This window comes from Tachyglossus aculeatus, chromosome 2 (assembly GCF_015852505.1).
Source record: "Tachyglossus aculeatus isolate mTacAcu1 chromosome 2, mTacAcu1.pri, whole genome shotgun sequence".
Taxonomy (NCBI): domain Eukaryota; kingdom Metazoa; phylum Chordata; class Mammalia; order Monotremata; family Tachyglossidae; genus Tachyglossus; species Tachyglossus aculeatus.
In genome coordinates, this window is record NC_052067.1 from 158,146,778 (window position 1) to 158,290,956 (window position 144,179).

At 44.8% G+C, this 144,179-nt stretch overlaps 1 protein-coding gene across 1 annotated transcript; it reads right to left on the minus strand.

Annotated features, from left to right (window-relative positions):
* Positions 1-38,669: 38,669 nt before the first annotated feature.
* Positions 38,670-119,718, minus strand: LRIG3 (leucine rich repeats and immunoglobulin like domains 3). Its single transcript, XM_038740179.1, has 19 exons — positions 119,682-119,718; positions 107,537-107,608; positions 107,244-107,318; positions 80,267-80,398; positions 77,883-78,026; positions 76,187-76,330; positions 66,687-66,830; positions 64,780-64,923; positions 61,733-61,813; positions 59,595-59,666; positions 56,204-56,275; positions 55,600-55,763; positions 53,071-53,391; positions 50,150-50,431; positions 47,586-48,038; positions 44,879-45,037; positions 43,141-43,284; positions 42,749-43,024; positions 38,670-39,443 (listed from the first exon to the last, which is right to left on the minus strand). The coding sequence occupies exons 2-19, from the start codon at positions 107,563-107,565 to the stop codon at positions 39,199-39,201; spliced, it is 3,081 nt and encodes a 1,026-aa protein (XP_038596107.1). The 5' UTR covers positions 107,566-107,608; positions 119,682-119,718; the 3' UTR covers positions 38,670-39,198.
* Between the last annotated feature and the right edge of the window lie 24,461 nt (positions 119,719-144,179).

Sequence of the window (144,179 nt, forward strand, 5' to 3'; positions counted from 1 at the left end):
TACAAGGTGATCAGGTTGTCCCACGGGGGGCTCACAGTCTTAATCCCCATTTTACAGATGAGGTAACTGAGTCCCAGAGAAGTGAAGTGACTTGCCCAAAGTCACACCACTGGCAATTGGTGGATCCAGGATTTGAACCCATGACCTCTGACTCAAAAGCCCGGGCTCTTTTCACTGAGCCACGCCGCTTCTTGCAGACTGTGAGCCCGCTGTTGGGTAGGGACTGTCTCTTTATGTTGCCAACTTGGACTTCCCAAACGCTTAGTACAGTGCTCAGCACACAGGAAGTGCTCAATAAATACGATTGAATGAATGAATGAATGAATGAATAGGGGAGTCTAGGGGAGTCAGCCCCTAGAGATAGGGGGTTGCTCCCAGCCCCTATCACTATCCACTACACCCTTCTCACGCTGCTACTTAGACCGTGAGCTCCCTGGGGGACAGGAACCATGTCTGATCCGCTTAGGTGATCAGGTTGTCCCACAGGGGGCTCACAGTCTTAATCCCCATTTTACAGATGGAGGTAACCGAGGCACAGAGAAGTTAAGTGGCTTGTCCAAGGTAACGCAGCTGACAAGTGGCGGAGCCGGGATACGAACCCATGACCTCGGACTCCCAAGCCCGCGCTCTTTCCACCGAGCCACGCTGCCTCTCTAGACTGTATGCTAGTGGTGGGCAGGGAATGTGTCTATTTATTGTTATACTGTATTCTCCCAAATGCTTAGTACAGTGCTCTGTGCACAGTAAGCACCCAATAAATATGATTGAATGGAATCAAACTGAGTTTCTCTAATCACCCACCTCTGATCCCTAGATCATGGGACTCCTCCAAAGTGGGACTCCCTTCCTCAAACCAAACCCACCAGAACCCATTTGTACCTATGTTTAGAAACCCTCCTAAAATCCCCCCTACTCCAAGAAGCCTTCCCTGATTAATTCACCATACCCCAGGTTCACTATCTGACCCTTTAATAGAGAAGAGCCTGGGTATTCATTCCGACTCCACCACTCATCTGCTGCGTGACCCTGGGCAGGTCACCTCACTTCTCCGTGCCTCAGTTACCTCATCTGTAAAATGGGGATGAAGACTGTGAACCTGATGTGAGTCAGGGACTGAGCCCAATCCAATTTGCTTGTTTCCACCCCAGCGCTTAGTTCAGTTCCTGACATAAACCGATCACTTAAATACCATAATTATTATTATTATTTTTAAGACTGGGAGCCCCAGAAGAAGCATGGCTCAATGGAAAGAGCCCGGGCTTGGGAGTCAGAGATTGTGGGTTCAAATCCCGGCTCCGCCACTTGTCAGCTGTGTGACTTTGGGCAAGGCACTTGACTTCTCTGTGCCTCAGTTACCACATCTGCAAAATGGGGATTAAGACCCACGTGGGATAACGTGATCACCTTGTATCCTCCTCAGCGCTTAGAACAGTGCTTTGCACGTAGTCAGTGCTTAATAAATGCCATCATTTTTTAATTATTATTATTATTATTATTATTGTTGTTGTTGTTGTTGTTGTTGTTGTTATTGTTATCATTATTATTAGTATTATCTGAGTCAGGGACAATCTAATTTGCTTGTTTCCACCCCAGCGCTTAGTTCAGTTCCTGACATATAGTGAGCACTTAACAAATACCATTATTATTATTATTATTATTATCATTATTATTAAGACTGTTAGCCCCTTATGGGTCATGAACCGTGTCCAACATGACTAGCTTGTATCTACCCCAGTGCTGAGTTCAATGCCTGGCGCATAGTAAACTTAAAATAAACCATAAAAAAAATTCGCATGCATACTGCTTTACTTAGGTATTAATCTGTTCAATTATTTATTCAGCTGTTTCACCCTGCTTAATACTCACTGCTTTATACTTTTATAGCTTTCACTCAATGTGCAAAATGTTTGCATCTCCTCCCCACTAAGACTTCTACACACAAAAGGCAAGGAATGTCTTATTATTATTGTACTCTTCCCAAATGCTTAGTTCAGCACGTAGCACTCAGTAGGTACTCAATCACCCCCACGGATTGAGTGATTGGTGTGGGAGGTGATGAGGACACAGTATTTTTATTATTATTCACTGGAATCATTGAATATTTATTTACTTTGGGCAAAACATTGGACCAAATCCTAAGGAAAGCCACAAAGATAACAACAATTCAAATACAATCTCTCACTCACAAGGGTTCACACTCTAAAAGGCAGACAACTGGGGAAAGATATCCACTGACAAAATAGCATGATAAAAGTCCAAAAAAAAAAAAAGAAAAAAAGAAAAACCCGAAGATAAAATGAACAAATGATGACAACAATAAGATTAAGATTCTGCCCATCCGCCAAGCTAACTCTCTTCCTCCATTCAAGGCCCTACTGAGAGCTCACCTCCTCCAGAAGGCCTTCCCACAATGAGCCCCCGCCTTCCTCTCCCCCTCGTCCCTCCCTCCATCCCCCCATCTTACCTCCTTCCCTTCCCCACAGCACCTGTATATATGTATATATCTTTGTACATATTTATTACTCTATTTATTTATTTATTTTACTTGTACATATTTATTCTATTTATTTTATTTTGTTAATATGTTTGGTTTTGTTCTTTGTCTCCCCCTTCTAGACTGTGAGCCAACTGTTGGGTAGGGACTGTCTCTATATGTTGCCAACTTGTACTTCCCAAGCACTTAGTACAGTGCTCTGCACACAGTAAGCACTCAATAAATACGATTGATTGATTGATTGATTGATTAAGATCCTGGCACCGCCACTCATCAGCTGTGTGACTTTGGGCAAGTCACTTAACTTCTCTGTGCCTCAGTTACCTCATCTGGAAAATGAGGATTGATAATAATAATAATAATAATTATAATAATGACATTTATTAAGTGCTTACTATGTGCAAAGCACTGTTCTAAGCGCTGGGGAGGTTACAAGGTGATCAAGTTGTCCCACAGGGGGCTCACAGTCTTAATCCCCATTTTACAGATGAGGTAAGTGAGGCACAGAGAAGTACAGTGACTTGCCCAAAGTCACACAGCTGACAATTGGCAGAGCCAGGATTTGAACCCATGACCTCTGACTCCAAAGCCTGGGCTCTTTCCACTGAGCCATGCTGCTTCTTAAGACATGAGCCCACTGTGGGATAACCTGTTCACCTTATAACCTCCCCAGTGCTTAGAAAAGTGCTTTACACATGGTAAATGCTTAATAAATGCCACTATCATGATTATTAAGAGCTTCAGTAGCAGCAGCCTGGCCTAGTGGAAAGAGCATGCACGTGGGAGTCAAGAGATCTGGGTTCTAGTCTACCGACTCTGATAATAATAATGATAATGATAATAGTCTTTGTTAAGTGTTTACTATGTGCCAAGCGCTGCGGTAGTAGCAAGATAGATCCTATCAGGGGTTCACAGGCTAAGTAGGAGGGAGAACAGGTATTGAATCCTCATTTTGCACAGGAGGGAACTGAGGACCAGAGAAGTAAAGTGCCTTCCCCAAGGTCACACAAGAGGCATGTCGCGGAACTGGAATCAGAACTCAAGTCATCAAACTCCCAGGCCTGGGCTCTTTCCATTAGGCCATGCTGCTTCTCTAAGTGTCTAAGTGTTTGGTACATAGCCTCCTTATCAATAAATTCCAAACTTATTCCGATTTGCATTGCAACACCAAAGCCCAGATCTTTGGTTGTACCCTTTTTATTTGTCCCTTGCGCTGTTCTAATGTTTAGTCATTTCATTGTTCCCAGTCTGTCTGTCTCTAGTCTCCCCTCTTCGCTCTAGACTGTAAGCTCCTTGAGGGCAGGGAACACGTGTATCGTACTCTCCCAAGCATTTAGGACAGTGCTCTGCACACAGTAAGTGTTCGAGAAATACCACTGATTGACCTTTATTCATAGATTGTGAGTCTCTCAAGGAACAGGGTCTGTGTCTTATCCTCACTTGTATGTTCTTTCCACAACTGCTCTGCACATGCACATAATAATAATAATACAAATAATAATAATAACAATAATAATAATTATTATTATGGTATCTGTTCATTCATTCATACAATCGTATGTATTGAGCACTTACTGCGTGCAGAGCACTGTACTAACCACTTGGGAAGTACAAGTTGGCAACATATAGAGACGGTCCCTACCCAACAGTGGGCTCACAGTCTAGAAGGGGGAGACAGAGAACAAAAAAAACATATTAACAAAATAAAATTTGTTAAGTGTTTACTATGTGTGAAGCACTGTTCTAAGCACTTGGGGAGGATACAAGGTGATCAGGTTGTCCCATGTGTGGCTCACAGGCTTAATCTCCATTTTACAGATGAGGTCATTGAGGCCCAGAGAAGTGAAGTGACTTGCCCAAAGTCACACAGCTGACAATTTGTAGAGCCAGGATTTGAACCCATGACCTCTGACTCCAAAGCCCATGCTCTTTCCACTGAGCCATGCTGCTTCTCTAACACGTACTTAGCCCACACACTCGGCTCCTCTGACACTAACCTTGTCACTGGGCCTCGTTCTCATCTGTCCCACCATCGACCCACGGCCCACATCCTACCTCTCTCCTGGGACACCCTACCTCTGCTAATCCACCAAACTAGCTATCTTTCCCCCTTCAAAGCCCTACCGTGGCCCAGTGGAAAGAGCCCGGGCTTTGGAGTCAGAGGTCATGGGTTCAAATCCCAGCTCCACCAATTGTCAGCTGTGTGACTTTGGGCAAGTCACTTCACTTCTCTGGGCCTCAGTTACCTCATCTGTAAAATGGAGATTAAGACTGTGAGCCCCCTGTGGGACAACCTGATCACCTAGTAATCTCCCCAGCACTTAGAACAGTGCTTTGCACATAATAAGTGCTTAATAAATGCCATTATTATTATTATTACTGAAAGCTCACCTTCTCCAGAAGGCCTTCCCACACTGAGCCCCACCTTTCCCCTGCTCCCCCTCTCTTCCCCATCACCCAGACTCCCTCTCTTTGCTCTACCCCCTCCCTGCCCCAGTATATATATGAACATATTTATAATTATAATTATATTTCTTTTTATTAATGATGTGTACATATCTATAATTCTATTAATTTATAATGATGCTACTGATGCCTGTTGACTTGCTTTGATGTCCCCGCTTCTAGACTGTGAGCCCATTGTGGGCAGGGACTGTCTCCTGTGAACTGTACTTCCTAGGCGTTTAGTACAGGGCTCTGCACACAGTAAACACTCAATAAATATGATTGAATGAATGAATAATAAATGAATAAACTCTTAATGACTACTACTACTTCTACCATCTCTACTTCTACCCTCCAGCAAAGCGGCACAGAACAAGTTGAACAGGCCCGAGCCCTCTACGTTTCAGCGTTGAGTAACTGCTCAGCACACGAGCACTTGATGAATACTACTGCTGCTACTTCTACTGCTATCCCACCTCTACCACTTGTCTGCTGTGTGACCTTGGGCAAGATGCTTCACTTCTCTGGGCCTCAGCGACCTCATCTGTAGAAAGGGGATTGAGACCGTGAGCCCCACTTGGGAAGGGATTGTGTCCAACCCGATTTGCTTGTCGGTGCTTAGGACAGGGCCTGGCACACAGTAAGCACTTAACAAATGAGTGATGATGGCATTTGTTAAGTGCTTAGTATGTGCCAAACACTGTTCTAGTTTCTGGGGGGTTGCAAGATAGTCAAGTTGTCCCACATGGGGCTCACACTTTTAACACCTCCCTTCCTTTTTCCTCCCACTCTCTCTCCTCCCTCTGTCTCTCTCTGTCCAAACCAATTTGCTTGTATCCACCCCAGTGCTTAGTATAGTACCTGGCAAATAATAAACGCTTAACAGGTATCATAATTACTATTAGTACTGCTACTACTCCACCATTACTACCCTCCAGCATGGCTGCACAGAATAAGTTGAACAAAACCGGACCCCCTATGTCTCTACAACAGCTTAGCAAACAGTAAGTGCTTAAAGACCCATTGTTGGGTAGGGACCGTCTCTATATGTTGCCAGCTTGTACTTCCCAAGCGCTTAGTACAGTGCTCTGCACACAGTAAGCACTCATTAAATACGACTGAATGAATGAATGAACAAATACTACTGCTTCTACTACTTTTGCGAATACCACGGACTGCCCGAAAAACAAACAAATGGATTTTGGAGCTCAGGGGTCTTTGGAAGGCCAAACGATTCAACTTAGATTAGCACATTTTGATTAGCGTATTTTGGACACATAATCAGGAGGACTAAGTCTCTGGAGAAGACAGTAATGCTAGGAAAAGTCCAGGGAAAAATGTGGAAGAAGCAGACCGGCAGCTAGATGGTTAAAGACCATAACAATGATAACGGAAGAGCCATTAGAAAGGTTGCGTATTATGGCAAAGGACAGGACATTCTGGAGAAAGCATATCCATGGAGTTGCTATGAATGGGAAACAAATTGATGGCACTTAGTAATAATAATAACATTTCATCTACTACCACTACCCTCCATCATGGCTATGCATAGAACAAGTTGAATGATACTGGGCCCTCTAAATCCCAGCACTTAGTAACTCTCATCACACACCAAGCGTTTAATGAATACTACTGCTGTTGCTACTACTACTACTATTATTATTTTGGTTCTTTTTAAGCACTTATTAAGTGCCAAGGACTGTTCAAAGCCCTAGGGTTGGTACAACTTGTACCAATCCCAACTTGTACTTCCCAAGCACTTAGTACAGTGCTCTGCACACAGTAAGCACTCAATAAATACGATTGATGATGATGATGATACAAGCTAATCAGGTTGGACACAGTCCCTGTCCCACAAAGTACTCACACTTCTCATCCCCATTTTAAAGATGAGTTAACTCAAGCGACTTGCCCCAAGTCACAAGACAGACACTTAGCAGAGCCAGGATTAGAACCCAGGTCCTTCGGACTGCTAGACCACTAAGACTTGCTGCTTCTCTAAGTGGTGGCCATGTCTTATGGCTCAAGGGAGTCCATGAGAAGAGTAAGCTGTAAAGACTTTGGCATTGCTTCCTGCCACATTCAACTTCGTGAATGTGCAGACATGACATACAGATAATAGTGGACAGGGTATGAAGGTCATGGATTCTAATCCCAACTTCTCACTTGTCTGCTGTGCGACCTTGGGCAAGTCATTTGCTTCTCTGGGCCTCAGTTACCTCACCTATAAAATGGGGATTGAGACTGTGAGCCCTACGTGGGACAGGGGTCGCGTCCAACTCGATTTGCTTGTGTCCATCCCGGCGCTTAGTACGGTGCACGGCACACACTTACCTGCTTAACAAACACCATAATTTTTTTTTGTTCATGGAGCTAACAACAACAGGTATGCTACTCAACCGTACTTATTGAACACTTACTGTGTGCAGACCACTCCTACTAAGCTCTTGGGAGAGTACAAAACAGAATTGGTATATAAAAATAATAATGATGGTGTTTGTTCATTCATTCATTCAATCGTATTTATTGAGCACTTACTGTGTGCAGAGCACTGTACTAAGTGCTTGGGAAGTACAAGTTGGCAACATACAGAGACGGTCCCTACCCAACAATGGGCTCACAGTCTAGAAGTTTGTTAAGCGCTTACTATGTGCCAAATTATGTTCAAAAGCACTGGGGTAGATACAAGGTAATCAGGTTATCCCACCTGGGGCTCACAGTCTTCATCCCCATTTTACAGATGAGGGAACTGAGGCACAGATAAGTTAAGTGGCTTGTCCAAAGTCACACAGCTGACAAGTGACGGAGCCGGGATTAGAACCCACGACCTCTGACTCCCAAGCCCGGGCTCTTTCCACTAAGCCACGCAACAAGCTCACAGTCTTAGACAGAGGAGGGCCTCACAACGGGGCATCACCATCATCAAGGCTATTTATTGAACACAGACTGTGTGCAGAGCACTGTACTAAGTGCTTGGGAAAGTACAACAGACTTGGTAGACCCAGCCAACAAGGAGCCTTGTTCCCATAGAGTAAGACATGGGTCTGCTGCAACGTTTCTTTTACTGTTTTCCAGATAATAAATACTGTGATATGTATCAAGTGCTATTAAGTATGAGATCATCAGATTGGACCCAGTCCCTGTTCCCCTTGGTGCTCGTAGTCTTAGGAGGAAGGAGAACCTATTTTACAGGATGAGAACTGAGGCAGAGCAGTGAAGGGACTTGCCCAAAGTCTCACAGCAGGCAGGTGGTGAATTAGATCCCCCAATCCCTCAACTCCCAGGTCTTAGAGAAAAAGCATGGCATAGCGGATCGATCACGGGCCTGGAAATCAGAAGGTTATGGGTTCTAATGGTGGCCCCACCACTTGTCTGTTGTGTGACCTTGGGCGAGTAACTTCACTTCTCTGGGTCTCTGTTCCCTCATTTATAAAATAGGGATTGAGACTGTGAGCCCCATGTGGGACAGGCGCTGTGTCCATCCTGATTTGCTTGAATAATAATAATAACAGCATTTATTAAGCGCTTACTATGTGCAAAACACTGTTCTAAGCACTGGGGAGGTTACAAGGTGAACAGATTGTCCCACGTGGGGCTCCCAGTCTTAATCCCCATTTTCCAGATGAGGTAACTGAGGCACAGAGAAGTTAAGTGACTTGCCCAAAGTCACACAGCTAACAAGTGGCGGAGCTGGGATTTGAATTCATGACCTCTGACTCCAAAGCCCGGGCTCTTTTCACTGAGCCACGCTGCTTCTCTACCCACACCAATGCTCAGTACAGTGCTTGTCACATAGTAAGCGCTTAACAAATACTACAGTTATTATTAGGCCACATCCCTCCCCTATTCCACTGCGCCAATTACTTCAAATACTCCAATAACTTCTATTCAAACAATACAGGGGTCTTCTAAAATACCACCAGTGAGTTGGCTTTTTTTTCCTTTATCTTTTGGTTCTCCATCCCCCCCGCCTTACCTCCTTCCCTTCCCCACAGCACCTGTATATATGTATATATGTATGTATATATATATATATATATATATAAATACATATTTATTACTCTATTTATTTTACTTGAACATATCTATTCTATTTATTTTATTTTGTTAATATGTTTGGTTTTGTTCTCTGTCTCCCCCTTCTAGACTGTGAGCCCACTGTTGGGTAGGGACTGTCTCTATATGTTGCCAACTTGTACTTCCCAAGCGCTTAGTACAGTGCTCTGTATACAGTAAGTGCTCAATAAATACGATTGATAGGTTGATTGATTGATTGAAGACTGTTTTCCTCTCTAAAGTGTAAGCGGCTAAATGAATCCCAAATTGGGTGCATCAGTTAAGGCATTCTTTAGGTTCCCGTGTGGGCTTTATTTATTACTCAAGTTTCCACCTGCATTGATGGGGCCGGGAATTTACGGCGCTCCTAAAAACGTGACAAGAGTACCTCGGAAATTCCATTGGGTTGAGCGGGATTATTTGCGGGGAATTTGTCATGTCTCCAACTGCTGTGTCGGCCCTTGCTTGATTTTTATCTGCATGTCCAGAAAGCAAGATGGGTGGGGCCTGGGAGGGGCAGGGACAACGAGAGAAGCAGTGTGGCTTAGTGGGTAGAGCACTTGCCTGGTAGTCAGAAGGATCTGGGTTCTAATCCCAGCCCTGCCTCTTGTCTGCTGTGGTGACCTTGGGCAATTCATTTCACTTCTCAGGGCCTCAGTTACCTCATCTGTAAAATAGGGATTAAGAGTGTGAGCCCCATGTGGGACAGGGACTGTGTCCAACTTGGTTAACTTGTATCTACCTCAGAGCTTAGAACAGTCCTTGGACATAGTAAGCATATTACAAATTCCATAGATGATGATGATGATGATGATTATTATTATTATTATTATAAGACTCCATTTCTGAGCTTGACGGAGGCAGGAAATTCAGAAACAGAGACTCGGAAATAAGCGACACGTTTAAAAGTAGAGCCGTGTCAACAAATGCCACAACGTAAAATTTTAGTACTTTTCATGAGGAGGTGGCAGGGGAGGACTTAGTTTCTTGCTGGTCTGTTTTAATTTAATGGGAGAGAACACCTGGACTCGCAAGACAGACTCCTTTCGTGGGGAAAATCTGGAACTTAAATAAGCCTTGGCTCAAGATGTCTGCTTTGTGACAGACTTAGGTTTTCAATAATGTTGCAGTGGCATAGTGGTCCCATTACAAACTTTTCTCTTGAAAGTCTAAACACAGATCCATCTATGCCACTGAGGAACATCTGGCCTGCAGGAATGTTCCAGTTAGAGAGAAGGTAGAGCAAAGGGAGAGATCTCTTGCGGCTTTGATGAAGATGTGAGAAAAACTCCCCAAACTTGGCTTCCTACAGAACTCCGTCGTTTGCTTTCTTTAACAGTTGATCAACCCTCCCCCTCGTCCCCCTCTCCATCCCCCCGTCTTACCTCCTTCCCTTCCCCACAGCACCTGTATATATATATATATATGTTTGTACATATTTATTACTCTATTTATTTATTTATTTTACTTGTACATATCTATTCTATTTATTTTATTTTGTTAATATGTTTGGTTTTGTTCTCTGTTTCCCCCTTCTAAACAGTGAGCCCACTGTTGGGTAGGGACCGTCTCTATATGTTGCCAAATTGTACTTCCCAAGCGCTTAGTACAGTGCTCTGCACACAGTAAGTGCTCAATAAATATGATTGATTGATTGATTGATTGATCAACAAATCAATGGTATTTATTGAGTGCTTACTATGTGCAGGACACTGTTCTAAGCACTTGGGATAGGACAACATTCATTCATTCATTCAATTGCATTTATTGAATGTTTACTGTGTGCAGAGCACTGTACTAAGTGCTTGGGAGAGTACGATATAACAATAAACAGACACATTCCCTGCCCACAGTGAGTTTACAGTCTAGAGGGGGTGCACAGACATCATTACACATAATTAAGTAACAGATCTGGACTTAAGTGCTGTGGGGCTGCTATGGGGGAAGAACCAAGGGAGTAAGTCAGGGCAATGCAGAAGGGAGTGGGAGAAAATGAAAGGAGGACTTAGGGAAGGCCTTCTGGAGGAGATGTGCCTTCAATAAGGCTTTGAAGGGAGGGAGAATAAGTGTCTGTTAGATTTGAAGAGAGAGGGCATTCCAGGCCAGAAGCAGGACGTGGGCCAGGGGTTGGCGGTGAGATAAGCGAGGTGGCGGCACAGTGAGAAGGTTAACACAAGAGGAGTCTAGAGTGCCGGCTGGGTCGTAGAAGGAGAGTAATGAGGTGAGGTAGGAGGGGGCAAGGTGCTGGACTGCTTGAGAGCCAATGGTGAGGTGTTTTCGTTTGATGCGGAGGTGGATGGGCAACCACTGGAGTGTTTTGAGGAGCAGGGTGACATGTCCTGAGTGTTTTTGTCAAAAAATGATCTGGTGATTGGATTAACATGGTAGCAGTTTGGCCGGTTCATCTGGGAGTCAAGGTCATGGGCTCTAATCCCAGATCCGCCAATTGTCTGCTGGGTGACCTTGGCCACTCACTTCATGTCTCTGGGCCTCAGTTACCTCAACTGTAAAATGGGGATTGAGATTCATTCATTCATTCATTCAATCAGTCGTATTTATTGAGCGCTTACTGTGTGCAGAGCACTGGACTAAGCGCTTGGGAAGTACAAGTTGGCAACACGTAGAGACGGTCCCTACCCAACAGTGGGCTCACAGTCTAGAAAGGGGAGACAGAGAACAAAACAAAACATATTAACAAAATGAAATAAAGAAAATAAATATGTACAAATAAAATAAATAAATAAATAAATAGGGTAATAAATACATACAAACATATATACATATATACAGGTGCTGTGGGGAGGGGAAGGAGGTAAGGTGGGGGGGATGGAGGGGGGGAGAGGAAGGAGGGGGCTCAGTCTGGGAAGGTCTGCGTGGGACAGGGACTACATTCAATCCAATTTGCTTGTAACCACCCCAACACTTAGTATAGTGTCTGGCACATAGTAAGTGCTTAACAAATGCCATAATTATTCCATTTTCTCAGCTGGCACAGACAATGACAGCATCAACCACTTTCAGAAATACTTCAGAAAAGACCCCTGGAAGTCCAACCATAGGTCACCCAATCCATCGCATTGCCATAGGCAGATTAATAATAATAACAACAACAACAACAACATAATAATAATAATAACTATTGTTATTATTATTATTATTCAATCCATAATAATAACAATAATAATAATATTTGTTAAGTGCTTACTATGTGCCAAGCAGTGTTCTAAGCAGTGAGGTAGATACAAGATAATCAGGGTGTCCCATGTGGGGCTCACAGTCATAATCCCCATTTTACAGATGAGATAACTGAGGCCCAGAGAAATGAAGTGACTTGCCCAAAGTCACACAGCTGACAAGAGGCAGAGCCAGGATTAGAACCCACGATCTCTAACTCCCAAGCCCAGGCTTTTTCCACTAAGCCAAGCTGCTTCTCTATTAATAGTAAACTATTATTATAATGATAACAATATCAATTATTGTTAATTATTATATCATTGTTAATTATCAATTATATTCATTATTAATAAAGCAATCACATTAATAATAATAATACTATTTTTATTGTATATAATAGTATTATAATATACCAAGCACTGTATTAAGCACTGGGCTAGATACAAGATAATCAGGTCACTCTTGGAGCTCACAGTCTAAACTAGACGGAGAACAGGGTGAGAACAGGGAATGGGTCTGGCTTTTGTTGTAGTGTACTCTCCCAAGCTCTTAGTACAGTGCTCTACACACAGTAATTGCTCAGAAAATATGATTGAATGAATGAATCCCCATTTTGCAGATGAGGAAACTGAGGCCCGGAGAAGTTAAATGATATGCCCGAACTTCCATAGCAGCTAAGTGGTGGAGCCGGGATTAGAACCCAGATCCTCTGACTCCCAGCCCCGTGATCTCTCCATTAAGCCATGCTGCTTCTTTTGTCAATCCACAAATAATAATCCAGTCATGATCCAAATGATAATCCAGTAATTATCGAGCACCAGTTTGCAAGACACTGTGCTAAGCAGTCAACCGAGAGTTTGAGGAGATGATCCTGGACTTCGAGAACTTGCCATCTAAGGAAGGAGGTAGAAAACGGGCTCAAAATTATTTACAGGGAGAAGAAGAGAAAGGTGTATGGATTTGAAGAGGAGTAAGTGCTTAAATGAAAGGTTGAGTCAAGGTCGGGCTTTGGAGTCAGGGGTCATGGGTTCGAATCCCGGTTCTGCCAATTGTCAGCTGTGTGACTTTGGGCAAGTCACTTCACTTCTCTGGGCCTCAGTGACCTCATCTGTAAAATGGGGATGAAGACGGTGAGCTCCCTGTGGGACAACCTGATCTCCTTGTAACCTCCTCAGTGCTTAGAAGAGTGCTTTGCACATAGTAAGCACTTAGGAAATGTCATTATTATTATTATCATCATTATTATTATTATTATTATTATTATATAAGTGCATAACTGGAGCATGAGAGCTGAGGTGTCAGTGTCCTGGGAATGGCGGCAGGCAGAGGGAAGAAAATTAATCCAGAAAAGATGTCTGGAGGATATGCGATTTCAGGAGGACTTTGAAAGTGGGGAAAGTTGTGGTCTAGTGCACATTAAGCTAGAGGGAGCCCCGGAGAATATCCAAGGAAGGATATGTTGCCAACTTGTACTTCCCAAGCGCTTAGTACAGTGCTCTGCACACAGTGAGCACTCAATAAATATGATTGAATGAATGAATGAGATGTCCCAAACCCCTTTAGAGTGTTTGAGTCTCCTGTTGGGGAAAAAGAAGAATTATACAATTATTGATTAAACTTTCCTAGGTGGCAAGTCCTTGGAGAGGAGGCTGTAAGCTTATTGTGGGTTGGGCAAGTGTCTACCAACTCTCGTGGGTAGGGAATGTCACTGTTTATTGTTGTATTGTACTTTGCCAAATGCTTAGTACAGTGCTCTGCGCACAGTAAGAGCTCAGTAAGTATGATTAAATGGATGAACTCTGTTCTATTGTACCCTCCCAAGCACTTAGTACAGGGCTCTGATCACATTTAGCACTGAATAAAATTAATTGAATATAAGCCTCTTGTAGGCAGTGTCATTTTTTTATTCTGTAACAATAATAATAACGTTATTTGTTAAACACTTACTATGTGCCAAGCACTTTTCTAAGTGCTGGGATAGATACAAGGTTATCAGGTTGTCCCACGTGGGGCTCACAGTCTTAATCCCCATTCTACAGATGAGGTAACTGAGGCACAGAGAAGTGAAGTGACTTGCCCAAAGTCACAGCTGACAAGTTGTGGAGGTGAGATTGGAACCCACGACCTCTGACTCCCAAGCCTGGGCTCTTTCCGTTAAGCCACGCTGCTTCTGTACTTCCCAAGTGCCTTGAATGTGAACTGTACCAAGTGGGTACTCAATAAATACTAATATTACAATCAGATCAGGCAGTCTATCTCACCCAGGTAACCCAGGCTAAACGGGAGGAAGGATATAAATCAATCAATCAATCCTATTTATTGAGTGCTTACTGTGTGCAGAGCACTTTACTAAGCACTTGGGAAGTACAAGTTGGCAACATATAGAGACAGTCAATCAATCAATCAATCAATCGCATTTATTGAGCGCTTACTATGTGCAGAGCACTGTACTAAGCGCTTGGGAAGTACAAATTGGCATCACATAGAGACAGTCCCTGCCCAACAGTGGGCTCACAGTCTAAAAGGGGGAGACAGAGAACAGAACCAAACATACCAACAAAATAAAATAAGTAGGATAGAAATGTACAAGTAAAATAAATAAATAAATAAATAAATAAATAGAGTAATAAATATGTACAGCCATATATACATATATACAGGTGCTGTGGGGAAGGGAAGGAGGTAAGATGGGGGGATGGAGAGGGGGACGAGGGGGAGAGGAAAGAAGGGGCTCAGTCTGGGAAGGCCTCCTGGAGGAGGTGAGCTCTCAGCAGGGCCTTGAAGGGAGGAAGAGAGCTAGCTTGGCGGATGGGCAGAGGGAGGGCATTCCAAGCCCGGGGGATGACGTGGGCCGGGGGTCGTACAAGTACAAATTGGCATCACATAGAGACAGTCCCTACCCAACAGTGGCTCACAGTCTAGAAGGGGGAGACAGAGAACAAAACCAAACATATTAACAAAATAAAATAAATAGAATAGATACGTACAAGTAAAATAAATAAATAAATAGAGTAACAAATATGTACAAACATACATACATATATACAGGTGCTGTGGGGAAGGGAAAGAGGTAAGATGGGGGGTAGAGGAAGGAGGGGGCTCAGTCTGGGAAGGCCTCATGGAAGAGGTGAGCTCTCAGTAGGACCTTGAAGGGAGGAAGAGAGCTAGCTTGGCAGATGTGGGGAGGGAGGGCATTCCAGGCCGGGGGATGACGTGGGCCAGTGGTCGACGGCGGGACAGGCGAGAGCGAGGCCCGGTGAGGAGATTGGCGGCAGAGGAGCGGAGGGTGCGGGCTGGGCTGGAGAAGGAGAGAAGGGAGGTGAGGTAGGAGGGGGTGAGGTGATGGACAGCCTTGAAGCCCAGGGTGAGGAGTTTCTGCCTGATGCGCAGATTGATTGGTAGCCACTGGAGATTTTTGAGGAGGGGAGTAACATGCCCAGAGCGTTTCTGGACAAAGACAATCTGGGCAGCAGTATGAAATATGGATTGAAGTGGGGAGAGACACGAGGATGGGAGATCAGAGAGAAGGCTGATGCAGTAGTCCAGACGGGATAGGATGAGAGCTTGAACGAGCAGGGTAGCGGTTTGGATGGAGAGGAAAGGGCGGATCTTGGCAATGTTGCGGAGCTGAGACCGGCAGGTTTTGGTGACGGCTTGGATGTGAGGGGTGAATGAGAGAGCCGAGTCCAGGATGACACCAAGTTTGCGGGCTTGTGAGACGGGAAGGATGGTAGTGCTGTCAACAGTGATGGGAAAGTCAGGGAGAGGGCAGGGTTTGGGAGGGAAGAGAAGGAGTTCAGTCTTGGACATGTCGAGTTTTAGGTGGCGGGCAGACATCCAGATGGAGATGTCCTGAAGGCAGGAGGAGATGCGAGCCTGGAGAGAGGGGGAGAGAGCAGGGGCAGAGATGTAGATCTGGGTGTCATCAGCGTAGAGATGATAGTTGAAGCCGTGGGAGCGAATGAGGTCACCAAGGGAGAGAGTGTAGATCGAGAACAGAAGGGGACCAAGAACTGAACCTTGGGGAACCCCCACAGTAAGGAGACGGGAGGGGGAGGAGGAGCCTGCAAAAGAGACTGAGAATGAACGACCGGAGAGATAAGAGGAGAACCAGGAGAGGACGGAGTCTGTGAAGCCAAGGTCAGATAGCGTGTTGAGGAGAAGGGGGTGGTCCACAGTGTCGAAGGCAGCCGAGAGGTCGAGGAGGATTAGGATAGAGTAGGAGCCGTTGGATTTGGCAAGCAGGAGGTCATTGGTGACCTTTGAGAGGGCAGTTTCCGTGGAATGTAGGGGACGGAAGCCAGGCTGGGGGGGGTCGAGGAGAGAGTTGGTGTTGAGGAATTCGAGGCAGCACATGTAGATGACTTGTTCAAGGAGTTTGGAAAGGAATGGTAGGAGGGAGATGGGGCAATAACTAGAAGGTGAGGTGGGGTCAAGAGAGGGTTTTTTTAGGATGGGAGAGACATGGGCATGTTTCTTTTTGCCATTTTACAGATGAGGAAACTGAGGCACTGGGCAGTTTAGGTGACAGAAGCAGAGCTGGGACTAGAACTCAGCACTCCTTACTACCAGACTCAAGCTTTTTTCTATCAGACCCCATTGCCTTCAACATGCTCTGCTTCAAGCAACAACTCACCTGTTAGTCTGAATCCCTGCTCTTTCACATCTCTGCTGTGTGATCTTGGGCAAGTCACTTAACTTTTCTGTGCCTCGGTTACCTCCTCTGTAAAAATGGGGATTAAGGGTGTGAGCCCAATGTGGGACAGGGACAGTGACCAACCTGATTAAATTGTACAACCCCTGCACTTAGAATAGTGCTTGTCACATAGTAAACACTTAACAAGTACCATAATGATAATTATTATTATTATTATTATTTAATCATTTAATAATAAATATTATTATTAAAAGCTCCTCACAATAGAGTTGAGGGCATCTAAGAGGTCTCCCCAACTTTACATATCTGCTCCGTTCACCCAAGCATGGCTGAGTGGAAAGAGCCCAGGCTTTGGACTTAGACGTCATGGGTTCAAATCCCGGCTCTGCCAACTGTCAGCTGTGCAACATTGGGCAAGTCACTTAACTTCTCTGGGCCTCAGTTAACTCATCTGTAAAATGGGGATTAAGACTGTAAGCCCCCCGTGGGACAACCTGATCACCTTCTAACCTCCCCAGTGCTTAGAACAGTGCTTTGCACATAGTAAGCACTTAACAAATACCATCGTTATTATTATTATTACCTCACTCTCAACTCTCCCACCTTTCGCCTATATTTTTTAATGACATTTGTTGAGCACTTACTATGTGCCACACACTGTACTGAGGGCTGGGGTAGATATGAAATAATCAGGTTGGACACAGTCCCTCATGATGATGATGACGATGTTGCGATTTGTTAAGCGCTTACTATGTGCCAAGCAATGTTCTAAACACTGGGGATGATATGAGGTAATCAGGTTGGACACAGTCCCTGCCCCCCATGGGGCTCACACTCTTAATCCCCATTTTACAGAGGAGGGAACTGAGGCACAGAGAAGTTATGAGACTTGACCAAGGTCACACAGCCGACAAAGGGCAGAGTCCCAGGCCAATGGTCTATCCATTAGGCAACACTGTTTCCTATGTCCCTGGCTTCTAGACTGCTGTTGGGTAGGGACCGTCTCTATATGTTGCCAACTTGTACTTCCCAAGCGCTTAGTACAGTGCCCTGCACACAGTAAGCGCTCAATAAATACGATTGAATGAATGAATGAATGGCTTGGAACTCCTGGAGTCAACCCTCCAGACTGTAAGTTTGTTGTGGGCCTGTTCGTTGTTGTAATGTCTTCTCCAAAGCGCTTAGTACGGTGCTGCACATACAACAAGCGCTCAATAAATACGACTGAAGGAACCTGATTTTGTGGAAACGATCCCCCGATCATCATCAATCGTATTTATTGAGCACTTACTGTGTGCAGAGCACTGTACTAAGCGCTTGGGAAGTACAAGTTGGCAACATATAGAGACAGTCCCTACCCAACAGTGGGCTCAAGTGACCATTTTCTAGGCGGCTAATCAAATTCCTTTCTCTAGCGCATTTAGGTTCGGTTTCAGTACTGCCGGAGAAAGAGGGGCGAGGCTGGATGCGAGTCCTTCTAGGGTTTTCCCCGGAGATTAGCGGGGCAACAGGAAAAAAGAGTAGTTTTCCGCTTTCCCTGCCACTTTTTTTCAGTTTATCTTCAGACCTAAAAGGGCTATGACCCACTGTCAGGCTTTTAAGAGGAGAAAAACACCTCTCTGTCTTCCACCCCAAACTCTGGTGATGGCATCCTTGGAGTCAGGAGTCCTGGGAAACAGAGTCCCCGAGGGTCCTCTGTGCCCTGCTTCCTAGGTTCCAAGCCACTCGGCTCCCAAGTTTTCCCAATCACACCCCCTGATCAATCAATCAATCAATCGTATTTATTGAGCGCTTACTGTGTGCAGAGCACTGTACTAAGCGCTTGGGAAGTACAAGTTGGCAACATATAGAGACGGTCCCTACCTCCCCATCCCCCTCTACACGCCCACTGAACTCCAACGATTTCCACTTTGGCTATGGAAACAACAGGGGAAAAAGCTAGTTATGGTCGGTGCTGGGTTTCCACCATATCACATAAAGCCTGGGAGTTGGAAGGTTGTGGGTTCTAATCCCAGATCTGCCACATGCCTGCTGTGTGACCCTGGGCAAAGTCACTTAACTTCTCCAGGCCTCAGTTACTTCATCTGTAAAATGGGGATTAAGAGCATGAACCCTGTGTGGGACAGGGACTGTGTCCAACTTGACCGTGAGCCCATTGTTGAGTAGACATTGTCTCTATTTGTTTCTGAATTGTACTTTCCAAAGTGCTTAGTACAGTGCTCTGCACACAGTAACTGCTCAATAAATGATTGAATGAATGAATGACTAACTTGTATCTACCAGCATGGCTCAGTGGAAGGAGCACAGGCTTTGGAGTAAGAGGTCATGGGTTCAAATCCCACTCTGACAATTCTCAGCTGTGTGGCTTTGGGCAAGTCACTTAAGTTCTCTGGGCCTCAGTTCTCTCATCTGTAAAATGGGGATGAAGACTGTGAGCCCCCCGTGGGACAAGCTGATCACCTTGTAACCTCCCCAGCACTCAGAACAGTGCTTTGCACATAGTAAGTGCTTAATAAGTGCCATTATTATAGAGAAGCAGCGTGGCTCAGTGGAAAGAGCACGGGCTTTGGAGTTTGAGGTCGGGGTTCAAATCTCGGCTCTGCCAATTCCCAACTGTGTGGCTTTGGGCAAGTCACTTCACTTCTCTGGGCCTCAGTTCCCTCATCTGTAAAATGGGGATGAAGACTGTGAGCCCCCCATGGGACAACCTGATCACCTTGTAACCTCCCCAGCGCTGAGAATGGTGCTTTGCACACAGTAAGCGCTAAATAAATGCTATTATTATTATTATTATTATTATTATTATTATTATTATTACCCCAGCACTTAGAACAGTGCTTGGCACATAGTCCATGCTTAACAAGTTCCATAAGAATAATAATTATTATTATTCAACAGGTGGTTTTGCCCACCAGTCAGATCTTGCATGGGAAGAATAAATCGATGTAGGGGGTGGGATAGTAATAACAATAATAATTGTGCTATTTTTTAAACACTAACTGTGTGCCAGGCACTCTTCTAAGGACTGGGGTGGATACAAGCAAATTGGGTTGTACAGTCATAACCTTAATCTCCATTTTACAGATGTGGTAACTGAGGCCCAGAGAAGTTCAATGACTTGCCCAAATTCACACAGAAGACACGTAGTAGAGCCAGGATTAGAATCCAGATCCTTCTGATTCCCAGGCCCAAGCTCTATCCATCAGCCGGGTTTAGAGTGATGCTTCAGCCGGAGGAACATAGATTTCCCGGAAATCTTTCCAATTGCAAAGAGAGGTATGGATTAGTAAACTGTACCTCTTTTTTTTCCACCTCCTCTCCAAATCTGTGTTCAGTGGCCTCCCCCATTTTCACACATTACTGTTGGCCGTAGCCAGAGTTGCTGGCTTCTTAAGGGCAAGGTGGACAATCTAAGAGTACCGGAGGGAGGAGGTGGCGACAGACACATATAAGATGAAAAAATAAAACAGAAAGACAAGGACAATGACAGATTTGACAAAACAGCTCGGAATGTCCTACCACCTCAGACTGAACTGATCGACACTGGTGACTCACTACTACTACCAGTAGTGATAGTAGAGAAGCAGCGTGGCTCAGTGGAAAGAGCCCGGGCTTTGGAGTCAGAGGTCATGGGTTCGAATCCCGGCTCCACCACATGTCTGTTGTGTGACCTTGGGCTGGTCACTTAACTTCTCTGAGCCTCAGATGCCTCATCTGTAAAATGGGGATTAAGACTGTGAGCCCCACGTGGGACAATTTAATCACCTTGTATCCCCCCAGCGCTTAGAACAGTGCTTTGCACATAGTAAGCGCTTAACAAGTGCCATCATCATCACCACAGGCTTTGGAGTCAGAGGTCATGGGTTCAAATGCCGGCTGCGCCAATTGTCAGCTATGTGAGTTTGAGCAGGTCACTTGACTTCTCTGTGCCACAGTTACCTCTTCTGTAAAATGGGGATTAAGAACTGTGAGCCCCCTGTGGGACAACCTGATCGATCAATAAATCAATCAATCATATTTATTGAGCACTTACTGCATGCAGAGCACTGTACTAAGCGCTTGGGAAGTACAAGTTGGCAACATATAGAGACAGTCCCTACCCAACAGTGGCCTCACAGTCTAGAAGGGGGAGACAGAGAACAAAACCAAACATATTAACAAAATAAAATAAATAGAATAGATATGTACAAGTAAAATAAATAGAGTAATAAATATGTACAAACATATATACATATATACAGGTGCTGTGGGGAAGGGAAGGAGGTAAGGCAGGGGGGATGCCTTGTAACCTCCCCAGCACTTAGAACAGTACTGTGCACATAGTAAGCACTTAATAAAAGCCATCATTATTATTATCATTATTATTTTTTAAGTACTCAAGATGTCCCAAACACTGTATTAAGCACTATGGTAGATACCAGATAACCAGGCCGGACACAGTCCCTTTCTCACGTGGGTATCCTAATCTAAAAAGGAGGGAGAACATGTATTGAATGCCCATTTTACAAATGAGGCATAGAGAAGTGACTTGCCCAGTGTCACACAGCAGGCAAGTGGTCATGCAGGGATTAGATCTCTGGAGAAGCAGTGTAGCTCAGTGGAAAGAGCGCAGGCTTGGGAGTCAGAGGTGGTAGGTTCGAATCCTGACTCCACCACTTAGCTGTGTGATCTTGGGCAAGCCACTTAACTTCTCTGTGCCTCAGTTATCTCATCTGTAAAATGGGGATTAAGACAGTGAGCTCCATGTGGGACAACCTGATCACCTTGTATCCCCAGTGCTTAGAACAGTGCTTTGCACATAGTAAGCACATAACAAATACCATTATTATTATCCCAGAAATTTTCACTTCCAGGCCTATGTTCTTTCCACTAGGACTCGCTACTTCAATACTAACTCTATCTGTACTCTCCCAAGCACATAGCACAGTAAGTGCTCAAAAAATACCATATATCAGTGACTGAAGTTCGGGGCTAAAACCAGTCATGTTCTGGTGCCTTTGCCCAGTGGCTCCTCTTTCTGCAGTTGGTGACCCAGCACAGACTCAATCAAGTGTGAGGCACTGCGGAGGAGGGGAGAAAAAGGAAAGTCAAAGCAAGACTGAGATTCAATCAATCATTCGTATTTATTGAGCGCTTACCGTGTCCGCAGCACTGTACTAAGCACTTGGGAGAATACAATATAACAGGTTTGGTAGATGTGTTCCCTGCCTGCAGTGGGTTTCCAGTCTAGAAGGGGAGATGGACATTACTATAAATTAACAAATTACCGATATGTACGTAAGTGCTCTGGGGTTCAGGAGGAGGTGAATAAAGGGGGCAAAATCCAAGTGCGAGGGTGATAAAGAAGGGAGTGGGGGAGGAGGAAATTCATTCAATCGTATTTATTGAGTGCTTACTGTGTGCAGAACACTGTACTAAGCGCTTGGGAAGTACCTGTATATATGTATATATGTTTGTACGTATTTATTACTCGTATTTATTTTATTTGTACATATTTATTCTATTTATTTTATTTTGTTAATATGTTTTGTTTTGTTGTCTGTCTCTCCTTTCTAGACTGTGAGCCCGCTGTTGGGTAGGGACCATCTCTATATGTTGCCAACTTGCACTTCCCAAGCGCTTAGTACAGTGCTCTGCACACAGTAAGCGCTCAATAAATATGGTTGAATGAATGAATGAATGAATGAACAAGTCCGCAACGAATACAGACGGTCCCTACCCAACAGCGGGCTCACAGTCTAGAAGGGGGAAATGAGGCCTTACTCAAGGAAGACCTTTTGGAGGAGATGTGCCTTCAATAAGGCTTTGAAGGTGGGGAGAGCGATCATCTACATCTACAGAGAAGCAGTGTAGCTTAGTGGAAAGAGCACGGGTTTGGGAGTCAGAGGATGTGGGTTCTAATCCCAGCTCTGCCACTTGTCTGCTGTGTGATCTTGGGCAAGCCACTTCCCTTCCCTATGCCTCAGTTACCTCATCTGTAAAATGAGGGTTAAGACTGTGAACCCCACATGGGACAACTTGATTGCCTTGTGTCTACCCCAGTGATTAGATCAGTCCTTGGCACATAGCAAATGCTTAACAAATACCAGACTGAGCCCCTTCCTTCCTCTCCCCCTCGTCCCCCTCTCCATCCCCCACATCTTACCTCCTTCCCTTCCCCACAGCACCTGTATATATGTATATATGTTTGTACATATTTATTACTCTATTTATTTATTTATTTATTTTACTTGTACATATCTATTCTGTTTATTTTATTTTGTTAGTATGTTTGGTTTTGTTCTCTGTCTCCCCCTTTTAGACTGTGAGCCCACTGTTGGGTAGGGACTGTCTCTATATGTTGCCAATTTGTACTTCCCAAGCGCTTAGTACGGTGCTCTGCACATAGTAAGCACTCAATAAATATGATTGATGATGATGATGATACCATAATCATCATTATTATCTGTTGGATTTGAAGAGGAAGGGCGTTTCAGGCTAGAGGCAAGACGTGCGCACGAGGAGGGTGGTGAGACAAGACGAGATGGAGGGACAGCAAGTAAGCTGGCATCAGAAGAGTACGGCGAGTAAGTGGCATTAGAGGAGTGGATTGCGCAGTCTGGGTTGTAGTGAGAAAGCAGTGAGGTAAGGTAGGAGAGGGCAAGGTGATTGAGTGCTTTAAAGAGAAGAATATTCAATGGAGTTACCTTTCCTCTGGAGTCCATGTTCTGGTGAGATGCCATGTCACGCAGCCCCGCTACCAACCAGCTGGCCTTACGCTATTGAAACCACTTTCAAACTTGGGGTTCAGGGGGCCTCCAAATTCTGCCCAGCCATTCTAGCTCAGGCTGAGCCTGGCCATCCAAATTGCTGATATCTTGCCGCTCTCTTGAAGCCTGGCAGCTCTCCTGCTCCCTAGAAGGGATAGAAGTGAGTAAACTGAAGGGACTCATGTAACAGCCTTAATGGTCCTTCCTGGAAAACTAAAACAGCATGGCCTAGTGGGTAGAGTTTGGCCCTTGAAGTCAGAAGGACTTGGGTTCTAAGCCCAGCTCTGCCACGTGTGCGCTGTGCGACCTTGGGCAAGTCGCGTCACTTCTCTGTGCCTCAGTTCCCTCATCTGTTAAATGGGGATGAAGACTACGAGCCCCATGTGGGACATGGATTGTGTCTGACCTGATTACCTTGTATCTACCCCAGGGCTTAGTACGCTGCCTGGCACATAGTAAATAATTAAATATCATAAAAAAGAAAAAAAAAATAGGATCTCTCCAAATTCTCCCTTTCATTCCTGCCCTCTCCAGAGAGAACAGCAGAGAGACCCTGGGAGAGTTGGATAGGTAGGAAGGGAAGGGGAGAGAGAGAGAATCAGGATATTGAAACACCAGGGCCTCACAGAAAGATCTTGACCCTGAGAATCAGGAGACCTGGGTTCTAACTCCAGAACCTACACTAATCGCTGGATAAATTACTTAACTCCTCTATGCCTCAGGTTCCTCTTCTGTAAAATGGGAATTAAATACCTGTTCTTCTACCTCTTAAACTGGGAGCCCCATGCAGGAAAGGGACTGTATCCAATCTGATTAATTTATATCTCAACTGCCACCCCCATCATTTCTCTCTAAACTCTTTGAGCTAGTTGTCTACACTCACAGTCTCCACTTACTGTCCTCCATTTCTCTCCTTGACCCCCTCCAACCTGGCTTCTTCCACCTTCACTCAACAGAAACCACCCTCTCTAAGGTCACTGATGACCTGTTTCTTGTCTAATCGTACAGCCTCTACTCCATACTAATGCTCCTCTACCTCTCAACAGGCTTCAACACTGTCAAACATTCCCTTCTCCTGAACGCATTATCCAACCTTGGCTTCATTCATTCATTCATTCAATCGTACTTATTGAGAGCTTACTGTGTGCAGAGCACTGTACTAATGGCTTGGGAAGTACAAGTTCACTGTCCTCTCCTGGTTTTCTTCCTATCTCTCTTGTCGCTCAGTTTCAGTGTCTTTCCCAGGCTCCTCTTCTGCCTCCCACCCTCTAATGGTGGGGATCCCTCAAGGCTCAGTTTTGGGTCTCCTTTTGTTCTCCATCTACACCTACTCCCTTGAAGAACTCATTCGCTTCCATGGCTTCAATTACCAACTTTTTGTGGATGATTCCCAAATCTACATGTCCAGCCTTGACCTCTCCTCTGCAGTCTTGCATTTCCTCCTGCCTTCAGGACCAGACTGAGCCCCCTCCTTCCTCTCCCCTTCCTTCCCCTCTCCATCCCCCCCCCACCTTACCTCCTTCCCTTCCCCACAGCACCTGTATATATGTATATATGTTTGTACGTATTTATTACTCTATTTATTTATTTATTTATTTTACTTGTACATATCTATTCTATTTATTTTATTTTGTTAATATGTTTTGTTTTGTTCTCTGTCTCCCCCTTCTAGACTGTGAGCCCGTTGTTGGATAGGGACCGTCTCTATATGTTGCCAACTTGTACTTCCCAAGCGCTTAGTACAGTGCTCTGCACACAGTAAGCACTCAATAAATAAGATTGATTGATTGATTGATTGACCACTCTACTTGGATGTTCCAATCGACACCTCAATCAGTGCTCCATAAATCCCACTGTTTAAAACAGTACTTGGTACATAGAAAGAAATTATAATTATTATCACTATTCTCCACATCTTCAAAGCCCTTCTGAAATATCTCCTCCAAAAGGTCATCCCTTCTCGGATTCATTTCCTCTCTCTATATCCCTCTCCTCACCTCCCAACTGTCACTTTCCCTTTTTTTTTTTTTTGGATAGTACATGTTAAGCACTTACTATTTGCCGAACATTGTAGATGCAAGACAATCAGGTTGGACACAATCCTTGTCCCCCATGGGTCTCCCAGTCTAATTGGGAGGGAATAATCCCCATTTTACATTCATTCATTCAATCATATTTATTGAGCGCTTACTGTGTGCAGAGCACTGTACTAAGCGCTTGGGAAGTACAAGTTGGCAACATATAGAGTTGGTCTCTACCCAACAGTGGGCTCACAGTCTAGAAGGGGAGACAGACAACAAAACAAAACATTAACAAAATAAAATAAATAGAATAGTAAATATGTACAAGAGGAAGAAACTGAGGCACAGACAAGTGACTTGCCCAAGGTCACACAGCAGGCAAGTAGTGAAGCCAGAATTAGAACCCAGGTCCCCTGACCTGAAGGCCTGGGCTCTTTTTCTGTGCCGCCTAAGCACTTGATTACTCACAATCTGCCTCCCATCTCCTTTCTCCCCCAAATTTACAGTCTATTGCTTCCTCTCTGTAATTTAAAAACTTAAAATTTAAAAATTTTTAAAAATTTAAAAATTTAAGTGCTTAGAACAGTGCTTTTCACATAGTAAGTGCTTAATAAATGCTATCATTATTATTATTATTATTATTATTATACACTGTGAGCCCACTGTTGCGTAGGGACCGTCTCTATATGTTACCAACTTATACTTCCCAAGCACTTAGTACAGTGCTCTGCACACAGTAAGTGCTCAATAAATATGATTGAATGAATGAATGGGCCTGAGTTTTTAATCCTGCCTCTGCCACGTTCCTGCTGAGTGACCTCGGTTAAGTCCCAACTTTTCTGGGCCTCCGTTCCCAAGCCTGAAAACTAGGGATTTAAACCCTGTCTTCCCTCTTAGACTGGGAGCCTTATGCAGGGCACGCAGTAAGTACTTAAAACAACCCAAATTATTAATGGACATTCAATTAATATTAAATAATCTCAAATAAGAGTACCCTATTTTCCCATAAATACCAATTAAGCAGAAAGAGCCAAAAAAACTCACCACATCCCTTTAAATCGGAAAGGGGCAAAGTTGGGTCAAATCTCTTTCCTACGGAGCCAGGGTATCATCATCATCATCATCATCATCATCAATCATATTTATTGAGCGCTTACTGTGTGCAGAGCACTGTACTAAGCGCTTGGGAAGTACAACTGAGATATATACAGGCTTTACAATAGCCGCAACTCCTTAGCCTGAGTTGGCTAGAGCCTCCACCCCGGGCCGTGAAGGCCAAATACCCCCCAGAAAAGTCCAGCGGCTGCTGGGAAATGTAGACAACTAACCCCTTTCCTTTTTGGAACATGCAGTTTCCTCCCATTTCTTCCCTGAAATTCCCTTGGAAGTTAGTGTTCAAGCAGACTTCAATCAATATTGCATTTATTCATTCATTCATTCATTCAATCGTATTTATTGAGCGCTTACTGTGTGCAGAGCACTGTAAAAAGCGCTTGGGAATCAATCAATCAATCATATTTATTGAGCGCTTACTATGTGCAGAGCACTGTACTAAGTGCTTGGGAAGTACAAATTGGCAACATATAGAGACAGTCCCTACCCAACAGTGGGCTCACAGTCTAAAAGGGGGAGACAGAGAAAAAACAAAACAAAAAACAAACATACTAACAAAATAAAATAAATAGAATAGATATGTACAAGTAAAATAAATAAATAAATAGAGTAATAAATATGTACAAACATATATACATATATACAGGTGCTGTGGGGAAGGGAAGGAGGTTAGATGGGGGGATTGAGAAGGGGGACGAGGGAGAGAGGAAGGAAGGGGCTCAGTCTGGGAAGGCCTTGGGAAGTACAGGTACCATGTATTATATAGTATACATTGTATTATATATTATACATAATATATAGTGTTATTATACATAGCATATACTATATATTTTACACAATATATAGTACTATAGCACTTACTGTGGGCAGAGCACTGTACCAAGTGCTTGGGAGAGAACCATATCATCGATCGTATTTATTGAGCACTTACTATGTGCAGAGCACTGTACTAAGCGCTTGGGAAGTACAGATTGGCAACATATAGAGACAGTCCCTACCCAACAGTGGGCTCACAGTCTAAAAGACTAAAAGTCTAAAAGATATAAGAGCTGGCAGATGGTTATCCCGTCCACTTCTGACTGGAGAGTTTAAAAAAATAAACCACACAGCCCTCAGGCAAACACTCATTGTCTAGATGAGGGACAGTAAACTTTCCTGGATATTAAACAGGAAAACCCCAAACCCTTATGATTTAGGTATAGCCCGTAGGTAAATGTTGAGGAATTTGACATTTCAATCAGTAACATATCTTAAATCTATCTTCTCGTCTCTTCACGTTTGCTTGGAGGGAATGAAGTCACATAATTTAAAGCAAATATCTTTTTCCAAACGAACGTGTTTGTTCAAATGTTAAGTAATAATAATAATAATAATAATAATGTTGGTATTTGTTAAGCGCTTACAGTGTGAAGCACTGTTCTAAGCGCTGGGGGGAATACAAGGAGATGAAGTCGTCCCACGTGGGACTCACAGTCTTAATCCCCATTTTACAGATGAGGGAACTGAGGCCCAGAGAAGTTAAGTGGCTTGCCCAAGGTCACACGGCAGACATGTGGGGGAGGCGGGATTCGAACCCATGACCTCTGACTCCCAAGCCCGCGCTCTTTCCACTGAGCCATGCTGCTTCTCTGTAAGTCTGTAAGTCTGAGCCCACTGTTGGGTAGGGACTGTCTCTATGTGTTGCCAATTTGTACTTCCCAAGCGCTTAGTACAGTGCTCTGCACATAGTAAGCGCTCAATAAATACGATTGATTGATTGATTGATTGCTGGGAACGATCAATTGGCCCAGAAAGGGCTTCCTGGAAACCACAAACATAGGGCGGTTTTACAATTACTAAAGAGGAAATTAGAAATCCTGACCAATTTATGAAACCCGTTGGCCATGAGATCTTAAAATCCAATGAAACCATAATAATAAAAATAAGAAGAAGAATGGTGGCATTTATTAAGCGCTTACTATGTGCAAAACACTGATCTAAGCACTGGGGGGGATACAAGGTGATCAGGTAGTCCCTCGGGGGGCTCACAGTCTCCACCCCCATTTCACAGATGAGGAACTGAGGCACGGAGAAGTTAAGTGACTTGCCCAAAGTCACACAGCTGACAATTGGCAGAGCCGGGATTTGAACCCATGACCTCTGACTCAAAAGCCCGGGCTCTTTCCCAGCGCTTAGAACAGTGCTCTGCACATAGTAAGCGCTTAACAAATGCCATCATTATTATTATTATTTCCACTGAGCCAGGCTGCTTCTCCAATAATAACGGTATTTGTTATGTGCTTACTATGTGTCAAACACTGTATTAAGCACTGGGATGGATACAGAAAATCGGGTTGAACACAGTCCCTGTCCTACATGGGGCTCACCGTCTCAATCCCCATTTAACAGACCAGATAACTGAGGCACAGACTTGCCCAAGGTCACACAGCGGACAAGTGGTGGAGCCATGATTAGAACCCATGACCTTCTGTCTCTCAGGCCCGTGCTCTATCCATCACGGAGTAAAGACCAAAAAGGCATAAATTCATAACCTGAAGACAATGTATTTCAAGTATATATCGTAATGAATTTTGTTAAGAACAACTTGGTGAGGGGTTCTGGTAAATAGTTATTGCTAAAGTATTTAAAATATTCACTCCCTCTTATGCAGCCCCTAATTATTTCCTTGGCAGAACGTATTGTCGTTCAATGATTAAGAGAATGATGTATTTAAAAAGTCCTAATTGGCTATTTCCAAACTCCAATCGCTGTCGATCGAAACACTGTTGGATGACAGCAAGCATTTTTAAGCTACTTTTCCCCCTCATACTGCTGTAAAAGAATCAATGCAATTCAATATGCATTAAAATATAATAATAATAATAATAATGGCATTTATTAAGCGCTTACTATGTGCAAAGCACTGTTTTAAGCGCTGAATATTCGCTGGAATATCCTTTAGATCAGATCTAAAGCAGCACAGCCCTGGTGGATGCCCACTGTTGTGTAGGGACTGTCTCTATATGTTGCCAACTTGTACTTCCCAAGCGCTTAGTACAGTGCTCTGCACACAGTAAGCGCTCAATAAATACGATTGAATGAATGAATGAATAGAGCATGGGTCTGGGAATCAGAGGACTTGGGTTCTAATCCCAGCTTGGCCAATTGTCTGCTGTGTGACCTTGGACAAGTCACTTAACTTCTCTGGGCCTCAGGTACCTCATCTGTAAAATGGGGATTAAATTCATTCATTCGTTCTTATTGATTGAGCGCTTACTGTGCACAGAGCACTGTACTAAACGCTTGGGAAGTACAAGTCGGCAAGTCTAGACAGTTAGCCCACTGTTGGGTAGGGACCGTCTCTATCTGTTGCCAACTTGTACTTCCCAAGCGCTTAGTACAGTGCTCTGCACACAGTAAGCGCTCAATAAATACGATTGAATGAATTAATGAATGAATGAATGAATAGAACTTGGTTCTGGGAATCAGAGGACCTGGGTTCTAATCCCAGCTTGGCCACTTGTCTGCTGTGTGACCTTGGACAAGTCATTTTAACTTCTCTGGGCCTCAGGTACCTCATCTGTAAAATGGGGATTAAATTCATTCATTCGTTCTTATTGATTGAGCGCTTACGGTGTACAGAGCACTGTACTAAACGCTTGGGAAGTACAAGTCGGCAAGTCTAGACGGTGAGCTCACTGTTGGGTAGGGACCGTCTCTATATGTTGCCAACTTGTACTTCCCAAGCGCTTAGTACAGTGCTCTGCACACAGTGAGCGCTCAATAAATATGATTGATTGATTGATTGATTGAAAGAGAGACAATCTCTACCCAACAACGGGTTCACAGTCTAGAAGTGGGGAAAGTTAATCAGGTTGGACACAGTCGATGTCCCACATGGGGCTCACAGTCTTAATCCCCATTATACAGATGAGATAACTGAGGCACAGAGAAGTGACATAATTATAATAGCAATGATAATGATGGCATTTATTAAGCGCTTACCATGTGCAAAGCACTGTTGTAAGTGCTGGGAAGGTTACAAGGTGATCAGGTTGTCCCACAGGGGGCTCACAGTCTTCATCTCCATTTTACAGATGAGGTAACTGAAGCACAGAGAAGTGACATAATAATAATAATAATAATAATAATAATAATAATAATAATATTAATAATAATAATAATAATAATGGCATTTATTAAGCACTTACTATGTGCAAAGCACTGTTCTAAGTGCTGGGGAGGTTACAAGGTGATCAGGTTGTCCCACGGGGGGCTCACAGTCTTCATCCCCATTTTCCAGATGAGGTAACTGAGGCCCAGAGAAGTGAAGTGACTTGCCCAATGTCACACAGCTGACAAGCGGCGGAGTTGGGATTTGAACCCATGACCTCTGACTCCAAAGCCCGGGCTCTTTCCACTGAGCCACGCTGCTTCCCCAAGGTCACACGGAGGACAAGTGACAGAGCTGGGATTGGAACTCAGTTCCTTCTGACCTCCAGGCTTGTGCTCTATCTACTAGGCCACAAAATCATCATCATCATCAATCGTATTTATTGAGCGCTTACTATGTGCAGAGCACATAGTACTAAGCGCTTGGGAAGTACAAATTGGCAACATATAGAGACAGTCCCTACCCAACAGTGGGCTCACAGTCTAAAAGATCAAAATCTTCCTCCCTCTTAGACTGGGCCCCGTATGTAAGACCGAGACTGGATCTGACCTGTTTGATGACTATTCCAGCGCTACAAACACTGCTTGACATACAATAAAGTGCTTAATAACTTAAAAATCCACTTAAATCTCTTCTCTGCCTCAGTTTCCTCACCTGCAAAATAGGCATTATATACTTCACCCTTCTACTTAGACTGTGAGCTCCAAATGGCCAGGGACTGTGTCTGCCCGGACCAACTTGGATATCAGCGTGGCGAAGCAGCGTGGCTCACTGGAAAGAGCCCGGGCTTTGGAGTCAGAGGTCGTGGGTTCAAATCCCGGCTCTGCCAACTGTCAGCTGTGTGACTTTGGGCAAGTCACTTCACTTCTCTGGAAAATGGGGATTAAGCTGTGAGCCCCACATGGATCAACCTGATCACCTTGTAAACTCCCCAGTGCTTAGAACAGTGCTTTGCACATAGTAGGTGCTTAATAAATGCCATTATTATTATTATTATTATTATTATTATTATTATTATTCTCTGAGCCTCAGTTTCCTCATCTGTAAAATGGGGATTAAGACTGTGAGCCCTCCGTGGGACAACCTGATCACCTTGTAACCTCCCCAGTGCTTAGAACAGTGCTTTGCACATAGTAAGCACTTAATAAATGCCATCATTATTATTATTATTATCTACTCCAGCACTTAGAACAATGCTCTATATGTTGCCAACTTGTACTTCCCAAGCGCTTAGTACAGTGCTCTGCACACAGTAAGCGCTCAATAAATACAATTGATGATGATGATGATGGACACATAGTAAGCACTTAAACATCATAATTATCAATTCCATAATTACCCAAACTAAGTGTACCTCATTCTTGGTTATTCATTCATTCAATCATATTTACTGAGCACTTACTGTGTGCAGAGCACTGTACTAAGTGCTTGGGAAGCGTGGCTCAGTGGAAAGAGCACAAGCTTTGGAGTCAGAGGTCATGGGTTCGAATCCTGACTCCACCACGTGTCTGCTGTGTGACCTTGGGCAAGTCACTTAACTCCTCGGAGCCTCAGTTACCTCATCTGTAAAATGGGGATGATAACTGTGAGTGGGACAACCTGATCATCTTGTATCCCCCCCAGCGCTTAGAATGGTGCTTTGCACATAGTAAGCGCTTAACAAATGCCATCATTATTATTATTATTAAGTCGGCAGAGACAACAGCTTTCCCCACATTCAAAAGCTCCAGAAACCTCACCTTCTCCAACAAGCCTGCCCTGATTAATTTCTCAGCAATCTGAGCCCTATCGATTCATCAGAAAATAATAATAATAATAATAATAATGGCATTTATTAAGCGCTTACTATGTGCAAAGCACTGTTCTAAGCACAGGGGAGGTTACAAGGTGATCAGGTTGTCCCACGGGGGGCTCACAGTCTTCATCCCCATTTTTTTAGATGAGGTAACTGAGGCCCAGAGAAGTTAAGTGACTTGCCCAAAGTCACACAGCTGGCAATTGGCAGAGCTGGGATTTGAACTCATGACCTCTGACTCCAGAGCCCGGGCTTTTTCCACTGAGCCACGCTGAATATATTTAGAGCCATCCTTAGCACTCCTGTAGAAATGTTTATTCATCTGGACATTCAATTACTTCTTATGGCTACTTACATTGTAAATTTTTCCCTCTCATCTGTCTCCCCTCATTAGCATGTAGGCAGGGAGCGTGTCCCTTTTTATTCTGTACTTCCAAAACATCCAGTACAGTGCACTATATCAAGTGGAGATTCAATTACTACTACTACTAAATGTGGTGTTTGTTCATTCATTCATTAACTCGATGGTATTTATTGAGCATTTACTGTGTGCAGGGCATTTATTCATTCATTCAATCATATTTATTGAGCGTTTATTGTGTACAGAGCACTGTACTAAGCGCTTGGGAAGTACAAGTTGGCAACATATAGAGACGGTCCCTACCCAACAGCGGGCTCATGGCACTAAGCGCTTGGAAAGTACAAGTATTGAAAAGCAGCGTGGCTCAGTGGAAAGAGCCCGGGCTTTGGAGTCAGAGGTCATGGGTTCAAATCCCGGCTCTGCCAGTTGCCAGCTGTGTGACTTTGGGCAAGTCACTTCACTTCTCTGGGCCTTAGTTCCCTCATCTGTAAAAATGGGGATTAAGACTGTTAGACCCCCGTGGGCCAAACTGATCAGCTTGTAATCTCCCCAGTGCTTAGAACAGTGCTTTGCACATAGTAAGTGCTTAATAAATGCCCTCATTATTATTATTATTATTATGTTATTACAATTCAGCATGTACTATGTGCCAAGCGCTGTACTAAGAGCTCGGTTAGACACAATCCTTCTCCCACACGGGACTCACAGTCTTATCCCCCTTTTACAGCTGAGGTAAATAAGGCACAAAGATGTCAAACGACTCACCCAAGGTCACACAGAATCAGAGGTCATGGGTTCAAATCCCAGCTCCGCCGCTTGTCAGCTGTGTGACTTTGGGCAAGTCACTTCACTTCTCCGTGCCTCAGTTACCTCATCTGTAAAACGGTGGATTAAGATTGTGAGCCCCACATGGGACCCTCCCCAGCGCTGAGCAGTGCTTTGCACATAGTAAGCGCTTAACAAATACCAAAATAATAATAATAATAATAATAAAATAATAATAATTATTATTATTATTATTCTACCAGGCATGTGCTCTTTCCACTATACCATGCTACTATTACTTCAAGAGGCAGCATGGGAAGCAGCATATCTTAGTGGATAGAGCATAGGCCTGGAAGTTAGGGTCATGAGTTCTAATCCCTGCCCCACAACTTGCCTGCTGTGTGGCCTTGGGCAAGTCCACTTCACTTCTCTGTGCCTCAGTTTCCCCATCTGTAAAATGAGGATTAAGACTGAGAGCCCCATGAGGGACAGGGACCGTGCTCAACCTGATTTTCTTGTAATAATAATACTAATAATGATAATGATGGTATTTGTTAAGCGCTTACTATGTGCAAAGCACTGTTCTAAGCGCTGGGGGGATACAAGGTGAAGAGGTTGTCCCACGTGGGGCTCACAATCTTAATCCCCATTTTACAGATGAGGGAACTGAGGCACAGAGAAGTTAAGTGACTTGCCCAAAGTCACACAGATGATTTTAGACTGTGAGCCTGCTGTTGGGTAGGGACCATCTCTATATGTTGCCAACTTGTACTTCCCAAGAGCTTAGTACAGTGCTCTGCACACAGTAAGCACTCAATAAATACGATTGATTGATTGATTGATAAGTGGGGGAGCCAGGATTAGAACCCATGACCTCTGACTCCCAAGACCGTGCTCCTTCCACTGAGCCATGCTGCTTCTCCTCAGTGAATCTCTGTATCCACCCCAGTGCTTTGTACAGTGCCTGGCACACAGTAAGTGCCTAACAAATAATAATGACAATAATGATGGCACTTGTTAAGCGCTTACTATGTGCAAAGCACTGTTCTAAGAGCTGGGGAGGATACAAGGTGATCAGGTTGTTCCACTTGGGGTCACAGTCTTAATCCCCATTTTACAGAGGAGGTAACTGAGGCCCAGAGAAGTGAAGTGACTTGCCCAAAGTCACACAGCTGACAATTGGCGGAGCCGGGATTCGAACCCATGACCTCTGACTCCAAAGCCCGGGCTCTTTCCAATGAGCCACGCTAACAAATGCCTCAGTTATTATTATTATTCGGCCCTGATGCACGTGTAGGTCATCATCATCATCATCAATCGTATTTATTGAGCACTTACTATGTGCAGAGCACTGTACTAAGCGCTTGGGAAGTACAAATTGGCAATATAGGTCCCAGCAGCTTGGCCTAGTGGGAAAGAACACTTCCCTGGAAATCAGGATAAGTGGGTTCTAATCCCAGCTCTGCCACTTACCAGCCGGGTGACCCTGGGCAAGTCACTTCATTCAGTTTCCTCGTCTGTAAAATGGGGATTCAATACCCATTCTTCCCTCCTTAGACTGTAAGCCCCATGTGGGACAGGGTCCAACCTGATTAGAATGCACTTACCCAGTGCTTGGCGCACAGTGAGCACTTTAATACCTCATTAAATCAGAATAGGACTTCAGTGACCAAGACTCTTTGAGCATGCTTTTGTTCATGTCCTCAGCATTTAGGAATTTCTATTGTCCCTAATTTGTATTTTCTAAATGCCAGTAAGCACTAAATGGTCACAATCTAGAAGCAGCATGGCTTAGTGGAAAGAGCCCGGTCTTTGGAGTCGGAGGTCATGGGTTCAAATCCCAGCTCCGCCGATTGTCAGCTGTGTGACTTTGGGCTAGTCACTTCTCTGTGCTTCAGTTCCTTCATCTGTAAAATGGGGATGAAGACTGTAAGCCCCCCGTGGGACAACCTGATTACCTTGTAACCCCCCGCAGTGCTTAGAACAGTGCTTTGCACATAGTAAGTGCTTAATAAATGCCATAATAATAATAATAATTATTATTATTATTAAGCAGATAACTTAAACACTCTATTGCTTCAGGCCTATCTCAAAGACATATCTTCCTTGGCTTTTTTCTCCCTTCTGCAATTTATTTTCCTGTCTACTTCCCCAAGAAGACTGTCAAACCTTTTAGAGAGCAGCTTGGCTTAGTGGATAGAGCTTGGGCCTGGGAGTCTGAAGGACCTGGGTTCTAATCCTGGCTCTGCCACATGTCTGCTGCGTGACCTTGTGCAAGTCACTTTACTTCTCCGGGCCTCAGTTATCTCATCTGTAAAATGGGGATTAACAGTGTGAGCCACGTAGGACAGGGACCATGTCCAGGTGATTGACTTGTATCTTCCCCAGTGCTTAGAACAGTGCTTGGCACACGGTAAGCACTTAACAAGTACCATAATTATTATTGTCAGCTGTGTGACTTTGGGCAAGTCACTTAACTTCTCTGTGCCTGTTACCTCATCTGTAAAATGGGGATTAATAATAATAATAATAATAATAATAATAATAATAATAATAATAGCATTTACTAAGCACTTCCTATGGGCAAAGCACTGTTCTAAGCGCTGGGGAGGTTACAAGGTGATCAGGTTGTCCCACGGGGGGCTCACAGTCTTAATCCCCATTTTACAGATGAGGTAACTGAGGCACAGAGAAGTGACTTGCCCAAAGTCACACAGCTGACAATTGGCAGAGCCAGAATTTGAACCCATGACCTCTGACTCCAAAACCCGGGCTCTTTCTACTAAGCCACGCTGCTTCTCTAAGATTAAGATTGTGAGCCCCACATGGGACAACCTGTCACCTTGTATCTTTCCCCCAGCGCTTAGAACAGTGCTTTGTACATAGTAAGCGCTTAATAAATATCAAAATTATATTATTATTCTTGATTCTGTTGTCCTCTCTCAGGTGCTTAGTATAGCGCTCTGCACCAAGTAGGTGCTCAATAAATACCACTGATTAGTAAATACCACTGATTAGTTCAGTGCATTGCACCCAGTGGGTGGATCAATAAATTTTGTTATTTATACAAATACCATAATTCTTCTTCTTCTTCAGGAGCATACTTAAAATATGGCAATGTATTGTAGGCACTTATTTGCAAAATAGCATTATAATTAAGCAGTAGTAGCTTTCCAACACTCTTAAAACAATAGACGCAAGCTTCCATACATTTATCATTGATGGAATTAGGATGTTACCTTTAAAAGAAAAAAAATCCTCATCCTGAGAACCACCATGACATCATGTATAAACAGGGCGAAGAATGCATGCATTTGCCTCGAAATGGTTTACTTCAAAGAAAAAAAATAAACTAAAACCAGAACACGTCTGACGAAGGTTCGCTCCATTTTGCCAAAAAATCTCTGAATAGCTGACTTAGTTTTATTCACACTGCAGAAAATCCCAGTTGCTTCGAAAGGGATCGCTTCTAGACTTGGGCTACCTCCTCACTCCTGAAGAGTGATTTCCACTGCACCCTTAAATGATATTTTTTTGCAAATACCGAGGGAGACAGTTTTCCTTGCTGCATTCTAGAAATGCAAAATCTATCTGATCCACAAATTTTGAAATATACTGAAACAGAAAAAGAGAGGAAAATTATGCTGATTTAGTGAGTGAATCTAATTTTGAAATTTCACGCGTTATTGACTTAAAGCTTTGGGCATATGTCAGGGAAAAAATCATCTTTCACAATGAACGCCTTAGTCAAGAAATAATGGCCCTACCGATGTCTGCCACCACATTACCACATCTGGCAATAATGAACACAGATTAACAAGATGATTTAGAAATCTGGCAATATGATAAGCCATAGCATGCAAAATCCATTTTATGTACTTAGTCTCTGGTGGTCTAAGGAAAGATCAACTTCCTGTCTGGAATTCCGGCGCCTAAATGAAAAGGAAAAAATTCCTACTGCAATCTGGGCTCCAGGTTTCTGTCTCAAAACAAAGCTCAAAACTCGGCGACGTTAAGCGAGGGAGACTTTTTGCCCCCAATGCGTAAATAAGTACACTCTACAAAACATGTCTATGATGTGTAATGCTAACAGCTGCTTTCAATTTCGTTTCAAAAAAAGGCTGACAGCTACATAAATTTACACCTCCCAAGTTAGCAGATTTAAATACCCAGTGTGCTGTGATATTGAAACTCTCACGATGCCTAGTTTAGTCTTCTATTGGTAGAGTTTGCATTTAAAAGAAAACAAACTGTACCTCTACCTTAAAGAACAAATGAAAACTTCTCGTGACTTTGATATCTCAATGAAGTTCTTTGAACTTGAAAAGTTTCACCTTGTTCAAATCCAGTTTTTGGAACATAGTTATTTAATTCTACAACTCGACATTGTTGTTTAAAGCACACAGGAAGTTTTTTTTTTTTCCAGTGCTTAGAACAGTGCTTTGCACATAGTAAGCGCTTAATAAATGCCATTATTATTATTATTATTATTAAATCCAGGAATTTTTAGCTGTTAACGTTAAGGAAGCATCATGGCCTAGTGGACAAAACATGGGCCTCGGAGCCAAAGGACGTGGGTTCTAATCCTCCCTCTGCCACTTGCCCGCTGTGTGCCCTTGGGCAAGTCACTTAACTTCTCCGAGCTTCAGTTTCCTCACCTGCAACACGGGGATTCAATTCCTATTCTCCCTCCAATTTGGACTATATCCAGCCTGAAATAACTTGTGTCTGTTCCAGCGCTTAGAATACAAAGTGCTTAAACACATATTAAAAAAAGAACGTTCCTTTCACATTGGAATGAGAGCGTAAATATTCATCCTCTAAAGATGATACGCTGATCACGATCAAACATCATTTTCTCTTCGAGTCAGTACATAGTAGTCTTGTACAGCGTAATATGCTTCCTTTATTCAATAAAGACTGCACCCAAAATGTCAGAAACAATTAAAAAGTAAGCACGGCATCACTGCACCTTGACTGCATTATATGAAACCCTTACTATGGTCAAGATCCACATTTTATTAAATCTAATGTGCAAAAGTGACAAATGTCCATTCAGAGAAAGGTTCCAGACTATGCAATGATTTAAAATGCTTTAGTACTCATTTTCGATAGAAGAAAATCTGACAATATAAAAATACACAAAATAGTCATGGTACGTATCCCGTTAATTTACAAAAGAGGCTATTTGTATAAACAAAAGCTATATGAACAGTTCAAAATGTTATTCTTATGTGGAAGATGCTCCTTGTAGAAAATTCTATAACCATTTGGTAATTGTGGCTTATTTTATAAATATGCATTTCACTCCATTCACAAGGTAGGATTCTCTTCTTTCTTTTAAATAAAAGTTCAAGTGAGGTAGAACGTTAAAATTCGTCTCTGGTTCCAATCAATGGTAAAATTCAGAAGTAGCTATGTGTCCAAGTCAGAAGTCTGAAAAGTAGGAGTCCTGTAGTTTTCCAAACCCTGTTTAGAGATAGACGCGTGGCTTTCTTCTTGAAGAACTGTCCTGTTTTTTCCACCTTCCTCTGCCTCAGAGTCAAGGTCCAGCGAGGCATGAGGGTTAAGAGGGGAGGCTTTTAAGGTATAATTGGTTGGCTGTCCCAGATTTGATGGTGGAGCCAGTTGCGGCCTCCAAAGAGGCTTTCCAAATGTCCCTGTTAAAAAGAAAACGGGGCTAAGAATCAATCGATCGTATCAAGTGCAGAACACTTTACCCAGCACCTGGGAGAGTCTGTCTCCTGCCCTCCAGACTGTAAGCCCTTTGTGGACAGGGATTGCCTCTCTTCACTGCCGTATTGTACTTTCCAAGCGCTTAGTACAGTGCTCTGCACACAATAAGCACTCAATAAATCGGATTGAGTGAATGAATACAACACGAGACTGCCGGAAAACAGGTTCCCTGCCCCCAGCTAATATACAGTCTATCGAGAACCCAAATAGAAGGAAAATAGATGATAGAAGGAAAGATGGTAATTACTCCTTGAAAATGACCTTTTAATTGCAACACACCTTTCATTCATTCATTCAATCATATTTATTGAGCGCTTACTGTGTGCAGAGCACTGTACTAAGCGCTTGGGAACTACAAGTTGGCAACATATAGAGATGGTCTCTTCCCAACAACGGGCTCATAGCTCTACTTCCTGCTATGGGGACAATAGGCCTGCCTTGTCCCCTGAGGGAATTTCAGAAAACATGCAGTCTCTCAAGCCAAGCTTGGATTCAAGCCACATCTTCTTCCAAAACTTATATTGCAATTTCACTCTAAGTCCTTTGGTAAGAGACACAGCTCGGTGGAACGACTTAAGTAAATACTTCGGTTTCTTTTATATTCTTTCCCGTAGGGGCTGAACGTTTCCAAAAAATAATTCCGCAGGGTTAGTCAGTCCTTTGCCTGGGTTTCATCTACATTTTACAGACGCGAAGTTTCAAATACTTAAATTGTACTTCCAAACATTAGCGTCCTTTTAAGCTTCGGGGGAAGGAGGAGGAAATCACAGTTCATCTATCAGTTAAACCGACTCTGCTTTTTCATAAAGATGAACTAACTCTCCAGTGGTTCTCAACCTTTCTTCGGCACTAGGCCGAATATAAACACAGCCTGTACACCCGTGTCCCGGGAGCTCCCGAGGCAACGCGGCTGATGGGGAGATTTTATCCTTGTTGAAGGGCCCTGAAAGGCAGTCTTTTCGGTTCTGTTTCCCCATAAAGGCAACAAAGCACCTTTTCTGGTCTCTTGTTCAACTGGGGTGATCGGTGTAGTCATCACCGTCCACGTTATCAATGGCATTTATTCATTCGATCGTATTTGTTAAGCGCTTACGGTGTGCCGAGCACTGTACTAAGCGCTTGACCCTAATTCGAGAGTTGAGCAGACAAGAAGATAGCTGACAAAAGGCGTGACTGGTTCTTCAGCCACGGAGGAGCCAGTAAAAGGCTACACATTGTTCAGAGGAGGGGAAAAGAGGGAGGAAGGGGTGCCCTACCATTATAATGGTAAAAAACAGTGGTTTTTTTAATCAATCAATCAATCAATCGTATTTATTGAGCGCTTACTGTGTGCAGAGCACTGTACTAAGCGCTTGGGAATTACAAGTTGGCAACATAAGCGCTTACTGTGTCGAGCGCTGTACTAAAAGTGCTGGGGTAGGTAAGAAAATCAGGTCGGGCATGGTATTACCACTGAGAAGCAGTGTGGCTCAGTGGAAAAGAGCCCGGGCTTTGGAGTCAAAGGTCATGGGTTCAAATCCCGGCTCCGCCAACTGTCAGCTGTGTGACTTTGGGCAAGTCACTTCACTTCTCCGGGCCTCAGTTACCTCATCGGTAAAATGGGGATGAAGACTGTGAGCCCCCCGCGGGACAATCTGATTACCTTGTAACCTCCCCAGCGCTTAAAACAGTGCTTTGCACATAGTAAGTGCTTAATAAATGCCATCATCATCATCATTACCTGTCCTCAAGGGGCATTTGTTTTTCCAGCAATGGTGATGGGTTGCACCTAACCATTCCCACTCTCTTTGTCCCCCAAATGAAAAAACGGAACAAACTTCAAGATGATTTTCGAAGGCAGCAAGTGCAGTCCGTGGCTGCTCCAGAGAAAGGTTCTGAGAGATGGCTAAGAGCAGGCCCTGCTGTGGTCACACACATTTTCTACATTACTACAGAATAACTGCTCGTGCTAGTCTAACAAAGAATTAAGCGCAGTGGGACCCAGAGGAATTAACAGGGCCTGGGCGTCAAAGGACCCGGCCTCTAATCGCAGCTCTGCCATGGGCCCGACGTGTGACCTTGGCCAAGTGAATGACTTTCTGTGTGACTCAGTTTCCACCTGAAAATGGAGATGTGTCCCCTTTAGTCTGCAAGCTCCATGAGGGACGGGGACTGTATCCAACCCCTACCCCGGTGCTTAGTACACCGTTTGGCACGTAGCAAGTCGTGGCTCAGTGGAAAGCCACTTAGCCGCTTGTGACTTTGGGCAAGTCACTTAACTGCTCTGAGCCTCAGTTCCCTCAGCTGTAAAATGGGGATTAAGACCGTGAGCGCCGTGGGGGGCAACCTGATTACCTTGTATCCACCCCGTGCTTAGAACAGTGTTTGGCACAGAGTAAGCGCTTAACAAAAAATACCATTATTATTATTATCATTACTTAATACCACAATCATTAAAAGTTGGTGTAAATGCATGGCCCATCAGAGACCAAACCTGAAACTGAGAGAAGTTAAAAAGAAAAGAGAGGGGCAATGGTCTAGGATGGACAGACAGACACACACACACATCCCTCCCCCTCCAAATCCCCCATCCTCCCGCCCCTTCAGTCTCTGGCTACCCAGTTTCAAACTCACAACTTCCAGTTAAAAGTGGGATCGTCCCTGCCCGGCCAAAGGAATTGCTTATGGCTGCCGGGTCGGCTGCCGGGTCCCTGACTCCTACAGTGCAGCCAGTTATAGGCTACCAGACATAACAAACCACAATCACGCGGACGCAACTCCACCCTGCAGCTCTCTGTAGTCCCAAACCACTTTTTTTTATCCCCGCCACAAAGCTGAAAGGCTGAAGGCCTAGATCACTCCCTAATTCTTGCTTCCCAGGGTGTTCCACACACAGGGTGGCCCAGAAGACTGCTAAGGATGTCCCTTTCAAAACCGGTAAAACAGACCAAACCGCTTCTCAAAATAGGGCCTCCTCCCCGCCACGGTTACTGCACCAGGGTTTATTTCTCTTGTGATAACTAGATTTCTAGACTGTGAGCCCGCTGTTGGGTAGGGACCGTCTCTACATGTTGCCAACCTGTACTTCCCAAGCGCTTAGTACAGTGCTCTGCACATAGTAAGCGCTCAATAAATACGATTGAATGAATGAATGAATAACTGAGTGCCGCATAGCTTGTCACACATATGGGAATGGGTGAGAATTGCCTAACGAGGACCAAACCAGAGTCCCGGTGGCATATAGACTTACCCATAAAAGCACAACTCGGCACGGCAGACATCGGCTCCTGATGGCCACTAAAATCTGCAGGGCTTGAGTTTGGGCTCAGGCATCTGATCCCTGGTCCTTCGCTTTGAGCGTACATGGAATGAATCCGTTTATTCCCGGGAGACGGCACTCCCATCGTACCCACATTCTGGTCACTAGACTCTTCGGACGGATGGACGGTCGGGTGACATTCCTTTTTCTTTAAGTAACTCGACTCGTAATGATCTGGGCCAATGCTTCTTGGGTCGGGGCTGCAACCTGGTTTTTTTTTTTGGCAAGAGGGAAAAACGAAGGAGGCGATCAGGATTAGGATCACAGATGGGTTCTGCATTTCAGAAAGACAGATCCAGAGCACAAAGAAGAATTAGCCTCACCTGCATGGCACGCTTCAAACACATCTGGACCATAAGCATTTCCTTTCAAATACACAGGCCCCGAAGACCCCACGTAGTGGCATAAGAATGGATCCGGAACGGCTTCAACGTCTGTTTCGCTGCTGGTGTCGATATGACAGGTACCTTGAAAACATGCATCAGTTAATTACTTTATCATCCCTTCTTGTTTTCCGTATTTACGGAGCCTAGAGACAAAGCTCTGCGGGAAGTCTAGGCCTCTTTATCCTCTTCCAGTGATTTTTCAGCCAGATATTTCATTTTAAAAGTGTTCTCAAATAGCTCCTGGGGCAGGGAACGCATGAGCACTCTCTGTTGTATTCTCCCCATACAACATCATATGTATTCTCCCCAAACAATCATATTTATTGAGAGCTTACTGTGTGCAGAGCACCATACTAAGCGCTTGGGAAGTACAAGTTGGCAACATAAGCACTCAGTACGCTCTGAATGAATAGCAGTTGGGTTTGCTTCCTCCCACACTTGCATATACGGTTTTTAACAGGTGCCAAAAGAGGTTTTCTCACCCAAATCCTACTGCTCTTCTAGACTGTGAGCCCGTTGTTGGCAGGGATCTCTATTTGTTACTGTATTGTATTTTCCAAGGGCTTTGTGCAGTGCTCTGCACACAGGAAGCGCTCAATAAATACGATTGAATGAATGAATGCTCCTAACAGTAAGACAGGAGAGGTGCGAATTAAAATCTTCTAGGAATGATCGGAATGACACTGTCGAACTCAACTAGGAACGATGGCAAGTGAAGGCAAATCTGCCCTGTAGCTCCTCACATGAACCCATTTAGGGTTTTTGGAAAGGAGGAGTGATCCCAGGATTTCATCAAGGTGAAAATTCACCTTGATTCCCTGGCTTTTTACACCAAGAGGCACAGTGAAGGATTTTTCTACTGTCAGGGCAGGAAAACAAGGCTTCCAGGCCTTACTATTGCTCTCATCCAGTCATATTTATTGAGCGCTTACTGTGAGCAGAGCACTGTAATAATAACGTTGGTATTTGTTATACTGTACTAAGTTCTGGGGAGAGTACAATATAATAATCATATTATCAACAGATGACCAAACCTCTCTGCCTCAGCTACGTGGGGAACGTTTCAAGAAGACCACCGCTTTCACTTAATCAATCAATCAATCGTATTTATTGAGCGCTTACTATGTGCAGAGCACTGTAATAATAACGTTGGTATTTGTTATACTGTACTAAGCGCTGGGGAGAGTACAATATAATAATCATATTATCAACAGATGACCAAACCTCTCTGCCTCAGCTACGTGGGGAACGTTTCAAGAAGACCACCGCTTTCACTTAATCAATCAATCAATCAATCAGTCGTATTTATTGAGCGCTTACTATGTGCAGAGCACTGTACTAAGCGCTTGGGAAGTACAAATTGGCAACATATAGAGACAGTCCCTACCCAACAGTGGGCTCACAGTCTAAAAGGGGGAGACAGAGAACAGAACCAAACATACCAACAAAATAAAATAAATAGGATAGAAATGTACAAGTAAAATAAATAAATAAATAAACAAATAAATAAATAAATAAATATTAATTAATTAATGGGCTTATCGCCAGGGATTTGGAGATACTGAGCGTGTCGACAAGCCGGAGGTAAGATCCGCTTAGTACAGTGCTCTGCACACAGTAAGCGCTCAATAAATGCGACTGAATGAATGAATCCGCCACACTGGCTCGCACCTACCATTACTGTCGCGCTGCTGAAAGAAGTAGCCACCCGTGGAAGAAGCCACAAACTGATGATGGCTCCCGTTTTCCGACGAGCCGTACCCATCCTGCCTTTCCGCGAGGGTCCCCTGGGAGGACAGATAACTCGGAATGTCTGCCGGCAGGTTGGTCTCATCTGAAAGTGAAACAACCACAGTTTGTCGACGCTCCCCCTCGTCCCCCTCTCCATCCCCCCCCATCTTACCTCCTTCCCTTCCCCACATCACCTGTATATATGTTTGTACATATTTCTTACTCTATTTATTTATTTATTTTATTTGTACATATCTATTCTATTTATTTTATTTTGTTAGTATGTTTGGTTTTGTTCTCTGTCTCCCCCTTCTAGACTGTGAGCCCACTGTTGGGTAGGGACTGTCTCTATATGTTGCCAATTTGTACTTTCCAAGCGCTTAGTACAGTGCTCTGCACATAGTAAGCGCTCAATAAATACGATTGATGATGATGATGATGATGATGAGTACTTTCAGGACAGTACCTCGCCCTCCTTCCCTCCCTCAGAATTGACTAATCAATCAATCGTGCTTCCTGAGCGCTTACTATGTGCAGAGCGCTGTATTAAGTGCTTGGGAGACTACAACGGGATTAGCAGGCATGTTCCCTGCCCATAACGAGCGTACAGTGTAGAGGGACGTAACGGATCAGATGGAAGCATGCGCAAGGCTAATCAAATGAGATTACAACCACGGTCTAAAGGTTAGAGTACGGGTCTGGGACTCAGAAAGACCTGGGTTCTAATCCTGGCTCCGCCACTGGCCCGCTGTGTGACCTTGGTTAAGTCACTTCACTTCTCTGGGCCTCAGGGACCTCATCTGTAAAATGGGGATTAAGACTCTGAGCGCTACGTGGGACATGGATGGGGTCCAACCCGATTATCGTGTATCTCCCCCAGTGCTTAGAACAGTGCCTGGCACATAGTAAGCGCTTTACCAATACCACAATTATTATAATTGTTATTATCGCCATTGTGCCGTTTTCCGAGAGCATTGGGATTTCTTGACTTATTCTTGAAACTTCTCAAAGTTCAGCACTAATTCTGTCTCTTGCTCCTTTCCCTACCATCCAAAACAGACCGAGCCTCCCCGTCATAATAATAATAATAATAATAATAATGATGGCATTTGTTAAGCGCTTACTATGTGCAGAGCACTGTTCTAAGCGCTGGGGGGGATACCAGGTGATCACGTTGTCCCACGTGGGGCTCACAGTCTTAATCCCCATTTTACAGATGAGGTAACTGAGGCTCAGAGAAGTTAAGTGACTTGCCCAAGGTCACACAGCGGACATGTGGTGGAGCCGAGATTCGAACCCATGACCTCTGACTCCAAAGCCCGTGCTCTTTCCACTGAGCCATGCTGCTTCTGTAGATAGTGAGCTCCCTGTTAGGAGAGATTGTGTCGATTTTGTCTTACTCTCCCAAGCACTTATGAGAAGCAGCGTGGAAAGAGCACGGGCTTGGGCGTCAGCGGTCATGAGTTCTAATCCTGGCTCCAGCATTTGCCTGCTGTGCGACCTTGGGGACGTCACTTCACTGCTCTGTGCCTCAGTCACCTCATCTGTAAAATGGGGATTAAGACTGTGAGCCCCACGTGGGACAACCTGATGACCTCGCATCCCCCCCCGCGCTTAGAATGGTGCTTTCCACATAGTAAGCGCTTAACAAATACCGACACTATTATTATTACTTAGTAAGTACAGTGCTTGGCACATAGTAAGCCCTGAGTTAAAAACATTGATTAAGTGAGAGAGGAGTCTAATGCTGTTTCCAGCACGCCGACTGGAGCCCCCCACCTGCCCTATACATATATATATATATATAGATATAGATATAGATATAGATATATATAGATATAGATATATAGATATATAGATATATATATATATAGATATAGATATGATATATAGATATATATATATAGATATAGATATGTGTGTGTGTGTGTGTGTATCTATCTATAGCTATATCTATCTTTAGATATATCTATAGATAGATACTATAGGTATATATCTATCTATAGATATATCTAAAGATAGATATAGCTATAGATAGATAGATACACACACACACATATATATGTGTGTGTGTGTATCTATATATACATAGGTATCTATGTATGTATATCTATATATATCTATATATATATACCTATTTAGATACACACACATATATATATGCATATATGTTTGTACATATTTATTACTCTATTTATTTTACTTGTACATATCTATTCTATTTATTTTATTTTGTTAATATGTTTGGTTTTGTTCTCTGTCTCCCCCTTCTAGACTGTGAGCCCACTGTTGGGTAGGGCCTGTCTCTATATGTTGCCAACTTGTACTTCCCAAGCGCTTAGTACAGTGCTCTGCACATAGTAAGCGCTCAATAAATACAATTGATTGATTGATTGATTGATTGATTGCCCTATTTCAGTCGGTGGGTCTGGCGGCACAGAACAGTGAGTGAGATGTTTCGCTCGGGCAGCTCGAAGGTCCCTCAACGTAAAGAGTGGAACATTTCAGTTCTTAAGGGGTAGTCCGCGCCAGCCGGCTTTCTCGAAATCGACACCGACGAGGGGCCCGTCCGTGGCTCGGACGGGCTCCGCGACGCCAATCGCCCCCGAACCCCAAAGGCCGGAGCGCGTGCCCGGCTCGTGCGGCCGCACCTGTGTTGGTGATGCTGCAGTCTTCGTTTCTTCTCCGTGTGTGGTAGATGATGACCACCCACACGAGGGAGGTGCCCACCACGCAGCAGACCACCGCTATGATCACCACGCCCACGGTGGCCCACCCGTCGTCGTCCAGAGCCGGGGCCGAGTTCTGTGGCGAGTCGCAGGTGGGAGTGGGGATGACGCTCAGCCCGATGTCTCCCCGCTCCGTCCCCAGCGTGTTGGACATTTCGCAGGTGTACCTGCCGGCGTCCTCCACGTCCGTGTCCACGATGATCAGCAGCTGGTTCCCGGCGGCGAAGAAGTGGCGCTCGGTCACCACCACGGGGCTGTCGTCCTTGGTCCAGTTGAGCCGGGGCGGGGGGCTGCCGCCCGCGATGCACTGCAGCACTGCCGTCTCCCCTCTGGTCACCGTGCGATCCAACAGCGGCCGTAAGAACGACGGGGTTTCTGGAAATCAATGCGTTTTCATACACTCGGCCCAGCCCGCACCCTCCGCTCCTCCGCCGCTAATCTCCTCACCGTACCTCGTTCTCGCCTGTCCCGCCGTCGACCCCCGGCCCACGTCCTCCCCCGGGCCTGGAATGCCCTCCCTCTGCCCCTCCGCCAAACTAGCTCTCTTCCTCCCTTCAAGGCCCTACTGAGAGCTCACCTCCTCCAGGAGGCCTTCCCAGACGGAGCCCCTTCCTTCCTCTCCCCCTCGTCCCCCTGTCCATCCCATCTTACCTCCTTCCCTTCCCCACAGCACCTGTATATATGTATATATGGTTGTACATATTTATTACTCTATTTATTTATTTATTTTACTTGTACATATCTATCCTATTGATTTTATTTTGTTGGTATGATTGGTTTTGTTCTCTGTCTCCCCCTTTTAGACTGTGAGCCCACTGTTGGGTAGGGACTGTCTCTATGTGTTGCCGATTTGTACTTCCCAAGCGCTTAGTACAGTGCTCTGCACATAGTAAGCGCTCAATAAATACAATTGATGATGATGATGATGATGAAAGGGAAACGTTCCCGCGTCACCCCCCCCCCCCCCCCATAAGGGACATCGCTGAGTCGGGCGGTGGAAAGAGCGTGGGCTTGGGAGTAGCAGGACCGGTGTTCTCAACGCAGCTCGGCCACGTGTCCCCGGGCAAGGCACTTCACTGCTCTGGGCCTCAGTTCCCTCATCTGTAAAATGGGGATGAAGACGGCGAGCCCCATGTGGAACAGGGACTGTGTCCAACTCGATTTGCTTGAATCCATCCCCGCGCTTAGAGTGCCTGACACACAGTATGCGCATAACGAATACCATTATCATTATTGTTACTTAACTTCCTGAGCCTCTGTAACCCCGGCTGTAAAATGGGGATTATATTTTATTCCCTCAGGCAGCTGACTTTATCCTACTGTTGCAGTCTACGGGTCAAAACTTTGTAAGGCAGGGCGGGAGGGCGGAGAAGGGAAGCAGCGTGGCTCAGTGGAAGGAGCCCGGGCTTGGGAGTCAGAGGTCATGGGTTCTAATCCCGGCTCCTCCGCTTGTCAGCTGGGTGACTTTGGGCAAGTCATTTCACTTCTCTGTGCCTCACTTACCTCATCTGTAAAATGGGGATTAATAATAATAATAATGATGGCATTTATTAAGCGCTTACTACGTGCAAAGCATGGTACTAAGTGCTGGGGAGGTTACAAGGTGATCAGGATGTCCCATGGGGGGGCTCACTGTTGGGTATGGACCGTCTCTATATGTTGCCAACTTGTACTTCCCAAGCGCTTAGTAATCAATCAATCAATCATATTTATTGAGCACTTACTATGGGCACAGCTCTGTACTAAGCGCTTGGGAAGTACAAGTTGGCAACATATAGAGGCAGTCCCTACCCAACAGTGGGTTCACAGTCTAGAAACAGTGCAGTGTTAGTGCAGTGTTTAGTACAGTGCTCTGCACACAGTAAGCACTCAATAAATATGACTGAATGAATGAATCCCCATTTTACAGATGAGGTAACTGAGGCCCCGAGAAGTGAAGTGACTTGCCCAAAGTCACAGAGCTGACAATTGGTGGAGCTGGGATTTGAACCCATGACCTCAGACTCCAAAGCCCGAGCTCTTTCCACTGCGCCACGCTGCTTCCCTTGGTGGGACAACCTGATCACCTTGTATCCTCCCCGGCGCTTAGAACAGTGCTTTGCCCAATGTAAGCGCTTAACAAATGCCATCCTCATTATTATTATTATTATTATTATTATTATTATTATTATCCCTCCCTCCTCTGAAGCGTATGGGATTGTAGGGAGGGGAAAGGAGGGAAGAAAAGAGGTAGAGATCTACTCTTTGACAACTCATGAAAAGTGGACAGTTTTGCTTCCCTGGCTGGGGCGGGGGTCCTTTGGCCATTTCGGGTCCCCCCTCAAAGGTACTTTAAAGTCCAATTCGTTGAGATCCGTGCAAGTGAGAGAGCCAACCCGAGCCCCATCACACCCTCCCATTCCACATCCAACTAAGGCTCTTTTTAAGGCCTCCCAAGAAGATCGATAAATCTACGCCGGGGGGAGATTTTTGCATGTTCCACTCACCCAGGACAGTGAGCGTGGCGTTAGCGGAGATGCTCCCGGCATTGTTTTGGGCGGTGCAGCTGTAGACGCCGACGTCCTCGATTTTGACATCCACGATGAAAAACACGTCGTCCTCGGGCATGACGTGCATCCGCCGCTCCCGAGCGGCGGGGAAGTCTGTGCCGCCGTCTTTCTGCCAGGCGATCTGGGGAGCCGGGTGGCCCACGGCGGCACACTCCAGGCGGGCCGTTGCCCCCGCTCGGATGGTCAGATCCATGGGCATCTTCGTAAGCGAAGGCAGCACTGCGGTTGGGGGGAAGAAAAACCAAATAAAGACGAGCAAAATCCTGATGGGGAGGAACGCGGCCTTCCTCCGCAGGTCCTGTTCAAGCTTCCTTCGAATCGCGTTCCCTTCCAAAGCATGATGATAATGACGGTTACTATTCTATTTATTTTTTTAATGATGTGCGTTTAGATTTAATTCTATTTATTCTGACGACTTGACACCTGTCCACATGTTTTGTTGTCTGTCTCCCCCTTCTAGACTGTGAGCCAGTTGTTGGATAGGGACCGTCTCTATATGTCGCCAATTTGTACTTCTCAAGCGCTTAGTACAGTGCTCTGCACACAGTAAGTGCTCAATAAATACGACTGAATGTATGAATAAGCGCTTACTGTGTGTCAAACAACTGCTCTAAGCACCGGGGTAGATACCAGCTAATCAGATTGGACACAGTCCTCGTCCCACAATCTTAATCCCCATTCTACAGGTGAGGGAACTGAGGCACAGAGAAACCAAGTGACTTGCCCAAGGTAACACAGCAGACGATTAGCAGAGCTGGGATTAGAACCCAAGACCTTCCAACACCCAGGCCCGTGCTTGATCCACTGAGCCAACCGGCTCCTCACTACACTGCACTGCTCCTCTTAAAGAGCTCATCATCATCATCATCAATCATATTTATTGAGCGCTTACTATGTGCAGAGCACTGTACTAAGCACTTGGGAAGTACAAATTGGCAACATATAGAGACAGTCCCTGCCCAACAGTGGGCTCACAGTCTAAAAGAGATCTCCACAATGGCTATCGGCTACTACTGTGATGATGACGGTATCTGTTAAACGCTTACTACGTACCAAGCACTCTTCTAAGCACTGGGGTAGATGCGAGGAAATCAGCTTGTCCCACGGGGGGCTCACAGTCTCAATCCCCATTTGACAGATGAGGTAACTGAGGCACAGAGAAGTGAAGTGACTGCCCAAAGTCACATAGCTGATAAGTGGCAGAGCCGGGATTAGAACCCACAACCTCTGACTCCCAAGCTTGTTCTCTTTCCACGTGAAGCCTAGAGGCCCAGAAAATCACTACCTGCTTACAAGTGCCAGCTTCTTTGGTATCAGAATTTAAATTAAATTAAAAATTTAAATCCAAAAAGCCCAACTAGTGTGATAAGCATAAGGGGAGAGAGGAGGGGAAAGAAAGGGAGGGAAGGGGAGACAAGGGGACAGAGATAGGAGAAGCTATGTGATCTTGAGCCAGTCGCTTAACTTCTCTGTGCCTCAGCTACCTCATCTGTAAAATGGGAGTAGATCTTGAGCCCCATGTGGGACAGGGACTGTGACCAACCTAATTACCTTGTATCTACCCCAGCACTTAGTACAGTGCCTGGCACAGATTAAGCACTTAACAAATACCATAAAAAGGTGGCGGGCGAAGAGACGAGGGAGGGGAGAGAGGCAGGGGAGAAGCTGGAAATTGGGGTCAGGGAAGGGAAAGAAGAAAAATTATCTAGAGAAGCAGCGTGAATTAGTGGCTAGAGCATGGGCCTGAGAGTTAGAAGGACCTAAGTTCTAATGCCAGCTCCGCCACGGTTCTGCTGTGTGACCTTGGGCAAGTCATTTAGCTTCTCTGGGTCTCAGTTACCTGATCTGTGAAATGAGGATATACTTGTACATATCTATTCTATTTATTTTATTTTGTTAGTATGTTTGGTTTTGTTCTCTGTCTCCTCCTTTTAGACTGTGAGCCCACTGTTGGGTAGGGACTGTCTCTATATGTTGCCAACTTGTACTTCCCAAGCGCTTGGTACAGTGCTCTGCACACAGTAAGCGCTCAATAAATATGATTGATTGATTGATTGATTGATTGATTGAGGATAAAGAGCGTGAGCCCCACGTGGGGCAGAGACTGTATCCAACCCGCTTAACCTATATAATAATAATAATAATGATCAACCAATCAATCAATTGTATTTATTGAGCTCTTACTGTGTGCACAGCACTGTACTAAGCGCTTGGGAAGTACAAGGTGGCAACATCTAGAGACAGTCCCTACCCTACAGCAGGCTCACAGTCTAGAAGGGGGAGACAGAGAACAAAACAAAACATATTAACAAAATAAAATAAATAGAATAGATATGTACAAGTAAAATAAATGGAGTAATAAATACGTACAAACATATATAATGATGGCACTGATTAAGCGCTTACTGTGGGCAAAGCACTGTTCTAAGTGCTGGGGAGGTTACAAGGAGATCAGGTTGTTCCATGGGGGGGCTCACAGCCTCCATCCCCATTTTACAGATGAGGGAACTGAGGCACAGAGAAGTTAAGTGACTTGCCCAAAGTCACACAGCTGACGATTGGCAGAGCCGGGATTCGAACCCATGACCCATATGTTGCCAACCTGTACTTCCCAAGCGCTTAGTACAGTGCTCTGCACACAGCAAGCGCTCGATAAATACGATTGATTGTTGATTGACTGACCCCCTGACTCCAAAGCCCGGGCTCTTTCCACTGAGCCACGCTGCTTCTATATCTACCCCAGAACTTAGACGAGTGCTTGGCACATGGTAAGCGCTTCTAACAAGTACCATAGTTATTATGTTGATTCCTATTTCGGGCAATAACCCCCTAATGAAGAAAACAAAAAGACGACATACTATTAACAGTGAGCTTGGCTTTGATGGAGTAGGATGATCCGAAGTGATTGGAGATGACGCACTGGTACTTTCCTTCGCTGGCAAATTCCACGTTGCGCAGGCGGAGGATGGTCGTGTACTCCATCACTTCGCCCCCCTGGGCCCGGAGGTGGGCGTAATTTTCCATCTCAGCATCGGGAAGCAGTTCATTGTCCTTCTTCCACGCAAAAGTCATCGGGGAATCACTGCTGCTCGCAGCTGAACAGATAAAACTCAAATTGGAGCCTTTTATCGCCGACTGGGTCTCTGGCTGGACTGTGATCTGAGGTTTCGGAAAATCGTCTGTTCAAAGGGAAAAAGAAAGGGAAAAATGTGACAAGGGAAAACAACCGTTAAGCCTCTGGCGTTCTGAAAGCTCTCAAATCGGCACATTGAGAAAACCAACGGGGGCTAGGCCAAGTCCTCACTCTGTATTTCTTCATCTTCCTGATGTCAGATAGCTCCGCGCACGTTTCAAGGGGTGGGAATAGAGCTATTTTAAAGGAGTAAGTACCTCTCGCCCGCTAAATAATCTCACTTAATAGTGCCAAAAAGAAAGCTCCTGTTTTGGGAGTACCATAAAATATATTTTCTGTTGCTAGATCTCTGGCTGTTAATATCAATTCATTCTCCCAACAGAATTTTTAAGAAGCTAGCCAAGGTTCGGTCTTCTTGCTCAACCTTCACGTAACTTCCAGAGAATTTCCGGAGTACAACAAAAAATGAGCTAACCGCATTAGGAAATAAAAATAAGCCATCGATATTAGATTTGAACCTACCACACGGACGTACCGAATGTGAAGAACAAAAACACTGTGTAATGAAAAATATTGGCAATTATAAAATGTTCAGCTTTAAAACAGAGAATCCATTGAGATGGTGTTTCATTCCAGGGTAGTGCTATAATTAGATCTGGCCAGTGCTAATTCTGAATGAGGCATTTTCAATTTTCTGTAACTGTTTTGTTCCAGTCACCTTTTTGAATTATAGTTTCATACCACTGATAAAAACCCAAAAGGGGGGATTTCAAATAAACTTTGTCTAGCCGATATTAAAAAAATATATATTTTCTCACTCAGTCACAGATTAATCATAACATAACCGAGATTCACCTCTCAAGATATGAATTTTGAAATTCACACCAGCGTGAGAATGAGCGTTCCTATACTGAAATGATGAACTGGGCGTCTCTCCCACAGTTCTGGACCAGTCACTGGTGTGACATTTTTCGGGGAAAGGAGGGGAAGGAAACTAAAGCTTTTTAAAAACAGAAATACATTTTTCTATTACATCCCTCACAGAAATTGTAGGTGTCACAGAAGGGAAGCACTAAACGCTGGATAAAGGCAGACCCAAATTATGAGGCACTATCATCACTAAATACCTACAAGCACCAGCATTCTTTGGAGCAGAAAGTTTATGTTCCTAGGCAATAATCTGAAATGTTACATTTTAAAACTAAAGTTATGTAGAAGAAATAAATGCGATCAAATTATGAGGATCTCTTTAAAAGCAGTGTGGCCTAGTGGAAAGAGAATAAGCCCGGGAGTCAGAGGATCTGGGTTCTAATCCAGGATCTGCCAATTGCTTCCTGTGTGACCTTGGACAAGTCACTTCACTTCTCTGAGCCTCAGTTTCCTTAACTATAAATGAGGATCAAATGCATGTTCTCCCTCCTACTTAGACTGTGGGTCCTATGAAGGGACAGGGACTGTGTCTGACCTAATGAACTTGTACCTGCCCCAGCTGGTGTTTGACACATCAGCGGAGTGACTTTGGGCAAGTCACTTAACTTCTCCATGCCTCAGCTACCTCATCTGTAAAATGGGGATTAAGACTGTGAGCCCCAAGTGGGACAACCTGATAATCTTGTATATATCCCAGAACTTAGAACAGTGCTCGGCACATAGTAAGCGCTTAACAAAAACCATTATTATTATTATTATTATAGTTAGCTCTTATCGAATACCATAAAAAATCTGAAAATCCAAGATTCAGCCCCACAAGAGATTACATAAAAGAATAATTCAGTGGATAAAGGAGGACTTTCTGTTTCTAGTTTCCTCAAACACATGCAGCTCAGACACCATCATATATTCTTTAACTTTGACATGTGCCTCCAACTTTTCTATTAACTCAACAGTTTCATTACAATTTAAGATATTAAATTCACACTTTCTACCCCTATTCATCTTACAGGTCTTTGATCAAGAGCCCAAAGGGTCGCTATCAGCCTCCTTGATGCCTTAATACAACCTAATGATACCCTAAAAACACAATTTAAAAATGCAACCTAAGAGCATTAAACAACAAAAAAAAATCCTTCACTAGCTAGGGTGCTCTAGGGGGATGCTGAATTACAAAACTCTCTCCATCTGGAGATCAGTGTAATACATATTAACTCTAGGAAAGGAGAAACAAGAATGTCCAATGTTTTGCTAATGGAAAAATAGGTGCCCACAAAATCAACGTTTTTGGAACCGGGGAGGGTGGCAGAACGAATCTACTCACCACACACAAAACCATCTGGGCTCACAGCAAAAATACTTCTCCCTTTCAGCAGCTGAGGATGGGCACAACTGCCAATGACAAAGCTCTGAAAGTTGTTTTCTGCCACCCACTGTGGAAACCATTTCAGCTGGCAATCACACAAAAGACTGGACGTATTCAAATGCCTGGGGAGAAAAATTACAATCAATTTGCTTCATATGAAGTGAGGATCTCTGTGAGCCAAAGTTCACCCGAACTACAAACAAACGAATGCGTTTCAGGCTGCAGACAATAAAGCTGACATTTTAAACCAGCTCTTTGGACGCATTTATTGTATTGCAAAATCTAGCGACAGTACTGCATTTCTGGTTTCCCAACCCTTACAAAATTAAAATCAGAGTATTTGATTTACGGAACTCTACCAATGGCGACGCTATCCGATCAAGGACAGATCCACAAATTTCTTCTCAAGGCCCACCCATGAAGTGTTTTTCACTGAAACAATGTTCAGTAAGTGTAAAATTTGAATAATGCCACCCTCTCTTGTCACAGGGAGTTGAAGGAATTCAGTGGCGATGTAAACACCTTCTATTCCACTTGAAACAACCTAAGGATGAAAACTTACAATTCCTGAAGTTTCTTCATTTGTGAAAACGCATTGCCCTGTATAGACATGATGGCATTGTTGCTCAGGTCTCTGAAAAATGAAAAATAAAAATGTCTTGCATGTACAACAGATTCAACAAAAAGATTTCACGTTAACAAGGTGCCTGTCTCGATGAATTTACTAATGGAAATCTGAGAAAATATAATTTATATTGATAGTTTACTGGAAACGCAGATCAATCAATGATATGTATTGAGTGCTTACTGTATGTAGAGCACTGTACTAAGTGGTTGGGGGAGTACTATCCAACCGAGTTGGCAGACATGCTCTCTGCCCACAACAAGCTTACAGTCTAGAGGTGGAGATATTTACTAATGTATATGAAAAATTTAGCCATATATACATAAGTGCTGTGGGGCTGAGGGTGGGGGAATAGTAGATGCCTAAAGGGCACATATCCATGTGGAGAGATGTTCAAATTAGCCATTTATTTTTTTTTTGGGGGGGGGGGGGGCGGGGGTAACACTATAAAACCACTAGTTGCCATTTGGTGTTTTATGAATTCTACCTTTTCAGCCTACTGAAAAGGGCACAGGAGAACAATAACACAATACTATAATAATTGTGGTATTTGCTAAGTGCTATGTGCCAAACACTGTACTAAGTGCTGGGGTAGATTGGCTCAGTGGAAAGAGGATGGGATTTAGAGTCAGAGGTTCAAATCCTGGCTCCGCCAATTGTCAGCTGTGTGACTCTGGGCAAGTCACTTCACTTCTCTGTGCCTCAGTTACCTCAGCTGTAAAATGGGGATTAAGACTGTGAGCCCCCCGTGGGACAACCTGATCACCTTGTAATCTCCCCAGCGCTTAGAACAGTGCTTTGCACATAGTAAGAGCTTAATAAATGCCACTATTATTATTATTATAATCAGGTATCGTATGGAGCTCACGGTCTAAGTAGAAGGGAGAACAGATATAGAATCCACATTCTGCAGATGAGGAAATCAATCAGTGGTATTTACTGAGCACTTACTAGGTGGAGAGCACTGTGCTACGTGATCGGGAGAGTACAATGCAACAGAATTGGCAGACAGGTTCCCCGCCCATAACGAGCAAAACTGAGGCACAGATAGGTTAAATGACTTCCCCAAGTCACACAGCAGGCCACTCAGCAGCTCCTCCACTTGTCTGCTGTGTGACCTTACACAAGTCTCTTCATTTCTCGGTGCCTCAGTTACCTCACCTGTAAAATGGGGATTAAGACCGTGAGCCCCATGCGGGACACGGATTGTGCCCAACCTGAGTAACTTGTACCCACCCCAGTGCTTAGTACAGTGCACAAAGTACATGCTTAAATGAAAAAAAAAATAATACATGTCAGAGCTGGGATTAGAACTCAGGACCACTGACTTCAGCCCTTGCTCTTTCTGCTAAGCCACGTTGCTTCTCCCCAGTTGGTCCTGTTTACTGAGGTTCCTTCCCGAGGGCTCAGAAATCAGCAGAAAGATTGAGAGTGAGGCAAAGACCGCCAAGAGAGGAACAAAAGGTCTGAGAAATGAAAAGTAGGTGAGGGTGCAGCCGTTAATTTTATTTTCCCCAGAGTGAGGCAAGAAGCAGGCCAAAGCACTTTTTCAGGGAAAACCGAGTCCAAACGAAAACCTCCAAAAAACTACGGGAACAGTTAAAGACCACCTAGACTTCTCCAAGATGCAACCCACGTTGTGGAGGGCTGTCCTTCCCTCCCACCCCCTGCCTTCGCGGGCCCGAGCTTCCAGCCCAAACATCCACTAAATGCCTTTGGTCACTCGTCTTGGAAGGCCCCTGACGCTCTGGCAGCCAACCAGACAACCCCAAATAACCAGGTGCGGGGGGCAACTTACAACAGCCCTGAGGTTAGGGGGCGGGGAAATAAAGAAATAGAAATCTGGTGTAAAATTCTCATCGAAGACTACAGATGTCAGTGCAAATGCAATACGAAGCTGAGTTCCATTTAGGGACTTAAAAAAATTTAGACAGCAAAAGCTACATATTATAATTACACCCCTACATACACACGTGTTGATTTCTCTCAATATTTCTCTCTTCACACACACACACACACACACACATATATTTACATATGCATACACACAAACACACACACCGTAATATACAAAAACTGTCTGCCTATATTGTATAAAGGCATGTCAGTCCCAGGACAAATAATAATAATAATAATAATAATAATAATAATAATAATAATAATAATAATAATGGTAATGATGGTATGTGTTAAGTGCTTACTATGTGCCAAGCACTGTGGTAATAATAATTATGATATCTGTTAAACATTTACTAAATTTATTTAATACATTTACTTATTTATTTTACTTGTACATATCTATTCTATTTTATTTTGTTAGTATGTTTGGTTTTGTTCTCTGTCTCCCCCTTTTAGACTGTGAGCCCACTGTTGGGTAGGGACTGTCTCTATATGTTGCCAATTTGTACTTCCCAAGCGCTTAGTACAGTGCTCTGGACACAGTAAGCGCTCAATAAATACGATTGATGATGATGATGATTTACTATGTGCCAAGGATTGTTCTAAGTGCTGGGATAGATATAATCAGGTTGTCCCACTTGGGGCTCACAGTCTTAATCCCCATTTTACAGATGAGGCACAGAGAAGTCAAGTGACTTACCCAAGGTCACACACCAGGCAAGTGGCAAAGTAGGAATTAGAACCCATGACTTTCTAACTCCCAAGCCCACGCTCTATCCACTACGCCATGCTGCAGGCTAGCAGGTTGTCCCACGTGGGGCTTACAGTCATCATCCCCATTTTCCAGATGAGGTCACTGAGGCCCAGAGAGGTGAAGTGACTTCCCCAAAGTCACCCAGCTGACAAGTGGAGGAGCCAGGATTAGAACCCAGTACTACTGACTCCCAAGCCTGGGCTCTTTCCACAAAGCCACGCTGCTTCTCGCAGAAGGCAGAGCATCATCAATCGCATTTATTGAGCACTTACTATGTGCAGAGCACTGTACTAAGCGCTTGGGAAGTACAAATTGGCAACACAATGAGCAGGTGAATGAACCACAAAAGCCAAGTACTAAGCAGTAGCCCAAGGCCTGGCTTTTCCATCAGGGGTCCCAACGCAGGGAGAAGCAGGGACCAAGCTAGGAACAGCGAGACCGAGAGAGGGAAAGAATGAAAAGCTGAAAGGAAAGGAAAAAGGGCAGGGAAAAATACACCTTCAAACAAAAAAAGTCCAGCAACTTTCACTATTACATCAATATACAAATTTATACAGGCTTTTTTTTTATGCCGTCAAGAGCTGTAGCAACGATTGTACGTCCCGATGGGGATTTCAAAAATAAATAAAGTATTGTTAGGTTTGGACAATGTGAAGTCAACGGGATTTCACTCACAGGTGCTCAAGTGCATCCAACCCAGAAAATGCCTTCTTTGTAACAGAGCGAATCCGGTTTCCTTGAAGCATCCTAAAATTAGAGAGAGAGAACAGTTGGAACGCTCTGTAGAAGCCGAACAATTGTTGTTTCATGAACTTACTATGACAGTGCTTTTTGAAAATGGGAATGATTTGCTCGTTTTCTTTTCAAAGCAACAACAAGTACATGTCCCGAGCCTGCTAAGAATACAAGTTATGGAAGGTTCTCGAAGGTGCCTGGTATATAAAATAAATACATTTATTCATTCAATCATATTTATTGAGCACTTACTGTGTGCAGAGCACTGTACTAAGCTCTTGTCTATCTTCTCCTCTAGACTGTGAGCTTGTTGTGGGCAGAAATGTGTCTGTATTGTATTGAACTCTCCCAAGTGTTTAGTACAGTGCTTTGCACACAGTAAGCACTCAATAAATATGAATGAACAACTACAATAAGTTGAAATAATTTCTTTGACTAAGATAAGCCTCTTGCTGTGATATTTCCTCCTAGCCTGACTCCACTATACGCTGGATAGCTTCACTAAGGACTATTGGACTGATGGTATTTACTGAGCTGTGTGCAGATCATTGTACTAAGCACTTGAGAAAGTACAATTCAAAAGCTGGTAGAGTCTGGATCCCTGCCCACAAAGAACTTACAGTCTTGACCTGTGAGTTCTGTAATAATAATAATAATAATAATAATAATAATAATAATAATAGCATTTATTAAGCACTTACTATGTGCAAAGCACTGTTCTAAGCACTGGACAGATATACAACTGCCTCATATTCCCTATGAAGGGCTACAAATTCTACTACTAATAATAATGACAACTGTGATATTTGTTAAGCACTTACTACATATCGGGAATTGCAATATGAGCTGGGGTGGATACAGGCAAATCAGGTTGAACACAGTCCCTGTCCCACATGGGCTAATCCCCATTTTACAGATGAGGGACCTGAGGCACAGAGAAGTAAAGTGACTTGCCCAAGGCCACATAGCAGACAAGTGGTGGAGGCAGGATTAGAACCCAGGCCCATGCTCTATCCACAAGGCCTTGGTGATGTGAGTTTCAGAAACAGCAAATGTGTAAACCTCTTTTCCAGCGATATTATTCATTCATTCAATTGTATTTATTGAGTGCTTACTGTGTGCAGAGCACTGTACTAAGCGCTTGGGAAGTACATGTTGGCAACATATATGTATATGCATATATATATATATATACATATATATATATGTATATATGTTTGTGCATATTTATTACTCTATTTATTTATTTATTTTACTTGTACATATCTTTTCTATTTATTTTATTTTGTTAGTATGTACGGTTTTGTTCTCTGTCTCCCCCCTTTTAGACTGTGAGCCCACTGTTGGGTAGGGACTGTCTCTGTATGTTGCCAATTTGTACTTCCCAAGCGCTTAGTACAGTGCTCTGCACATAGTAAGCACTCAATAAATATGATTGATGATGATGATGATGATGATATAGAGACGGTCCCTACCCAACAGTGGGCTCACAGTCTGGAAGGGGGAGACAGACAACAAAACAAAACATATTAACAAAATATCATGTTGCCGACTTGTACTTCCCAAGCGCTTAGTACAGTGCTCTGCACACAGTAAACACACAATAAATAAGATTGAGTGAATCTAAGGGCTTAATCGATGTTGATAGATTTTGGATGCAAAAAAATAAATGCCTTGAACTAGCAGGCCTGAAAAGGGCCCACCACCTCAACTACAGAAGCAGCGTGGCTCAGTGGAAAGAGCCCGGGCTTTGGAGTCAGAGGTCATGGGTTCAAATCCCGGCTCCGCCAACTGTCGACTGTGTGACTTTGGGCATGTCATTTCACTTCTCTGGGCCTCAGTTCCCTCATCTGTAAAATGGGGATGAAGACTGTGAGCCCCCTGTGGGACAACCCGATCAACTTGTAACCTCCCCAGCGCTTAGGACAGTGCTTTGGACATAGTAAGCGCTTAATAAATGCCATCATAAAAAAAAACTATAGCTTCAAATGCAACTGAAGATGGTCATGGTCATCAGGTGGCTCATCACAGTTGTCAGAATGTGATGCAAATGGACCATCCGGGAAATGGGCACTTACAGCTTTTTAAGCTTATCAAGTCCAGAGAAGGCACCGCTCATATCTTCAATAGTCCAAGAGATTTCATTGTTCTTCAGATCCCTGTTGGCCAAAGACAAGATGATGTTGAAGGCACTCCAACCGATAATCGGATTACCCAAGTAAAAAGCTTCCTCGTACCGCAAAAATCACCAGGGTTGGGCTCTAAGAGCCGCCTGAAACACAAACACATCTTCGATTGCATAAGTACGGGAAAGAGCACAGTTCTGGCAGCCAGAAGATGTGGGTTATAATCCCACATCAGCGCTAATCAGCCCTAAATTCTAATCAGTGCTTAGAACAGTGCTTTGCACATAGTAAGCGCTTAATAAATGCCATTATTAATCCCGGCTCTGACATTTGTCTGCTGCATGACCCTGGGCAAGTCACTTCATTTCTCTGTGCCTCAGTTCCCTCCTCTGCAAAATGAAGATTGAGACTGTGAGCCCCATGTGGGACAGGGACTATGGAGAAGCAGCGCGGCTCAGTGGAAAGAGCCCGGGCTTTGGAGTCGGAGGTCATGGGTTCAAATCCCGGCTCCGCCAACTGTCAGCTGTATGATTTTGGGCAAGTCACTTCAATCAATCAATCAATCAATCATATTTATTGAGCACTTACTGTGCGCAGAGCACTGTACTAAGCGCTTGGGAAGTACAAGTTGGCAACACAACTTCAGTTTTCTGGGCCTCAGTTCCCTCATCTGTAAAATGGGGATGAAGACTGGGAGCCCCACATGGGACACTGTGATGGCCTTGTGTCTCCCCCAGTGCTTAGAACAGTGCTTGGCACACAGTACGCACTTCACAAATACCAGAATTATTATTACAACCCGATTATCTTTATCTCAGCGCTTCAAACGCTGCTTCCATATAGTAAGCACTTAACCAGTACCATGAGAAATGACCGAGGATCCATCCGGCTCAAGGTTCCGACTCAAAAACCCAAAGAACCATGGCCCTGCACACATCTCATCACATTTGAACCCACTGTTGGGTAGGGACCATCTCTATCTGTTGCCGATTTGTACTTCCCAAGTGCTTAGTCCAGTGCTCTGCACACAGTAAGCGCTCGATATATATGATTGAATGAATTTGGAGAAGCAGCATGGCTCAGTGGAAAGAGCCCGGGCTTGGGAGTCAGAGGTCATGGGTTCTAATCCCAACTCCGCCACTTGTCGGCTGGGTGACTTTGGGCAACCCAATTCACTTCTCTGGGCCTCAGTGACCTCATCTGGAAAACGGGGATGAAGATTGTGAGCCCCACGTGGGACAACCTGATAACCTTGTATCCCCCCCCAGCGCTTAGAACAGTGCTTGGCACATAATAAGCACTTAAACTCCATCATTATTATCTCCCCGCTCTCATCCCCCTTTAGTTCTCCACCTCCTCAAGGGTCTCTGACAGCACCAATACAGCGGCAGATATGCACCTTCGGACTCTCAGATGACCAGGCAGGAGCCAAGCCCTGAAAATATGAAACTGAAGCCACCATTTCGACCACATGAAGAAGAGTCTGATACGGCATTCAAATCCCCCTACACCTTTGCAATTCGCATGATGAAAGCAGTTCCCCCAGGTCAAATGAACTCAAGACTTTGCAACCCAGCAATGAATTCCAACATGGAGTTTCTAAATCAACTGAAGATCCAACTCACATCCTTCCATCCATTTCCTCCTAATTACCCTACACACACACACACATATTTAGAGAGAGAGAGAGAGGGAGGGAAAGATATCTAAATCTCTATCTCAATATTTATTTATATACATATATATGTACATCATCATAATAATAATAATAATAATAGCCTTTATTAAGCACTTACTATGTGCAAATCAATCAATCGCATTTATTGAGCACTTACTGTGTGCAGAGCACTGTACTAAGCGCTTGGGAAGTACAAGTTGGCAACATATACAGACAGTCCCTACCCAACAGTGGGCTCACAGTCTAAAAGGGGGAGACAGAGAACAAAACCAAACATACTAACAAAATAAAATAAATAGAATAGATATGTACAAGTAAAATAGATAAAAAAATAAATAGAGTAATAAATATGTACAAACATATATACATATATACAGGTGCTGTGGGGAAGAGAAGGAGGTAAGATGGGGGGGATGGAGAGGGGGACGAGGGGGAGAGGAAGGAAGGGGCTCAGTCTGGGAAGGCCTCCTGGAGGAGGTGAGCTTTCACTGTTCTAAGCGTTGGGGAGGTTACAAGGTGATCAGTTTGTCCCACGGGGGGCTCACAGTCTTAATCCCCATTTTACAGATGAGGTAACTGAGGCACAGAGCAGTGAAGTGACTTGCCCAAAGTCACACAGCTGGCAGTTGGCGGAGCCGGGATTTGAACCCATAACCTCTGACTCCAAAGCCCGGGCTCTTTCCACTGAGCCATGCTGCCTCTCCTATAGATAGATTGATGGATCGCTCTAAATACTATATAGAGAGAGTATTTGTTAAGCACTTACTATGCATCAGGCATTGTTGGATAAAAGGTAATGATGTTGCACAAAGTCTCTGCCCCACGTAGGGCTCACAGTCTTAAACCCCAATTTACAGATGAGGAAACTGAGGGACAGAGAAGTGAAATCACTTGCCCGAGGTCACACAGCAGACAACTGGTAGATTTGGGACTAGAACCTAGGTCATTCTGATTCCCAGGACCGGGCTCTTTCCACTAGACCGCGTTGCTTCTCGCCCACATATATACGCTTCTCTGCCCTTTTTGAATCTAGAGGCTAGAAAGGATGAAGACATCATTTAAATGTTTCTCTGATCAGTTGCCACAGGAGATAAAATACCCCACTAAGGGCACGGACGCTGTGGCAATGCTGCTATAACCCTGTCCTCCTTGCCCTCTTGAATTCTTAGAAGTAACAAACATGATGATGTAGCCCAAATACTCTGACAAACATTATATCACTACTCCCACGGGGTGCACACATTCTACAGGTGAAAAAAAAAATGGTTGGCAAGAAATGACTCTTCAGTTTCATGTCCTGGAAGCAAAACATTCAACTTACAGGGTCTGTAAACTGGCAAGTCCTCGGAAAGCACAATCGGCAATGTAGCTTACTTTGTTGTTCCCAATGGATAGTGTACTTAGTAAGTTTAAACCGATGAAACTTGAGTCATCTAATCGTGTTAAGCGATTGAAGGTCAGGTCACTGGAAATTAAAAGGAAAAATAAAAAGCGTGAGCAATGGTAATAATAACTTGCTTTTAATAGTAATAATAATACTGATGGTATTTGTTAAGCGCTTTCTGTGGGTCAGGCACCGATAAAAGCAAACGAGGCTGGACAAAGATCCTGTCCCACGTGGGGCTGACAGTCTCAATCCCCACTTTACGGATGAGGTAACTGAAGCCCAGAAGTTAATTAACTTGCCAAAAGTCACACAGCAGACAAGTGGCAGAGTAGGGATTGGAACCCATGACCTTCTAACTTCCAGGACTGTGATCTCTCCACTAGGCCATGCTTATTCTCTACTTCTACTACTACTAATAATAATAATGACATTTATTAAGCACTTACTACGTGCAAAGCACTGTTCAAAGCACTGGGGAGGTTACAAGGTGATCAAGTTGTCCCATGGGGAGGCTCACAGTCTTAAACCCCATTTTACAGATGAGGTAACTGAGGCACAGAAAAGTCAAGTGATTCGCCCACAGTCACACAGCTGACAATTGGCAGAGCTGGGATTTGAACCCATTATAATTATTATTATTATTTTGGTATTTGTTAAGTGCTTACTATGTGCAAAGCACTGTTCTAAGTGCTGGGGAGGTTACAAGGTGATCAAGTTGTCCCATGGGGGGGGGGGGGGGGGGCTCACAGTCTTAATCCCCATTTTACAGATGAGGTAACTGAGGCACAGAGAAGTCAAGTGACTCGCCCACAGTCACACAGCTGGCAATTGGCGGAGCTGAGATCTGAGCACATGACCTCTGCCTCCAAAGCCCAAGCTCTTTCCACTGAGCCACGCTGCTTCTCTAATTTTTTAAAAATACTATACTTATACTTACTATACTATACTTTAGTATACTATACTAAATTCTCTATACTAGTATATAGCTTTTTTTTTTCCCCAGGAAGTTTTGCATCGATTATCTCATTTTATCCTCACAACTTCCTTTTGAGGTAAGGAGAGGCAAACATTACTAACTCCATTTTACGGATGATGAAACCAAGGCCCAAACGAGTTAAGTGCCTGGCCAGTGTCAGAGCTGGGACTAGAACCCAGACGCTATTTATTCTCACGCTCCCAAGTGCTTAGCACAGTGCTCTGCACACAATAAGCACTCAATGAATATGACTGGATGGATCAATCAATCGATCAATCGTATGATCTATTGATTGGATGAATGAATGAATCTGCCCCTCAGCCCCATTCTCTTTCCATTAGACTACACCGTCTCCCTAATGACATGCTTAGTATTCAACAGCCTTATTTTACGAAAAATCGATCAATCGTATGATCGATTGATTGGATGAATGAATGAATGAATCTGACCCTCAGCCCCATTCTCTTTCCATTAGACTACACCGTCTCCCTAACGACATGCTTAGTATTCAACAGCCTTATTTCACAAACTTCTTTGGTACTAAAAACGCTCATGAGAAAACCAATCAGTTCTATTTACACGCAGTTTGTGGATTATTTCTGGCCCCGGCAAATCACAACAGAAGGCAATCTTTTCGTTTAAAAACGCGATCGTGTCGCTGTTCCAACACAAGCGTGGCAGAGCACCGAGGCAGCCACGGTTGGTTTCGCCTTTTCGTAACGAAGTACGCCTATCCTGCCCACCAAAGAACCTGCCCTTGCACCTCGGAAACCTCGCTATGACAATTTCACAGCTCGACGGCAAGCGGCTCACGCTCCGGCGTGAACTCCGCACTACGACCTGGGAGGGAATAAAGGCGACTCACAGCTCACTGAGTTTCTGGCAGAACTCCCAGGCGTCGGGGCTGATCCTGCTGACGGCGTTCTGGCTGAGATGCAGCTCCTGCAGCATCAGCAGCCCGTAAAGCCAGCCCTTGGTGATCTCGCTCAGGTGGTTCTTGTCCAGCTGCCTGTGGAGCCGAAAAGACGGGAGACGCCGTTCAAAAACTCGCCCCGCGAACGTCAAGCGGACTCGCTTTTTTAAAATAAAACGGTATTTGTTCGGCGCTTACTACGCGCCAATCACTGTAAGGTACAAACTAATTGGTTTGGACCAGGCCCAGGTCCTACATGGGGCTCAGAGCTTTAATCCGCATTTTACAGATGAGGTCACTGAGGCGCGGACAAGTCAAGTGACTTGCCCAGGGTCGCACAGCGGAGACAACAATTCCGACACATCTGTTCAAATATTTTTCTTTAGGCTTATCACTGCGCCATTCCAAAGGATTACGGGAGGGGACAAAAAAAAAAAAAAGAATGAGGGTTAGTGACAGTGAGAAGCAGCGTGGCTCAGTGGAAAGAGCCCGGGCTTTGGAGTCAGAGGTCATGGGTTCAAATCCCGGCTCTGCCAATTGTCAGCTGTGTGATTTGGGGCAAGTCACAACTTCTCTGGGCCTCAGTTCCCTCATTTGTAAAACGGGGATTAATAATAATGATAATAATGGCATTTGTTAAGTGTTTACTATGTGCAGAGCACTGTTTGAAGCGCTGAGGGGGACTACAAGGTGATCAAGTTGTCCCACGTGGGGCTCACAGTCTTAATCCCCATTTTACAGATGAGGTAACTGAGGCTCAGAGAAGTCAAGTGCCTTGCCCAAGGTCACACAGCAGACGTGGCGGAGTCGGAATTCAAACCCCTGACCTCTGACTCCAAAGCCCGGGCTCTTTCCACTGAGCCACGCTGCTTCTCTAAGATTAAGACTGTGAGCCCCACGTGGGACAACCTGATCACCTTGTAATCTTCCCTGTGCTTAGAACAGTGCTTTGCACAGAGTAAGCGATCGTCTCCCTTTATTGCAGAGCATTGTACTAAGTGCTTGGGAAAATGCAACAATAAACAGTTGACATTCCCTGCCCACAATGAGCTCACAGCCTAGAGGAGGGGAGACAGCCGTCGATGTAAATAAATAAATTTATGGGTATATACGTAAGTGCTGTGGGGCTGGGAGGTGGAGAGAAGAGCAGAAGGAGCAAGTCTGAGCCCCTTCCTTCCTCTCCCCCTCGTCTCCCTCTCCATCCCCCCCATCTTACCTCCTTCCCTTCCCCACAGCACCTGTATATATGTATATATTTGTACGTATTTATTACTCTATTTATTTATTTATTTTACTTGTACCTATCTATCCTATTTACTTTATTTTGTTAGTATGTTTGGTTTTGTTCTCTGTCTCCCCCTTTTAGACTGTGAGCCCACTGTTGGGTAGGGACTGTCTCTATATGTTCCCAATTTGTACTTCCCAAGCGCTTAGTACAGTGCTCTGCACATAATAAGCGCTCAATAAATACGACTGATTGATTGATTGATTGATTGATTGACACAGAAGGGAGTGGGGGATGAGGAAAAGCGGGGCTTAGTCTGGGAAGGCCTCTTGGAGGAGATGGGCCTTCAGGAAGGCTTTGAATAGAGAGTAATTGTCTCTGTGCAGTGCCTGGTGCATAGAAAGCACTTAAAAAATACCACGGTCATTATTATTACTACTACTACTTTTTACTGTATACATATTTACTATTCTATTTATTTTGTTAACGATGTGCATATAGCTATGATTCTATTTGTGCTGACGATTTGGACACCTGTCTACGTGTTTTGTTTTGTTGTCTGTCTCCCCCTTCTAGACTGTGAGCCCGTTGTTGGGTAGGGACCGTCTCTATATGTTCCCGACTTGTGTTTCCCAAGCGCTTAGGACAGTGCTCTGCACACAGTAAGTGCTCAATAAATACCATTGAATGAATGAATGAATGAATAAATAAATGCCATCATTATTATTATTATGATTATTATTATATCCCACCCTCCAGGGAGAAGAGGGGTAATATTCCATCCCGTCTGTCGCACCATTGGGGGTCCCGCTTATGCTATGGCTGTTCCACAAAACTCTGTCACTTGCCAACAACCCAAACTTCTGCCCTGGGGTACCAGACCTCCCACGGTTCCCTGCTGTTGTGTCAAGGTGGGCGAAGGTCTGGACCGTAAGCTTACTGTGGGAAGGAAATAATAATAACTGTGCTATTTCCTAAAGCACTTACTATGTGCCAGACACTGTACTAAGCACTGGGGTAGACACAAGGTAATGGGTTTGAACCAATCTCTGTCCCGTGTGGGGCCTCACAGTCTTAATCCCCATTTTACAGACGAGTGAACTGAGGCCCAGTGAAATGAAGTGACTCATTTTAGAACCCAGATCCTCCTGACTTGCAGGCCCGGGCTCTATAATATAATTATAATAATTAAGCGCTTACTATGTGCAAAGCACTGTTCTAAGCGCTGGGGAGGTCACAAGGCGATCAGCTCGTCCCACGGGGGGCTCACGGCCTTCATCCCCATTTTACAGGTGAGGGAACTGAGGCCCAGAGAAGTGAAGTGACTTGCCCAAAGTCACACAGCTGACAATTGGCAGAGCCGGGATTTGAACCCATCACCTCTGACTCCCTTCAATGCCCTGTTGAGAGCTCACCTCCTCCAGGAGGCCTTCCCAGACTGAGCCCCTTCCTTCCTCTCCCCCCTCCGCCCCCCTCTCCATCCCCCCATCTTACCTCCTTCCCTTCCCCACAGCACCTGTATATATGTATATATGGTTGTACATATTTATTACTCTATTTATTTATTTATTTATTTATTTATTTTACTTGTACATTTCTATCCTATTTATTTTATTTTGTTGGTATGTTTGGTTCTGTTCTCTGTCTCCCCCTTTTAGACTGTGAGCCCACTGTTGGGTAGGGACCGTCTCTATGTGTTGCCAATTTGTACTTCCCAAGCGCTTAGTACAGTGCTCTGCACATAGTAAGCGCTCAATAAATACGATTGATTGATTGATTGATTGATTGACTCCAAAGCCCAGGCTCTTTCCACTGAGCCACGCTGCTCTATCCACTAAGACACATCTCTGCCAAGTCTGTTGGGTTATGTCTGCCAACTCCGTTGCACAGTGGTCTGCACACAGTAAGTGCTCAATAAATACGACTGAATGAATGAATGAGTGAATGAATGAATGAATGAATGTACTCTCCTAGGCAGTTCACACAGTACTCTGCACATAGTAAGTGCTCAGTACAGACCACTGCTTAGTCAACTGACTGACGCTCTGGGCATATAACTCCCCTCCTCAAAAATCTCCAGTGGCTACCAATCAATCTGCGCATCAGGCAGAAACTCCTCACCCTGGGCTTCAAGGCTGTCCATCACCTCGCCCCCTCCTACCTCACCTCCCTTCTCTCCTTCTCCAGCCCAGCCCGCACCCTCCGCTCCTCCACCGCTAATCTCCTCACCGTGACTCGTTCTCGCCTGTCCCACCATCAACCCCCGCATCCCCCAGGCCTGGAATGCCCTCCCTCTGCCCATCCGCCAAGCTAGCTCTCTTCCTCCCTTCAAGGCCCTACTGAGAGCTCACCTCCTCCAGGAGGCCTTCCCAAACTGAGCCCCTTCTTTCCTCTCCCCCTCGTCCCCCTCTCCATCCCCCCGTCTTACCTCCTTCCCTTCCCCACAGCACCTGTATATATGTATATATGGTTGTACATATTTATTACTCTATTTATTTATTGATTTATTTATTTATTTTACTTGTACATTTCTATCCTACTTATTTTATTTTGTTGGTATGTTTGGTTCTGTTCTCTGTCTCCCCCTTTTAGACTGTGAGCCCACTGTTGGGTAGGGACTGTCTCTATGTGATGCCAATTTGTACTTCCCAAGCGCTTAGTACAGTGCTCTGCACATAGTAAGCGCTCAATAAATACGATTGATTGATTGATTGATTCCTCTCCCCCTCGTCCCCCTCTCCATCCCCCCCATCTTACCTCCTTCCCTTCCCCACAGCACCTGTATATATGTATATATGGTTGTACATATTTATTACTCTATTTATTTATTGATTTATTTATTTATTTATTTTACTTGTACATTTCTATCCTACTTATTTTATTTTGTTGGTATGTTTGGTTCTGTTCTCTGTCTCCCCCTTTTAGACTGTGAGCCCACTGTTGGGTAGGGACTGTCTCTATGTGATGCCAATTTGTACTTCCCAAGCGCTTAGTACAGTGCTCTGCACATAGTAAGCGCTCAATAAATACGATTGATTGATTGATTGATTCCTCTCCCCCTCGTCCCCCTCTCCATCCCCCCCATCTTACCTCCTTCCCTTCCCCACAGCACCTGTATATATGTATATATGTTTGTACATATTTTTTACTCTATTTATTTATTTATTTATTTTACTTGTACATATCTATTCTATTCATTTTATTTTGTTAGTATGTTTGGTTTTGCTCTGTCTCCCCCTTTTAGACTGTGAGCCCACTGTTGGGTAGGGACTGTCTCTATATGTTGCCAATTTGTACTTCCCAAGCGCTTATTACAGTGCTCTGCACATAGTAAGTGCTCAATAAATACGATTGATGATGATGATGATGATGATGATGGAAAGAAGAGGGCCATGAAGACTCGGAAACAACCTGGGAGCCTCAAAAAGTGAAAAGTCACCAGCAGACAAGTCGAGGCTGGTGGGCCTGATGCATGAAGGGGTGGGTGGGGTGACAACGCGTGTCCTAGCTATTGTTCAAAACAAAGAGAGCTGGATTATCCAGAACTCTCTCCAATCGTACACTCTGGGAACAGATACTTCGAATAGCCTCCAAAAATAAACAATCTCATTCTCACGGGGAATGTCCCTCCCCAGCAGGAATAGCTGTCAATCTTTTTTTGTTTGTTTTTAACTTTTATGGTACTTGGTAAGCACTATTTGTCAGGCACTGTACTAAGCAATTGGGTAGATACAGGATAGGTTGGACACAGTGCCTGGCCCACATAAGGCTCATAGTCTTAATCCCCATTTTACAGATGAGCTGCCTGAGGCACAGAGAAGTAAAGCGACTTGTCCAAGGTCATACATCAGTCAAGTGGTGGAGCCAGAATAATAATAATAATAATAATAATAATAATAATAATAATAGTGGCATTTATTAAGTGCTTACTATGTGCAAAGCACTGTTCTAAGCGCTGGGGGGGTTACAAGGTGATTAGGTTGTCCCACGTGGGGCTCACAGTCTTAATCCCCATTTTACAGATAAGGTAACTGAGGCACAGAGAACTTAAGTGACTTGCCCAAAGTCACACAGCTGGCAATTGGCAGAGCCGGGATTTGAACCCATGACCTCTGACTCCAAAGCCCATGCTCTTTCCACTGAGCCATGCTGCTTCTCAGAACCAGGTCCTCTGACTCCCGGGCCTGTGCTCTTTCCACTAGGCCATCCCGCTTTTCAGAATAACCCGTGATACTTAGTACAGTGCACTGCACACAGTAAGTGCTCAATAAATATGATTGAATGAATACCTAGAAGCTGCTCGAGTCCATTCATTCATTCAATCGTATTTATTGAGCACTTACTGTGTGTAGAGTATACACACTACGCTCCATCTGTAAGTTTAATTATTCCATTTCTCTGCAGTGCCTGGGAGAGTACAATATAACAATAAACAGACACATCGAGCTTGTAATCTAGAATGAATCTAAATGCTGGACCCTCCACGTCCCTGGGGAGTCCTAATGTGGCTGGTTTTGGGGTGCCGGTCTACATTTTGTAACTTTAGCTAGTTCACAGAACGTCTCCTTCCAAAACCTCTTCTGGGAGAGGGTTCCCAACGCAGCCTTGCGTCTTCATCTACCTGAATTTCTGATGAACCGGCACCTCCCATTTTCCTGGGAAATTGGACAAAAATGCTTTTATCGTACTTGGCTTCTATTTTTTCAAAAAAGTGTTTGTTCTCTAAGATGTCAATGGATATGTATTCAAATACCACTGGTTACATCAAGTAGGTAGGGACCATCTCTATGTGTTGTCGACTTGTACTTCCCAAGTGCTTAGTAATGATGGCATTTATTCATTCATTCAATCGTATTTATTGAGCGCTTACTGTGTGCAGAGCACTGTACTAAGCGCTTGGGAAGTACAGGTTGGCAACATATAGAGACGGTCCCTACCCAACAGTGGGCTCACAGTCTAGAAGAGGAAGACAGACAACAAAACAAAGCAAAACATATTAACAAACTAAAATAAATAGAACAAATATGTACAAATAAAATAGAGTAATAAATACGTACAAAGATATATACACATATACAGGTGCTGTGGGGAGGGGAAGGAGGTAAGGCAAGGGGGATGGGGACGGGGAGGAGGGGGAAAGGAAGGAGGGGGCTCAGTCTGGGAAGGCCTCCTGGAGGAGGTGAGCTCTCAGTAGGGCTTTGAAGGGAATTTACTAAGCGCTTACTATTATTAAGCACTTACTATGTGCAAAGCACTGGGGAGGTTACAAGGTGAACAGGTCGTCCCACAGGGGACTCACAGTCTTAATCCCCATTTCACGGATGAGGTAACTGAGGCCCAGAGAAGTTAAGCGACTTGCCCACAGTCACGCAGCTGACAAGCGGCAGAGCTGGGATTTGAACCCACGACCTCTGCTTCCAGAGCCCGGGCTCTTTCCACTGAGCCACTCTGCTTCTCCGCTTAGTCCAGTGCTCCGCACACAGTAAGAGCTCAATAAATACGATTGAATGAATGAATGAAATAGCACCCCCCAAAAGCCCCCCAAAACAAACAAACAAACAAAAAAACCCAGTTAATTGAGAGGTTTATTATTAGACTTCTCCCTCAGCAGAGGGGGAATTAGAACACAAGGTCTCTGATTCTGACCTCCGCTACCAAACAAATGGAGTGAGGGGCGGGGAGGAAAGTTAAGGAGCTTCCAACAGAAAAAGGGACACAAAGGAAAGCTGAACCCATCATCATCATCATCATCAATCATATTTATTAGGCACTTACTGTGTGCAGAGCACTGTACTAAGCACTTGGGAAGTACAAGTTGGCAACATATAGAGACGGTCCCTACCCAACAGTGGGCTCACCAGCTCCGTGGCCACCCTGCTCCTCCTACCCTGCTAGACTAAAAACTCCTTGAGGGCAGGAATCACGCCTGCCAGCCTAGTCTACTGCATGCTCCCAAGTGCTTGGCACAGTGCTCAGCTTACAGTAATAACAATAATAATGATGATATTTGTTAAGGGCTTACTATGTGCTTTGCTTTGCTTCCTGAGACACATAGTTTTTTCCTCTAATCAGGTCAGACTCCGTATTACCTGATCAATGTGTCTCTACCCCATCAGTTAAAACAGTGCTTGACACATAGTAGGTGCTTAACAAATATTATTATTATTATTATTATTATTATTATTATTATTATTATTATTATTATTATTATTATTATTATTATTATCTTTCCTTTCCTTGCCAGCTTTCATCCAGACCTCTAATTGGATGGCTTGAGATCACACCCCTTATACCCCAATACTGAGCGACTGAACCTGCCATCTAAAAAAAAAAAAATCACTGTCGTCAAACCAAAGGGGAAGTAGGCTTAAATTATATTAAGGGCGTTTGGTAATATGAGAATTTATCCAGTATAAGGATAATAAACAATAGATTAAACACCAAAAATAAGGGAGGTTGCGGAACCTTCTAGACTGTGAACCCGCTGTTGGGTAGGGACCGTCTCCATATGTTGCTACCTTGTACTTCCCAAGTGCTTAGTACAGTGCTCTGCACACAGTAAGCACTCAATAAATACGATTGAATGAATGAATGAATGAATTAATTAATTAATGAGTTAATTAATTAATTAATGTGCCAGGCACTGTACTAACCGCTGGGTTGGATGCAAGCAAATCGAGTTGGACGCTGTCCCTGTCCCACGTGGGGCTCACAGTCTTAATCCCCATTTAACAGATGAGGGAACTGAGGCCCAGAGAAGTGAAGTGACTCACCCAAGGTCACAGAGCAGACAAGTGTCAGAGCCGGGATTAGAACCCGTGACCTTCTGACTCCTGGGCCTGGGCTCTATTTATTCATTCATTCAATCGTATTTATTGAGCACTTACTGTGTGCAGAGCACTGTACTAAGCACTTGGGAAGTACAAGTTGGCAACATATAGAGACGGTCCCTACCCAACAGCGGGCTCACAGTCTATCCAGGAGGCCGTGCTGTTTCCCTAGCAGCATGTAAGCGCTCAATAAATGCCATTGATTGATTGTGAGCCCGCTGTTGAGTAGGGACCCTCTCTCTATACGTTGCCAACTTGTACTTCCCAAGCACTTAGTACAGTGCTCTGCACACAGTAAGCGCTCAATACGATTGAATGAATGAATGAATGAATGAAAGTAAGCGCTCAATAAATACGATTGAATGAATGACTTTGGTCAAGTCACAACTCCCCTGTGCCTCGGTTACCTCATCTGTAAAATGGGGATGAGGACTGTGAGCCCCCCGTGGGACAACCTGATCACCTTGTAACCTCCATGCGCTTAGAACGGTGCTTTGCACATAGTAAGCACTTAACAAATGCCATCATCATCTTCATCATCGATCAATCAATCAATCGTATTTATTGAGCGCTTACTGTGTGCAGAGCACTGTACTAAGCACTTGGGAAGTACAAGTCGGCAACACACAGAGACAGTCCCTACCCAACAGCGGGCTCACAGTCTAGAGCAGTCACAGTCATCATCATCATCATCACACAGTAAGTGCTCAATAAATACGACTGAATTGATTGCCCGGAGTAGCCTCCAAGGCTGGCTTCGGCGAGCACCTCGGGGCTCCCGGCCAATCCAATCAATCAATCGTATTTATTGAGCGCTTACTATGTGCAGAGCACTGTACTAAGCGCTTCATCCCTGCTAAGCGCAATCCATCCCTGAGGTGAGAGAGACAGCCCAAATCCAAGCCCAAACGCGGTTGGCAGCAGGCTGAAATGGAGGTGAGCAACTCCCCTTCTAACACATTTCAGAGAGGCTGACGTCGGGCCCGAGATTCAGTCATTCAATCATATTTATTGAGCGCTTACTGTGTGCACAGCACTGGACTAAGCGCTTGGCAAGTACAAGTCGGCAACATATAGAGACGGCCCCTACCCAACAGCGGGTTCACGGTCTAGAAGGGGCAGACAACAAAATAAAACCCGCTTCCGTTGCCTTGATGGCAGTGGCCAGGGAGGAGAAAGGAAGTCGCAGCGAGAAAAAGAGAAAGAGAGAGGAATGACAGAAGAAAGAAAAAGACAGATAGAGACTGACACAGAGACAGGGATAAAGGGAGGAAAAAACTGTGTAATGAGGTACAGGGCAAAAGCTAATCACCCTGGTGGAAAAAAGAAATTCACCTGGAGTACCATTTTCTAAACTACTATAAATTCCATCAGAAAATGCGAAGGCCCAGACTTACAAGATTTCCATGTTGCTCAGCCCCCAAAACGCTCCATCCATAAGTTTCATTATTCCATTTCTCTGCAGCTTTAGCGATTTCAAGGCTCCAAGTCCTTGGAAGGTGAGTCCATCAATTCTTTTAATTTTGTTGCGGGTCAGTTCTCTTCATAAAATTAAAGTAAAAAAAAAACAAAAACCTAGTTTAGTTGACCTTAAATCCATAATCAACAGTTACAGACATACGGTTCACTAGGCAGAAAGAACTGATTTACCCTAGTAGGGCCCCTCGGTTTTTTCCACGATTAGGTTACCTCAATTATTAAATATAACTTTCAGGGCATTCTAATTAGCAGCAGCCTATTTAGCAGTCTACCTTCCATTTAAAACCTTCTTTTCTCATGTTATGGGCATATGTTTCCAAGCCGTTAAAAATCAGATTGTTCCAAAGACAAATTCGTGTGAGGAAAGCGCAGACATCTTCAAGTGTTATGTGAGTAATTAATAATTTCATTAAATCCAGGAAAAGGAGTTGCAACACTGTACATACACCTTAAAATTTTACGTATATCAGTAGTGGAAGTTGTATCATCATCTCCCCCCTCCAAAAGCAATATCAATCAACCGATCAATCGTATTTATTGAGCAGTAGACTAAGCTCTTGGGAGATTACAACACGTTCCCTGCCCATAATGAACTTACAGTCTGATGTTGACAAAAGTCGGTATCTCCAAAGAAATAAAAACCTCTCCCTTTGGGGCCCCGATTACTGTATAAAAACAAGCATTTCTAATAATATTGATGGTATTTGTTAAGCGCTTATATGTGCCAAGCACTGTTCTAAGCGCTGGATCTTAGTCTTTTCTATCTACTAGACTATATATTATTCACACCGCCCCAAAACATTTAGGTGCGTAACCACAATTGAGTTATTTTGATGTGTGATTTCCAGTCTAGACCGTGAGCTCCTTTGTTGGCAGGAAATGGGCCTACCGACTGTGTTATACTGTACTCTCCCAAGCGCTTAGTACAGTGCTCTACACATAGTAAGCATCCAATAAATACCACATTGTTTGACTGATTACATGGGTAGCCATCTTCTTCCATATTATGTAAAGGATAGCTGCCACAGGTGACTTGGACAATTTTATATATGCATATATGTATATATGTTTGTATATATTTATTACTCTATTTATTTTACCTGTACATATCTATTCTATTTATTTTATTTTGTTAGTATGTTTGGTTTTGTTCTCTGTCTCCCCCTTTTAGACTGTGAGCCCACTGTCGGGTAGGGACTGTCACTATATGTTGCCAACTTGTACTTCCCAAGTGCTTAGTACAGTGCTCTGCACACAGTAAGCGCTCAATAAATACGATTGACTGATTACATGGGTAGCCACCTTCTTCCATATTATGTAAAGGATAGCTGCCGTAGGTGACTTGGACGATTTTATATTTTAATTCATGAAGCCACAGAAGTCAAATAACGCCATGCTGCCTTCCCAAGTTTCGCTATTGGAAACATTTCTCTTTTTATTTCACTCGCTGACTTTGCTACACACCGCATCACAAACAACATTCGGAGTACATTAAGATCCACGGGCATCCAGAAGTCATCTTTTGGCAAGATCAAAGTCCACTTTGAAAGAATCTTGAACATCTGGCCTGGGGAAAAGCTAAAAGAAAAAACTCCGCCGTCTAATTGTACTTACAGGTGCTGGAGATGGGGCAGTTTAAACATCTTTGGAGGAATCGAGGTGATTTGGTTCCTGTTCAGTTTCAACACCTGAAGCGTGTTGGCTAGGCCATCTAATGAGCCGGGCTCCAACGACTCTATCTGGTTGTTGTTCATGTACCTGGTGAAAGAAAACTTCGAGATGAACCTCCTCTCGTCCTGTTACGTAGAACTACTTTTGAGGCGGGGATGGACCCGTTGTACTGTATGACCATTTGGAAGCAGCGTGGCTCAGTGGAAAGAGCGTGGACTTTGGAGTCAGGGGTCATGGGTTCAAATCCCTGCTCCACCAATTGTCAGCTGTGTGACTTTGGGCAAGTCTCTGGGCCTCAGTTCCCTCATCGGTAAAATGGGGATTAAGACTGTGAGCCCCCCGTGGGGCAACTTAATCACCTTGTAACCTCCCCAGCTCTTAGAACAGTGCTTTGCACATCGTAAGTGCTTAATAAATGCCATCATTATTATCTGGGCTGATTTCTGTGGTTTGGTGAGAAGTGTGCCCATCACCTTAAATAGTGGCCACCTGCAGGCCTAGAGGAATGTGAAAATTTAAGACTCATTTGTTCATTCATATTTATTGAGCACTTACTGTGCGCAGAGCGCTGCACTAAGCACTTGGGAGAGTACAATATAACAATAAACAGACGCATTCCCCGCCCACAGTGAGCTTACGGTCTACAGGACGAGCTCATGGCCTAGACGGCTTTGGCACTTGAGAATTCGCTCCTGAACTGATGAAATTTACTTTGAAACTTTACTCTTCATTTGAAAGAAAATGTAGCAGGAGGTTAATTCAGCTCAAAAATACAATTTAAAAAAAACGGCATTTGTTAAGGGCTTAACATATGCCAGGCACTGTACTTTGGAAAGAGCCTGGGCTTTGGAGCCAGAGGTCGTGGGTTCAAATCCCGGCTCCGCCACTCGTCAGCTGTGTGACTCTGGGCAAGTCACTTCACTTCTCTGGGCCTCAGTTCCCTCATCTGTAAAATGGGGATGAAGACTGTGAGCCCCACGTGGGACAACCTGATCACCTTGTATCTACCCCAGCGCTTAGAACAGTGCCTGGCACATAGTAAGCGCTTAACAAATACCAACATTATTATTACTAAGGTGGATACAAGCAAATCAGGTTGGACACAGTCTCTGTCCCATGTGGGGGCTCACGGTCTCGATCCCCATTCTACAGATGAGGTAATTGAGGCCCTGAGAAGTGAAGTGATTTGCCCAAGGTTACATGGTAGACAGGATTTGAACCTGTGACCGTCTTACTCCCAGGCCTGTGCTCTAACCACTAAGCCATGCTGCTTCTCATGAAATAATCATGAGTCCCTCCCACCAATATTGCTATTATTTTGTTAGTATGTTTGGTTTTGTTCTCTGTCTCCCGCTTCTAGACTGTGAGCCCACTGTTGGGTAGGGACTGTCTCTATATGTTGCCAGCTTGTACTTCCCAAGCGCTTAGTACAGTGCTCTGTACACAGTAAGTGCTCAATAAATGCGACTGACTGACTGATTGATTGATTGATTGCCCCCTTCAGGGGTCTACTTTTTCCACAGTGCTCCATGTGCCTTTTTGGTTAGCGGAGGCATGTCTGTTAATGTTTTGCAAATAATAACGATGGTATTTGTTAAGCGCTTACTCTGTGTCAAGCACTGTTCTAAGCGCTGGGGTAGATGCAAGGTAATCAGCTTGTCTCATGTGGGGCTCACAGGCTTCACCCCCATTATACAGATGAGGTAACTGAGGCCCAGAGAAGCGAAGTGACTTGCCCGAAGTCACACAGCTGACAAGCGGCAGAGGCGGGATTAGAACCCACGACCTCTGACTCCCAAGCCCGGGCTCTTTCCACTGAGCCAGACTGCCGAAACAAGGTGCTACTGAAAAGTGCATTGCACGCAGTCCTTCCGTAATGCTACGCATTTGGGTAAGACGATAGCAGGGAGTTAGGGAAGGTTATTCTGACAACCCATTTTTCTGGATAAAAGGAGGTGCTACATCAGAAGGGAACTGTTCTGCATAAAGAACAGTGCTCTGCACATAGTAAGCGCTTAACAAATGCCATTATTAATTAATTAATAAAGATGCACGTATCCTAACTCAGGTTTTCCTTAACGCCTGGTTCATCAGGAACTCAGGTTTTCCTTAACGCCTGGTTCATCAGGAAGCCAACCCACATGCAGCGGTAGGGGAACTGAGTGCACCCGAGGAACAAATTAAAACTTGAAGCGTTCATAATCATGAGGCTAATAATTCTTACCCTGGATACAAGTCTGCTATACACAATCCAATATACTGCACTCTCATATCTGTTTTGGGAAGAGTCATTTGAACAACAACAACAGAAAGAAATATATACTTACAGGTACTTGAGCGGTATAGATGGAAATGCAGATTTAAGCTCTGATATGTTGTTGCCGCTCAGATCCAAACTTTCCAGGGAACGGAAGGGTTTTAGGTGTTCCGGTAAAATGTCATTAATCTTGTTGTTGGCCCTGAAATTTAAGGGTGCCAGAAATAACCACTTTTAACAGAAGCAAGCTTAGTAGTAATACGGTCTGAAAATGTTCATATGTCCATACATTTCACCTAGCTACCCTAGTTTTGAACACTAATAATAATGTGGGTCATTAATTAAATGCGTACGATGTGCAAAGCGTTGCCGTAGAGACGATGGAATGAGATCAGACACGGTGCCTTCCTGCACAACCCAACATTTATCCGATTTAGCTTATCCTTTTACAGATGAGGATTCATTCATTCATTCAGTCAATCGTATTTATTGAGCAATTACTGTGTGCAGAGCACTGTACTAAGTGCTTAGGAAGTACAAGTTGGCAACATATAGAAACGGTTCCTACCCAACAGCGGGCTCACAGTCTAGAAGGGGGAGACAGACAACAAAAACAAAACATATTAACAAAATACAATAAATAGAATAGTAAATATGGACAAGTAAAATAAATAGAGTACTACTAACTCCCAAAGATCACGTTGCTGGCCAGTAGCAGAGCTGGGGTTCAAACCCTAGTTTCCTAACCCCAAATCTCGTGAGCTTTCCACTGACCATGGTTGGTGTACCATTTTACAGGTCTTTCCTCTAGACTGTAAGCTTCGTATCATCATCAATCATCAATCGTATTTATTGAGCGCTTACTGTGTGCAGAGCACTGTACTAAGCGGTTCGTATGGGCAGGGAGCAAGTCTACCACTTTTTATACTGTACTTCCCCAAGCCCCAAGTGCAGTGCTCCGCACACGGTAAGCACGCAACACGACTGCTTGATTCAGAAGTATACAGGGAGAGAGGAAAGGAGAAAACGAGGAAGAATAACACGCACTACCAAGCAAATAGAATCCAGTTTAAAGGAGACCTTCGAAACTGGAAGTCAAAGAAAAAAGCTCCGTATTTCATAAGGGAATTATATAGCGGTCTCCTTTAAACTATTTTCCTGGATTCTACTGATCTCCTATAGTTTTCTGTAAACAGACATAATGCACATGAATGGGTATCTCATATTTATATATGTACATTCATTCAATCGTATTTATTGAGTGCCTACTGTGTGCAGAGCACTGTACTAAGCGCTTGGGAAGTACAAGTTGGCAATATATAGAGACGGTCCCTACCCAACAGCAGGCTCACAGTCTAGAAGATTATCTACTTATCTATCTATCTATCTATCTATCTATCTATCTATCATCTATATATAGAGAGAGAGATCTATATCTCTATATCTCTAGATGTATATCTATATATGTGTGTGTATATATAGATATATATCTCTAGATATATATATATCTATATATGTGTGCATATATAGATATATATCTATATTTATATCTATATATATCTTATATATCTTATATATAAGTATATTACATAATATGTACAATAATACATAATATGTATATATGCGAGACACAGACATATATCTATCCATCTATCTATCTATATAATGAACGACACGTCTGTGTCTCGCATATATACAGATTATGTAATATACTTTCACGTGTATCAAAAGGGTGCATTTTCAGCATTCTAATAAGAAGTTCAGATAACCTGACAGCTATCGATGACATTTCAGGGGCAGTCATCTAAAAAACGTTAGCATAATTTTGATAGTTGACAGAAAATAAAGCTACAAGACCAGGCAGCGTATAGACACTTGCTGCCTTCTAGATTTTAAAATGAGGCAACTGAAATATCTTGCATCAATATAATCCTAAAAATTGTAATTTTAAGCTTACTATGCGCCAAGCACTGTTCAAAGCACTGGGAGGGATATATAAGTTAATCACGTTGGACGCAGTCCCTGTCCCGCATGGGACTCACACTCCTATCCCCAGTTCACAGAGGAGGTAACTGAGGCACAGAGAAGTTAAATGACTTGCCCAAGGCCACACAGCAGACATGTGGCTGAGCCAGGATTGGAACCCAGATCCTTCTAACTCACAGGCCCGTGCTCTGTCCACTAAGCCACGCCGCTTCCCCAATTCCTTCCTCTCCCCCTCGTCCCTCTCTCCATCCCCCCATCTTACCTCCCTCCCTTCCCCACAGCACCTGTATATATGTATATACGTTTGTACATATTTTTTACTCTATTTATTATTTATTTAATTTATTTGTACATATCTATTCTATTTTATTTTGTTAGTATGTTTGGTTTTGTTCTCTGTCTCCCCCTTTTAGACTGTGAGCCCACTGTTGGGTAGGGACTGTCTCTATATGTTGCCAATTTGTACTTCCCAAGTGCTTAGTACAGTGCTCTGCACATAGTAAGCGCTCAATAAATACGATTGATGATGATGATGATGAGGATGAAGCCGAAGAGAGACTAACAAAAGTCAACCGTCCTTTCTGTATCGGGGCCCACAAAGATTTTTAAAACAGAATCAAAAGGTCGGTTCAGTTTGCAACAAACTGCGAGACACAGTGTGGCAAAGGGAACGTGAGTGATAAAAACCAAGTTGAAGGCCTCAGGCTTGTTGCCAATCGACGGTAATTCCTGAATGCGAAGGACCGTTTGGAGTGGTAAGTTTGCCGTAACCATGCCACATCAGTTGTGTTTATGCTCCAGTGTGACTTCGATTGTCTGTTTCCAGGTTCCTCATTTTAGTTCAACACAGAGTCCCGAGGTGCGGGTTGGTTGCTGTTGTCTGGGCTCCTTGCCTGGTCCACCTAAGCGGGGAGTGATGCCACAGGCGAGGTTTTGATGCGGAAAAGACTGCAGTCCAAATCCATTTTGTGGTCAATCAATCAATGGTATTTATTGAGCACTTACTGTGAGCAGAGAGCTGTACTAAGCGTGTGGTTGAGTACAATACAGCAGTCCAAGTCCATTTTGTAGTCAATGGTATTTATTGAGCACTTACTGTGAGCAGAGCACTGTACTAAGCACGTGGTTGAGTACAATACAACAGAGCCTGCACAAACGTTCCCTGCCCATAACATTAGTTTATGTTATGTTAATATGTTTGGTTTTAGACTGTGAGCCCACTTTTTAGACTGTGAGCCCACTGTTGGGTAGGGACTGTCTCTATGTGTTGCCAATTTGTACTTCCCAAGCGCTTAGTACAGTGCTCTGCACATAGTAAGCGCTCAATAAATACGATTGATTGATTGATTGATTTGGTTTTGTTCTCTGTCTCCCCCTTCTAGACTGTGAGCCCACTGTTGGGTAGGGACTGTCTCTATATGTTGCCAATTTGTACTTCCCAAGCACTTAGTACAGTGCTCTGCACATAGTAAGCGCTCAATAAACACGATTGATGATGATGATAACAAGCTTACGGTACAGAGGCGAGCAGCGTGGCCTAATGGATAGACTATAGGCCGGAAAGTCAGAAGGACCTGTGTTCTAATCCTGCTTCTGCCGCTTGTCTGGCGCATGACTTTGGGCAAGACACCTCTCCGCTCCTTTGTAAAATGAAGATTAACGCTGTAAGCCCCGTGTGGGATAAGGGCTGTTTCCAACCCAGTTAGCTTGGATCTCCTCTAGTGTTTAGTACAGTGCGTGGCACATAGTAAGCACTTAAATACCATTTGAAAAAAAAAACGGCTGGCAGCTCTACCGTTTATTTCAGGATAGTGATAGCGTGTGTGTGTGTGTGTGTGTGTGTCTGTGTGTGTCTGTGTGCACGCACGCATATCAGTTTATGGATTTTTCCAGAAATAGAATTCAAGCGATTTTTTTCAAGTGCTTTCCTCTTATATCAGCGTGACCAGCTCCCACGCACTATATGTTCAATTCTCAGTCACCTTGGTTAACCTGTGCTTAGAGAAGCAGCGTGGCTCAGTGGAAAGCGCACGGGCTTTGGAGTCAGAGGTCATGGGTTCAAATCCCGGCTCCGCCACTTGTCAGCTGGGTGACTTTGGGCAAGTCACTTCACTTCTCTGGGCCTCAGTTACCTCATCTGTAAAATGGGGATTGAGACTGTGAACCTCCCGTCGGACAACCTGGTCACCTTGTAGCCTCCCCAGCACTTAGAACAGTGCTTTGCACATAGTAAGTGCTTAATCAATCAATCAATCGTATTTATTGAGTGCTTACTGTGTGCAGAGCACTGTACTAAGTGCTTGGGAAGTACAAGTTGGCAACATATAGAGACGGTCCCTACCCAACAGTGGGCTCACAGTCTAGAAGGCTCACGGTCTAGAAGCTTAATAAATGCCATTATTATTATTATTATTATTGCACATCCACCAAGCTAGCTCTCTTCCTCCCTTCAAAGCCCTACTGAGAGCTCCCCTCCTCCAGGAGGCCTTCCCACACTGAGCCCCCTTTTTCCTCTCCTCCTCCCCTTCCCCTGCCCTACCTCCTTCCCCTCCCCACACTACCTGCATATATGTTTGTACAGATTTATTACTCTATTTATTTGACTTGTACATACTTAATATTCTATTTTGTTAATGATGTGCTTCTAGCTTTATTTCTGTTTATTCAGATGACTTGACACCTGTCCACATGTTTTGTTTTGTTGTCTGTCTCCCCCCTGTAGACTGTGAGCCCGTTGTTGGGTAGGGACCGTCTCTATACGTTGTCAACTTGTACTTCCCAAGGGCTTAGTACAGTGCTCTGCACACAGTAAGCGCTCAATAAATACGATTGAATGAATGAAATATTTTCTATCACTCATTCATTCATTCGAATGAATTTGAATGAATGAATGATAGAAAAGATTGGGTATTCCTGAAAGACTGTAAACCTACATATTTATTACTCTATTTATTTATTCATTTATTTATTTTACTTGTACATTTCCATCCTATTTATTTTATTTTGTTGGTATGTTTGGTTCTGTTCTCTGTCTCCCCCTTTTAGACTGTGAGCCCACTGGTGGGTAGGGACTGTCTCTATGTGTTGCCAATTTGTACTTCCCAAGCGCTTAGTACAGTGCTCTGCACATAGTAAGCGCTCAATAAATACGATTGATTGATTGATTGATTGATTGATTGAAAGGTTTATGTTAGGCAGTCTCTGGTCACAGGGCACTTTACTAAGCACTTGGGAGCGTGGAATACAATAATAAACAAGGCACATTCCCTGCCCACAATGAGTTTACAGTCTAGGGATAAACTTAATAAGGCTGGGCCTTCTGATGGTGTCCAACACTTTTGATGCCATTCTTTAACATTTTTCCTTATCTACTGTGAAGACCCACTCGGCTCTGCTGCGGTCTAAAGCTGCACTGAATTTTTAGGAGGGCAGAATTCATGACGGCGTCTGGCCAGCCTGGTCGGGGGGAGAAGGGACTCCGGTGAGACCGTTGCCAGCCACAGAAAGCAGTGCAATTCCCCAATCAAATCAATCAATCGTATTTATTGAGCAATTACTGTGTGCAGAGCACTGTACTAAGCGCTTGGGAAGTACAAGTTAGCAACATATAGAGACAGTCCCTACCCAACAGTGGGCTCACAGTCTAGAAGGGGGAGACAGAGAACAAAACCAAACATACTAACAAAATAAAATAAATAGAATAGATATGTACAAGTAAAATAAATAAATAAATAAATAGACTAATAAATATGTACAAACATATACATATATACAGGTGCTGTAGGGAAGGGAAGGAGGTAAGATGGGGGGATGGAGAGGGGGACAAGAGGGAGAGGAAGGAAGGGGCTCAGTCTGGGAAGGCCTCCTGGAGGAGGTGAGCTCTCAGCAGGGCCTTGAAGGGAGGAAGAGAGCTAGCTTGGCGGATGGGCAGAGGCCCCAGTCGTGGTTACTGTCAGGGTCACCTTGCTTCTTGAACACGGTGGGAGACGTCGGCATCTCTGAAATCCCGTTGCCCTTTCCCCTTTTCCACCCACGGGGGAAGGTCGACGCGGGTGACAGAACCGAACGCGCTCTGCCGGTCTGTCCACCTCGACAGGCGGGCTGTCGGATCTGGAAGTGATGCCATTTTTTACGGCTAACTGCTGAGGTAACCACTCGGCCTCGAGCCAAAAGCCACGGCATCGCACGTCGTAAAGCCAATTCTTCTCCAGAGCGCTTGATTCTAAGGGTGGAAGCCGAAGTGCTACTGCCACCTTCAAGATGCTCTATTTGCCAGAGACAAGAGCGGCATCAATGATACTCAATGTTGTGGCACCGAGTATGGGCACACATACCCCTCTCAAAGGCCCATGGAAAAACTTGCCTTAGTTTCACTCAGCCTAGCGCTGAATCTCTCCAGTCTGAGAAACCCACCTCAATTGATCCATGGTATTTACTCAGCGCTTATCAATCAATCAATCGTATTTATCGTGTGCAGAGTAATGTACTGAGCACTTGGGAGAGTACAACAAAATATAACAAAAGCCATGTGGCTTATTGGATAAAGCCCGAGCCTGCAGGTCCGAAGAACCTAAATTCTAATCCCTGCTCCGCCACTTGTCTGCTGTGACCTTGGGCCAGTCACTTAACTTCTCTATGCCTCAGTTACCTCTTCTGTAAAACGGGGATTAAGGCTATGAGCCCCATGTGGGACGGCGACTGTGTCCAACCTAATGTGTGCCTACCCCAGTGCTTAGAACAGTGCTTGGCCAGCGCTTAGTACAGCGCTCTGCACACAGTAAGCGCTCAATAAATACGATTGATTAACAACTACCATAATCACAATTACTATTCCCTACTCACAACGGCTTCCTGTTGAAAAGCTTGTTCAGTCTTCCCTCCGCCTTTCATTCATTCAGTCGTATCTGCTGCCCGCGGGGCAGCGTACTAAGCACCTGGGACGGTACGATTCAACAAACCGACACGTTCCCTGCCCACAGCGGGCTTGCAGTCTAGCACATACAGCTATTCTGGTCATGACCTAGGTAACCCACCTGCATACTGCTGCAGAATACCTGCTGGCTACTCTTTGGGCACCATCCCAGAGTGTAAGTCAGGGGCTACTGGAGAGGCACCACCAATGTGCAGGGAGATTTGAGGACTTCAAGCTGAGATGTCCCCTTCGTCCTCCAACCTCAATATACCAGGGCTCCCGGCCAATTATAATAATAATGATGGCATTTATTAAGTGCTTACTATGTGCAAAGCACTGTTCTAAGCGCTGGGGAGGTTACAAGGTGATCAGGTTGTCCCACGGGGGGCTCACAGTCTTCATCCCCATTTTACAGATGAGGGAACTGAGGCACAGAGAAGTTAAGTGACTTGCCCAGAGTCACACGGCTGACGATTGGCAGAGCCGGGATTCGAACCCATGAACTCTGACTCCAAAGCCCGTGCTCTTCCCACTGGGCCACACTGCTTCCCTAGTGAATTATCCCAAGTAATTATCCCAAGTGACTCTGGGAGAGTTCCAGCCAGGTAAACACTGGCAGGCGGGAATTCAGTGAGAGCTCAGGATATGGGAAAGAAAGTCTTTCCCACCAGGCAGGTTCCAAGCAGGCAAAGAGCCTTGGTGGCGGGGTGGGGAAAGGGCTGACACAGACCTTTCATTTATTCATTCATATATGTATATATGTTTGTACATATTTATTACTCTATTTATTTATTTTACTTGCACATATCTATTCTATTTATTTTATTTTGTTACTATGTTTGGTTTTGTTCTCTGTCTCCCCCTTCTAGACTGTGAGCCCACTGTTGGGTAGGGACTGTCTCCATGTTGCCAACTTGTACTTCCCAAGCGCTTAGTCCAGTGCTCTGCACACAGTAAGCGCTCAATAAATACGATTGATTGATTGATTGAGCGCTTACTGTGTGCAGAGCACTGAACTAAGCGCTTGGGAAGTACAAGCCGGCAACATCTAGAGACGGTCCCTACCCAGCAGTGGGCTCACAGTTTAGAAGAGGGAGACAGACAATGCACAAGTGGAGAATCACTGGGCCATTATCCAATTGAGGGGGAATTTCATAAATGGCAATATCGAAATGACACCCTGCCAGCATCAAGGAAAACAGCACATCTGAAACTCTAAACACACATTCCTGCTGATCTGCACCCAAATGCTTTCGACTCCAGGACTCACCAGGTGCCAAGTGTTCATACAGGTTTGCCAGGACCCTTGGGATCCCCCCCAGCCCCCAGTGACAGCATCCCATACAATAATAATGATAATAATTGTGGTATTTGTTAAGCACTTACTACGTGCCAAGGACTGTCCTAAGCGCCTGGGCAGACACAGGTTAATCAGATTGCCCTACGTGGGGTTCGCACTTTTAATCCCCATTTTACAGATGAGGTAAACTGAGGCACAGAGAAGTTAAAGTGATTTGCCCAAGGTCACATAGCGGTCAAGTGGCAGAGCCAGGATTAGAACCCACGTCCGCTGACTCCCAAGCCACTTTCCACTAAGCCACACTGCTTCTAATAATGGTATTTGTTAAGTGCTTACTATGTGCCAAGCACTGTTCTAAGCGCTGGAGTAGATACAAGGTCATCAGGTTGTCCCACGGGCTCCCAGTATTAATCCCGATTTGACAGATGAGGGAACTGAGGCACAGAGAAGTGAAGTGACTTGCCCAAAGTCACACAGCAGATAAGTGGCGGGGCCGGGATTAGAACCCACGAGCCCCCTCCTTCCTCTCCCCCTCCTCCCCCTCCCCAACGCCCCGCCTTACCTCCTTCCCCTCCCCACAGCACCTGTATATATGTTTGTACATATTTATTACTCTATTTCTTTATTTTACTTGTATATATTTATTCTATTCATTTTATTTTAATACGTTTTGTTTTGTTGTCTGTCTCCCCCTTCTAGACTGTGAGCCCGCTGTTGGGTAGGGACCGTTTCTATACGTTGCTGACTTGTACGTCCCAAGCGTTTAGTACAGTGCTCTGCACACAGTAAGTGCTCAATAAATACGATTCAATGAATGAACGAATCCAGGAAGTTCACCGTGCCGTGACAGGAAAATGCCAAATGGCAGTTTGCCATTGAAGGAGATTGAGGATTATTAGCTAGAGGACTAGAGGGTGATGACCAGCTGTTCCTCTCCCATGGAGGAGTGATGAGGAGGAAATGGGCTGAAACTGGAATAGAAGGGATTTACCTTAGGGGAGGAGGCACGATTTCCTGGGAGTCACTGAGAAGCAGTGTGGCCTACTGGAAAGAGCACCGGGCTGGAAGTCAGAGGACCTGAGTTCTAATCCTGGTTCGGTGGATTCGTTCAGTCATATTTATACTGCGTGCGAAATACTTACTAAGCGCTTGGGAGAGTACAATATAACAATAGACACATCCTCTAACAACAACAAACTTACATTCTAGAAGGGGAGACAGACATTACTACAAATAAATGATTTGTGTGTGACCTCGGGCAAGTCACTTCGCTTTCTGGGCCTCGGTTACCTCATCTGTAAAATGGGGATTGAGACTGGGAGCCCCAAGTGGAACATGGACTGTGTCCAATATGATTAGCTTGTATCTAACCCCAGCGTTTAGTTTAGTGGCTGCACTTAGTAGGCACTTAAAGTCTATTAAAAAAAAATAAACACTGAAATGGGTTATTGAGGAGGTTGAAAAACAGGATAAGTAATCATCCGTCTGCCACAGTCTAAGCGTGGTGCTGCCCGAAAGAAGAGTTTATCTCCCAAAACCTTCTTATTTGGGGAATTCATACATGTACACACCTCCTTTCCCTCCTTCCTCCTACAGGTCAATGATTTTAGAATCTTTCTCCCTGGTTAGATTGTAAATTCCTTGAAGACAGGACTCACACCTGCTAACTCTAAATCCTTCATCATCATCGTATTTATTGAGCGCTTCCTGTGTGCAGAGCACTGTACACTGTTCATCCTCCCAAGTATTTAGTACAGTCCCGAAGGTGCTCAATAAATCCTTATGAAATACCCAGAAAGTGCTCAATAAAGGCCAGGCACCTTCCCAAAGTCCCTTTTGGATTCAAAGACTTCCCCACGCTCACTACAGCTCCAGAAAAGGAAGCCCCAACTGAAACATTCAAACTACAGTCTCGATACTGTCCCAACAGATATTTCAAATTGTAAATGTACCCCTGAGTTGCTCTAGCTGCGCCGTTTCGTCCATTTGGCATCAAGGCCGTTTCCACATTTGAAGCAAATTGAGCAGCATGAAGCAACAGGAAATATGAAGCAGCATGGCCCAGTGGATAAATCAGTTGTATTTATTAAGCGCTTACTGTGTGCAGAGCACTGTACTAAGCGCTTGGGAAGTCCAAGTTGGCAACATATAGAGACGGTCCCTACCCAACAGTGGGCTCACAGTCTAGAAGGGATAAAGCATGGGCCTGGGACCCAGAGGACCTGGGTTCTAATCCCAATCAATCAGTCAATCAATTGTATTTATTGAGCGCTTACTGTGTGCAGAGCACTGTACTAAGCGCAGCTCGCCACTCGCCTGCTGTGTGCCTTGTGTATAAGTCACTTGACTTTTCCGTGCCTCAGTTTCCTCAACTGCAATTTGATACCCTTCTACTTGATTGTGAGCCCCATGTGAAACGGTGATTTTTCTTTGCGGCATTTGTTAAGCGCTTACTATGTGCGAAGCACTGTTCTAAGCGCTGGATTGCATTCGTTGTGATTAACTTGGATCTACTCCAGGGCTTAGAACAGTGCTTGACATACAGTAAGCACTGAACAAATACTATTAAAAAAAAAAAAAAAGAAGAAGATGGACAAACCTAAGAAACTTTCTCATTTCCCCCCTCCACACTGCAAATTAATAATGGGCAGGGAACAAGTCTTCCAACCCTATTGTAATGCACACTCCCAAGCACTTAGTACAGCGCTCTGCACACAGTAAGTGCTCAACAAATACCATTGCTTGCAGCAGAGAATCAATCCAAAAGCCAAAACCACGGGTGCTGGGAGAAAGAGGTATTAGCTTAGGTAGACCAAAATCGCCACAAATGCACAAATTGAATGCGTATATTATCGGGTAGTTCTACTGTATCTTTAAAAACATATAAAATAATAATAAAAGCACATTAAATCCAAAACCCACAACCCCCCTTTCTTCAGTTTTATGTCTGAGTTAAGCCCTCGGGCTGTCTGGGAATTGAGAGGCATCACTGCATTTAATTAAAAAAATAATAATAATAAAAAAGCCTAATTTCAAGTTTATTACGAATTAAGTAAATTAGTTTTGGGGGGAAAAAACACACAGGTGCCTTTTGCACTGGCCATTTGCAAGTTAGATAATAAGTCAGACAACCTTTGGTTTATAACATCAGTTTGTTTATAAGGTTATTACTAATAAGGTATTAAAACTGCCAATTACTTGAGTGACGAATAAAATTTTCCTTGCAGTAAAAGTGTACTTCAGCCAAAGCCAGCAATTTCCTGAACTGCACGCCTCCTAAATTGCAGTGTGAAAAGTGTCCTGTTATAGTCCCGGTTTATACAGTGCTGTCTTTGTGTCAGACATGCTTCATAAAACAAAAATTCCTTACAACTGGCAGGATAATGGCCCCTGTATCACAAAAATGTAAGTCTGCCTTAATGGAACGGAATAAAATCCAAGGACTAGCTGCGAATTAAATCTCCAACTAACTAGCAAATTACCACCCGACATGAACAAGCTCCACGAGAGACCCAGCTTCGCATCTTGGGAGTGAAAAGTAAGGAAGAGACACAAGAGATCGGGGCAGGTTTTATTCACTACATACAATGATAATTCACGGACTATATACGCGTAACAGTTCTCCTGCTGTTTTCCAACGTCTGTCAAAATACAGACGGAACGCCTGGAGACCTGAAGACTGAAACTCTAGAAATTAAGAAAATAGTCTGCGCTTCTCATCTTACTTTTCCAGTCAGGGAAAAAAATAAATAAATGCGCACTTGGATTCTCACACCATGTTCTGGAGAATCGGCCAACTCACTCACCCACTTGGACATTCCAAGACCACATACGTGGGTAACATAAGTAGTTCACACCAAAACCATTCATTCGTTCAACTGCATTTATTGAGCTCTTACTGTGTGCGAAGCTCTGCACTGAGCTCTTGGGAGAGTAGGACATAACATCAGACATCCTATTTTATTTTATTTTATTTTGTTGGTATGTTTGGTTCTGTTCTCTGTCTCCCCCTTTTAGACTGTGAGCCCACTGTTGGGTAGGGACTGTCTCTATGTGTTGCCAATTTGTACTTCCCAAGTGCTTAGTACAGTGCTCTGCACATAGTAAGCGCTCAATAAATACGATTGATTGATTGATTGATTGATTGACTGACATTCTCAGCCCATAACAAGATTACGGACTAGAGACGCCCTTACCTACAGAAAAGGGAAAGAGTAGCGCATTTTGGGAATTACTCTTCCTTAGGTTAACACCGATTTCCAGGGAATGAGGAAACATAAGGTATCTACAACACACGGCGATGCATGTACGTCTTCTAGACTGTAAGCCCATTGTTGGGTAGGGATTGTCTCTGTTGCTGAATTGTACTTTCCAAGCGCTTAGTACAGTCCCCCTCGTCCCCCTCTCCATCCCCCCGCATCTTACCTCCTTCCCTTCCCCACAGCACCTGTTTATATGTATATATGTTTGTACATATTTGTTACTCTATTTATTTTACTTGTACATATCTATTCTATTTATTTTATTTTGTTAGTATGTTTGGTTTTGTTCTCTGTCTCCCCCTTTTAGACTGTGAGCCCACTGTTGGGTAGGGACTGTCTCTATATGTTGCCAACTTGTACTTCCCAAGCGCTTAGTACAGTGCTCTGCACACAGTAAGCGCTCAATAAATACGATTGATACAGTGCTCTGCACACAGTAAGCGCTCAATAAATACGATGGAATAAGTGAATGAAAGAGTAGTAACTGTAGTATTTCTTGAGCACTTAATGTGTGCCAAAGCATTGTGGCAGGTAAAAGATGGTTAGGTTGGGCGTAGTCCCTTGCTCATCTGGCTCCCCAGTCTAAGTAGGTGGGAGAAGAAGTATTTAATGCACATTTCACAGATTAGAAAACTGAGGTACAGGGAGCAAGTGACTTGTCCAAGGTTACAAAGTGATCAGGTTGTCCCACGGGGGGCTCACAGTCTAAATCCCCATTTTACAGATGAGGCCCAGAGAAGTGAAGTGACTTGTCCAAAGTCACACAGCTGACGATCGTCGGAGCCGGGATTTGAACCCATGACCTCTGACTCCAAAGCCCGCGCTCTTTCCACTGAGTCACGCTGCTTCGTGAATGAATAACGTTGGTGGCGGGGCTGGGCAGACCAGGACGAAGGCAGGAAGGGGAATGAGGATTCCTACCAGCTCACTCCCCGCAACCTCGATGGGCACGGAGAGGTGCAAGAGAACAAACAACGGCCTCCTAGTTGTGGCTGCCCACTGTTGGGTAGGGACTGTCTCTATATGTTGCCAACTTGTACTTCCCAAGCGCTTAGTACAGTGCTCTGCACACAGTAAGCGCTCAACAAATACGATTGATGATGATGAAAAGGAAGAACTTAGCCTGCCCAATCAACAGCCCGTCAGGTATGCCTGGCCCCGTCAACCCACTCTCGATTCCACGTCCTTGACAAGGAGGCAAAACGAGATTGTGTGGACTCCACCCACTGTGTAGGTGGGAATCATCTGGAAATCAGGAGCTGAGGTGGAGTTTGCACGCTCCAGTCTGATCTGATGCGTGCTCCTTTTTGGAGAAACTTTAATATACATTTTAGCCAATGATTTCAATATACCACCTCACTAAACCTTTTTTTCCCCAGTAGTATTTGATGATAATAATAATAATAAAAAACTTTGCACATAGTAAGTGCTTAATAAATGCCATTTAAAAAAATTAATAATAATAACAATAAAAACAATGGCATTTGTTAAGCGCTTACTATATGGAAAGCACTGTTCTAAGCGCTGGGGGGGGGGTACAAGTTGATCAGGCTGTCCCATGTGGGGCTCACAATCTTAACCCCCATTTTAAAGATGAGGAAACTGAGGTTCAGAGAAGTGACTTGCCCGAGGTCACCAAGCAGACATGTGGCAGAGCCGGGATTCGAACCCATGACCCATGTTAAGCTCTTACTGCATGTCAGGGGCTGTACCAAGCACGGGAGTAGACAAAGTTAATCAGATTGGACACGGTCCCCGTCCCACATGGGACTCACTGTCTCAATCCCCATTTTACAGAGGAAGAATTGAGGCCCAGAACAGTTAGATGACTAGCCCAAGCTCACAAAGCAGACAAGGGGCAGAGCTGGGATTCGAACCCAGGTCCTTCGGCCTTCCAAGCCCATGCTCTATCCACTAGGCCAAGACGCTTCTCTGTCTAATCTTTATCAAAGCAATGGCTTCTTTTGAGTTTCTCTTCCTTTCACCGCCTGAAATTGTCACTGTCTGAAATGGTTTCTCAAACAGCACTTGTGGTCATCATCATCAATCGCATTTATTGAGCGCTTACTGTGTGCAGAGTACTATACTAAGCGCTTGGGAAGTACAAGTTGGCAACATATAGAGACAGTCCCTACCCAACAGTGGGCTCACAGTCTAAAAGGGGGAGACAGAGAACAAAATCAAACATACTAACAAAATAAAATAAATAGAATAGACATGTACAAGGAAAATAAATAAATACATAAATAGAGTAATAAACGTTGAGCAGAGAGGATGAACAATCTCCCCACTGAAGCCACGAGTTTGCGGTGTAGCGAATAGCTCCATTCTCCCCAATAACTGACCAGCTTGATTTTCACAAAATCTCCCTCCAAGACAACATTTTAGGCACACAACAGACCTTCAAAGGGATGGCAATCGTGGCCTGTTTACTTAATAATAATGACATTTATTAAGCGCTTACTATGTACCAAGCACTGTTCTAAGCGCTGAGGAGGCTACAAGGTGATCAGGTTGCCCCCCAGGGAGCTCTCAGTCTTAATCCCCATTTTACAGAGGAGGTAACTGAGGCACAGAGAAGTTAAGTGACTTGTCCAAAGTCACAGAACTGACAATTGGCAGAGCCGGGATTCAAACCCATGACCTCTGACTCCAAAGCCCGTGTTCTTTCCACTAAGCCACGCTGCTTCTCTTAATTATGTTGCCAACTTGTACTTCCCAAGCGTTTAGTACAGTGCTCTGCACACAGTAAGCACTCAATAAATATGATTGAATGACTGAAAGTATGCTTCTCATACTTAGCAGGCAACTTCCACCCACGGGAAAGCCTGGAGAAAATTAGCAATCAAAACCTTTGCAGGAGATGTGGAACACCAAGACCTATACATTATAAAAGCACTTGGGTACACCTCTGCAGTTTTACTGTTGCACATCCTCCTTAGCAAATAATTTTAAGACCTGTTAAAAGCCCGCTATACGGTATGTAAAAGGAAAGAAAAATGAGAGAAAGGGCAAAGAGGCTTTAAAGTTTTAGGGCCTTACTCTATTCCCAACACAGATCAAAAACACGAAGACTCCAAATCTATTATATGCTGTGAAAACCTGCCCAAGCGTACATACGTACCTCCACACACTATCCTGGAAAAAGCAGGTAGAAAAAGAAAAAAAAACAAAAACAAAACTGTTTCTACATATCTCCTTTCACTCCCATTCCAGGCAAATAACGGGAGTAAATGAAACAACACGATTTACTAAGGATGAGAACCTTAATCCTGTCCTGAGAATTTTCTTATAAAGAGAATATGCCTTAAGATCTCTTCATCTACAAAAAGATATCAAATTTGAGGCATTACAAGATCCCACTTACAAGCTCTTCATCGCTCAAATTTTCAGAAGATTTAGGACGTTTTTCAAAATGAATGATGCTTGCTATGTGAAGTTTTATAACAACCGTTCTTGAGGGCTTAAAGTGCGCAGGGAATGTCTACCAACTCTGTCGTATTTTATTCTCCCAAGCACTTAGCACTGCGCTAAGTAGACACATTCCCCGCCCACAACAAGTATCCTGTAGAGTTTTTAACAAGGTTACGCCTAAAACCCACGTGCCTCATCTTTTAGGCCTTGTCACTGTTAAATCAAGACAAATAATTAGGGTCATCGTTATGCGTTTACTCTGTGCCAGGCACTGTACTAAGTGCTGGGGTGGATACAGACAAATCTGGTCGGACACAGTCCACGTCCCTCACGGGGCTCACATTCTTCATCCCCATTCTACAGATGAGGTAACTGAGGCCCAGAGAAGTGAAGTGGCTTGTTCAAGGCCACCCAGCAGACAGGCAGAGGAGCCGGGATTAGAACCCATGACCCTCTGCTCAATACCGTGCCCTGCAGCCACTGAGTGGTTTCATGGATCAGGCCTGGTACATAATCTGTTCTTTTCTCCCATGCAGATCAACCAATCAATCAATCAATGGATTTATTTGGCGGCTACAATGCGCAGAGCACTGTACTGCGCGCTTGGGAGAGTGTAATGCGACGGACTCAGAAGACGAGTTCCCTGCCCATAAGAAGTTTACAGTCTAGAGACGGTTGTGATTTCCTTGCTCCCTGAGGCTCCTCAGAAATGTATCGATAATGATAAAAATAATAATGGTATTTATTGAGCGCTTACTAAGTGCAAAGCACTGTTCTAAGTGCTGGGGAGGTTACCAGGTGATCAGGTTGTCCCACGGGGGGCTCACAGTCTTAATTCCCATTTTACAGAGGAGGTAACTGAGGCACAGAGAAGTTAAGTGAGTTGCCCAAAGTCACACAGCTGACAATTGGCGGAGCGGGATTTGAACCCGTGGCCTCTGACTCCAAAGCCCGGGCTCTTTCCACTGAGCCACGCTGCTCATAAACCCTAGCCCAAGATTTCAGGCCCAGACGGAAGGGCAATTTCTAGTCTACATAGGTGTTTGGTCTCCAGAAGGAAACTTAAGCATACCTGTTTGGTACCAAACCTACATCCTTACAAATTTAAGGAGCTGGTGAGTAATCTCTGTTGATTTATAGGCTCCAGATTACGAAGGTTAATTAATACACCAGCAGGAAGAATGCAGAACAATTTTCCCGTTTTGATGGGATACTGATAAAGCACAACCCTATCTTTGGTTCAAGGGTTTTCCAGCACTCTTTAAAGGGACGCCATGTTACAGGGCTAGGAGAAAAGAGCTGCAAGTTACGGTGCTTGCATGGGTTACTTTGGCTTCTTTTTCCCCCCTCGGGACCGTGAAAAACAAGAATATCAAGTTCTCGAAAAGGAAAATCTGAACCAATCAGATTTGCTGCTTCTGATGAAGACCGAATAACTGTCAACACATTGCAACCGCCTCAGAACGATTGCTCAAGACGCACCCGTAGGCTTTTTGGCTCTAGCGTGCAAGGATGTGCACTCTTGGCTGTTTAGAGAAGGTGTGGGCCCAGAGAAGGTGCTAGCATGCAACTTTCGTTCCCTCGGCAGAAAGGGCGTGTGCGCTGTAAATTAATCGGAAGCCATTTAAGGTACTAAAGTTTTATTCTCGAAAAAGTCATTACTCTAACCACAGCCTTTAAACCCGCACAGGTATTGCGATGAACAAATTGCTAAATTAATGGTCATTCCATACCGTCGGCAACTGAGCATGTTAGATTTATTGACGGCTACGGTTCTGTCTCTGTCACTCTGATGGACGCACAGGTCTGCTAAGTGACTGTAGATGTGCAGCTCTCCTTAGCCCCGTGAAACAAAGAAATCCCCAACGTTACACCAACGGCAAAGAGGTCCGTCCTGAAGATGAATTCAACTGAAAGAGCTAACCCTGGCCTACGAAATGTCAAGCCGTTTCTTAAATAAGTAGATTTGGCGAGGGAGAGGCCTCTCCCATGTAGATAAAAATAAGCTCTCCTTAACTCTTTTAAAAAGGTAATTACGAAGATACGTTACAGGAAAACTTGTGCAGGCTAGCCTGCTGGCATGGTGGCATCAAAGAACGCTGCCAACTGAGGAAGCACTGCAAGGAGACAGATTCTTGATTAGGAATTAATGATTCAAAGCAGCAAAATGATCCACCGGGCAGAAGGAGCGTCAGTTCTGCTTTCTTCCAGCTAAAATCCGGGTCGACACAAAAGACAATTAGCTCTTAGACCATAAACGCCGCAATATCTACAGTTTTGATATGCAGCTTCTAGGGAACAATAAAAAAAGCCTCCTCGGGATGATTAAGAGGAGGAAATCTGGTTCAGAAGTCCATTTACGCTACACTTCGTATCCCAATTTTAAGACACAAGATTGGGTCAAGATCGAGGAAGAGGAAAAAAAAAGAAAAGGGAAATGAAATGATTCTGTCCCGGTCTCAGGAGGCAACAGTCTAGGGGAAGGGGAAGGAAGTAAACTGGAAGCAGCATGGCTTACTGCACAGAGCACAGGCCCGGGAGTAAAAAGACTCCCGGGACTCCCAGGCTCAGTGGAAAAGAGCACGGGCTTTGGAGTCAGAAGTCATGGGTTCGAATTCTGACTCCACCACATGTCTGCTGTGTAACCTTGGGCAAGTCACAACTTCTCTGAGCCTCAGTTACCTCATCTGTAAAATGGGGATTAAGACTGTGAGCCCCACGTGGGACAACCTGATCACCTTGTATCCCCCCCAGCGCTTAGAACAGTGCTCTGCACATAGTAAGCACTTAATAAATGCCATTATTATTATTATTATTATAAAAAGGACCTGGGTTTGGATTCCGGCTCAGCTGCTTGTCTGCCGTGTGACCTCGGGCAAGTCACTTCACCGGGCCTCAGTTACCTCATCCGTAAAGACCATGAGAGCCCCATGTGGGACAGGGAATGTGTCCAACTCGATTTGCTTGTGTTGACCCCAGTGCTTAATATAGTGTCTGGCACATAGAAAGTGCTGAATAAAAACCGCAATTACTATTAGTAAAAGGAAGGACGAGATGGGGAGGCACATCGGTATCGTTCACACCACCACAGTGACAACTGAAAAGCACCTCAAAATAACTCAGACAGCTAACAGTCCTTCCCCAAGAGCTCAACATGAGAAAATATTGGCCTTTCTCCACTGGCGTTCTACGGGGACTGCTTCGCTTTGCTCCATTTCCTCTCTGTGTTACGGACGCAGTGGCAGAGGGAGAATAGATTAAAGGTTTCACCTCACATGATGTCTGAATCTCTGGGGCAGGAGATTGCCCTGTTTGGTTCCCTTTCTGTAGGGGAGGGGAGTGGGGAGTTACCTTCCTCTTGTAAGCCAGTCAATCAATCAATCAATCATATTTATTGAATGCTTACGGTGTGCAGACACTGTACTAAGTGCTTGGGAGAGTACACTACAGCAATACGACAGGCACATTCCTTGACCACAACGAGCTCACGGTCCAGAGGAAGTGGCTGGGACTTGAGCCCAGAGGTGTCAGTTTAATCTTTTATCAAAGTATGCGCTTCGAGAGCTGTATCAGAAAGACGCTGCTCCCATTTCCTAGAGATTATTTGGCCTGATACAGAAAAAAGCTGTCACCAGCTGATGCTGACCTCGAGTTAACTAGTAGCTAGTGTTCTATTAACTCAATTCCTTGAAATCATTAGACTAAAGTCCTGATTGGGTTAGCTCAAGCTGCTTATGGTACTCAAAGTACAACAAATAAAAGTTTAACCAATACGTATTCGGAACGGCGGAGCAACAACTATCAATCACACAAGTGGCCAATTTTAAGCCTGTGACCGACAGGGCAGTCATTTAAAAACAACATTATGATTAAAGAACCACACATATTCAGTAGTACAAATTTGCTACCAAAATCCCTCCCGCTAAAGCAACAGGAATACAGTCTTCACTTGCATAATATGCCAGTGACTGAAATCTCTCCACATCTCCAATTCATTTCTTTTTTTTCAGGTTGGTTTCTTAAAACAAGTCACTGGAGCAGAAATGCAGACCTCTGACCGCTATCTTAAATGTTCCACAGGAGAAGGGCTATATTCTGCTGCTGTTGCTGCTAACTGGCCTTCTTCTCACCCTCAAGGCCCAAGCAGATACCCCTTCACTGTGATCCTCCTTTTACTGTAAGAGGGGTGACAGTGGAATCAACTCCGTTTCAATGGAGAAGCAGCATGGCCCACCGGATAGAGCAAACTCCTGGGAATCAAAAGTACCTGGGTTCTAATTCTTGCTCCGCCTCTTGTCTGCTGAATGACCACGGGCATGTTGCTTAACTTCTCGGCGCCTCAGTTTCCTTATTTGTAAACTGGAGATTACGACTAGGAGCCCAATGTGGGACAGGGATGTGTCCAATTTTATTAGCTTATTAGCGTCTCCAGTGCTTAGTACAGTGCCTGGCATAGAGAAAGCACTTAAATACCATGTATAAAAAATGAGCAAATGTTTCCAGAATAGGTCTACTAAGGTTTGACACCACCCCCTCAATGATATTTTTGAGCGCCAAGGCCCAGAAGGTGTTTGCTGCAGTAGAGGCTGTCCACGGTAGCCAGCTTCCTGTCTGGATTTTTGCTGGGATTGTCCACCTTGTGGAATGTCCCAGGTGAGATTCCTTGGCCAAAACTTTCCCCAGTAAAGGCCTGGCTCCAACAGGCTCAAACGATGAAAACCCAGATCTCCAGATTCCACAGCAGGACGCTTTCCTCCAAACCAACAGTGGGACAGCCAGCAAATACACCTCGTAGGGGCAAGCAATCATTCCCGGGCTCTTATTTAGCATTTACTAAATACATTTCTGGTTAGGGACGTAGTCCACCTAGCAATTACTGATGCAGGTCTCACCAGAAGACAGCTGTCAGCGCTGAGGGCGCCAAAACTAATCAGTAGATCACCATCAGTTTAAAGAATAGTGAAGAAAAACTACTCAAACCATCGTGCTCGAGGCAATTGCTTGATTCTAGTTCTCAATCGGAGGGATATCAACTCATTTAGCTAACATCACTAGTAGATTATTTCAGAAAATTCAGGATAGCATCTTTCATATACAACTTTTTTGCTATTATCTACAACCAGCTCCTCACTAGACTGTAAGCTCCTTGGGGACAAGGTTCATGTCTGCCAACTGTTCTTGTTGCCAACGATCACAGGAGGGATCCATGAAAATTTCAACCTGCTAATGACAGTTTTTGAACCCAAGTATTTTCAAAGCACCTAAAACATGCAATTTTGGTCATGCTAAAGACCCAGTAGTTCATCAAATCGCATTTGAACATATGGAGCCATGAAGGCAAGACAAGCATGTTCCTTCCTCCCCAAATACCATAATTCTTATTTCTCAGGGCTTACAATCTAAAATACCTATGAGTGCACACTAACATTACATATGGACCTAAAGAACTGAAAAACAAACCAAGAGATAATCCAACCCCCATAGCCAGAGAGATAAATATTTACTCTATGTACAATGTCTAGTGTTCAAGATTTTGGTCCAGAGGGGTAGGAGAGGGGGTGTAGAATTGGGAAAGAAAATCATGACCTCACTTCCACGCAGGCAGTAAGCAGTGCAACAAACTGGAAACCAATGGTGAGACAAAACGAAAACTTTTATCGGGTTTGGGGGGAAAAACAGCAATCATTGCTCAAGACTGGGAAGAAAACTACTCCCAATAAGATTTCATGAATCTTGGCTTAAGACTAAACGAACGAACGTTGACTCTTCAATTCTTAATTACACTCCTGCCTTCTCTACTACCTCAGGGGATACTACTGACTTTCCCCAAGGCCAAATGAAGGGAGGAAGGAGGAGGAGGAAGAGAGGGATGGTCCATTTCCCGCTCTGCAAGGACCGCTTTCTACAAGCCATGCCATTTCACGCCGTTCTCCAAAGTCAACATCACAGTCCCTGGCGCAACGGAGTAGGTGGCTTTCTGCCACTTCAGAGGCCAGGCCCCACATGCACTCCCTGCTGTCAGCCCAAGAGGGGACAAACCAGCAAAACCTCCAGGAATGGGGCCAGAAGGGGAGAAGGGATTATACACGGCGAGTGGCGGGACGGGGAAAGGGAGGGCCTGTCTAAGCTGCCTATCCTCCATGGGAGCTCTCAGTTATTACTGAGTTTTAAGAATCGGATGTCTTTTAAAGATGATGTGTTATTCGCTCATTTTTGATCATCCGTTTGACTTTCTCACTAATCCCTCAACCCTGTGATGTTTTGAACTAGCAGCGTGGCTTGAGTGGAAAGAGCCCGGGCTTGGGAGTCCAAAGAGGTTGTGGGTTTTAATCCCGGCTCCGCCACTTGTCTGCTGTGTGACTCTGGGCAAGTCACTTAACTTTTCTGGGCCTCAGTTACCTCATCTGTAAAATGGGGATTAAGACTGTGAGCCCCATGTGGGACAACCTAATTGCTTTGGGTCTACCCCTGCGCTTAAAACAGTGCTTGACACATAGTAAGCACTTAACTACTATCATCATTAATATTACTGTTATTATTATCATTATTTCGAAGGGAACTGCTCAAGGCCCTAAACCAGCCTGGGCTCCTGCTATGGGGTTTATGTCAGTTTTCTGAATCTCTGGAGCAAGGGGGCTGAAGGTCTAGGGACCATTGTAGGAAAGATAAGATCAATGTGAACAATTAGAAGTGTGCCTGAACATCAGATGACAAGAGAAAGGGTTACTTTGTATAAGAAGGACGGGCGATAAGGTAACATGGAGATGAAGAAGAAGCACAGGAAGAACACAGCACCAAAAACACTGAGCCATTGACTGAATCATCATCATCATCATCATATTTCCTAAGCATGCACCCTGTGCCAGACACTATAGTAAGTGCTGGGCTTGGATTCCAGATAATCAGGTTGGACACAGTCCCTGTCCCACGTGGGACTCAAAGTCTAAGTAAGAAGAGGCAGGATTTAATCACCAATTTGCAGATAAGGAAACTGAGGTACAGAGAAATTAACCAAGTTGCCCCAGGTCACAGAGCAGGCAAGTGGCAGAGCAGCGACTGAACTCAGGTCCCCCGAGTATCAGGCCTGTGCTCTTTCCAGGAAGCCACTCTGCCTCCTTTACATTTAATGGGTAAGAATCCATAGAACTCTGTCAAAGAAAGTGATTTTATATATATTAAAAAAAAAGAAATGCATGTCCCAAAAGAAGCCCTTTCTGTATGCTCTACTGAAGTTTCTTATTCTTCGTTAGACCACGGTTGTTACTCCACCACAGTAACACTGAATTCGCTCTTGAGCTTATTGCCTTCATGTCCGACCAAAAAGTTCTGTCACTGGGTCAGCTCAACTGTGACATTTCGGCAACGATGTTTTCAGATTCTCTGGATCCACTGTTACCGAGATGTGTTTTCCAGATGGAGAGTGTCGTGACCAATCCATATTTAGCCCGTTGTAGGCAAGGAACACCTCTACCAACTGTTGTGCTGTACTTTCCCAAGTGCTCAGTAAAGTGCTCTGCACACAGTAAGTGCTTAAATGCCATTGATTGATGGGTTTCATATAAAGTTTGCAGCACGTCTCCGATGAGTGCTTCCCGATATATTTGTCCAAATCAATTAAACGATAGGAATTATTGAGCACTTACTGTGTACAGGGCACTGCATTAAGCATTTGAGAGAGTGCAGTTCAACAGAAATGGTAGATACATTCCCTGCCCAAGAGGAGCTTACAGTCTAGAAGGAGAGTCATCCATTAAAAAAACAAAAAAACAAAAGCAACCTATGGTTCCCAAGTGCCGTGGGGCTGAGGGTGTGGGGAATGTCGAGCTCTTAAAGTGTACAGATCGAAGCGCATAGGCAACTCAGAATGTGATAAAGTAAGATGTCACTCCTAACATCTTCCTTTGCTCACTGAGCTTTCCTCTTCCTTGTGTCATCACCATCATTCTCATCTCTAGAGTACTGATGGTGAAAAAGTGAAATCAACAAGTTCTCAGGTTCACCGTAGACCAAGCCAAAGCCATCCTGATGTTCTTTGATACCGAGCCACATGCCCATTTGCCCCCTTGCTGCACTCACTCTAAAATTTACCAATTGCGGACCTTGCTTTCTCCCATCCCTCTAGGACTGTGAGCCTGAGGAGGGACAGAGTCCGTGTCTGAACTCATTACTGTGTACCTGACACAGAATGTGCTTAACAAAAGTGATACTTATTGAGTTACCTCTCTTCAGGCCCAAAACTTGATTACATAGACAGCAACATGTTCAGCACCTCTAGCAGCGACTGTGTCTATTTACTGTTCTATCGAACGCTCCCAAACACTTGGCACACAGTAAACGCTCAACAGATACCACTGAATGAATGACACTCTCTCGTCCCTAACGGTCTTGTTCCTTCTAAAATCAATAACTGAATGGGAGAAAATGGGGCAGCAAGTTGCGAAAACCGAAGTTTTTTTCTATTTTTTTTTCCTTTTTTACATGCAGGACCGAATTAGAGGCAACGAGACAACACATGCCACATCTGGGCTCCGCTTGGTAGCACTGCGGTCTCAATGGTTGGCAACTTTTCGGGATTCCTGCTGGGCTGTGTCCAACTCATGAAATGCCCACTGTTGGATAGGGACTGTCTCTATATGTTGCCAACTTGTACTTCCCAAGCGCTTAGTACAGTGCTCTGCACACAGTAAGCGCTCAATCAATACGATTGGATTGATTGGTTCTTCAGTCAGAAATCTTTACCACGGATGGCAGGGCTAGGCCCAGAACCCCCAGCTTTCCTGATTTCCAGAGTCGCGCCATTTCTTCATATATAGTACAGGTGGATGAATATTGTCATTTCCAATATGCGATAGCAGCTCAACTCCTCCAAGGTAAACCTTTCCAGTGTCACTGAACACACTGCAAATCCAACTGAGTTCCACTAAGTCAACGAAACAACTTAAAACGGAATTGGGTCCGCTCAATATTTTGCTGGGAGCAAGACGACGACAATGTAGCCAGCGATGGAATATTCCGGAGTGGAATCCAACTCTTCCCCCAAGTGGGATACGGTTCGAGAGTCTTCTCTGGCAGAAAGAGGAACCCGTGGAGACCTTGTGTATCTGTGAGAGGCGATATCGGACAGGAGCCGTACTGGCTCAACAACTTTTACATCCCTAATCGGATCCGCACAAAACCCAGAACTTGTTCCCCAAATCACGAAATGAAGCCTTTGCCCTACCTGATCTCCCTCCCCTTCCGCAAAACGGGTGAGATGTTCATTTATTAAAAGTGGGGACATCCTGGAAATTCAGTAACTCCCGGTTTACACTTTCTGCATTACGCTTTAATGGGATGGATGAAAGTGTCTAGCTTCACGGAGGGCTCGATTTCTTCAATTCTACTCGACTTTCTTTCAACTAGTAGTACTATTTTAGAACAGTGCTTTGCACAAAGTAATCGCTTAACAAATGCCATCATTATTATTATTATTTTAAAGCTGGGATATTACTGTATTTATCATGGTATTTTCTGCACACATTTCGAATCCCTCTGTTCCGTCAGATACAAACACGAACAAAAAGGTACGTCCTTCTCTCCCCGAACCCGGTTATGAAATGAATCTAGGCCTACTTTGGATGACTTTTGGTATTCACTCCCTTCATATGGTGCACAGGACCCTCAGAAGAAGCCAGTGAATGTGTCGAACTACCAGAGGCCTCGTAAAGGGCTAAAAAAGCAAACCCTGCCCCTCGCCCACAAAGTTAAACAGTCCCCAGGACACACACAGGTAAAGATATTCACAGACCAAAACCACGGTTCCCCCAAAAGCCACGTCATCTTGTGCCTTGGAGAAAGGGTGTCCACGCTAACACCACAAAACCCAGAGAGTTCTTTTAAAATTCAACAGTCATTTGTCAAACGCCATCTGCTTTTTCTTTCATTCTTTTCTGATTCTGATCTGTGGAAAAACCACACCGGTATCAAATGTCACTTAGTCCTTATTCAAACAGGGGAGTTCAGACACAGCGACTGCACCGGGGGACTTGGCTGACCTGAGCCCCCAGTGAAAACAAACCCCGAGAAATTACCAGATGTAAGCAATTGACTAGTGATCATTTTAATTAATTGAACAGCTCCCCTGAAATTTACTGTATTATTTTAACCCATCTGATACCTTTCCCAACGACAACTTGCAACATATTTTTTTTTAAAGAAGATTTCTTGCAGGAATCAAATTATTGTATTTAACTTTGATGCTGAAACAAACTTGCTTAAAACGACTGCAGCTTTTAAGAGGTGAGGTAAGGATGTATCCCAATATTTAAGTTACAGACACATTAACTACTTCCCAAGTGCTTAGTACAGTGCTCTGCACACAGTAAGCGCTCAATAAATACGACTGAATGAATGAATGAATTAACCTGAGTCTCATAATGTAAACAGTATGGTCTAAGAATAAAGAAAAACGGAACACCTTTAACTAGAAAAAAGGACATGGAAAAACAGGATTATACTGCTATTTAAAGAATGACACTCTGAAGTTTAGCCCTTTTCTAGACTGTGAGCCCGTTGTTGGGTAGGGATCGTCTCTCTATATGTTGCCAACTTGTACTTCCCAAGCGCTTAGTACAGTGCTCTGTACACAGTAAGCGCTCAATAAATATGATTGAATGAATAAGCAAATGCTGACTATATTTTTTTCCATTAGAAGCACCCAAGTCAAGTAACATGATGGTTTCTGACAAAGTCGTGCTACTCCTTACACCTGGACTTCACCCTGATCTTTCTCCTCGAGGAAAGATACGTATTCAGCAGGCCCTAGGCCAGATCTCTGGCCTATATAATAACCGGGGTTTTCTGAAAGAGCGAAGACAATTACACACATCCTGACGCTTGCTCAAAAACACAGCAGCACACTCAAGTTGCTCACTGTACTGCATGCTACTTTAGAAAGATGTTTTAAATGTTACTTAGAACTTAAGTCTACAACCAAAGCAAAGGCCTGAAACCAAAGAAACACACAATTATTTCAGGGAAACAACCACCTGCCAGCACTAACACCAAAGAATGCATAAAATACACAAAACTACCACACACTTGGGCTTCTAAGATCTTTCCCTGAAAACTATGGATGTTGTCACAACAGAAATTGAAAATGCCAAAAAAAAAAAAAAAAGCCACATTTACTTACAAGGAGAGAAGGGTGATATTCGCTGACACGGCTCCCAGATTTGGTACGGCCTCCAGTTCATTGTTGTTCAATTTCCTAAATTGATTGATGAGAACCATTTAAATGCAAAGAATCATCGGGTAAATTATTATCCAGAAGCTGAACAGTTCTACCCAAGCCACAAGTTTATGTCACTTTTTATATAAATGACTCTGGTCCAGTCCTTTTATTTACAAAGGCCCATTCTGCCACACTCCCTGAAGTAACCATCTCAGAGAAGAGGCCCCATGATGAAAAGGAGATTTGATACTCACACTTCTCGAAGATTTCGGAGGTGACTCATGAAACTTGCCTCGATCGAAGACAATCTGTTGTGACTTAAGTCCCTAGGGAAACAAAATAGATCATCAACAACGACTCACTGACGTGTAATTATCCTTTGTTATGACTTAATACATATATCAATCCAACTTGTACTTCCCAAGCGCTTAGTACAGTGCTCTGCACACAGTAAGTGCTCAATAAATACGATTGAATGAATGAATCCTGTAAAAAAGAGGCTAAAAGGTCGTCATCCTTTTCCACACACCAAATCACAAACCAATCACAATTGATCAGAGACCGTCTATCAGAGAAGCAGCGTGGCTCAGTGGAAAGAGCACGGGCTTTGGAATCAGAGTTCATGGGTTCAAATCCCAGCTCCGCCAATAGTCAGCTGTGTGACTTTGGGAAAGCCACTTCACTTCTCTGTGCCTCAGTTACCTCATCTGTAAAATGGGAATTAAGACTGTGAGCCCCCTGTGGGACCTGATCATCCCATAACCTCCCCAGCTCTTAGAACAGTGCTTTGCACATAGTAAGCACTTAATAAATGCCATCATTTTTATTATCATCACCACTATCATTATTGTGTGTTAAGTCCCTAGGGAAACCAAAAAAATACCAACTAAGACTCACTGACACGGAATTATGCTTTGATAACACTCACGATGCACGAATTAATCAAAAAAGGGGCTGAAAGGTAGTCACCCTTTGCCACAAACCAAATCATAATAAAATGCCAAATTGAAAATACTAATGTTTGAGAGCAAGAGTTTAGGACTACAGCTGGGAAACCCACCACAAACTTTTATTAAACGGAGTTTTGGCACTGGGTGAACAGGCCCTTTGTGAACTGGTTGTTGTGACTTTGCCCCCTCCCAGCCCTGCCTGTCCCCAGCCCTCCCACCCCCAAACTTGAGATGATGATGTAACATCAAGTGGAAAAAAAAAAAAATCAGGCTAGTTGGGTAGGATGCTGAAAACAGTAGCTTCTGAACATATCTAGAACCACCCCTTATCTTTTTAATACCATAAAATTGAGTATTAAAGCACTTTCTAGCGCCAAACCAAACACTAGGGAGACTTTTTCCACAGTGTTTATTTCCTTTGGAACAGGCCTTATGGTATTTACGGGGTCAAAAACCTTGTAATGCTTAGAAAAATGAAGAGATAAGTCAATTTCCTAAGATCATCACAACCCAATTTCATGTCAGATGCTATACGATCAAACAAACTTCATCCAAAACAAATACCCCGAAACAAAGTAAAACCGCTTTACAAACTGATCTGTGACCCTTAAAAGCCACAGAAATCTTATTTCCCACTCAGATCTCAGGAAACCTGGACTATCTTTCCAAATACAGAACTCAATATTCAGGGATGGGCAGAGGTGAGACTGGTGAGAGTGAATCAGATATAAAATTAAGAGAACACTAAATACAAGGGTCCCCCCTCGTATATTTAAGCACCAGACGTGGCAAATATGTTCCCCATATGTGTCACGATCCTGGATTGATGGCTTCTACGTGGTACTTTCAAACAGAACCACAACCAAAAACTTTAATCTTGAAATTAAAAAGGCTTAATGCAGTGCCCTCAATTATCTGTTCTTTAAATGAATTCACTCTGTGTTTGAACACACAGTTCACCCCTTTAGGATTGATTTCTGAAAATGAGCACCATCTAAGATCCCCAAAAGTATACCACTTGGCCGTTCTGACAGTACAGACTTTTCATCCACCAAAAAATAAATTAAAAGCTAATTTGTATTCAATTACAGAACTTTTACAACTACAAATACCCAAGTTATTTCAATATTTGGTTTTGGTCTCTGGGGGTTGTGAGAATTATGCAAATAAACGGCCCAAATTCAGTAAAGTCTCAGGCATTATTTGAGCATACTATTTTTTTTTTAGAATCGCAAATGGGCAATCATGTTTACTCAGTGACTTTTCAATATACACGCTGTTGGTGTGAATTCCCAGATTCCCATCTAAAAAAGGTTTATTTGAAACACGTTTATCTATGGACCTACCAGACAGCAACAAGATGTGAGTAGATTTGTTCTGCTAGAGTTGTAACAAGAAAAAAAAAAAAAAAAACCTGGCGGAGTCCTTAAACTATAAAAATCCTGCAATTACAACCACTGCTGTGCATGATCACCGCACTGGAGCCAGACACTTTCACTCACAACTCAAACACACACCCATCTGGAGTCCATCAAGGAAACCGTGAGCTTAACAACTTACATTATGTTTCAAACAAAACTGGCGTGTTTTTAGCACTGCAGATACCCAGGGATGGCTACGTTCGCATCTGCACCAAAGAAAATAGTTCTTTCATTCAATCGTATTTACGGAGCGCTTACTGTGTGCGGAGCACTGTACCTGGGAGGTAAACCAGAGCAAGCCATCAAGATTATTAATGCGGAATCAAAGTTATTCTCGTTTCCGGCATTTCCCCTATCCACCAACAGAGACAAGGGGCCCGTATTTTCCAATCATCTGAAAAGTTTGGGAGGACAAAAATAAGTCTCATAGATTGTTCTATTGGGTGAATTTTTATTCTTGATCACATAGAAAAAGCCTCTGGCTTTCACTCATCCACAACTGTATTAATGGAAATAATATGTTGAATTCTTTGGCTGGAATCGATGAGCTCCTCAAACAAAATTTCTTTCAATGAAAGCCTCCCTTTATCCCCTGAAAATGAATTGTGCTAAACATCTTCAGTTCCATACACAGAAGTTGGTGCCTCCAACTATTTCAAGATACGTTAATACTTTCTCCATGTCTGATGTTTTCCCCTAAAAGAACCTCACTGTCTGCCAGGGGAAAATCTCACCTAAGGTTGCTTTTCCTCTTACTACTAAATGCCTAACTATATGAAACATCCAAAGTGAATATAGAGTTTAAAAAAAAAAACAATCTGGATATAAAAATAAATTTCATAGTTGAAAGATTTTAGGAAAGTATGACTTGAAGTGCACATCATCTAGGATAAACTAGTTAAACTCCATTCCATCCCCCCACACACACACACCCACACAAACACACACACACTTTCACAAACTCTCTGTGTACTTTTAACATTTGGTTTTACAAATGCAAGAAAGCACATTGTTCGCATCATCAAATGAACATCTTGAATAGCAAACTTCTGGGAGTGAGGGAGTGTGATGGGAGGAAGTGGCAAGAGAGGTGTCATTCATTCATTCAATTGTATTTATTGAGCGCTGATTGTGTGCACAGCACTGTACTAAGCGCTTGGGAAGTATAAGTTGGCAACATATAGAGATGGTCCCTACCCAACAACGGGCTCACAGTCTAGAGGGGAGCTGTGGAAGGCAAGGGACCAAATAGGTTCTTTATAAAAGTATTAAACTAAAATATAGTTGACAAAATACCCGAAATCAAAACTCCATCAGGAACAGTCTTCCTTTACGCATTTTCAAGAGTGAGAAACTATCAGTTTGAGGGTCCAGTCTAATTTACAGCATTTAGCTGCAGCTATCATTTTCTCCCCTTGAAGCTCTGGGAAACCCGATTCCCAAGCCAATTTTTAAAATGCAAATCCAGCAACAGCTCTTCTTAATCAATCCCACTGGGGCCTTTAGAGCTGCTAATTCAGCAGAAATCTGGAAAACTGAAAAACAAAAAGCCAGCCTGAAACTGTTTTAAGACACTGATCCAAAGTGACTCATAAATCAGCTTGCTATGTTCAAGTCTGAGTCTGGAAAATATAGAAAAACAGCTGTGAAAGCCATGAGGGTCTTCCCCCCCCCCCACCCCAACCCTCCCTGACAATTCCAGACGTACAAGAGGCAAACACTACAGATCTAATGCTAGCAGAAACGATATTTGGGGCTGTGACTTGGGCTTCACTGGGATCCCAAGGAGCTAAAATAAATCATTTGAAAATTCCGAGGAGAATTTAAAGCGAGCCGTGACACCGACTGGCAGTCACACAAGTTCTCCTTCCGGCCACCTAACAAAGCATCATTCTTTCAGATTCAGGGCACTTTTGGAAACTCACCGTCTGGCTATTTTAAACTACCACTATCCATATCAGTTTAAAAGACAATTGAAAATAAAACTTTTACAAAGACTGGTTCTTCAGGAGCCATTAGCTCTTTTATTGGAATCCATTTGAAGAATTGTTTTCCAGAAGGAAAGCGGTCTACCTTATTCTATCACTCCAGCAAAGCAGGTCATCGGCCCACTCAGGCCCTTCCTAAAAGTGTCAATATGCCACAAAACTAGGCTAAACAACACAGTACAAAGTCACCTAAGTGTCTTCGACTCAGTTGGGGTAGTTACCTCGATAACGGGAATCCCCGAACTGTACTTTCTTCGGAAACCTAAGGGGAGGGGGGAAAGCGCCCACATCTGTTTCGCCGAAAGGAGGGTCGGATCATTTTTTTTTGTATCCACAATCTCTGAAATCAAATGCCCGCTTAGTGAAAAAAGATGTGATTACAGCCCTCCCACCTTTTCCATGTGGCGCTACAACTTTTCTAATTACACCAAATTTCTGTAGTAGCTATCTTGCACCTCAAGCCCTTTAGTTGCAGGGGGTATGGAGCAATTCCACACTCCCCCTCCCTTCTCCCCCCCCTTTTTTTAAGGGTGGAAAGCAGGGGGGCCTCTAACACTTTTGACACAAAGGAAACATTTACCTTAAAGAATTCAGGCCACATGGTCCGGGGATACCTACAATGATGGTCTTAAAAGTCACAGGAGTACAAGAATGACATAGCTGTTTGATGAGTGATCGCAGCAGGGTTTCTGACAACAGATTCGATGCTTATTTATACAAGTGGAACTTATTTTCACACACATTCGAGGAATGTGAACTTGCGTATAGACAATTTACGCTACCGGCGGAAATCTAATTAGGGGCCGCGCTAACCAAATAAATCGTGATTTGTTTTTCGTTGGCTCCTCAATTATGGGCAAAACAAAAATCTTAATTAGGTCAGCATACTTCTGGGGGTTGTTTAAGATGGTTCCGAAGCTCTTTCGGTTTAACTGCACTCAATTATCATCAAGGGAACTAAAGAGGCCTTTGAGACCGCCGAGGTAATGAAAAGACTCGGCCTCGGTCACGCGAGCGACGATCGAGTCGAGTCGCTCTAGGACTCTTTCCAAGCAAACCTGTAGACTGCAAAAGTCGTCTACTTTTTCCGAGTCGGACTCATTCAGAGGTGTTTGCTCTATAAACTAATTCAAATGTTGAGTTCCCTATGTTGTGGATAGAGCCATTCACCTCTCATGAACGAGGCACCACCGACCGACCTCCAGATGAGGCAATTGAACAGAATTAGCCTCGACTAATTGAAAGTCCCCCTGCTTTTTCGCCAAAGCCTCTATCTCTTCCTCTGGAAGTGTTGGGAAAAATACCAAATAAATCACGATGACAAACGAAAATGAATCCCGCGCTTCCCACTTGCGTGAGACCCTTCTAAGCATCGCTGCCGAGTTGGAGACTAAAAACCGGTCTCCCACACAACTCCAATTACGGGACTTTGCACGTGCGTTATTTTTTTTTTCTTTCCAAAACACGGTTTCCACCAAAAATCCTACTGCCTTAGAAAGGGGGTGGGGAAGTCCAACAACTACGCGTTTAACTGGCCAACTCGGCACCACCTATAAAGTCCTAATGCATTATAAATCATCCACTGTAATTTTAGAAAGCATTCTTACTTCAATAAACTGGCCGGAATTTTTCCAGCATCTACTCGGGCCAGGACTGGTTTCAATAAAACTTACAGGCAAGGGGGTGAGCTTCTTCCCCCCCACCCCCTTTCCACTGAAATCTAATCATTTCCTACTTTATATATTGATAAATCCCTTTCTGGACCATCAGCCCCCCCCACCCCAAGTCCCCCAAACTAAACTGGGGTGGGTGGCGGGGGCTGTGGAGGGAGGAATCGGCCCCCTTTCCAAGCAAACTACATTTTTCTTCCGCCCACCTGGCAAAGTCTCAAATCTCCAGACTCCACCTTGCCAAATCCAAGAAGTTGCAAAACAAACAGCTCCTCAATCCTCTCCGCAGTTCTCTGGCCTGGTTTCTCCCCCACACCCTTCTCCCCTGCACCTCCAACTAAAAGAGGGTCTCTTTTCATTCAATTCTATTTATTGAGCGGAGCATTGCGCTAAGCGCTGGGGGAATTACAATAAAGCAATAAAGAGTGACAATCCCTGCCCACAAAGAGCTCACAATCTAGAGTGGGACACCAACAGCAATATCTGAACCTGGGCCTACCAATTCCCTCACCCCATCTCCCCCCTCTGGGCCTCGGGAGCCCTCCCTTCATTCATTTCTATTTCTTGAGCTCTTACTATGTGCGGAGCACTGCACTAAGCACTGGGGAAAGTACACTACAGCAATAAAGGGTGTCAATCCCTGCCCACAACGAGCTCACGGTCTGAGGCGGGGAGCAGGACATCCAGCACTTAGAACAGTGCCCAGCGCTTAGAACAGTGCTTGGCACATAGTAAGCGCTTAATAAATGCCAGTATTGTTATTATTATTATTATTATTTTTATTTATTATTATTATTAAACAGACATCCATAGAAATAAATACAATTGCAGCTATAAGAAATAAAAATCACAGATATCATCTTCACACCTTTCAGAGCTAGAGTCGGAGGGGGAGGCAACCAGGACAGACTCCTGGATAACGGGATACACGTTGTGGGCAGGGAATGCCACTGTTTATTGTAGGACGGCACTTTCCCAAGCGCTCAGGGCAGCGCTCCACACGCAGTAAGCGCTCAATAAATAGGACTGAATGCACTAAAGTGGCCACCACCAGCCAGGGCAAGGAGGGCTGTTGCTATAAAACCCTGTCTCTCTGTGCCACCCGCAACTACCCAATTCGACTGGGGGCCGGCAGGGCCCGGGCAAAGTGGGCTCCATCGCCATTTGGGCCAAGGCAGCATGATTTCCAGAGTTACTAATAATGATAAAAAAAAGAGAAATGGACCTTCATTAATTTCATGGTATTAACTGAGCGCTTACCGTGTGCAGCACTGTACTAAGCGCTTTGACTTTAATAGTAATAGCATTTATTAATAATAATAATAATGGCATTTGTTAAGCGCTTACTATGTGCAAAGCACTGTTCTAAGTGCTGGGGGGATACAGGGTGATCAGGTTGTCCCACGTGAGGCTCCTGGTATTAATCCCCATTTCTCAGATGAGGTAACTGAGGCTCAGAGAGGTGAAGTGAATTGCCCAACGTCACACAGTAGATGTGGTGGAGCCGGGATTCGAACCCATGACCTCTGACTCCAAAGCCCGTGCTCTTTCCACTGAGCCACGCTGCTTCTCTGCTTATTTATTAAGCGCTTACTACGTGCAAAGCGCTGCTCTAAGCACTGAGGAGGTTACAAGGTAATAATAATAATAATAATAATAATACTAGTAATAATAATGGTATTTGTTTAGCGCTTACTATGTGCCAAGCACTGTTCTAAGCGCTGGGGAGGTTACAAGGTGTTCAGGTTGTCCCAAAGCAGGCTCACAGTTTTAATCCCCATTTTACAGATGAGGGAACTGAGGCACAGAGAAGTGAAGTGACTTGCCCAAAGTCACACAGCTGACAGTTGGCGGAGCCGGAATTTGAACCCATGACCTCTGACTCCAAAGCCCGGGCTCTTTCCATTGAGCCACGCTGCTTCTCAACGCAACAAGGTGATCAGGTTGTCCCACGGGGGGCTCCCAGTCTTCAACCCCATTTTCCAGATGAGGTAACTGAGGCCCAGGGAAGTTAAGTGACTTGCCCATAGTCACAGAGCTGACAACTGGTGGAACCGGGATTTGAACTCATGACCTCTGGACTCCGAAGGCCGGGCTCTTTCCACTGACCTTAAGCACCTACTACATGCAAAGCATTGACCTGGGCCCTGAGATCAACGACATTAACCCAGGCCCCGTGGGAGACAAATAATAATAATAATAATGATGATGATGATGATAATAATAATAATAATAATAATGGCATTTATTAAGCGCTTACTATATGCAAAGCACTGTTCTAAGCGCTGGGGAGGTTACAAGGTAAGCTCGTTGCAGACAGGGAATGTGTCTGCTGTATTACCATTATTATACTTATTATTGCTGTTATTATTATTATTATTATTATTATTATTATTATTATTATTATTATTATTAATCACAATTATTGAGGACTTACTGAGAAGCAGAGTGGCTTAGTGGCAAGAGCCCAGAGTTGGGAGTCAAAAGTCGTGGGTTCTAATCCCTGCTCTGCCAGTTATCAGCTGTGGGACTTGGGGCAAGTCACTTCTCTGGGCCTCAGTTTCCTCATCTGGAAAATGGGGATGAAGACTGGGAGCCCTAGCGGGGGACAACCCGACTCCCTTGTATCTCCCCCCCAGCGCTTAGAACAGTGCCGGGTACATAGTAAACGCTTAACCAATAGCATCATTATTACTACATGTTTTGTTTTGTTGTCTGTCTCCCCCTTCTAGACCGTGACCCTGCCTGTTGGGTAGGGACCGTCTCTATATGTTACCAACTAGTACTTCCCAAGCGCTTAGTACAGTGCTCTGCACACGGTAAGCGCTCAATAAATACGATGGAATGAATGAATGAATATTATTACTACTGTGTGCAAAGCACTGAACCAAGCACTTGGGGGAAAACAACGTCAAACCGTTAGACCGCGCCCTCCCAAGTGCTTAGCACAGTGCTCTGCACACAGTAGGGGGTCCATAAATAGGTCTGACCACCGGGGCAGGGGAAGGGGGGTCTCATGCCCAGCGTGACTCAGTGGATGGAGCCCGGGCTTGGGAGTCAGAGGTCATGGGTTCAAATCCTGGATCCGCCACTTGTCAGCTGTGTGACTTTGGGCAAGCCACTTAACGCCACTTAATGGTATTAGTTAAGCGCTTACTACGTGCAAAGCACTGTTCTAAGCACTGAGAGGGAAACAAGGTGATCAGGTTGTCCCACGGGGGGCTCACAGTCAATCCCCATTTTACAGATGAGGGAACTGAGGCTCAGAGAAGTTAAGTGACTTGCCCAAGGTCACACAGCAGACATGTGGCGGAGCCGGAATTCGAACCCATGACCTCTGACTCCAAAGCCCATGCTCTTTCCACTGAGCCATGCTGCTTCTCTGTGCGTCAGTTCCCTCATCTGTAAAATGGGGATGAAGGCTGTGAGCCCCCAGAGGGGCAACCTGATCACCTTATAACTTCCCCAGCACTTTGAACAGTGCTTGGCACATAGAAAGTGTTTAACAAATCCAGCGCTTAGGACAGTGCTTTGCACACAGTAAGTGCTTAATAAATGCCATTATTATTATTATTATTATTATTATTAACAACCAATACCATTATTATTCATTCATTCATTCATTCAATCATTCAATCGTATTTACTGAGCGCTTACTGTGTGCAGAGCACTGTACTGAGCGCTTGGGAAATCCAAGCTTATTGTTGTTAATATTATTATTATTATGCCCATTTTCTAGAAGAGCAGAGGGAAGCACGGGGAAAGGTAGGAGAGTTTCACAAGGTGCTGGGTGGGTGTAGCGGGGGCCCAGGAGCCAGTGGGTCCTGGGTTCTAGAGAAGCAGTGTGGCTCAGTGGAAAGAGCCCAGGCTTGGGAGTCAGAGGTCATGGGTTCGAATCCCGGCTCCGCCACTTATCAGTGGGGACTTTGGGCAAGTCACTTCACTTCTCTGGGCCTCAGTTCCCTCATCTGTAAAATGGGGATTAGGACTGTGTGCACCACGTGAGACAACCTGATCACCCTGTATCCCCCCCCCGCGCCTAGAACAGTGCTTTGCACAGAGTGAGCGCTTAATACCAACATTATTATTATTTTCTTCCTCCTCCTACTCTGAGAAGTAGCGTGGCTCAGTGGAAAGAGCCCGGGTTTGGGAGTCAGAGGTCATGGGTTCTAATCCCGGCCCCGCCACATGTCTGCTGTGTGACTTTGGGAAAGTCACTTAATCTTCAAGACTGTGAGCCCGTTGTTGGGTAGGGACTGTCTCTATACACTGCCGACTTGTACTTCCCAAGCGCTTAGTCCAGTGCTCTGCACACAGTAAGCGCTCGATAAATACGATCGAAAGAATGAATGAACTTCTCTGAGCCTCAGTGACCTCATCTGTAAAATGGGGATGGAGACGGTGAGCCCCCCGTGGGACAACCTGATCGCCTTGTATCCCCCCCAGCGCTTAGAGCAGTGATTTGCGCAGAGAAGCAGCTTGACTCAGTGGAAAGAGCCCGGGCTTTGGAGTCAGAGGTCAGAGGTCAGGGGTTCAAATCCCGGGCTCTGCAACTTGTCGGCTGTGTGCAAGTCACTTCACTTCTCTGTGCCTCAGTTCCCTCATCTGTAAAATGGGGATTAATCAATCAATCGTATTTATTGAGCGCTTACTGTGTGCAGAGCACTGTACTAAGCGCTTGGGAAGTACAAGCTGGCAACATAAAGAGACGGTCCCTACCCAACAGTGGGCTCACAGTCTAAAAGACTTTGATTAAGACTTTGAGCCCCCCGTGGGACAACCCGATCACCTTGTATCCTCCCCGGCGCTTAGAACAGTGCTTTGCACATAGTAAGCGCTTAATAAATGCCATCATCATCGTAGTAAGTGCTTAATAAATACCATCATTATTATTATTACTGTGATCCCGCGTGTCGGCCGTGCGACCTTGGGCGAGTCGTTTTGGCCTCCCCGGACGTCATTCAGTCAGTCGGTCAGTCAGGCGCTGACTGTGTGCAGAGCACTGTACTAAGCGCTTAGGAGGTACAAGTTGGCAACACATAGAGACGGCCCCGACCCAACTGCAGGCTCACAGTCCCGTCCTTGGCCCAAATAGGGAGGGGAGCGGAGGGGAGGCTGGGCCGCAGCGCTTAGGGCAGGCAGGGCTGGGAGCACGGGGGAGCAGGGAGGAGGAGGAGGGTGGAGGAGGGGGACGGGGGAGGACGGAGGAGGAGGACGGGGGAGGAGGACGGAGGAGGAGAACGGAGGAGGAGGACGGAGTAGGACAGAGGAGGAGGAGGAGGAGGAGGAGAGGGACGGGAAGGAGGACGAGGAGGAGGACGTAGGAGGAGGAGGAGGACGGAGGAGTAAGGAGGACGGAGGAGGAGGGAGGAGGACAGAGAAGGAGGACACAGCAGGAGGGGGAGGACGGGGGAGGAGGAGGGAGGAGGAGGGAGGAGGACGGAGGAGGGGATCCGCCAAGCTAGCTCTCTTCCTCCCTTCAAGGCCCTGCTGAGAGCTCACCTCCTCCAGGAGGCCTTCCCAGACTGAGCCCCTTCTTTCCTCTCCCCCTCGTCCCCCTCTCCATCCCCCCGTCTTACCTCCTTCCCCTCCCCACAGCACCTGTATATATGGTTGTACATATTTATTACTCTATTTATTTATTCATTTATTTATTTTACTTGTACATTTCTATCCTACTTATTTTGTTGGTACGTTTGGTTCTGGTTCTCTGTCTCCCCTTTTTAGACTGTGAGCCCACTGTTGGGTAGGGACTGTCTCTATGTGATGCCAATTTGTACTTCCCAAGCGCTTAGTACAGTGCTCTGCACATAGTAAGCGCTCAATAAATACGATTGATTGATTGATTGATTGATTGATTGAGGAGGAGGACGGAGGAGGACGAGGAGGGGGAGAGGGAAGGAGGGCGAGGAGGAGAACGGAGTAGGACAGAGGAGGAGGAGGACGAAGAGAGGGACGGGAAGGAGGAAGAGGAGGAGAAGGAGGACGGAAGAGTAAGGAGGATGGGGGAGGAGGGAGGAGGACACAAGAGGAGGGGGAGGACGGAGATGGAGGAGGACAGAGAAGGAGGACGGAGGAGGGGAAGGAGGACGAGGAGAAGGAGGACGGAAGAGTAAGGAGGACGGAGGAGGAGGGAGGAGGACACAGGAGGAGGGGGAGGACGAAGATGGAGGAGGACAGAGAAGGAGGACGGAGGAGGGGAAGGAGGAGGGGAAGGAGGAGGACGGAGGAGGAGGAGGACGGGGAGGAGGAGGAGGACGGGGAGGAGGAGGAGGACGAGGGAGGAGGACGGGGAGGAGGAGGACGGGGAGGGAGGAGGACAGAGAAGGAGGCCGGGGGAGGGGGTGCCGTGGTGGGGTCCGGAACTTACAGGGTCCGGAGGCGGAGGTGGTGGTGGCGGGGCAGGCGGGGCAGGCGGGCCAGGGCGCGGCGGCTGCAGGCCAGCACGGGGCCCGGGCAGCGGCACGGCCGCGGGCACCCGCCACCGCGAAACCCCGGAAGGCTGCCCGACGGAGGAGGGGGAGCAGGAGCAGGAGCAGGAGCCGGAGGAGGCGCCCGAGGAGCCTGCACCGGCGGCAGCAGCAGGAGCAGCAGGAGCAGCCCCGGGAGCCGCAGCGGGCCCATGGCGCGGGGGGCTCCTTGGGCCCGGACCGGAGCAAGCTCGGGGACCGCGGACCGGGGACCGCTGCCCGTTGCCCGGTGACCGTTGCCCGGTGACCGTTGCCCGGTGACCGCGGGCCGTTGCCCGGTGACCGCGGGCCGTTGCCCGTTGCGGGCCGTAGGGTGCGGGCTGTACCGCGCCGCTCGCAGCCGCCCGCCGCCCCGCCGGCCCCGCCCTCTCCGTAAGCCCCGCCCCCTGACGGATCAAGCCCCGCCCCCTGACGAGGACACGCCCCCTCCTTCGGCCCCGCCCCTTGACAAGCCCCGCCCCCGATGAAGGCACGCCCCTCGTTGAGCCCCGCCCTTTCAGTAAGGGCTCACGTTGATTTATTTATTTATTTTACTTGCGCGTATATAATAATAATAATAATAATAATAATAATAATAATATTGGCATTTGTTAAGCGCTTACTATGTGCAATGCACTGTTCTAAGTGCTGGGGGGGATACAAAGTGATCAGGTTGTCCCATGTGGGGTTCACAGTCTTAATCCCCATTTTACAGATGAGGTAACTGAGGCTCAGAGAAGTTAAGTGACTTGCCCAAGGTCACACAGCAGACATGTGGTGGAGTCGGGATTCGAACCCATGACCCCTGACTCCAAAGCCCGTGCTCCTTCCACTGAGCCACGCTGCTTCTCGTTCTATCCTACTTCTCCTCCTTCCCTTCCCCACAGCACCTGTAGATATGTCTATATGGTTGTACATATTTATTACTCTATTTATTTATTTATTTATTTATCTATTTTACTTGTATATTTCTATCCTACTCATTTTATTTTGTTGGTATGTTTGGTTCTGTTCTCTGTCTCCCCCTTTTAGACTGTGAGCCCACTGTTGGGTAGGGACTGTCTCTATGTGATGCCAATTTGTACTTCCCAAGCGCTTAGGACAGTGCTCTGCACATAGTAAGCGCTCAATAAATACGATTGATTGATTGATTGATTGATTGATTTAGACTGTGAGCCCACTGTTGGGTAGGGACTGTCTCTGTATGTTGCCAATTTGTACTTCCCAAGCACTTAGTACAGTGCTCTGCACATAGTAAGCGCTCAATAAATACGATTGATTGATTGACTGATTACTACTATCATCATCATCATCATCAATCGCATTTATTTATTAAATTAATTAATTTATTTATTTATTTATTATTTATTTATTTATCAAGCGCTTACTGTGTGCAGAGCACTGTGCTAAGCGCTTGGGAAGTCCAAGTTGGCAACATATAGAGACGGTCCCTACCCAACAGTGGGCTCACAGTCTAAAAGGGGGAGACAGAGAACAAAACCAAACATACTCACAAAATAAAATAAAGAGAATAGATAGGGACAAGTAAAATAAATAAATAAATAAATAAATAGAGTGATAAAGTACTTAGAGTACTTACTAGAGTAGTAATAGAGTGCTACTACTACTACTAATAATAATGGCATTTATTAAGCACTCATTGTGTGCAAAGCGCTGTTCTGAGCGCTGCGGGGGGGATACAAGGTCATCATCATCATCATCATCAATTGTATTTATTGAGCGCTTACTGTGTGCAGAGCACTGTCCTAAGCGCTTGGGAAGTACAAGTTGGCAACACATAGAGACAGTCCCTACCCAACAGTGGGCTCACAGTCTAGAAGGGGGAGACAGAGAACAAAACCAAACATACTCACAAAATAAAATAAATAGAATAGATAGGGACAAGTAAAATAAATACATAAATAAATAGAGTAATAAAGTACTCAGAGTACTTACTAGAGTAGTAATAGACCACTACTACTACTACTAATGATAATGGCATTTATTAAGCGCTCACTATGTGCAAAGCGCTGTTCTAAGCGCCGGGGGGGATACAAGGTGATCAGGTTGTCCCACGGGGGGGCTCACAGTCTTCATCCCCATTTGACAGATGAGGTCACTGAGGCCCAGAGAAGTGAAGTGACTTGCCCAAAGTCACACAGCAGACAATTGTGAAAGCCGCGGTCCTCCTTGAGCCCCGCCCCCTCGCGAAGCCCCGCCCCCGCTGTAAGCCACGCCCCCGCTGTAAGCCACGCCCCCTTCGGAAGCCACGACCCTTCTAATGATAATACTAATAATGATAATGGCATTTGTTCTCTGTCTCCCCCTTTTAGACTGTGAGCCCACTATTGGGTAGGGACTGTCCGTATATGTTGCCAACTTGTACTTCCCAAGCGCTTAGTACAGTGCTCTGCGCACAGTAAGCGCTCAATAAATACGATTGATTGATTGATTGATTGATTGACTGACCCTCCTTAAGCCCCGCCCTTTATGCAAGCCACGCCCCCTCAGGAAAGGCCCCGTCCCGTCTGAGGCCACGCCCCTTCGGTAAGCCGCGCATCGCCTGTAAGCCACGCCCCCTTAGGAGACCGCAACCCGCCCTTTATGTAAGCCACGCCCCCTTATGAAGCGCGTCTCTCATCAAGCCCCACCCCTTCCGTGGGCCACGCCCACTTATGCGTCCACATCTCCCCTCAAGCCCCGCCCCCTCATTAAGCCACGCCCCCTCATGCTTGCACGCCTCTCCTCGAGCCCCGCCCCTTCTGCAAGCCACGCCCCTGGAAAGCCACGTCCTCCCTCAAGTCCCGCCCCTTTTGTGGGCCACGCCCCCAATGAAGCCCCGCCCCTTCTGTGAGCCCCGCCTCCTCAGAAAATAATAATAATGATTTTTATAATAATGATAATAATAGCATTTACTAAGCGCAAAGCACCGTTCTAAGTGCAGGGGGAGGATACAAGGTGATCAGGTTGTCCCACGTGGGGCTCACAGTCTTCATCCCCATTTTACAGAGGAGGGACCTGAGGCCCAGAGAAGTGAAGTGACTTGCCCAAAGTCACCCAGCTGACAGTTGGTGGAGGCGGGATTTGAACCCACGACCTCCGACTCCAAAGCCCGGGCTCTTTCCACTGACCCACACTGCTTCCCCTCCTGAAAGCCGCGTCTCTCCACAGGCCCCGCCTGTCGCCAAGTCCCGCCCCCTCCCCTTCTACAATCAATCAATCAATCTATCTATCTATCTATCTATCTATCTATCTATCTATCTATCATATTTATTGAGCGCTTACTGTGTGCAGAGCACTGTACTAAGCACTTGGGAAGTACAAGTTGGCAACATATAGAGACAGTCCCTACCCAACACTGGGCTCACAGTCTAGAAGCAGCATGGCTCAGTGGAAAGAGCCCGGGCTCGGGAGGCAGCGGTCGTGGGTTCGAATCCTGCTGACTCCTAAAACCAATCAATCAATCATATTTATTGAGCGCTTACTGTGTGCAGAGCACAGAATCCTGGTTTCAGGGTCTGTGCCTTTATGAGTCTGTATGTCTCTGTGTCTCTAAGTCCCAATCTCTCTGAGTCTGTCTTCTCTTTGCTTTTACATCATAAAGATAATGATGATAATAATGGCATTTATTAAGCACTTACTATGTGCAAAGCACGGTTCTAAGCGCTGGGGAGGTTGCAAGGTGATCGGGTTGTCCCACGGGGGGCTCACAGTCTTCATCCCCATTTTACAGATGAGGGAACTGAGGCCCAGAGAAGTGAAGTGACTTGCCCAAAGTCACACAACTGACAATTGGCAGAGCCGGGGTTTGAACCCATGACCTCTGACTCCAAAGCCCGGGCTCTTTCCACTGAGCCACGCTGCTTCTCCTGGGTCTTCTCTTTGCTTTTACATCATCATAATAATGATGATGATAATAAAGGCATTTATTAAGCGCTTACCATGTGCAAAGCATTGCTCTAACCGCTGGGGAGGTTACAGGGTGATCGGGTTGTCCCACGGAGGGCTCACAGTCTTCATCCCCATTTTACAGAGGAGGGAACTGAGGCCCAGAGAAGTGAAATGACTTCCTTTCCTTCAATCGTATTGATTGAGTGCTTACTGTGTGCAGAGCACTGGACTAAGCGCTTGGGAAGTCCAAGTTGGCAACATAGAGAGACGGTCCCTACCCAACAGCGGGCTCACAGTCTAGAAGGGGGAGACAGAGAACAAAACAAAACATATTAACAAAATAAAATAAATAGAATATGTACAAGTAAAATAAAGAGTAATAAATACGTGAAACATGTATACAGTTGCTGTGGGGAAGGGAAGGAGGTAAGGCAGGGGGGATGGAGAGAGGGAGGAGGGGGAGAGGAAGCAGGGGATCAGTGTGGGAAGGCCTCCTGGAGGAGGTGAGCTCTCAGTAGGGCCTTGAAGGGAGGAAGAGAGCGAGCTTGGCAGATGTGCACAAGGAGGGCATTCCAGGCAAGGGGGAGGATGTGGGCTGGGGGTCAACTTGTCCAAAGTCACACAGCTGACAAGTGGAGGAGTTGGGATTTGAACCCATGCCCTCTGACTCCAAAGCCCGGGCTCTTTCCACTGAGCCACGCTGCTTTCCCAAGGTCACACAGCGGACAAGTGACAGAGCTGGGATTAGAACTCAGTTCCTTCTGACTGGTAGCAGCTGGAGGGTGGGGTATAATAATAATAATGGCATTTATCATCATCATCATCATCAATCGTATTTATTGAGGGCTTACTATGTGCAGAGCACTGTACTAAGCGTTTGGGAAGTACAAATTGGCAACATATAGAGACAGTCCCTACCCAACAGTGGGCTCACAGTCTAAAAGGGGGAGACAGAGAACAAAACCAAACATACTAACAAAGCAAGCACCAAACACTGTTCTAAGCACTAGGGAGGTTACAAGGTAATCAGGTTGTTCCACGGGGGGCTCACAGTCTTAATCCCCATATTGCAGTTGAACTAATTAAGGCACAGAGAGGTGAAGTGACTTGCCCAAAGTCACACAGCTGACAATTGGCAGAGCTGGGATTTGAACCCAGGACCTCTGACTCCAAAGCCCAGGATCTTTCCACTGAGCCACGCTGCTGCTTTTCCATCTCTGACTGCTTTTCCCATGAATCACCCCCATCCTGAGGGAAAAGCAGCGTGGCTCAGTGGAAAGAGCCCGGGCTTTGGAGTCATTTAACTTCTCTGAGACTCAGTTCCCTCATCTGGAAAATGGGGATGAAGACTGTGAGCCCCACGTGGGACAACCTGATCACCTTGTAACCTCCCCAGTGCTTAGAACAGTGCTTTGCACATAGTAAGCACTTAACAAATGCCATCATCATCATTATTATTATTAACAAATACATTAAAGAAAAAAGTCAAAAAATTAAGTGTTTATCCACAGTCACACAGCAGGCAAGTGACCAGAACTGAGAAGCAGTTGTGGCTCAGTGGAAAGAACAAGGGCTTGTGAGCCAGAGGTCATGGGTTCGAATTCCGGCTCTGCCACTTGTCAGCTGTGTGACTTTGATCAAGTCACTTCACTTCTCTGTGCCTCAGTTACCTCATCTGGAAAATGGGGAGGAAGCCTGTGAGTCCCACGTGGGACAACCTGTTTTGCATACCCCCCAGTGCTTAGAACAGTGCTTGGCACAGAGTAAGCGCTTAACAAATACCAACATTATGGAGAGTGCATAAAGACCCCGGTGGCTGGAGGATCAACTTTGAATCCTGTTCATTAGAGTGCTATAAACAAAATGCTGAAAAGTCATTAAAGGTCATGTTTCGAATTACAAAGTTCAGTGGTAGGGTGCTGAAACCATGAAAAAAAAAAGTGAGGGAAATGCCCTTGCTGCATAGTGACTTGACAAACCGTAATAATAATAATAATAATAATAATAATAATAATAATAATGATAATAATGGCATCTGTCAAGCACTTACTATGTGCAAAGCATTATTCTAAGCGCTGGGGGGATACAAGGTGATCGGGTTGTCCCGCGGGGGGCTCACAGTCTTAATCCCCATTTTCCAGATGAGGGAACTGAGGCCCAGAGAAGTTAAGTGACTTGCCCAAAGTCACACAGCTGACAATTGGTAGAACTGGGATTATATATATATATATATATGTATATATATATATATATAATGGCATTTTATTAAGTGCTTACTATGTACAAAGTACTGTTCTAAGCGCTGGAGGGATACAAGGTGATCGGGTTGTCCCACGGGGGGCTCACAGTCTTAATCCCCATTTTCCAGATGAGGGAACTGAGGCCCAGAGAAGTTAAGTGACTTGCCCATAGTCACACGGCTGATAAATGGTGGAGTCAGGATTTGAACCCATGACCTCTGACTCCAAAGCCCGAGATTTTTCCACTGAGCCACGCTGCATCTCTATGAAGAAGCTGCTTCGCAATGAAGACTGTGAGCCCTATATGGGCTTGATCCTGTAGCCCGGTGCTTAGTACAGTGCCTGGCACCTAATAAGTGCTTAACAAACACCGCCATTTTCATTAATATTACACAGCATCCCTTGCTGCCGTATCAATCGATGGTATTTATTGGTCGCTTATTGTGTCCAGGACACTGTATGAAGCACCTGGGGGGGCAGTGCAACAGAATTTGTTGACATATTCCTGGCCCTCGATGAGCGTACACTCTAATTGCATATGGAAGCAGCGTGGCTCAGTGGAAAAGAGCCCGGGCTTTGGAGTCAGAGGTCATGGGTTCAAATCCCGGCTCCGCCAATTGTCAGCCGTGTGACTTTGGGCAAGTCACTTCACTTCTCTGGGCCTCAGTTGCCTCACCTGTAAAATGGGGATGATGATTGTGAGCCCCCCGTGGGACAACCTGATCACCTTGTAAGCTCCCCAGCACTTAGGACAGTGCTTTGCACTTAGTAAGCACTTAATAAATGCCATTATTATTATTATTATTATTATTATTATTGTTATTATTATTATATGGCAGCAGTCAATCAATCAATCAAAGCTATCTTTGAGTGCTTACTGTGGGCAAAGCACCGTACCGCTCATCGGGAACAGTTGTAGGTGTGAACCCTGACCTCAGGAAGCCATTCATTCATTCATTCATTCATTCAATCGTATTTATTGAGCGCTTACTGTGTGCAGAGCACTGTACTAAGCGCTTGGGAAGTACAAGTTGGCAACATATAGAGACGGTCCCTACCCAACAGTGGGCTCACAGTCTAAAAGGGGAAGACAGAGAACAAAATAAAACATATGAACAAAATAAAATAATCTGGCGCCAGCAGTTGTGAGAAGGTCCTGTGTATATGTATGCACCTGTATGTATGTATATATGCTTGTACGTATTTATTACTCTATTTATTTTATTTTTACATATTTATTCTATTTCTTTTCTTTTGTTAATATGTTTTGCTTTGTGTCTGTCTCCCCCTTCTAGACTGTGAGCCCGCTGTTGGGTAACGACCGTCTCTATGTGTTGCCAACTTGTACTTCCCAAGCGCTTAGCACAGTGCTCTGCACACAGTAAGCGCTCAATAAATACTATTGAATGAATGAATGAGAGTCAGTCAAGGGCGCTGCGGCCTGAGAAGAAAACAAATGGACCGTGAGGAGATTGGACTCCAGTGATAAGCCCGCTGTTGGGTAGGGACTGTCTCTATGTGTTGCCGACTTGTACTTCCCAAGCGCTTAGTACAGTGCTCTGCACACAGTAAGCGCTCAATAAATACAATTGATTTATTGATAACAAACTTGGGAAACTCTGAACTTAGAAGGATCAAATGGCTTCTTTTCTTAATGTACCTCCAGACAGTGGGCATTGGCAGATAAGGGAAGGAGATGTGAAGAGGGAGAAAAGAAGGGGCTGGCTCAGGAATTCTTTTTTTTTCAATAAATACAATTGAGCGATTTGAAATGCGATTTGTACATATTTATTACTCTTTATTTATTTATTTTACTTGTACACATCTATTCTATTTATTTTATTTTGTTAGTATGTGTGGTTTTGTTCTCTGTCTCCCCCTTTTAGACTGTGAGCCCACTGTTGGGTAGGGACTGTCTCTATATGTTGCCAACTTGTACTTCCCAAGCGCTTGGTACAGTGCTCCGCACACAGTAAGCGCTCAATAAAAACGATTGATTGATTGATTGATTTTTTTTCCACTGTCGGAAATCACCCAGGCGGTTACTGTTTCAGGTGATTTGTAAATTAGCTTTTCACCTAGGCAGAATATCTGACGTTCTGATCGAAGGCGACGAGAGGTGCCCGGCTCTATTGACTCTTGCCCGGTATCCATGGCAAAATCAAGATTTTGCTTCTCTCTGACATCTGACAAGGTCCTAGGACATGATTCCACCTTTAAAATCCGGTCCTCGGTCTCAGGGCATCTGGTAAAATCCCATCACTCAGTAAGACCTGTCTACATGTTTTGTTTTGTCGTCTGTCTCCCCCTTCTAGACTGTGAGCCCGTTGTCGGGTAGGGACCGTCTCTATATGTTGCCAACTTGGACTTCCCAAGTGCTTAGCACAGTGCTCTGCACACAGTAAGCGCTCAATAAATATGATTGCATGAATGTAGTACAATGCTCTGCACACAGTAAACGCTGATGTTTTGTTTTGTTCTCTGTCTCCCCCTTCTAGACTGTGAGCCCACTGTTGGGTAGGGACCGTCTCTATATGTTGCCAACTTGTACTTCCCAAGAGCTTAGTACAGTGCTCTGCACACAGTAAGCGCTCAATAAATACGATTGATGATGATGATGAAGACCTGGGTTCTAGGCTGTGAGCCCACTGTTGGGTAGGGACCGTCTCTATATGTTGCCAACTTGGACTTCCCAAGCGCTTAGTACAGTACTCTGCACACAGTAAGCGCTCAATAAATACGATTGATTGATTCTAATCCCAGATCTGCCACTTTAATAATAATAATAATAATAATAATAATAATAATAATAATAATAATAACAACAATGGTATTTATTAAGCACTTACTATGTGCACAGCACTTTTCTAAGCACTGGGGAGGTTACAAGGTGATTGGGTTGTCCCACGGGGGGCTCACAGTCTTCATCCCCATTTTCCAGATGAGGGAACTGAAGTGAAGTGACTTGCCCAAAGCCACACAGCTGACAAGCGGCGGAGCTGGGATTTGAACCCACAACCTCTGACTCCAAAGCCTGGGCTCTTTCCACTGAGCCACGCTGCTTCTCTCAGCCACTTGACAGCTGAGGGACCTGGGGCAAGTCACTTGACTTCTCTGGGCCTCAGTTTCCTCTCTCAGCCACTTGCCAGCTGTGTGACCTGGGGCAGGTCACTTGACTTCTCTGGGCCTCAGTTTCCTCAACTGTAAAATGGGGATTCAATACCTGTTCTCCCTCTTCATTGACTATGAGCCCCATGTGGGGCTGGGACTGTGTCCCACCTGACAAGCTTGCATCTACCCCAGTGCTTAGAACGGTGCTTGACACCTAATAAGTACATAACAAATACCATTAAAGAAAAAAGTCGAAAAGTTAAGTATTTATTTATCCACGGTAACACAGCGGGCAAGTGGCATTCCTGGGACTAGAATAATCATAATAATGATGACATTTATTAAGCGCTTACTATGTGCAAAGCACTGTTCTAAGCGCTGGACTGAGAAGCAGCGTGGCTCAGTGGAAAGAGCACGCGCTTGGAAGTCAGTTAGGTCATGGGTTCTAATCCCGGCTCTGTCACTTGTCAGCTCTGTGACTTTGGTCAAGTCACTTAACTTCTCTGGGCCTCAGTTCCCTCATCTGGAAAATGGGGATGAAAACTGTGAGTCCCACGTGGGACAACCTGATCACCTTGTATCCCCCCCGCCACCCCAGTGCTAAGAACAGTGCTTCGCACATAGTAAGCATGTAACAAATGCCATCATTATAATAATAATAAAAAAGATGGTATTTGTTAAGCACTTACTATGTGTAAAGCACTGTTCTAAGCGCTGGGGGGATACAAGGTGATCAGATTGTCCCACGGGGGGCTCACACTCTTCATCCCCATTTGACAGATGAGGGAACTGAGGCACAGAGAAGTCAAGTGACTTGCCCAAAGTCACACAGCTGACAATTTGAACCCATGACATCTGACTCCAAAGCCCAGGCTCTTTCCACTGAGCCACGCTGCTGTTCCATATGATTACTGAGTGCCAGCCCCATATCCTTTCATTCATTCAATCATATTTATTGAGCGCCTACTGTGTGCAGAGCACTGTACTAAGCGCTTGAGAAGTACAAGTCCCACTTGCCCTTCTATTTCAAAGTGCCCCCATGCAGACATAGGCCAATTTGTCCTGTTATGACAAGTTCGCAGTATCAAATGTTCAAAAGATTAGTATTACAGTATCAAAAGCTCAAAAAATACGATTAATAAGTAAATAGACCTCCAAAATGGAGGCCAAATACCCTCCCTTTTAGGCTGTGAGTCCCAGGTGGGACAGGGACTTTGTCCAACCTGATTAATGTGTAGCTTCCCCAGCTTTCAGAACAATGTTTGACACATAGCAGGTACTTAATAAATGCCATAATAGTCATGATAATTATACTGTGAGCCCACTGTTGGGTAGGGACTGTCTCTATGTGTTGCCAACTTGGACTTCCCAAGCGCTTAGTACAGTGCTCTGCACACAGTAAGCGCTCAATAAATACGACTGATGATGATACTCTAGGGTATGAAGCAGCCACCAGAATTGACAGTAAACTTTCTGAGGCACCCTAAGGCACCTTGCCCCCTCCTACCTCACCTCTCAGCTCCTTCTCCAAGTCGGCCTGCGTTCATTCATTCATTCATTCAATGGTATTTATTGAGCGCTTACTGTGTGCAGAGCACTGTATGAAGCACTTGGGAAGCACTACTTTTATCTGAAAGCTGTAGAGGTGCTACAAAAAAAAACTTGGTGTCAAATTCTAACACGTTTCCTCTTCCTGCAAGCAACTGGGAAGGTACAAAGAAGTGCTTCTCCAGTCAAACAGTCAATCAATCAATCAATCAATCAATCGTATTTATTGAGTGCTTACTGTGTGCAGAGAACCGTACTAAGCGCTTGGGAAGGACAAGTTTTATCTGAAAGCTGTAGAGGTGCTACAAAAAAAAACGTGGTGTCTGAAAGTCTAACACGTTTCCTCTTCCTGCAAGCAACTGGGAAGGTACGAAAAAGTGCTTCTCCAGTCAAACAGTCAATCAATCAATCAATCAATCAATCGTATTTATTGAGCGCTTACTGTGTGCAGAGCACTGTACTAAGCTCTTGGGAAGCACAACTTTTATCTGAAAGCTGTAGAGGTGCTACAAAAAAACCTTGGTGTCTGAAAGTCTAACACGTTTCCTCTTCCTATAAGGAACTGGGAAGGTACGAAAAAGTGCTTCTCCAGTCAAACAGTCAATCAATCAATCAATCAATCATATTTACTGAGCGCTTACTGTGTGCAGAGCACTGTACTAAGCGCTTGGGAAGGACAAGTTTTATCTGAAAGCTGTAGAGGTGCTACAAAAAAAACTTGGTGCCTGAAAGTCTAACACGTTTCCTCTTCCTGCAAGCAACTGGGAAGGTACGAAAAAGCGCTTCTCCAGTCAAACAGTCAATCAATCAATCAATCAATCGTATTTATTGAGCACTTACTGTGTGCAGAGCACTGTACTAAGCGCTTGGGAAGTACAAGTTGGCAACATATAGAGACAGTCCCTACCCAACAGTGGGCTCACAGTCTAAAAAGTCTATCAATCCTACCGTTTCATTAATTTTTTTGAATGTGCCGAGGACTGTACTCGGGGCCTATACTGAGATGATTGTATCAATCCCATTTACTGAACGCTTGCAGTGTACAGAGCTCTCTACTAAGCACCTGGGAGGGTACGGTACCCTAGAATGGGTAGACACGTTCCCAGCCCGCCACGAACTTACAGTCTAGATGGGGAGATGGATATTAATCGAAATAAATTCCAGGCACCTACATAAGCGCTGTGGGGCTTGAGGGAAAGGCGAATAAAGGGGGCAATTCCAAGTTCAAGGGCAACGCTGTAAGGGAGTGGGAGAAGAGGAAATGTGGGCCTAATTGGGAAGGCCTCTGTACTTTACTGAGTGAGAATAATAATAATAATGGCATTTATTAAGCGCTTACTATGTGCAAAGCACTGTTCTAAGCGCTGGATTTAACTGAGAGGCCTATAATAATAATGACGATATTTGTTACATGCTGACTATGTGCCAAGCACCGTTCTAAGCGCTGGGGTAATCAGGTTGTCCCACATGGGGCTCCCAGTCTCAATCCCCATTTTATTCATTCATTCAGTCGTCTTTATTGAGCGCTTACTGCGCGCAGAGCGCTTGGGAAGTCCAAGTCGGCAACACATAAAGACGGTCCCTACGCAACAACGGGCTCAAAGTCTAGAAGGGGGAGACAGACAAGGGGAGACAGCCTGCACACTTTGGTCCTCTAATAATAATAATAATAATAATAATGGCATTTATTAAGCGCTTACTATGTGCAAAGCGCTGTTCTAATGCCAACCTACTCACTGTAATAATAGTCATAATAATAATGTTGGAATAATGATAATAATAATAATAATGGCATTTATTAAGCGCTTACTATGTGCAAAGCACTGTTCTAATGCCAACCTACTCACTGTAATAATAGTGATAATAATAATGTTGGTATTTGTTAAGCGCTTACTATGTGCAAAGCACTGTTCTAATGCCAACCTACTCACTATAATAATAGTGATAATGATAATGTTGGTATTTGTTAAGCGCTTACTATGTGCAAAGCACTGTTCTAATGCCAACCTACTCACTGTAATAATAGTGATAATAATGATGTTGGTATTTGTTAAGCGCTTACTATGTGCCAAGCACTGTTCAAAGCGCTGGGGTAGATTCAAGGTCATCAGGTTGCTCCATGTCGGGCTCACAGTCTGAATCCTCACTTTACAGATGAGGGAACTGAGGTCCAGAGAAATGAAGTGGCTTGCCCAAAGTCATACAACAGACAAGTGGCAGAGGCGGGATTAGAACCCATGCCCTTTGACTCCTAAACCTGTGCTCTTTCCACTATGCCTCACCCCGTACCTTTTCTATAGTGCCGCTGACCTCGCACTTGCAGCCTATGTCTGGCCTGGAACTCCCTCCCTCTTCAGATCCAACAGGGGATCAGTCTCCCCACCTTCAAAGTCTCATCATTCATTCATTCATTCAATCGTATTTATTGAGCGCTTACTGTGTGCAGAGCACTGTACTGAGCGCTTGGGAAGTACAAGTCAGCAACATACAGAGACGGTCCCTACCCAACATTGGGCTCATCAAAACCACATCTCCTCCAAAGAGGCCTTCCCTGACGAAGCCCTCCTTTCCTTTTCTCCCACTCCCTTCTGCGTCACACTTTCACATGGATTTGGTCCCTTTATTTACCCCTCTCTTACCCCCACAACACAAAGCAGCGTGGCTCAGTGGAAAGAGCCCGGGCTTTGGAGTCAGAGGTCATGAGTTCAAACCCCGGCTCCGCCATAGTCAGCTGTGTGACTTTGGGCAAGTCACTTAACTTCTCTGTGCCTCAATTCCCTCATCTGTAAATTGGGGATTAAGACTGTGAGCCCCCCATGGGACAACCTGATCACCTTGTAACCTCCCCAGCACTTAGAACAGTGCTTTGCCCATAGTAAGTGCTTAATAAATGTCATTATTATTATTATTATTAACCTTTCTAGTGCTTAGAACAGTGCTTTGCACATAGTAAGCACTTAATAAATGCTATTATTATTATTATTATTATTATTATTATTATTATTATTAACCTTCCTAGCGCTTAGAACAGTGCTCTGCACATAGTAAGCGCTTAATAAATGCCATCATTATTATTATTATTATATACATATTTGTAGTCTATTTATTTATGATGATGACGATGATGATGATGGTATTCGTTAAGTGCTTATGATGTGCCAAACACTGTTCTAAGCGCTGGGGGAGATACAAGGTAATCAGGTTGTCCCCCGGGGGACTCACAGTCTTAATCCCCATTTTACAAATGAGGTCACTGAGTCCCAGAGAAGTTAAGTGACTTGCCCAAAGTCACACAGCTTACAAGGCGCTTAACAAATGCCATGATTATTACTATTATTATTATTAAGTGGAGTCAGAATTAGAACCCACATCCTCTGACGCCCAAGCCCATGTGCTTTCCACTGAGCCACGCTGCTTATCTGGAAGCTCATTGCGGGCAGGGAATGCTTTTATCAGTTCTGTTATTTTGTTATATTGTCCTCCCCCAAGCGCTTAGTCCAGTGCTCTGCACACAGTAGGCGCTTAATATATATGAGGGATTGATTGATTGATTGATTGAGGGAGGGATTGTGTCTATCCAGAGTGACTGTACTCTCCAAAGAGCTCATAGTGCGATCTAGGGAATGCTGATCACGTATAAGTATTTCATCATCCTCGGTGGGATTTATTGGGCACTTAAAGTGTACAAAGCACCGGACTAAGCGCTTGGAAAGTACAGTTCAGCAACAAATAGGGACAATCCCTACCCAACAACGAGCTTACAGTCTAGAAGGGGGAAGACAAACAACAAAACCAAACAATCAATCAATCAATCAATCATATTTATTGAGCGCTTACTATGTGCAGAGCACTGTACTAAGCGCTTGGGAAGTACAAATTGGCAACATATAGAGACAGTCCCTACCCAACATTGGGCTCACAGTCTAAAAGGGGGAGACAGAGAACAAAACCAAACATACTAACAAAATAAAATAAATAGAATAGATAGGTACAAGTAAAATAAATAAATAAATAAATAAATAGAGTAATAAATATGTACAAACATATATACATATATACAGGACAAACAAGTAGACAGGCATCAATAGCATCAATATAAATAGACAGAATGATAGATTTGTGCACATCATTTATAAAATCAATAGAATAAAAATTACGTACATATATACACTAGTGCTGTGGGGCGGGGAGGGGGGTAGAGCAGAGGGAGGGAGTCGGGGCAACGGGGAGGGGAGGAGGGACAGAGGAAAAGGGGGCTCAGTCTGGGAAGACCTCCTGGAGGAGGTGAGCTCTCAGTAGGGCTTTGAAGGGAGGAAGAGAGCTAGTTTGGCAGATCATCATCATCAATCGTATTTATTGAGCGCATACTATGTGCAGAGCACTGTACTAAGCGCTTGGGAAGTACAAATTGGCAACACATAGAGATAGTCCCTACCCAACAGTGGGCTCACAGTCTAAAAGGGGGAGACAGAGAACAGAACCAAACATACCAACAAAATAAAATAAATAGGATAGAAATGTACAAGTGAAATAAATAAATAAATAAATAGAGTAATAAATATGTACAACCATATATACATATATACAGGTGCTGTGGGGAAGGGAAGGAGGTAAGACGGGGGGATGGAGAGGGGGACGAGGGGGAGAGGAAAGAAGGGGCTCAGTCTGGGAAGGCCTCCTGGAGGAGGTGAGCTCTCAGCAGGGCCTTGAAGGGAGGAAGAGAGCTAGCTTGGCGGATGGGCAGAGGGAGGGCATTCCAGGCCCGGAGGATGACGTGGGCCGGGGGTCGATGGCGGGACAGGCGAGAGAGAGGTACGGTGAGGAGATTAGCGGCGGAGGAACGGAGGGTGCGGGCTGGGCTGGAGAAGGAGAGAAGGGAGGTGAGGTAGAAGCGGGCAAGGTGATGGACAGCTTTGAATCTGAGAGGGAGGAATTTTTGCTTCATGCGAAGGTTGATAGGCAGCCACTGGAGATTTTTGAAGAGAGGAGTGACATGCCCAGAGCGTTTGAGTGGGGATCATTATATCTGTTTCCCAACCTACAGGGACCTTGTGAGGAAAAAACAAATGAGATAGTTGATGGGGAAGTACTTTGGACAAATTAAAACAATCACCAAGACCAAGGAAGTTATCATTATTGGAATCTAGTATCGGTTGACCTTAATGACGATGAATAATAATCATGGATGGCAATCACTAAGCTCTGACTATGCTCCAAGCGTTGGGGTAGATCCAAGATAATCAGGTTGAACACATCCCCTGTCCCCCGTGGGGCTCACAGCCCAAAGGCGAGGAAAAACAGGTATCAAATTATCATTTCATTATCATTATCATTTGGAGAAGCAGCGTGGCTCGGTGGAAAGAGCCCGGGCTTTGGAGTCAGAGGTCATGGGTTCGAATCCCGGCTCTGCCACTTGTCAGCTGTGTGGCTTTGGGCAAGTCACTTAACTTCCCTATGCCTCAGTTAACTCATCTGTAAAATGGGGATGAAGACTGTGAGCCCCCCCGTGGGACAATCTGGTCACTTTGTAACCACCCCAACGCTTAGAACAGTGCTTTGCACATAGTAAGCGCTTAATAAATGTCATTATTATTATTATTATTATTATTATTATTATTATTATTTCACAGATGAGGAAATCGAGGCACATAAAAGATAAGCGACTTGTCCAAGGTCACACAACAGGCAACTTGTGGAGCTAAGATTAGAACTCAGGTCCTCTAACTCCCAGCATTCTTTCCACTAGGAATTTTATGGGAGTTCTTGTCCCAGTGACTTCTGAAGCGAGGAAGGATTAAATGACTTGGAAACAGTCCTTCTGACCTCATCTTCAAGTGGCCGTCACGGGACACAAAGCTCAGGAGGAGATGAAATGATTCATCAAGTTTCATTGAGAAGCTGTAGGAATGTCCTAGCTGTTTTTCTCACCCCAGTTTGGAGCCACCACCCCTATTAGAGACGCAGCGTGGCTCAGTGGAAAGAGCCCGGGCTTTGGAGTCAGGGTTATGGGTTCAAATCCCAGCTCCACCAATTGTCAGCCATGTGACTTTGGGCAAGTCACTTAACTTCTCTGGGCCTAAGTTACCTCATCTGTAAAATGGGGATTAAGACTGTGAACCCCATGAGGGACAACTTGATTACCTTGTAACCTCCCCCTCGCTTAGAACCGTGCTTTGCACATAGTAAGTGCTTAATAAATGTCATTATTATTATTGTTATTATTATTATTTCCAGAAAACCTGGGGGAGTGAATACAGGGGTGTCTTTCCTCTACCCCTAGACAGTACAGGAAACACATGTCTTGGGTGTCATCGGCCTTAAAAGTGTCCTTCTCAAAGGAACCAGCCCTGGCAGAGCCTGTTTACTTGTTTGCTTTAGAAATAATGGGGACTCCTTTTTTATAAAGAGGTTCATTCATTCATTCATCCATTCAATCGTATTTATTGAGCGCTTACTATGTGCAGAGCACTGTACTAAGCGCTTGGGAAGTACAAGTCGAAAACATATAGAGACGGTCCCTACCCAACGAAGGGCTCACAATCTAGAAGGGGGAGACAGACAACAAAACAAAACATGTAGACAGGCGTCAAAACCGCTAGAATAAATAGAATAAATCAGATGGCGGGGCAGGATCCCAAATAGCAAAGTCCTAAAACCAAGGTAGTTTATCCCAGCACTGAAATTATGCTCACTGCAACACCGTTATGCAGGTGGGAAACGTGAAGTGCCAAGTTCCTCAAGGGTAGGGATATGGATCTATTGTACTCTCACGAGCGTTTAGCACCGAATAAGCATTCAAAAAATGCCACTGATTGACTGAGAGGAGACACTAGCAAGTAGCTGCTGGATAGTGAACTGAAAATGGGAAACTAAAAGCAAACCTCAGTGTCACATCCCAGTTGAAAGCTGGGAATCAACTGCTGCCAATAGACCAGTACAGCATACTGCAATCAGGAAAGAAGAGGCTCTGATGGAGCAGATGTTCTGAAGGATCATGAAATAAGGAGGCAAAGGTGAAACTAGTGCAAGCAACAGACATGACAGGATAATTGGGTCAGTCTTTGTATTTGCACAGTATGGCTGGAATTATTCACCTCACACGCACCCATGGCGAATTTCACTACCAGTAGCGTCTTCTTCAAGGATAAAAGACAGTTTTATCTTTATAAATTAACAAATTAAATATCTGGCTTTCCAAATAACTCTTTGGTTAAGCATCACTATTTAGCAGATACAGAGAAACTGCTCTAAAAGTTTGGTGAGCGCCAAGTTCATGGTTCCATATCATTTCATTCATTCAATTGTATTTATGTTACCAACTTGTATTTCCCAAGCGCTTAGTACAGTGCTCTGCACATAGTAAGTGCTTAATAAATACGACTGAATGAATGAATGAATTTATTGAGGGCTTACTGTGTGCAGAGCACAGTACAAAGCACTTGGGAAGTACAAGTCGGCAACATAGAGAGACGGTCTTTACCCAACAACGGGCTCACAGTCTAGAAGGGGGAGACAGACAACAAAACAAAACATGTAGACAGGTGTCAAAATCATCAGGACAAATAGAATTAAAACTATATTCATTTATTCATTCACCCAATCATATTTATTGAGCGCTTACTGTGTGCAGAGCACTGGACTAGCGCTTGGGAAGTACAAGTTGGCAACATATAGAGACGATCCCTACCCAACAACGGGCTCACAGTCTAGATCAATCAATCAATCAATCGTATTTATTGAGCGCTTACTGTGTGCAGAGCACTGTACTAAGCACTTGGGAAGTACAAGTTGGCAACATAAATGCCATAGATGCACATCATTAACAAAATCAATAGAATAGTAAATATGTACAAGTGAAATGAATAGAGTAATAAATCTGTACAAATATATACAAGTGCTGTGGGGAGGGGAAGGAAGTAGGGCCGGGGGGATGAGGAGGAGGAGAGGAAAAAGGGGGCTTAGTCTGGGAAGGCCTCCTGGAGGAGGGGAGCTCTCAGTAGGGCTTTGAAGGGAGGATGAGAGCTAGCTTGGCAGATGTGCGGAGGGAGGGCATTCCAGGCCAGAGCGAGGACGTGGGCCGGGGGTCGACGGCGGGACAGGTGAGGACGAGGCCCGGTGAGGAGGTTAGCGGCGGCAGAGGAGCGGAGGGTGCGGGCTGGGCTGGAGAAGGAGAGAAGGGAGGTGAGCAGCACCTCACCACACCTGAGAGATACCAAGGCCAGGAGAGCAGAGATTCAGGTTTCTTAGGGCACTGAATCTTAGGGCACTGAGACCTTCCCACCATCCTACATTTTGTGGAGGCAGCCTGCGTGAGAGGACGGTAACCCTCCGGTATGGCCGGAGTCATCTCGGGGTTACTGTCCTCCCTTACAGGCCGCCTCCACAAAATGTAGGACGGTGGGAAGGTCTCAGCTCTGGGGGCCATTGGCTGTTAGATTCAGTGCCCTAAGAAACCTGAATCTCTGCTCTCCTGGCCTTGGTATCTCTCAGGTGTGGATTGATTCACTGATTAATCGTATTTATCAGGCACCTATTGTGTGCAGAGCATTGGACCGAGAGCTTGAGAGAGTATGATACTTACCAATTACTTTCTAATAATCATAATAATAATGGTACTTGTTAAGCACTTGCTATGTGCCAAGCACTGTTCTACGCTGAGCACTGCTCTAAGTGCTTAGAACAGTGTGGGGCACATAGTAAGCGCTTAACAAATTCCATAATTATTATTATTACATTATATAACAGAGTCAGTAACACAGTATCTTTTAACTGTTATTTTATCTTAGGTTGTAGTTAATGCTGTCCTCCATCTTTTACGCTGATTTTCTATTTTTATTTTATTTTACTCCCCTTATGTGTCCTTCACCAGTCCCCTTTCCCCCCTTATTCTTATATTGTGAACCCCTTGAGGGCCAGGAGCCCTGTCAGATTGTCATCTTTGCAACCTTACCTAGCGCTGAGTACGATGCTTTGGTAGACACGGTTTGGGGTTTTTTCATTGGTCTTTCTTCATCAGTGGTGTTTATGGAGTGCTTATTTGTGAAGCACTTATTATGTATCAAGCACTGTTCTAAGAACTGAGATAGATATAAATGAATCAGTAAGCACTTGTGAGTCTCTATGGCCTCAAAGACAAGAATGAGATCCACAATCTGGACGACACCCTGCCCACACTAAACCCATCCTTTGTTACACTGTTATCTGGATGATCATTTTCACTTCTGCTTTGGCCTCATAATCCCCTGGGAGCTGCCGATCAATAAAAGGCCTCTCGTGACTGCAGTGCACCATGTTTTCAGCTGACGCACGGCTCGGCCTCGGTCTCTCTGTCACAGTTTCTGGAAAACGTTTCCTCTGTACTTCTTGATTTTGGTTGCCCGATTACAGCTTGCCATCCCGGCGCCGTCCGGCTAGCCCACTGCAATCCGTTCTCCTCGTTCATCCCAACCAGTGAAATTGTATTGGGGTGAACACAACGGGGATACTAGGAGACAGCCGGGATTTATTTGTCTGGGCACCTTAAGTGGCGTACAGGCTGTAAGAGAAACAGATGGAAATGATCAAGGAGCCAAATTTTGTAACTCTGAGGGAGGAATCTCGGTCTCGGAACCAGAGAAAACATTGGAAAGCATTCTAGCTCTTCACTTTCAGCTCGTTTCAAAGTGTAATAATCACGAGTCCACCACGCTTTGGCTACCAGAGGATGGGCAGGCCTTCTTAAAACACATTTTCTATTTCCCCATCTACCGTCGCATGCCTGATCAGCCTGCCCTCAATGTAACCGAATTCTGTGACAGGGTTCAGTTTAGTGCCTGTCTCCCCCACTAACTAGCTCCTTGAGGGCAAAGATCTCGGCGACACCCTTCCAAGAACTTAGTACAGCGCTTCACACCGGGTAAGTGCTCAGTAAATGCCAGCGCTGGATTAATAATAATAATTTTGGTATTTGTTAAGTGCTTACTATGTGCAAAGCACTGTTCTAAGCGCGGGGGAGGACACAGGGTGATCAGATTATCCCACGTGGGGCTCACAGTCTTCAGCCCCATTTTACAGATGAGGCAACTGAGGCTCAGAGAAGTGAAGTGACTCGCCCAAAGTCACACAGCTGACAATTGGCGGGGCTGGGAATAGAACCCATGACCTCTGACTCCCAAGCCTGAGCTCCTTCCACTGAGCCACGCCGTTCCTCTCCCCGTGACCCATGAGGATCTTTGGTTAGGTGTTGGGTTTTCCTAGTATTGTTTCAGTTTTCTTTCATTTCATTGTTAACTGCTTCCAGTTTCTTCTCGTTAGTCCTCAACACCTGGCTGATTTGGCCAACGTGTTTATAATTTTCAACATGGCTAATCAATCAATCAATCGTATTTATTGAGCGCTTACTGTGTGCAGAGCACTGTACTAAGTGCTTGGGAAGTACAAGCTGGCAACATATAGAGACAGTCCCTACCCAAAAGTGGGCTCACAGTCTAGAAGGGGGAGACAGAGAACAAAACCAAACATACTAACAAAATAAAATAAATAGAATAGATAGGTACAAGTAAAATAAATAAATAAATAGAGTAACAAATATGTACAAACATATATACATATATACAGGTGCTGTGGGGAAGAGAAGGAGGTAAGATGGGGGGGATGGAGGGGGGATGAGGGGGAACTCATACATGCATAAGTATGTATGAGAGGTCAACTCATATATGCACGTGATGAACGATGAATATCTTCACTGTTTTCGATATGCGTTTTAAAATGCGCTCTCTCCAAAGCGGACCATTTTCAAATGCATCGGTTAAATGATTTTTCCCTACTCAGTAGACTTCCTCAAACAAACTGGCGCCCACGGCCCGTGGTTGCTTTTCTCTGACGGGTATTCATTCTTCTTATTCCATAACAATCAATCAATCAATCAATCAATCAATCGTATTTATTGAGCGCTTACTATGTGCAGAGCACTGTACTAAGCGCTTGGGAAGTACAAATTGGCATCACATAGAGACAGTCCCTACCCAACAGTGGGCTCACAGTCTAAAAGGGGGAGACAGAGAACAGAACCAAACATACCAACAAAATAAAATAAGTAGGATAGAAATGTACAAGTAAAATAAATAAATAAATAAATAAATAGAGTAATAAATATGTACATCCATATATACATATATACAGGTGCTGTGGGGAAGGGAAGGAGGTAAGACGGGGGGATGGAGAGGGGGACGAGGGGAGAGGAAAGAAGGGGCTCAGTCTGGGAAGGCCTCCTGGAGGAGGTGAGCTCTCAGCAGGGCCTTGAAGGGAGGAAGAGAGCTAGCTTGGCGGATGGGCAGAGGGAGGGCATTCCAGGCCCGGGGGATGACGTGGGCCGGGGGTCGATGGCGGGACAGGCGAGAGCGAGGTACAGTGAGGAGATTAGTGGTGGAGGAGCGGAGGGTGCGGGCTGGGCAGTAGAAGGAGAGAAGGGAGGTGAGGTAGGAGGGGGCGAGGTGATGGACAGCCTTGAAGCCCAGGGTGAGGAGTTTCTGCTTGATGCGCAGATTGATCGGTAGCCATTGGAGGTTTTTGAGGAGGGGAGTGATATGTCCAGAGCGTTTCTGGACAAAGATAATCCGGGCAGCAGCATGAAGTATGGATTGAAGTGGAGAGAGACACGAGGATGGGAGATCAGAGAGAAGGCTAGTGCAGTAGTCCAGACGGGATAGGATGAGAGCTTGAATGAGCAGGGTAGCAGTTTGGATGGAGAGGAAAGGGCGGATCTTGGCAATGTTGCGGAGCTGAGACCGGCAGGTTTTGGTGACGGCTTGGATGTGAGGGGTGAATGAGAGAGCGGAGTCGAGGATGACACCGAGGTTGCGGGCTTGTGAGACGGGAAGGATGGTAGTGCCGTCAACAGAGATGGGAAAGTTAGGGAGAGGACAAGGTTTGGGAGGGAAGACAAGGAGCTCAGTCTTCGACATGTTGAGCTTTAGGTGGCGGGCGGACATCCAGATGGAGATGTCCTGAAGGCAGGAGGAGATGCGAGCCTGGAGGGAGGGGGAGAGAGCAGGGGCAGAGATGTAGATCTGGGTGTCATCAGCGTAGAGATGATAGTTGAAGCCGTGGGAGCGAATGAGGTCACCAAGGGAGTGAGTGTAGATTGAGAACAGAAGGGGACCAAGCACTGAACCTTGGGGAACCCCCACAGTAAGAGGATGGGAGGCGGAGGAGGAGCCTGCAAAAGAGACTGAGAAAGAACGACCGGAGAGATAAGAGGAGAACCAGGAGAGGACGGAGTCAGTGAAGCCAAGGTCAGATAACGTGTTGAGGAGAAGGGGGTGGTCCACAGTGTCAAAGGCAGCTGAGAGGTCGAGGAGGATTAGGACAGAGTATGAGCCGTTGGATTTGGCAAGCAGGAGGTCATTGGTGACCTTTGAGAGCGCAGTTTCCGTGGAATGAAGGGGACGGAAGCCAGACTGGAGGGGGTCGAGGAGAGAGTTGTTGTTGAGGAATTCTAGGCAGCGCGTGTAGACAACTCGTTCTAGGAGTTTGGAAAGGAATGGTAGGAGGGATATGGGACGATAACTAGAAGGTGAGGTGGGGTCAAGAGAGGGTTTTTTTAGGATGGGAGAGACATGGGCATGTTTGAAGGCAGAGGGGAAGGAACCAGTGGAGAGTGAGCGGTTGAAGATGGAAGTTAAGGAGGGGAGAAGGGATGGAGCGAGAGATTTCATAAGATGAGAGGGAATGGGGTCAGAAGCACAGGTGGCCGGAGTAGCACTTGAGAGGAGGGAGGAGAGTTCCTCTGAGGATACCGCTGGGAAGGATGGGAGAGTAGCAGAGAGTGTTGAGAGCCGGGGGGTTGGAGAAAGGGGGGAAGAGACTTTGGGGAGGTCGGACCTGATGGATTTAATTTTGTTAATGAAGTAGGAGGCCAGATCGTTGGGGGTGAGGGAAGGAGGAGGGGGAGGAACCGGGGGCCTGAGAAGGGAGTTGAATGTACGGAAGAGCTGGCGGGGGTGATGGGCATGGGTGTCAATAAGGGAGGAGAAATAGTTTTGTCTGGCAGAAGAGAGGGCTGAGTTAAGGCAGGAAAGGATAAACTTGAAGTGAACGAGGTTGGCATGGTGTTTAGACTTTCGCCAGCAGCGTTCGGCAGCTCGAGCATAAGAGCGAAGGAGGCGGACAGTGGCAGTGATCCAGGGCTGTGGGTTAGTGGTGCGAGAGCGGCGAAGGGAAAGGGGAGCGAGCGAGTCTAGCTGAGTAGAAAGGGTAGAGTTGAGAGCAGTAATCTGATCATCAAGACTGGGTAGAGAGGAGAGGGCGGCGAGGTGGGGTGTGAGGCGCTCCGAAAGATGGGTGGGGTCCAGAGAGCGGAGATCTCTGTGAGGGAGTAATACGGATTTACAGGGGAAAGGAGTGTGAGTGAGGAGGCAGGTGAGAAGATTATGATCAGAGAGAGGGATCACAGAGTTGGTGAAGGTGGACACAGTGCAGCGGTAGGAGATGATGAGGTCGAGGGTATGACCAAGTTGGTGAGTGGGTGAGGTGGGGTGGAGGAAGAGGTTGGCAGCGTCAAGGAGAGATAGAAGGCGGGCGGCAGAGGAGTCGTTAGGGATATCCATAACAGTGTCCTCATCACAAACCAAACCTCTGATCAGTTTTGAG

Excerpts from the sequence above, each read along its gene's own strand:
- LRIG3 (XM_038740179.1), bottom strand. The coding sequence starts at position 107,565 with ATGAGTCACCTCCGAAATCTTCGAGAAGT. Across the intron at positions 48,039-50,149 it reads CGCCACGCTCACTGTCCTGG|AAACCCCGTCGTTCTTACGG; the intron begins GTGAGTGGAACA and ends ATTGATTTCCAG. Across the intron at positions 43,285-44,878 it reads TCAGCAGCGCGACAGTAATG|GTACCTGTCATATCGACACC; the intron begins GTAGGTGCGAGC and ends CATGTTTTCAAG.